This window comes from Cnephaeus nilssonii (assembly GCF_951640355.1).
Source record: "Cnephaeus nilssonii genome assembly, chromosome: 12".
Taxonomy (NCBI): domain Eukaryota; kingdom Metazoa; phylum Chordata; class Mammalia; order Chiroptera; family Vespertilionidae; genus Cnephaeus; species Cnephaeus nilssonii.
In genome coordinates, this window is record NC_137083.1 from 31,422,674 (window position 1) to 31,566,852 (window position 144,179).

At 40.1% G+C, this 144,179-nt stretch overlaps 1 protein-coding gene across 2 annotated transcripts; it reads right to left on the reverse strand.

The window, feature by feature from the left end:
* Positions 1-1,802: 1,802 nt before the first annotated feature.
* Positions 1,803-86,323, reverse strand: GRM3 (glutamate metabotropic receptor 3; the record flags this gene model as incomplete). Of its 2 annotated transcripts, XM_079785495.1 has the most annotated exons (5): positions 1,803-1,876; positions 15,000-15,174; positions 26,993-28,059; positions 65,212-66,067; positions 85,856-86,323. In XM_079785495.1, the coding sequence occupies 5 exons, from the start codon at positions 86,321-86,323 to the stop codon at positions 1,803-1,805; spliced, it is 2,640 nt and encodes an 879-aa protein (XP_079641621.1). The 2 variants fall into 2 exon arrangements, with proteins under 2 accessions (XP_079641621.1, XP_079641622.1); XM_079785496.1 differs by lacking the exon at positions 26,993-28,059 and having other exon boundaries at positions 1,834-1,876.
* Positions 86,324-144,179: the final 57,856 nt, after the last annotated feature.

Consider the following 144,179-nt stretch of genomic DNA (forward strand, 5'->3'; position numbering starts at 1 on the left):
ATGGGCCTTTGCAGATGTCATTGAGATGTGATCATTCTGGATTATCCAGTAACAAGTGACCTTGTTAGAGACAAATGGAGGAGAAAACAGACCGAGAAGGCAATGTAAAGATAGAGGCCACAAGCCAAGGAAGCTGGCAACCACCAGAAGCTAGGAGTGGCGTGGACTGGATCCTGCCCTAGGGCTTCTGAGGAGATGGGACCCTGCCAGTGCTTTGATTTTGGACTTCTGGCCTCCAGAACTGTGAGAGAATAAACTTTTTTTTTTAAATTTATCTTTATTGTTGGAAGTATTACAGATGTCCCCTTTTATTTTCCCCATTGTCTCCCTCCACCGAGAGGATAAATTTCTATTGTTTTAAGCCACTCAGCTTGTGGTAAGTTTGTTATTTAGTTGCAGAAAGCTAATGCATTTCTATCCGTGGCACCTGGCACAGGACCTGACAGGTAGTTAGGTTCTTAGTATATTTTTCTACGGTAATAAATGACCTGTGGCTAAAAGGCTTACAAGGAGAAATAGGTAAGAACAAGCCAGTTTTAGCTTAGCCATACTTTCCCCGTTTGCTCTTTATTTAGGTTAGTAAAATAGTCAAGTTTAGGGACAAGCCTGTGTGCCTAAGCATTGTTACTGGGACTTTGGAAAAGCATTGGGAAATAATATCTACTGCCTTTTTATTGCCTGACTCAGCTGTGAATGGTGAGAGTGACTTTCCAATGAAATGACAGGATGCTTTCCCAGTCTCCTTTCTACTTATTAAGGTTGTTTCTCTGCGTTCAGAATATAGGAAGCCCCTCCTTCTTGCCTGGGAGCCCCATTTGGGCAGATTCTGGGCTGCAGTACAGGTGTGGCTCAAAGAAACCAGTATGTGTCTTGTCATCTGGCCACTGAAATGGCCGGATATTTTTGAATCACTGTGATCCGTGAAGAAGTCCAGCTCTACTCACAACTCTCTAGGGCAGTGGTCGGCAAACTGCGGCTCGTGAGCCACATGCGGCTCTTTGGCCCCTTGAGTGTGGCTCTTCCACAAAATACCATGGCCTGGGTGAGTCTATTTTGAAGACGTGGCGTTAGAAGAAGTTTAAGTTTAAAAAATTTGGCTCTCAAAAGAAATTTCAATCGTTGTACTGTTGATATTTGGCTCTGTTGACTAATGAGTTTGCCGACCACTGCTCTAGGGTAACAGTTTGTGTTCAAAGTGAGTATAGACGTGAAGAGAAGTGATGTTAGACAGTTTCTTCCAACATTAAAAGTAGAAATGGCCTGAAGTCAAGATACGCAAGTTACTTGAAGTGATTTAAAAAGAACAGACCACTATCCACCATGCTGGAAAACCGTCATGGTTTTATTCTCAGTAGCTTCACATTAATACAGATGCTTTTTATTTTGTGCTGAGAAAAACAATCTGTTACACATAATGTAACTTGAATATATAACATAGAAACTCATCCTAAATTAGTTACAACAAGAACCTACAAAAACTTCATAGGAAAAAAAGTTACCTAATATTGCCACCAGAGTTTTTAGTAGACGGACCCAGTCAGACCCTGTCACCAATGCTCAGCTCTGTAAACAATGGTTATTTCCATATTCTGGGGAATCGTTAATATCAGGGGCACGAAAGTCAGCCTAAAAAGTTCTAGCACATCACTATATACTGTACAGTCCTCAAAAATAATTTATTGTACTGTTTCTAAAAAAAGGTACTAGGGTTGTTCTTTTGCTCTTTTTCCATAGTCTGGAGCTGCACGCGAGCACTTTTGTCTAACAGTCTAAAAACACGAGAACTGAACCGCAATTCACAATCACAGAGATGAGGTGGTGGAGTCGAGGACTTCACGCCCATTGCACACCGTTGGGACATACGTGCTTGCGGAGGCTGAAAAAACAAAGCAGGAGAGGAACTTCAGTGTTAGGCAAGTGGGCAGCATAGGTAACGGCACACATCATACCAGACACTCATTATTCAGTTGAAAACTAATTCTGACTTGGCTTTGGAAAATGCTAGATGATTTCATACTGTGGTAGGCCAACTTTCTAAATGCATTCTGCTCCATATTTGTTTTCATCCTCGTATACACCTCCATTAATGTCATGCGTCTTGAAGAGAGTTTATCAGCATACTCATTGTTGAAAGAAGCCACTTGTGGCTTTAAAATTAGCCCTGGTAATCTACAAACTGGTTCGAACACAATGTGCGAAATTGAAAGCTCACTGCAATTTTCTTCCAGATTGTTCAATTAATTACGATTTTCAATACCTTAATTAATTTTGTTCTCTCTGGGCAGGGATGCCTCTTACATAGTTCCACGGGTCACCTGTGAACTCCTCTGCCTGAGAGAATGGTTTGCTATATTCTCATTGTTCAAGTGGATAACCTCAATGAAAACCATAGCAAGGGCTGGGGTCCCGAGAACTTCAATTTCATAATAGTTCTCCGAAAGGAAGATATTCCAAAGGGACGGCGTGCTTGTTAATGACAATAGTGACAAACAGTGTGAGTCTAACATGGGTATAGATGTTCTTTCTTTTTATGACACTTAGTTTTTCAAGATACAGCTCATAGCTCTTGTTGTTTTGGAAGTTTTGTTTTTATGAGAAATCTAGCTATAGCTAACCTCTATTTCACCCTTAATGCTTTTTTTTTTCTTTTTTTTCTGAATGAGCACAAAAGCAAGGAGCCCCTTTCTTCGTGGGATGAAACTATGTAGCCAAGAGAATCAGAGATAATTCTATGTTACCTTTCAGAGCTGTTTATGTTCCTTCCTTTGGCCTGTCCATCCTGACATGCTCTGCCTAGAGGGAGCTGATCTTCTTGGCTACCTGACCAAGCCCAGGTCAAACCGACCAGTCAGCTGTCCCATTCCTTAAGGGCTTATCTCACGGTTAGTAACCAAACAAATGTCATGCTAAAGTGTTCATGCCTGAGAGTGGAAATAGTCTTGCTCTATAAAATTGCATTTTTCATTGGAATTTCATTAGACGTGAAGGAGAAACTAATTATGAAATCTGAGATTACATGGCATTCAGTGGAGGAACATTAACCATATTTGGGGCACTGAAGTCTTTCAGCAGGCCCACCACCAGGCAAGCTACAAATTCTCAATTTTGCAATGATTACTTGGCGAGGTAGGTGAAGAAATCTGTGAAGTCAAGTCTGTGTGGCTGCGTAAGGTCACAGCGGAGTCCTGTGACTCGTTTAGAGCTGCTTCCCTTTTATCAGTTTTAAGATGACCTTCAGTTTTCTTTACAATATGAGCCCCCTAAAAGCTATAGTATTTTTTGGGGGGAGGCGGGGTGAGGGAATGGTATTATCTACATTTCCTGAAACTTCTACAACAAAGACATTTCAGCGCAATGGGTGCCAGATAAGTACTTGATGGAAAGTGATAGTGATAATAATTCCAAATGTGAGGGCTTCACCTTATTCTTTGCAGGGTTTCTTTATATACTTTATCTAATTCTAGCTTCATCCAAGTTAGGTCAGGTAGGAGAAAGAACAAGGTGAAGATCAAACCACAGTTCACTGGCCACTTAGGAGAGCACGTCTGGCCGTTTAATACGTGCTCTTTCTGCAGCTTCTTTGTATCCAACTGTCTACTCGACATTTCCATGTGGATGTTTAATAGGTATTTCAAAATCAAGTGCCAAAGCATAACGCTTGATTCCTTAACTTGTCCCTGTTTAGTTTTCATTTCCTCAGTGAAAAGTCTCAGGATCCAGCCAATTACCCAAACCAGAAGTCTAGCATTATGCCCCCTTCCCTCTTTATCTCTCCTCCTTTGCCAAGCCTGTCACCAGGTCCAGTCATCTCTGTCTCCACATCCAACTACTTCTAGCTTTGCAGCTACCACCCCGGGCCAATCCAGCAATATTTTATTCTTAGCGACTGCACTAGCTGCACCACCGGTATCTCTGCTTCCACTCGGGCTTCCCTGCAATAGATGATCTATACAGCAGTGACAGTGAGTCAGTTAAAAATGACTACACGCCTCCAATGGCTTCCCTCTGTGCTCTCCTTACTCCTGTTTATAAATCCCAGGGTGATTCCATGCCTCTCTTTCTGCATTCTCCCAATTCTATGCCTCTCCCTCACCCCCCACCCCCGATTTTGCTTTTGTCCTCAAATACAGCATATCTGTTTCTCAGCTGCAGGCCTTTGAAGTAGCTGTTGCCTCTGCAAGAATGTTTTGTCTTCTCTTAGTCACTTGCCTGGCTCCTTCTTGTCATCCACATCGGAAATGTCACCTCCGGAAAAAGGTTATCATCAGGCCATCTAATCTAAAGTAGCTGACCAGTTACCCTCTGTCACATTACCCAATTTTAAAACTGATTGTTTTCTTGCTTTTTAATTTATTTATTAGTGTCTTATACTCTTGACTAGAAACCACACAGGGAGCTCTGCTTGTCTTTTTCATGATTTTATCGCTTTTGCTGATCACAGAATACGCTCTCTGTAAATATTTTCTGAATGACTGATTAAATGGTTGCATTTCAAAGAAGGTGGGAACCAACGGAAGTTTCAAGAAGGAAATAACCTTTTAACCTGAAGAAACGACCAGCAAAGGTGAGGCCTGTGGGCAGCCTTGTGTGGGGACAGGTAGGCCCTTCTGCTTCCCAAGCCACAGCGTGGCATTGCCCATCAACCACCCTTGCAAAGTGGCTCAGGCTGTCAGCATCCTCTAGCAAGCATGCTGCCTTTGACATTTTGACTAATCTCTTCATCTTTTCCAGGATCAAGTTTTATTACTTCTGTGAAGGGTTTTCATTTTCAGAGATTGAAGAAGTATGAAGGGTAATGGGGGCGGGTCTAGGAGAACCCGCCTATCATGCCCGTCTATCTTGGACTAGTCTAATACCCTCTCTCCCTGGATTTTTAAAGACTGTATCAGAAACCTACTGTGTATTCCCCATACTATTGTGGAACTTGCACTGCTGTTCTTAAGTGTGCTCTTAGAATCTGCTTGCTCACTGCATTCTAACATCTTAAAATTGGGTGTATTTTGACTAGGTAAGCACCACATACAGGGACTACAAAGGTAGTTGCATGGAACGTCCTTAAGTTATAGTTTCAAATAACCTTCTCCTAGACATCCCAGGGACATCATTATGAGAGTTCACAAAATAACTGAATCATCTACCTGCTTCATAGGAATATTAAAGGGAACAACCTATGTTACAGTGTCTAAACTCTTTGAGAGGAAGATAATATAAGCTCAAGGTTTTCTTACAAAGAGTAATAACAGCAAAAACACTCCCCAAACTCTTTCTGCAGCTGTTTCTTCCCTAAGCACATTTTAGTGTATTGAAGGGAATTGTAACTTGCATTTCCCTGCTTCTCTTTTACTGTTTCATCTGTAGCTTTTGCCAGTGTATTTTATTTTATTATGTAAAAAAAATCTCATTTTTGTACATGCTGCTGAATATAGTAGAGGAAATTACTCTTTTATGAGTCTAGTATCTCAGTTACTTTGTCTTTCATAAATATTTCACATATGTCTCCCATATTAGTCTCTTTGTTATTCCCCCAGGTAGTAAAAGATGTGTAAGAGCCAAGTACTATGTGTGTGTTTGCGATGGGCTTTTGCTATTATTCTGATGAAATTCTCATGAGATTTTTAATGGTGTAAGTTTAGCCCATATTCTTAAGTGCGGTGAAGCAGATTTCTATAATCATCTTTTCTGTCAGAAATAAAGAGGCTGCAGGCTTATTTTTGGCTTTTCTGGGAGTGGGGGTTAGTTACTCTAGGCCAGTGATGGGCAACCTTTAGAGCTCGGTGTTTCAAACTTCTCCAAAAAACTGAGCATAACTCAGGTAGTGTGTCCTTTTGAGGAAAAAACACTATTTCGCGATATTTATAGTTTAAATAACATAAATGTTTCATCCTCGGCATGCGGCCGCCTCAGCGGCCGTGTGTCAACAGAAATGGCACTGACACGCGTGTCAGAGGTTCGCCATCACTGCTCTAGGCTAAGGTGGTACTTTTTGCTATTCAAGTTGAAAACTGAAGATAGCTGAAAAAGTGCCACTGTTGATCACAAAAGGGCAATTTGCACCCATCAAAAAGCATATTTTGCTTCACAAACTTGGTAAAGCATTGGAGCAGCCAAGTGGCAGTTCTGCCTCCACTATGAAATTCATTTCTCTTCCACCAGTAATGCTTGTGCTGGCCAGGCTTTGGAGAAAATGGTCTTATTTTTTCAGGGAATTGGTCACTCAATCAATGCTAAACATATTTATTTAATAGATTCTTATGGACGCCAAGTGTTAGTCAATTCAGTGGCTCAGATTTGGTTCCTGAGAATCAGTGTGTTACTATAACTGTGTAATATATCAGACTTGGAAAAGGAGAAAACAAACATTGAAACAGAGACATTCCACCAGTTTGTTCCCATCTGTTCCATTTCCTTGTTCCTAGTGACCCCCCAAATTTTTTCCCCTTATGTCAGCTTGTTTAGATATTTTAATGCTGCGGTCATAGAATCCAACTTCTACCAGCTGTTTGTTGCCTTGTCTTCCTGCTTCATCAGTGAACCTGTTTTCTTATTCAGCGCCTTGATTTTACTTGTGCTACGGCCCCTTGGTCCCATCCCAGAAGTTCATCTGCTGATTGATATATGTTGTCTGGGCAGATGATGACACTACTAGTCCCTGATTTGGTAGCCTTGCTATGTCAGAGATTTCACCGTGGAAGGCAAAATCCATTGTTCAGAAATGTGGGCTAGATTCTCAGGGTAATGCTCTTAAGCTGTTAACAGTGGCTTTAAGAGGAAATTATATTCCTATGACGTGGGAGAAAAATCTATGTACCCAAATGTGGAGTTAACAGTTAAATGCAAAGACTTCTTCATTCAGTGATTCATTTCTTGTGAGACAAGATTCATGGAAAGAGAAAATTTGGCATGGACCTTTTTTATAACCCATGATGTGATTTAATTGCCTTTTCAACAGAAATTCCACTGATCTTCAACTATAGCCCTCAATCTATTGTTGCTACTTCACACTGTCATGCTTTCTTTCTAATCATGTTTTTTTTTTTTTTAATTCTAGCCTCCCTCCCTTAAGAAGCACAAACCCACACTGAATACAAGAAGTAACTTGTAATTGAAAGGGCTCAATAAGTTTTTTGCATTTTTCTTACCTACGCTTAGTTGTCCAACATCTCTGGTTTCTCCTCTTTTCTATCTAAATGTGTTTTCAGGCAGGAATCAGAAACTTACTCAACCTGAGGCTCCAATACCTAATATAAGATATAATGTGCCACTATGCCTAGGGATCAAACTCTGAAGCCAAAAATGTTAAACTCTAATGAAATAATGTAAGACTCTAGTCCAGGGGTCCTCAAACTTTTTAAACAGGGGGACAGTTCTCTGTCCCTCAGACCATTGGAGGGCTGGACTATAGTTTAAAAAAAAAACTATGAACAAATTCCTATGCACACTGCACATATCTTATTTTGAAGTATAAAACAAAACGGCAAAAGCACCCGCATGTGGCCCGCGGGCCGTAGTTTGAGGACGCCTGCTCTAGTCCTTCTAGCTAGTGGAGCTAATCTTGTTAGTTTCACCTTCAAAGTCCATACAGCATCTGAACACTTTATTAGCTTTCATTGCTACCACCCTGACTTAAGCCACCAACATCTGGAGTATATAATATTTTCTGCATGATGTCTCTGCTGCTCTCTATATTATATTCTGTGTCTTCAGCTAAAATGATGAAAATGGTGCCTTTAAGGTCAGCTCACCTCTGATGAAACCCTTGATTCTATTCCCAGTTATTTCAATAGAGAAATAAAAGTCCTTCCTCTGTGATGTACTTCCACTTTAGACCTTTACTTTTGCCGTTCCCTCTGCCTGGAATGTCTTTCGTCCAGATATGGATGGACATGTTCCCCTTCTTGCATTTCCTTCATGTCTCGGCTCAAATCTGGCCTGTCTACAGAGGACTTGCCTGGCCACCCTATAAAAAAAGTAACTCTCTCTAACCCCAGGACACCTTATTTGTCTATGCCCCATGTTATTTTTTGCACTTCACTTAGCAGCTGATACAATACGTATTATTGGTTTGTCTGACTGTACCTACTCTTGCCTGTTAGAATGTAAGCACCGTGAATGTAAGCTTAGAGCTGTGCCTAGCTCCAAAAGTTTCTTGAATGAATGAGTGAATGATCCATTTTTTTTCATATTTATCTGTTAAGGGTCCCTTTCCTAAAGTCTCTGAATTTACTCCAAGTAGGGAAGATGTTTAAAAAATTTTTTTTTTCATATGATAGGGATTTTGTGGTATAAGCACATAGGTATCTCCCTTGTTTGGTGTTATTCAGAGAGTTTCACTTAATATGAAAAGGGAGTAGGAAGGAGAAATAGTGTAGCATAAACTGATATTAGACACTGCTTGCTTTCAGGTATTCATAATCTACCGTCAATATATGGGCAGTATTTGATTATATACATAATTCCTTTTTAATTAGCATATCTTCATAGTTCTGATCATGGTACCATGTTCTCAAAGGCATTAATGAATTTGGGGTTACATGGAAATGCATATGACTATCGGTATCTCATACAATATTGAACTCTGGTTTAGGAATCCCATTTGAGCTACTGACTTTATGTTACATTCAAATATATGGGACAGAATGGAAAATGTACAATGTAATTTAGCTCAAGAAAATGATACTTGCTTTTAAAGAACTATTTAAGTGGAAGAAATTATATTTTTGGTATATGCATTTACAATATTCCTTTGTGTGTGTGTTTTTTTTTTAAAAATCAAATCTCATTTTCCAAGCAGCTTTGTGGGTAGCCCCTCTGGAGAACCACACCTTCTCTGTGCAGCCAGGGTGAAGGGATCTTTGGGTCTCAGATGGGCATGGTTTATGTCATTGAACTCCCTGGCATGGGCTTTTGAGAGGAATAAAAGTCTACACTCATGCTGTAGAACAAGATGCTGTTACGCGTGGCACTGAAGGGAAAGCTTTTGACAAAAAAATTAAAAAAAAAAAAGAATTTTCAGATGCTAAGATTCTTATTGTCCTAATGGTCTCTGCCATGGATTTTGTAACTGAGTCGGGGCAGGAAATCCAGTGAGGCCAGAGGAATCACATAGCAGCTTTTGAGAGTTTATCTCTGACTTCAGTTATCAAATTCCTGAGTGTTTCTAATAGATAGGGCCCTGGTTTTCTCATCTAGAAATGTGGTGATTAGAATAAATGATCCGTAGCATCTCTTCCAGCTCTAGTGTCAGGTCACTGTTATTAAGGAAGGTGGGCTACATTTGCTTGGGGGAAAACCAGAAAAATATTAGAGGTAAAGAGAAAATGATTTCAAGGTTACAAAAGAGCAGTCGTGAGACAAATACAATGGAAATGTTAAATAGAACTCAGGAGAGGTATTAAACATCAATCTGCTGGTGTATGTAGGGTTACCTATTACAGCTCTCTCTTCTCCCATCCTCGATGAGGAAGGAATGAAAAGGAATGGAATGAGATTCCCAGGAAGGCTGTAGACATGCCTTCCCAAAGGGAAAATGGATGGACATCTTTCAGATTTGGATGCTCTGGTTGTATTTGGCCTGGAAGCAGATGGCTTAACTTGCCAAATACTCTAGGTTTCTCATGCATTAACCACTGAGGTTTTATGTCTATAGCATCCCTGTGCCTACAGCAGGAAGACCGTCATTCAGTCTGTGTTGCATAATCACTTGCTAATTTGCCTGGCCGTGGAGCACATGGTGTCATTCTGGGACTCGCTGAACTGTAAAGGGTGCTGCTGTTTTTCTGGACGTGCACTGTAGAGAGGAAATTTGGGTGTTGCCTGCTACTTTATTCTGTTATATAAAAAAAATCACATTTGGACTTGAGGGCAATCACATCAGGCTTGCCCTCTCCTGATTGGGGTATCTTCAAAGGTTTGGCCATTGATACGTGCAAAGTGTGTCCTCCGCTGCTTGCTTTCTGCTGCGATAGCTCTGTGGAAGAGTGTGCTGTGACGAAAAGACTGTTGACTTGACCTTTCTGTACTACCGATTTCTTCTTATAATGTGAAAATGCTTTGTAATAAAGAATCATTCTATTAACTGAGCAGTTCACACACCGCCACCTAGACCAGTGCCTTTCTGCACGAGGTTTTGGCAGAGGAAATCCATCTCCACATGCCCATGGCTCCTCGGGGACTCAAACCTGGGCATCCTTACAGCAGAAGCCTCTTGGCTGAACTTAACGGTAATGGCATGCATGTATCTGAATGGTCACCATGAGCAAGAGACACACACATCCCCATAGGAGAAAGTCTGAGCCCATAATGGCTCTGAAGATGACTGGGCACACTCCATTTCTCACCTCTCTCTCCCCAGGCTATGCCGATGCAAACCCATATTAGTGACAACAACGTTCTGACCTGTGTGAGTCCTATAAGGGTTTTATGCTGCGTAACTTCACATGCACACCCAGCTTTTACCTTCAAAATGAATGCAGTTCTACTTACATTCGCAGCATCCCTTCTTGATTGCCTGTCTGTGGGAACCAGCTCCTGCAAGCCCCTTTGCTTCTAAAGCTGAACAAAATAAAGAATGACCTCTTTTCTTTCTCATCCAAATACAAAGGAAGTTTGCTTATGTGAGTGGGTGTGAGAGCAGCATGACAAGCATGAGTTTAGGACTTTGGGGGCTCTGAGTACTGGTCTTGGAAAGGGCATCCCCAGTTTCAGTAAAAGTTTTCTGAGTGGCCAGGTGCTTCTGTGACGTAAATGCCTTCTCTGGAGGATTCTGGAGAGAGCTAGGGAACAACTGCACAGGGCTGTGGCCATTGGCGTCACGAATACCTCCCCCTCTCCGAACCCATGCCTGTATCCTCTTTGAGGGTCATCTCAGAGGCCCTCCCTGCTCTGCACTGAGACCAGTGGATAAAGAAGACAGGATAGTGTAGACTGGGGTTCTCAAAATATACTCCTTGGATCACTTCCATTGAACCAGCAGGGGCATCTTTTGCTCCAGACCACATGAATCAGAATAGCTATGGGTGGGGCTTGAGAATCTCTACTTCAAAGAGTTGTCCTTTTTTTTCCCCCCCCACAAATATTGGGAATTATTGGCCCAAGGTTATACTTAATGGAGAAAAGTTAATGTTTCCTTTATATTCTGACTCCCACTGTGTATTCCTAATAACACACAAATAAAATTGGTCTTTTTTACACCTGGCAGTATTCAAATATTTCTCCAATGGTGAGTTTTCTGAGATGTCCTTAAGCACGTTCTTTCTTTCATGCCTGCTTCTGAGTTTGGTCATGCTTTGCCATCTCCTTGGAGCTACTGCTCAGCTTTAAAAATCCAATACCAGTACTCTTTCTGCGACCAACCACCTTAGGGGTTTTCAGAGAGCTCACCTAGGCTCCAAGGTCATGTGGTATTTCTGCTACTCTCTTGCCAGAGAATTAACTGGGAATTAATATGGCTACACCTTCAGTCTAGGTGTATCAAGTAGCTATAATCTCTGGTAAGAGGGCAGTGCTGATTAATTTAGGAGTTGGAGAGTATTGCATGACAAAAAAGGCCACAAATTCTTTGAGAGGTGGGGTCCCCTTAAATCTGGGCAGGCACTGTCATGCTCTCTAGAATCCCACGTGGTGAGGCATCCTGCCAAAGTGCCAAGCGTCAGAGCGAAACCACTGTGGACCCTGCAGATCAGTTCAGTCTGAGCTGATACTGCAGAAGGACTCCAGTCAAGGCCTCATGGAGCATAATAACTGCTCAGCCAAGTCTTGCCTGAATTCCTGACCCACAGAATCATGAGACACAATAAAAGGGTTGTTGTTATAAGTCACTAAATTTGGGGGCTGTTTTCTCTGTGAGAATAGATAACTATTGTGTGTGTGTGTGGGTGGGGGGGAAGGAGGTGGTGTTCATTTTTACCTCTGGAGGGAGTTAGACAACCAGCAGCAATAAGTTAACACAGCAAAATGCCTGCATAATAATTGCCAGAAGAACATAAATTATGTACAACCTAAATAAAACATATGGTCTACCTAATGAATTTAGAGAAGTTGATGGATTTTTCTTGATTTATAAAACAACTCACTTCCCAGTATTTACAAGGGAAATGGGTATAAGTTGTGCTGGATATGCAATGGAGGAAACAGGCATTGAGATGTTAAACCAGTTGCTAAAAGATTCATCACAGCTGGTCAGTAACATGTTCATACGCAGAACTAGATCTCAAAGACCAGTGGCTTTCATACTTCTTTGACTGCAATTCACAGCAATAAATGTTTTTACCTGGATCTGGTACACATACATAAACTTTGGAGCAAATGTCCTGAATACTACTTACCCTTTTTACATATAATGCACTCTAGGGTACTTATTCTATTCTCTTTCATAAAATGCTGGTCAGATATACTGAATACATTTCATGACCCATTAATGGGTTACATTCTATAGCATCACGGGACCAGGGATTCTATCCTGGTTCACCACGGTCGTTCACAGGCATTTAGAAATTTCTGGTGTATAGAAGGTACCCAAGCATTTAATGAATAAATTTAATGAAAACAGTTCCAAATTATTAAAATGGGAAGGTTTCAATCACAAATGTGGAAAGCTAGTGTCAAATATTGAATCATTTTATATCTTTGCACGTAATTTCTATTCTTTATTTCTTCACCTATAAAATATAACTCTGATATCTAGTACTCATGGGACAAAATGAGCCCACAAATATAAAACTATTTTGAATTAAAGATATAAAATTACAAATAAGAGATAAATTACTTAGTACTTTGAGATGTCTAGAGCTATCACATAAATACTTCCTTTGTTACTTCAATATCACTTCACTAATTTGTATTAATTAGAGGAAAATTGCTGAAAATGAGGTCTAAATTTAGACTTTTAAAAATAAAGATTTATTTAAAATTTTATTGAGTAACAATACAGTCATAAAATGTTGGTCTGGGTTGTTGCCTACCTGAAGTATTAATTGGGCTACTAGCAGATTCACATACTGAGTAAAGCTTAAGTCCATTGTAGTCGAAGTTCATTGTTTTTGTGTACATGAATACTTCTGAAATCATGAAGAGAGACTTGATTGGGTAAAGTTCCCTTGTTATCCCTTCAAGGACTTATTAATTCCTGGTGTATGTACTACAAAATGCTACCATTTCTAAATTAACTGAGGTTCGGATGTATGAGATTTTGAACCATGTCTGTGGAAGATTTAAGGACTTTGTTAAATTGTTCAAATAATAACCAAGAGCTCTGAGCTAGCAACAAGATTATTTTTATCAGGGGTGAACTTGCTGTACAGGCTCAGGTAACCTTCCTTTCATTCTCCCTGTAGAGCCTACCACGTGCCTAGCCTCATAGGAACTTTCCCAGCTTGCATTCTGGGTGAAGTAGCATGATACAGCAATTTGGTGCACTGGCTTTGAAATCAGAGAAAATGACTTTAAATTCTGGTTCTGCCACTTGCCATATGTGTGACTCTGGGTAAGTTTCTTTATCTCAAAGAGTTGTGAGTGTGTTATGAGATACAGTACACATATGAAGTATTTAATGCAATGCTCAGCACATAGAAAACACTCAATAGATGATAGTTCCTGTGAGGTGTTGTTATTGTTAATTATTGTCAGTTCTTTTGTGTGTGCTCAAGAAATAAGCAGGTTTCTCTAATATCCAAAGAAAATTACTTTCCAAGTTTTATCATGTTCTGGGACTCAATCATGTGGTACCCAGAAATGTAGCTGAAAAGGCAGTAATGTCCCCACCCCTATAGCAGCTCTCAATCACAGAGTGCTGTATGCAGGGCATCACTGAACATGTGCTATCAGCCATCGGTCTTCCCTTTGTTTGCTGGGGGAAGGGCTGCCCTGTTCAATTGTATACTTTGTTGGAGAAACTGGGGCACTAATGCAATTGCTCACTCTGTGATGCTGAGCTATTTTGAAGTATCCTTTCTAATTGACTTGAGGCAAAATTGTGAAGTAGTCATTTGTCTCTGTCACTCCAGTCCTCCTTCCTCCTCTCTGGACTCCACTCCTTCTTCCTCTTCATCCTTCTGTCAGTGAATGTCTCCTACTTTATATCTTAGATGAGCTGAAAATGACTTAAAAGGTGGTCCCCCTTGGGTACATTTCTGCTTTAGAGGATGCTAAAGAATTAAACAAATGATTCTCTAAGAATAGTGTTTCAAATATTTCAGTATGCAGGCCAGTTGGAGAGAAGTTTGGACTGGAGAGTTATCCTGGTAAAAACCTTCAGTTCAAACTCCCTTCTCAGCTGGTTCTCAGCTGAAAAAAACATCATCATTGAAATAGAGGAAAATCTATTCCAGCATTTTCCAAGGTGTGTTCCATGGGAGGTTAGTTGGTCTATTATCTACTACTTTTAAGAAACTCCGTAAATAACAACATTAAAAGGTTTCCTTGCTGTAGAGATTCTCAAAACCTTTAACATACTCAGGTTAAAAGAGGTACTTTGAACTTCCAAGGGTACATTTAGGATGCAGCATTTTCCATCTTATTTGATTACTTATCTTCCTCTTTTAATTTTTCATGAAGCAACTTCAGCATTTATGTGACACAGAACATACTTGACAGAGCACCAATCTAGTTCAGCTCTCTAGGACAATGAGTAAACTGAGACAGGGAGCAATAAAGTGAAGTGCTCAAGGTTGCCTACTGAACTGGTTGCAGTCAGGACTAAAAACCAGGCTCATGGACTCCACAACATGGTCAAAAATCCTACTTGCAGTTACAGATGTAACATCTGTCTTCCCTGCTGGATTGTGTGTACTGCCAAAACAGGAACTGTCACTCTTCTGCTCACCACTGGATCCGTAGCACCGAGCACAGTACCTGGCACTCAGCGGTTGGACCAGTACTTATTAAAACTGAATTGAGATTGTTCATGGGGACAGACATGTGCTGTCTGTTCCTATCCATCGCTTCCCCTCCCAGCCTGCTCCCTACTATAGTGCTGTGTATGAAGGGGTAAGTTCCATACTTACACTGAGAATATGTGGTCCCAGTTCCACTGACACTGAACCTGTTGAGGTGCAGTCTGTGTGTGACCACATTCTTCTGGGGTTGGAACAGCACGATGTGCACCTTGGGTGCAAACAAACAGCCCAGGACCACGAAGCCGCTTAGGCTCACGGATATGCACATGGTTGTCGTCTGCACCTATAAGAATAAGTTGCCTGGTTAAGCATCTGGCTGTAAATTCATTCAGGGGCCCAACTAAAAAGAACAGTGAAAAAAGACCAAGTTTAAAAATCTCCAATCATCCACAGTTCTGTTCTTATTATAGACAAACCAATGCAATAATTATATTTTAAATCTTCCAAGTTTGAGATGTTCATGGAAACATTGCTTGGATTTGTAAGCACACACTATTTGCGTTGGCTGCTCCTGAATGCTTGCCAAGACTTCACATTGATTTTCATGTCCTGCTTGTTTTTTCTTTATATTTGTATAAAGATATTTCTGCAGAGCCACTGAATTCAGAATCTTAAGTAGTAAAATGCCAAGAGTCAATGATGAACTGACCAGCTTGCTGATGGTGTCAGTCAATCAGTTTGGCTTGTTTAAGCTTCACTGTATTAGGAACAAATTTGGGCCTTTTACATTTTTCTACCTCTCTCTTGCTGGGAGCTCTTCCTATTAGCTAGTGGTTTTCCTAGTCAATATTGGGGGACACTATCAACTTTTTTCCAGGGTACCTATTTTTTAATTACTTCACTGACATCTCTCTGGAATTTTGATACATCAGGTACTCTGTTCAATTTTTTTGTTCTCTAGGCTTCTATATACCCATCCTTGACAGATGATTTTCACTTTCTCCCTCTTTGCTTCCCCTGAAAATATACATCAGAACTAGGTTTTAGCATTTCTTCTTTTCATGCTCTCCTTCTTTATCTTCTCTGATTTCATCATTTGTTCTGGCTTCAGCTTCCATAGGGTTTTTGAAAAATCCCAAACTAGATTCTACACATTTTATCAGTTTTTATACTGAAAAATGGAAATTAATTATTTATTGTGTAAGTTTCTACTCAGAGTAGCTATGGTAAATCCTGGAGTAATTTTAGATTTCTTTTTCATTTTCCCCCAGACAATGCTATTATCAGATAGCATAATTCCTTATGATGTAAAGTTTCCAAATTTCTTCTTTAATAAAGGAAAGCCAAATACTGAATAATTAACTGGAGAAGCCACATACTTTTAGAAGGCTTCATTCTGTTTTTGATAAAGAAAATAAAACTCAGGTTACATTTGTAGCATAATTCTTCAGACTCTAGTTTTACTTTAAAGGATGCAAACATAATTCATTCTTAGTATCTTAAAGCACTTGTCTCCTTTAACCAGTCCAGTGACGTACAACTTGGCCCAAAATTGCAAGGTCTTTTCTCTTTTGTCAACTCTTTAGAAAAGACTCCACCATCTAATTCCATGATGTAAAAGCCTTGATAAATAATACCTGTGTTATTTACAGTGAGTTCAATTCCTGGCATAATTTGTTTTTTACATATATGTATAATATTATATTAGAACTGTATTCTTCCTGCCTTGGTTTTGACTTTGGAGCCAATATGAGAGAGAACAGATATCATAATAAGGGTGAAATGCATTCAAATGTGCAAATTTTCAAGCATTTCTATAACTTTGAAACTCCTGATACACATTAAGACATTACAAGGAGAGAAGAGAAGAGGCTTTCATGAGGAAAATATCCTGGAAAAAGCTGTGCTGTGTGTCCTATACTCTCCAATCCCTTAGAGGGCTGTGCCTCTCTCTTCACTTAAATTCTGGAGAGCAGTGCTTCACTGGCCATTCATAGAAGGGTTGAGGTTTTCTGCAAGAGGAGAATGCCCTGGCCTGGGGCCTGATTCCTGTCATGGAAATATAGAAGGTGAGCAGAGGCTAATTACTCTGTGGCAGAGCACAGACACTTGCTACTGTACTGAAATAGCCCTTTACAAATTTACCACAGCAAAGGATTTGTGAGTGGAATGCATGGACAAGACAGGCCATGCTATAAAGAGTCGCCATGAGTAGCCTTGCTCACATGGAACAGCCTGCAGTCTTCACAGAGAGAAGCTGGAGGGGCACCTACATAGCTGGGTGTCCTGGGGCTGAGCCGGGAGCCACAAGAGGAAACTCAGAATAGAGAATTGCCAGCCAGCTCACTCGAGGTTCTGCAGGAGGGAAGGGCCGGTGGGGGACTTCTGAAGATCACATGAAAACACCCTTTAATCATCTCCCAGGTGTTTTGAAGGACATGTCTTTAACTGCTGTGGACTTAGAGATCATAGAGCCATCCAGCCACATAAGAACTGTCCTACTTCTTCCTTATTCCTCTTTAACCAGGGCTGAGAGGGAAATAGCGACTGGTGGATTGGGGAGTGTGAGCAGGAGAAAGGAGAAGCCGGTCACTGGAGGCTCTCAGCCCAAGGCAGACCAGACCTCAGGAGAAATGAGATTTGATGGTAAGTTAAGATATGATTTTGATAATTACATAGAACTAGGCATTTAAAATTTCCACTGGAAATGATTGTAGAACCATATGATTCCTCAGAGCACAAACATTCATAGGCCTACCATGGTTGTGAGTGCTTTCATGCATTGCTCCATCCCCAGCACCAGAATGGTACTCACATATGGTGACACTCAGTGTTTGAATGTGTCCATTGGACTTCATGCAGGGCTAGGGATGATTGCTCTCAGAAAATACTAAAGGGACAATTGGAGGCAGAACTAAAATTGCATTTTGGTCCTAGTTTATGCAGCAAAATAATTCAATATACCTGTTGTAAATCTGACATCTTTTAATATTTTTACAAAGGCTAGGTATTAGCTTTATAGTTTTAGTTGTCCAGTTTCTTCAATAAGTCACACTATTAAAAGCCTGTATGTATGTATAATTCTGTGTTCTGTCTCTTTGTGTACTCCAGGCTGCTCTGTTTTCATCTTCATCACACTCCTAGCAACACTTGAGATGGTTAATCTCTTCCTTCTTTTTGGTTTCCTGGATACATCCTTCCCTCACTGACTGGTCCTTGTCTTATTTGTCTTGAATTTTTCTCTCCTACCTGAACTTTAAGTGCTGGAGTGTCCTATACCTCAGTTTTGGACTCCCCTCTTCACCTTCTCATTAATTTCCATGGCTTAAGTACCTCCTATGTTGATGATGTTCAGGTATTTATTAACGGATTCACCTTTCTTCTGGGCATCCAGACTTATGTATCTAACTTCCATCTTGGCCCGTTGTTTTGGATATATAATAGATATCAGAATTACTCTGCAAGCAAAACTTGATCCATTCCCCCAAGAGTCTCCATTTGAGTAACTGGCTTCCAATGTGCAAACCAAAAACCTGGGAGTCATCCTTGATTTTGCCATTTCCTTTACTCCCACACATCCAATCCAACAGCAAGTTCTGTTGGTTCTTTCAGTAGATATTTCTTTATGTTCTTTTGTGCTTCTACATGTCTTTCAAGAAGAGACCCTACTGTCTTTGGGACTTTCTTTTCAAGGATATTTGTATAGCAAATAGCCTTAGAAAATATAGTACCTACCCATGGAGCAAAGAGCCAGCATATTTTATATATATATATATATATATATATATATATATATATATATATATATATATATATATTAGAGGCCCGGTGCACGAAATTCGTGCATGGGGGGAGGGGTGTCTCTCAGCCCAACCTGCACCCTCTCCAATCTGGGACCCCTTGGGGGATGTCCGACTGCCTGTTTAAGCCCGATCTCATGGGCAGTCAGACATCCCTTTCACAATCTAGGATTGCTGGTTCCCAACTACTCTCCTGCCTGCCTTTCTGATTGCCCCTAACCGCTCTGCCTGCCAGCCTGATCACCCCCTAACCACTCCCCTGCCAGCCTGATCGATGCCTAACTGCCTCTCCTGACACCCCGGTCACCCCCAAATGCCCTCCCTTGCATATTCCCTCTTTATTAGATAGGGTTTTTTCTTTAGCATATTGGACAGTCCTAACTGGTTTGGCTCAGTGGATGGAGCATTGGCCTACAGAATCAAGGGTCCCAGGTTCGATTCTGGTCAAGGGCATTTACCTTGGTTGGGGGCACATACCCAGTGGGGAGTGTGCAGGAGGTAGCTGATCGATGTTTCTCTCTCATAGATGTTTCTAGCTCTCTATCCCTTTCCCTTCCTCTCTGTAAAAAAATCAATAAAATATATATTATAAAAAAAGAAACCTTTAAGATTCCTCCATATCTGCCTGGCTGGTGTGACTTAATGGTTGAGACCCCAGGCTGCTACCGCTGGAAGGGGTTCGGGCCCTGGCCAGGCTGAGACCCCAGCCCAGGCTGCCGCCTCAGCCCAGCCAGGCTGAGACCCCTGCCCAGGCTGCCATCTCAGCCTGGCTGGGGATAGCCCGGTGGGGGTGCGTGGCTCCAGCCCAGGTTGCCTTCGCTGGCCTGAAGATTGTGCATTGGGGGTACACTGCTCTGCCGGCCTGAGACCCCGGCCCCAAGCCACCGCCGCTTTGCCCCGGATCGCGCGGCTTGGGGGCGGGGTGCTGCTGACCTGAGACCCCGGCCCCAAGCTGCCGCCGCTTTGCCCTGGATCTTGCCAGGGATCACGCTGGGTGCTGGTGCCTCCCAGCCGGACACACCGGGCTGCCGCCACTGGGCAGGGATTGCTGTGAGGGGGGCGGGCGCCTCCCAGCTAGACACCCTGGACTGCCGCTGCTGGGCAGACTTGGGGACTCTGCCGGAGCTTGGGGCTAAGAAGACTGGGCACCGCCATCTTGTGGCCATGGGCGCCGCCATTTTTGTCGCGGGTTGATGGTTAATTTGCATATTATTCTTTTATTAGATAGGAAGCCTAAGCAACTGTCTGACTGTTTGCCCGGTAGCGATGACGCGCACTGACCACCAGGGGGCAGATGCTCAATGCACAGGCATGGAAACCTGGAGCAGACTGATGAATCTCAGAGGGAAGGGGGAAGGGTGAAGGGCAGGAAGAGATTAACCAAAGATCTTATATGCATACTAGAGGCCCAGTGCATGGATTCATGCACCAGGTGGGTCCCTAGGCCTGGCCTGCAGGGATCAGGCCGAAACGGATAGTCCAACATCCCCTGAGGGGTCTTGGATTGCAAGAGGGTGCAGGCCAGGCTGAGAGACCCCACCAGTGCATGAATCCTTGCACCAGGCCTCTAGTCTGTTATAAAAGATCCAGGTTCCCTAAAGTCCCAGTTCCTTCTTTGTAATGCAACCACTGGCTGTGCAGCCATAACCCTGCCCAGTCTGCATGGCCTGTGGGAAGTGGAGCTCAGGAAACCAGAGCCAGTGCTGACACTCTGGCTGTTGCTATTGCTTTGAGTCACAAAGCTGTTTTTGGCAGCATCAACAAAACTGTCAGGCTAACATGTTACCTGGTAAGTATAGTAGAATCTCAGGCTCTGCAGTCTTTGACAGTTTTAGTAATGAGACTAGAAATGGCTTTTTCAAAGAGGAAGTATGAGGGCCTTATGGGCTGATGAATAGGATTTGAGAAAAGTCCATGGGAATCAGTAGCAAGCATGTGGACCAAATTGAATAGTAATAACCTATTCAATAAGTAGTGATTCACCTTATTGCCTATTAATGAGGAAGATTTGGGAAGGGGGTCAAGGCTGAGTAACAGAGGTAGGTTCAGATAGGGTTAGCTGGATTTGTGCTGTATTGTTGCTCACTTTCCTCTGGGGGTGGGAGTAGAGTGGGTTGAATTTCCAATCTGATTCAGGTCTGCCCAATTCTAATAACTAGCACTAAAATTTTTCCTGGTGGGCAGAGAGTTGTGCTTCCCTTCACATAAAAGTTGCAGAGACATGCACCTACACTGGGCATGAAAAGAGGGCCCTTCAGAGAAGGCAGAAACCAGGTGAACTGTTTGAACTTTGGCTGGTTCCCTTTGGAACATGAGGGGGCAGGGTGCATAGTGCTTATTAAGAAAGAATGACAGCAGCTGAGCTCTCTTAGTGCTTGTCCCCCGCTGAGGTCTCTCATGCCAGATTTAGATCCATTGCACTGAGGTCTCTCATGCCAAATTTAGATTCATTGCAAGATGACAAGGTCTCAGTTGTTTTATTTTGCAGCAGAACCAGGCTGCAAAAAATGAGCTTCAGTGCTGTCTGTGAGATTTCTCTGAGATAAAAAAAAAATGCTCAGAAAGCACAGATAATGCATTCACTAATATTTGGACTCTTACTGACCTGGATTAGGTTTAAAATACTGACAAAGTGCTACACTAAAGAATGAGAAATGGATGCAGAGAAATGTAGATAAATTCTTGCATTCAGCTGCAGCACAGGTAAACTTCCCTAGCTCTTACATGAAACCAGGTAAGATCTTAAAATATGTTATCATGAGGAGACAGGCAATGTCCTGGATTAAGATGGACTCTTTCAAGAAAGTTGCTGCTGTGCACGTCAAGGCCAAGTTAGCTGAAATGCACAAAGCATGTCCCCAGGCAGAAAGCATCTGGCTCTGACTTCTGAGTCAAAGGGTCCTCAAAATTGAGATGAATAGTGACACTAATGGTGATCTTGCCATCCAGTTTAGGGTTAAAGATGCTTAGAAGCACTGAACCTTCATTTGGTTGAGCCATGAGTACTTAGTCACTGCTTAAGACTGAAAGCCCATGTGCCTTGTGTATTGGCACAGGACTGCTCCAATACTGCCTGGTTCCTCCATACTCCATATGCTAAAGGATAGGGCCAAGGTCTCCCCATTCCCAAGGATGACTGAAGTCCATACGCACCAGACCCAGTATGCTGGGGAGGGAAGAACTCCAATTTTTATGCTCTGTTAGTGACATACAAGTCACCATCCTACCCAGAGCTGTTAGGGGAAAGGTAGTACTGTGGCTAGAATGAGACAAGTGAGGCATTTGCTTGAGATGCAGATTTAAGGGGGTACCAAAAGCTCAGTAATCAAGACAAATATTTTATTGCAATATTTTAAAAAAATAAGACTTCATACTAAAAACCCATGATGAAGACAGCACTGGCATTTCAATAAGGGCAGGATCAGTAACTGTGCTGTGCTGTGACATATTTAATCTTAAGGCAAAAAGAATAATTAGTAATACTGACCTTCTCCTGATCACTGCCTATGCAGGTGTCATCTAGCCTACTTTGCATTGCTAGTAGAAATTGGGACTTGGTGAACCTACTAAGTGCTGACACTTTGGTTACAGTGATGGCTGTGAGGAATAAAGTCCTTTGTGAATCAGGAGTCTCCAGTTTTATCTCAGCATCCCTGAAACTGTGGCAGGCTAGCTTGCTAGATGGCAAGATGGGTAGAAACCCTTCACCATTCTTGGCAGATTCTCTCTCCATTGTTAACATCCTACCATCAGCTCTGACTGGAGCACCTACCACAGCCACCTAACCAGTCTCCCCACTCCTGCCTTTGATTTCTGTCATATATCCAGTGTCTTTAGAAACTTGATTTTTTCCCCCTAAAATGTGAGATATTAAACTATTCTTCTTAAAATCTTTCAATGGTTTCTTTTTTCATATAGAATAAAATCTGTGCTTTTTTGTGTGATGACCTATGAAGTCCAACATGATCTAGCTCCCCTGCCTACCTCTCTTATAAAATCACTCTTCTATTTGCTTATTAAAATGGGACCACATATACTTTTCTCTTCTAAGACATTTTTTTTTGCCTAGAAGTGTTTGTACTTGCTATTTCTTCTGTCTGGCACATAGAATTCCCATGCCTGGCTTTCCCCCATCCTCCAGTGGAGTATTATGAAATAGGCACTAGTAGGGGTGGCAAACATTTTTTAAAAGAATTTGAGATTCAATATACATGTTTTTAAATCTTCAAAATAGTCAACATGGGAAAATCAGAATTTCCCTGTAAGTATTTGAACCTTGTCAAAATTCTGGAACCACCTCTGAAGACTCTACCAACTGTAGGTAAAGTGCTTCAGCTGTCCCAATCCCAATAACAATGCAACGTCTTGATACTCAAAGGATGGCCCTTCGTCTAGCAGCATCTCCATCACCTGGGAGCTTGCTAGAAATTCAGACTCGTGGGCCCCATCCCTTCTTATTTATTCAAGATCCCCAGGTGAGTTAAATGAACACTAAGTTGGAGAAACTCTGAGGTAGCACATCCCCTCTTCCTTCCATCATAGCACTTACCCCTGCATGAGTTATTCTGCACTTTCATTCGTTCATTCTTTACTCTCTATCTCTTCCTCCCCTCCCTCCCCTCCCTCCACTCTAGACTATAAGTTAAAAAGAGGAGGGACTTGCCTATGTTGATAGCTTGTATCTCCAAGGCCCATAATAAGTGCTCAACTATACTTGGAAGACATAAATGAACAAAACACTCAGTAGTTACTATGAATTAATTCCTTTATGGGTAAACTTTCCACCTAAACATGGCCTCGTTTTTATTTACACCATTTATACTATGTGTTGGATCCTTGATGGCTCAGTTTGATTCTTACACTCTCTGGAATGGTTTTGTTATAATACAGAAGGAGAAGGAGAAGGCCTGGATATTTCTCAAAGATCCTTTGAATTTTCGTATTTTTATCCAACTTTTTACTTGCTTTGTTTTGGATGCCTGTAATACTTTCAATTAGTTGTTCTAGACTCTGTTCTTTCAAATCCAGCCTCCCTATTAAGGATTGACAAGCTTGTGGTATAATATGGAAGGCATGCATTTGGGTCTGAAAAACATGTTCTACTATTTCCTAACTGCGCCACCTGGGAAATTAATTATCCTCTGAGTCTGTTTATTAATTTTTTCAGTGGATAATAACATTTGCTTTCCAGGGTGCTAATGAGGATCAGTAGGCTCATGTATGCAAAGCATATCACAGAGTAAGGTCTCAGAGTCCATCAGGAAAGGTTCATTCCTCTTACTTTTTACATCATGTCACCTTATTCTTGAGCAAACAACCCAACCAAAAGAAAACAAGAAAATTTTAAAAATTGCAAGAACTCAAAGCCCTTAAACACTATTTAAATGAATTCCTCTGCCTGGTATAATCTGACCAAGTTGCCAATTCCCATTAGTTTCTCATTAGACCCCACCCCACCCCTAACCCATATTCCACTTGAGTATGACCAATATTGCTGTGCCCTGCTTGGTTCATTTCTGTCTCGCCTCAAGAATATTCCCTATATTCTCCAACTACCATAATTGCACTTGCTCACCAAGGTATAGGGTGAAATCCCACCTCTTCAAGGAATATTCCAGGAAACACCAAGCTCCTACTGATCTAACTTTTTTTTTTTGAAACTCATAGGCATTTAAGAGATTATATCACCAATCTAATTATAAACTCTTCTGGGTTAATCCTGAATTCTTTCATGCTAGTTATTTTTTCCCCAGCTGGGATATGAGATTTTTGAAGATTGGAATCATGTTTTATATTTATTTATAACTCACAATGGGTGGCAAAGTACTGAGTCATAAACCCTTCAGACTGTTTGATGTCCAAATTCATTGTAGCTGCCTTTAAATTATTGGGTACTTTTCTAATGCTGCTGATTCTACCTGAGCCACATGGTTTCCCTCTGGGAAATTTTAAATCTCAGTCTTGTTCTGCAATTTCTAGAACAAGGGTCCCAAGTTCTGATGCTTATATAGTCCATGCAGATTCATGATGGAAGAGAGCTGGGTGTAAGAATTCAGGGATTGGGGGGAGTGAGGGCAACAGGAGTGAGAGTGTCCTGTCTAGAGGCATAGGCACCATGCCATTCCAGCTAACTGTTGCATGTAAGAATTGGAGTCCACACATTTTACCTTGATAAGAGAAGCCAGGATTGTGGATATTTACATAAAATTTCTCAATTTTCTAACTTTGAAAAATACTTCAAAGTATTTCAGAAGAGTGCAGGCCAAACTAAAGCTATCTGTGCAACAAGAACATCTTCACTAGCCGGTTTGGCTCAGTGGATAGAGTGCCAGTCTACGGACTGAAGAGTCTCTGGTTCTGCAGCAGGTAGCTGATCAATGATTCTTTCTCATCATGGATGTTTCTAGCTATCTCTCCCTTCCTCTCTGAAATCAATTAAAAAATATATATTTTAAAAAAAGAAGAACATGTGATTCATTAGTGTTTTTCAATCTTGGTTGCAAAAGAGAGTCACTTGGGGAGCTTTTAAAGATTCTGATGTCTGGGTCATGGATTAGGCCAACTAAACCAGAATCTCTAGGGCTGTGTCCCAGGTATCAATATTTTTTCCAAAGCTACCCAATTGATTCAATGTGCAGTCTAATTTGAAAGCCAATGTGTTGGAGCCTCCAGTCTACCTTCGATTTCTTCTGTAAATGTAGGATTGGCATTATTTGCAAGGAATACCTGAGGCCTAAGATGATCTCACTGTGTTTGGATGCTTTAATTAGGACCTTAAAACACTCTCAACCCAACAACTTTTGCCCCATTTGCCTAAGGATTTCTGCCATGTGGTGAAACTTCTGATATCTTCAGCTAATTCTGTTGAGTCAGTTAATATACATTGCTATTATGGTAAAGGGGAAAATCATATTTTTGTGTGTTTTAGAAATAAATGCTAATTCACTCAATAAAATTAAATTTTTATAATGCTATTTGTTTATTTTTAATAGTGTTTTCTGCTCTGTTTTTAATTAGTTTTTTTGAGAATAAAGTTTCATATATCCAGGATAAAATAATTAACATTGTAAGTATATTATAGTCTCAATTCCCAAAATCACATATGCTAAGGATAGTTTTCTAAGAATTTAAAATAAAAATCCTTACAAGATCTAGAGGAGTGAATGTGTACATGAAGACAAAAAATAAAAAATAAAAATGGGGGCATTAAAATATATTAACTATGATTCTCTATTTAAATCCCCACACTCTAAAGCTTCAAACTGCTCTGTTGGTTCATATAATATGACCTTTAATTTTGCTTTTTCAATTCTGATGTTTTCCTTTTGGACGGATTTTCTAATTTTTTAAACAGGTAGTCTTAGAAGTCCTGACCATTAACTCAGCATTGAACTTGTGGTCTTTATTTTCTTGTTCTTTCTTTAATGTAGTCTATAGGTTTTAGTCACACGGCTATGAATAATTAAATGGACTAGGTACCATAAGTATTGCCAGTCTCTTGATCCTATCCTTTAAATAGTTCTGTCTTTTATTGAACTGCAATATCCAAGATTTTGATAATGTAGGAATTGCTGATAAATAGAAGATTTGGGGACTATTACAGCCTACAGAGTCACTTCATTTTGTAAAATCATGGCATAACAAGGGAATCATTATGCCTCTGAAAAACTTTCATCTGTGACAATTTAAGAAATATAGAGAATGAAATCCAATTGCCTCAAGAGAAAATGATTTATATATTCATTCATTGAAAGATATTAAAATCAGAATTATAAATGCAAAAGCTACTGATGGATGGTTTCAACAGTCTGAGAAATTATGGTGGAATGATGAACTATTTCAGGAGAGATGATAATAATATTGAAGCCCAGAAATTTAAACTATATATTACTAAAGACTATATGAATAACGACTTAATTAGGTTACTTGGATATATATATATCCCTCTGTGGTAGCCAGGTCCTCCTGTGTCTAATTTGAAGTACTCTCATTAGGCTTTTAGTGGTTTAAGTCTTATTTGCTTATCATTCACTTTTGAAATTTAATTAAAAGTTTTAGAGGTATGTGTGACTGTGTAGTACATTTTCTCCCACTTGTTTATAAATTGCTTGAATGACCATGATTTACATTTATCTTCCTCTCTGTGCCTAGCCCAATGCTTTCCACATGGTAGGCACTAATGAAACACTTTTAAAACATAGTGAATTGATTTCCATGGATAATATGGTGGTTCATCATGGCATTTGTAATTACCTACTTAATTGCTGAGATGAAATAAAAGGAGTCTATTTTAAATCTTACATAGCAAAGCATTGGCAGGATAAAAGAAGAAGGAAAAGAAGAAACCACTGAAAGACTTACTCTGTAGTCACTCGATGTAACATAAAATATTGGGAGGAAGGCCAGCCAGATGATGCATGTGGTGTACATGGTAAAACCAATGAACTTGGCCTCATTGAAATTTTCTGGGCACTTCCGCGTTTTGAAGGCGTACACAGTGCATAAGATCACCAGGACCACATCGTAGGTAAGTGAGATCAACATGCTGGAATCTCTGACATTGCACTTTAAGATGACTGTTTCCCGCTTCTCTGGAAGGGTGTACCGCCTGGTGCCCGGAGCCTCCAGGACGAGCCACACGGACACCACCACAATCTGCACCAGAATCAGACCCAGGCAGATGAAAACCTGAGAACTTGGGCTGATGAACTTTGGCCTCTGAGCGCCATTCTTTACCCCATCGAAGATGCGGGCGATGCAGTTTGTTTTGGTCAGCAGGGCTGAGTAACAGATAGCGAAGGAGGTCCCAAGTCCCAGGCGGCGCAATGCGCAGATAACTGGGGACGGCTTGGCAATGTAGAAGAATGTCATGCAATATGATAGACCAACTCCAAACAACAAGATGTAGCAGAGCTCTCGGCCCGATGCTTTGACCAAAGGTGTGTTGTTGTGCTTGATAAAAACAGTCACAACCATGCATGTGCATGCAAAACCCAGGCAGGCGATGGTGACTGGACCAATGGCCCAGGCATCCTCCCACCTGATGTAGTCCTCAGGAAGGTCAAAGCAGCCAGATAGGTCTGCAGTGGGCCACTGCCCAAGGCCGCAATCCGTACAGGTAAACTCATCAGCCAGGTATTCGTAGGGCTCGCAGGGGATGCAGATCCAGCAGCAGACATCCCCTGGTTGCATATTCTTCATTTCATTGGGGGCACAGGGGTCACTGCACTGGGAAGTGGGGACTGAGTTCCGGGACCAATGGATAGAGTCGACATCCAGCGATAAGGTTTCTGCCCAGTGACCAACCTTCAAGTAGGAATACTTGTCACCCACGTACTGAAAATTGAACACGTTGTATCGTCCCATTCCATCTCCAAAAGCGTCAAACTTGACAATGCTATCTGCACCTTGATTTGGGTTGAATGGAGCTGTGACATGTAAAGTGAAAGGAAGAAAGAAAGAAAAGAGAAAGAACACTGTTTAGGTGTCTTAGGTGTGATCAGTCAATTACTTTGTCATATACTTAGCAAAATGGAAATAACAGGGAATAGGGATCCCAGGGCTGAAATAATGTATCAATTGAATTTACACGTTGAAAGCTACTAGAATACTCATGTATTCATAAATTCATTCACTGAACATTCCTCAGTGCCTCCTGCGTGCCAAGTGCCAGTGATAATCAGGAACACAGTACAGTTCCAGCCTTCAAAGGAGCTTATTGTGTAACAGGAGAGCTGGCAAACATGTGGTCATATTCTCTGTGGTGTGTAAATATTCATTTCTTGAAAGATTTCACAGTAGGAATTGGACAAAACTTTGTATCTCATCCTTATTACATATTTATTTATATATAGCCACTTAAATATTTTCATGAAAATATACAATTAATAAATTTTTTCTTCCTTGAAATGAAAAAAAAAATTTCACTATGTATGTATGGTATGCTTCCTTTAAACAGTTTAAATGATTCAAAAGGAAAAAAAGAAAACCTACCTAAAATCCTTCAGTGTTAATATTTTCACATGTTGGGGTATATACATTCTGACTACATATATGCATGTATCCGTATATAGCATGTTCCTATCCACATAAACACATATAACCTGAATATTTTTAAGGCAACAACAATATGAAGAAGGTGGATAACTGTGCTTTAAAGTTTGTTCCTAACTGTAAAGGGTCAGTAGCTCTCAGTCAAATGACCTTCTCTCAACCTTGTCCCTTTTGGATAGCTCTCTGTGACTTCCTAAGCAGCAGCCCTCTAAGCATCTATGTTTCTCCTCTTCTAGTTTCCGTTCATCATGTCTCTCTTGCCAATATCTGCTGCCACTCTGATCACCAGTTTTTATGTCGCCTACTCTGAACTACTGTGTACATATTATTTCACACTGCCAAACTTTGGTGTTTCCTCAGATGTAGAAGAATGTTGCTTATGTCTGAATGATGCATAGACAAATTGTCTTAGTCAGATTAGGCTTACCCATATTGAAAAATAGATCCAAAATAGTTTAATGGCTCAAACACAATGGAATTTTATTTCTTCCTCATGCAGCAGTCTAAGGTCTTCATTAGTGGGTGTCTCTCCTCCACTTGGTGATTCAAGAACCCAGGTTCCTTATATGTGGAAGCTGTACCAATTGCTAGAGCCTTGTCTTCATCAGTGGAAGAGAAGGGGAGTGTGAAGCAGTTATACCTATTCCTTAAATTATTGACTAGAAATTAGTTACAGGACCACACCCAACCTCAAGAGAGGCTTGTGAATGTGGTTTAGCGAATGTGCCCAATTACAACCCTACTATGACACGAGAAAGTGGAATTTGGAGGACATTGCGATTTCTGATTCTTCAGGGATTTGCTGTCTTTGTTGTCTCCTCCCTGAGCTCTGTTCCACCATTTCTGAGGCTCACGTTGGTTCGCCCATTGGGAAACGTCTTATTGTTCTTGGATGCAGTTATTTTATGGAGGAAAAGCGCCCCTTGATTCCTTAATGAAATAAAACTTCAAATTTTACCAGATAGCCCTTTCCTGCCTAGGACCCATAGGTGCCCCTTGGGGGCTGGCTAGGTGGTTTACAGGAACATTTCATACCACATATAAAGTCTGTTAGTAAGTGTAGTCCCTTATACCAAATTTATTCCTCACTTATTATGACTTTTTTCTCTTAGTGATCTTGTAATATCACCCACCATTTGACTTGACTAACCTTCATCTAGCTTTCTGCCACTTTCACCAAACCAAACACCTATATCTCTGTTTATAGTGAGACAGAATGATATAGCGCAGTGGTTGGCAAACTCATTAGTCAACAGAGTGGCAAACCGCGGCTTGCGAGTCGCATGTGGCTCGGGAGCTGCAGTTTGCCGACCACTGATATAGTGGATGAGTACATGGGTTTTTATTTAGAAAAAGTATATGCGGTTCTCTTCTATGTCTTTTAATAGTCATAAGTCCTTAGGCAAATTAACTTTTCCATTCTGTTCCTTAATTTGTAAATTTTAATATAAGTGAAAATTATAAAGAAATATAAAAGTACTAAATATATTGATCATTTCCACTGATTTGTGACACTTGCAATATTAAATTGCATGATTTCAACTCTCTATGTTATAATGCTGTTTCTCTTGATCTAGTTCCAAGGCAGGATGATCTTTTTGCAATTACCATAGTTTTCCACTATGGTTTAATATATGTTAGGACAAGTGAACAAAGGAGTTGAAACATTATTACTGTATTTTCAGGAGTAAGAATCAATATCAGAATTCTTATGTCACATAAAACTAAATTTGTTTAGTCTGTGCTTAGAAAAATTTTATTTAAAATTTTACAATCTCCTTGCATATGTTACAAATAAGTAAAATGTCAAATATTTTAATGCACTTTACATCAAGTATGTAAGAACTTCAGATGTGTTATTAATTATTTTATTCTACACAATCAATCTCCACCAGTGTTCAGTTGATGTTATTAGATTTTCAGGAAAATATTTATAAAAGAAATGTGTTCTATCTTTAATTTAAATATTTCACTATTTTCACACAGCTGTTCTGGAATGTAAGTTTCTTAAAAGTAATGTGTTTAACAGGTGAGAAAATGGATTGTTTTTTGTGTTCTGAGCTGGTGAGGGTTACTGATAAGATTGTTGGCATGTGAGATAATTAATAAAAAACACTACAGATGTAAAACTTTCCTTTTACAAATCTTTTCTTGAAATCATCTAATATCATCAACAGAATATTGGGGGAGACTGGTTGTCTAGTTAAGAATAGCAAAGTTAATAACACATCTGAGGTTCTTACACTTGATGTAAAATGTGTTAAAATATTCAACATTTTACTTAATTGTAACATATGAAGGAAGTCCCTAAATTTTTAATGCAGTTTTTCTAAGCATAGGCTAGTTTGATATAATAAAATAACTCTGATATTGATTCTTATTATTGAAAACATAGTAATAATGTTTCAATTCCCACTTTTTAAAAATTATTTTAAAATGTTGAACATTAATACATTTTTAAGGATCCTAAGTAAGGAATATAGCTTTGGCTTTTACATAATGTTGCCACTATTTACCATGAGGTTATTTTAATATATCAGGGCAGAATACAGTCAGACTTTTCCTCCCTACCTTTTTATTTTGAAAAATTTCAAACTTAGAGAAATAATGAAAGAGAAGTATATGGACATATAGCATTGGAATCACCTAGAATTAACTATTTGTTAACATTTTGTCACATTTGCTTTATCTCTTTTTTTGTTTTTTTGCCAAAATAAATATTTGCTATTGAAAAGTATTAAAATATAAACTCTCAACATTGATATAGAGAAAGAGTTGGAAAGCTATGGCACATGAGCCAGATTCTGCCTGTTACCTATTTTGCAAATAAAGTTTTATTAGAACACAGCTTTACTCATTTGTTAACATATAACCTATGGCTAGTTTCCCACTACAATTGTAGAGTTGAGTAGTTGCACCAGATATTGCATGGCCCTAAAAATATTTACCATATAATGCACTCCACAAAACTTTTGCTCATTCTTGAAATAGAGCCAAGGGAACTCATATACAGCAGTTTGGAAAATAAAATAGGAGATAAAATAGGAAAACATAAATTGACAATTAAGGATTACCAGACATTTAAGTAAACTTCTAACCTGAAAAAGAGTGACTGAAACACCCAGAAAAAAGAAACGTAGAGTAGAAACAATGCAGGAAGAAAACAAAAGCTTTAAAACAATAATGTGCTAAGAGAAGATGTTGCATCTATGAGATAGGTATGGTATATTCTCGAAAGGAACATTCAGAGAAGAACGATGAACTTTGGAAATGAAATAGGAGAGAGATTCGATGTAAGGATTGAAAGATAAATTTGAGAAAATTCTCAAAATTTGACAAAAATGCTAAGATGTAAAATAAAGCAGGAAAATTAGTGAATATTTTGTGAAATTTGAAAATTCAATCAGCAGGAGTTACAGAAAGAGAGAAAGAGAAAATAGAGGAAGGACATTATCAAAAGAGTCAAAGTGGATGGACTTGGCCTAAGAAAAGATGAAGCAAGAGACTGTTACTCCTTCTTATAAACTTGCTAAATTCATGTAAAAATTTTGCTAAATTCATGTATTATTTTGTTAAAAGTAAAAAAATTATAAAATTTTAAAAAGTGCAAGGTCAGGCAGAAGAATTTGCCAAGTAAATTATTAAAATGAGACCGCTGCAAATATAACAAGTGCTTGATAAGTGGGTGATGAACAAATAGTACTTTTGGTAGAGTTTTTTTTTAAACTATAAATTAACCTTTAAATTTGTTTTGCTAAATATATATCAAAGTATGGTCTAGTGTCTAAATCATTTAAATACATAAAACACATTCAAGTAATACTTCAAAAAAGTGCATTATAAATTCTAAAAGATCCGTTGTCAGCGGAAGTGCCCTGATCTTCAGCTTGGGATAAATGGTTGCTGTGTCTGCACTAGAATGAGAAACAATGAAAGGAGAGCCAGAAGAAAAGGTAAACCATGTCTGTGAAATGTCCACATGTGAGAATAATCCCGTTTCTGAATGGTTATTCCAAATATTCCTGGCTGGGTAGTGAGGGGGCAGGAGAGAAAACCAAGCTCTTTCTCAGGTGCTGCTGGAGTCACTTCAAGGGACAGAGAAGCTTGAAGGCCTAGGGGACTGATCCTGTCACCTTCCCAAATCACTGAGTTACCTCTAAGTCAAATGGCTCACCTGGGAAATAGTTACAGGCCACTGAGCTATCACATGGTTCTTTGGAGATCAGGTTCTTTGGAGATCAGCTGCAGAGTTCTCTAGAGTGAGGCAACCCGGGGGAGTTTCCCCTTTCTCCAGTTGAATCTCATCAACGGAGCAAGAATCATTTGAGATGGAAAACAAATTCCTTCATCTTTTGTTGTTGCAACAGCATGAAAAAGCCAAACTAAAGGGAGAAGAACTGGGAAAATGGTGGATTCCGCCCCCGCCCCCCCCAAAAAAAGACCTCCAAAATCGAAATTTAAGCCCCTCGCTATATTAGTTCCTCACAACTAGGTCCCTACTGTACAGAAGGAGCCTTTCAAGTCAGGAAGATGACCTCTCAGTTTAGCTCATTATCTATTATCTGACCCCGGTCTCGCATGAATTTATTTGAGAAGTTTAATATCAAGATGACCAGTCCTCCTAGGGCCCCCTTGGTAGAGATGAGGCGAGTCTATGCCTTACAGATATCACAGGTCAATGGCACAAGAAAATTAAATCGGCTCTTTATTTTTTTCCTCTCAGACAGAAGTCCAATTAAGGTAAGACAATAATGGGACTCAACAGGCTTTCAGTAATGGGAACATAACTCCACTGCCTGGGTTCACGTTCATAAATACTAATGAAGATTGCAGAAACTATTGACAGCAACGTGGCTCCGGTTTTACATTTTACAACCAGGCCCTCACGGAGGTTTCTGTGAACTAATTTGATGAATTGGAATAAAGACATGGATGAGAAGACAGAAAATGGCATCTCCCTTGAAAGATCTTTTAGAGGTCAAGAGGTAAAGACATCAAAATCCTTTGACTAGAGCAAACAAAATCTTTTACAAGCATCAGGCAGCAGGGAGTTAGGAAAGAATAAGAATGACCCCTTGGTTATCCATAATTAATTTACCTACCAATTAGGAACAAAATTGCTGATGCATTTCCACAGTTATTTACCAACAGAGCATAGTTGCTGTGGCAAAGGACCACCTAGATGCCTTTGATGCTCCGTCTGTCTTACTTGTGCAAAATGCTCATTAAGTACCAATGGTGCACAGTGAAAGTGAATGTTTGAGAAGAGCATTCTAAAAACAATGTCATGACTTTGAAAAGAACTTTCTTTAGTTCTGAAAAGTTAGCATGGCTGACACTTCTAATGCTTCATTATATATTCTATTTGTTTCCCTATGTAGATTCTACATTTTGGTGCTGAAATTTTCAATACTCAAGGCAGCTCAGAAAGGAGCAGGTTACTCTTAGAATGATGAATGTGGAGGCAAGGCACAGACAAAATAGCAGTGAGAAAAAGTTATACAGATTCTGATCCCCTCTGCCTCTCAGTGCCAGGAGAAGGCTCGGGGCCCCCCTCTGCTTATTTTACTGATTTTAGCTGAAGTCTCATGGTGGCTACTGCATCTTTGGTTAGGGGCCCTCCCTAATGTGAGCTAATGCTACTATCACATCTTTTTCTGCCCTCTCTTCCCCAACTCCTGCCCTCCCTGTTACATCATCGACAGCTTTACTCACATCCTCTATGATGAATGTTTAGATTTTAAAAAACATTTAATTGAAATACATATACAAAAAAGGGTAAAAATAAGAGAATTATCACCAACTGAACATTCCCATGTAACATTATGGATGTTAAGCAATGGAGCATTGCCATTGTTCCTCCCCTATCTACCCGCCCTTCCCGAAGATAACCACCACCATACCTTTCAGTACTAACATGTTTTGCCTGATATTAAACTTTATATTAATGTAATCATAAAGTATGTATCATTTATTTTAGTGAGATTCATTCCAGTAGTGATGAGAAGCTATAATTGGTGTATTTTTATTGATGCATAGTATTTTATTATATGCATGTGCCACAATTTTTTTCAGCCATGTTTCTATCGTGGACATTTGTGTGTTTTTTCTTTCTTTAAGTCTGCAGCCTTTATGAATAATGCTGTGTCTTTAGCTGGGTTATCCAGAAGCAAACCCAAAGACATAGAATTGAGTTCAAGAAGTTGATTTGGGATTTTACAGGGGAGTGAAGAAGTAAGATATAGACAGGAGAGGGAATCCAATATAGAGTGCGTCGAAGAGCACATGTGGGTCTCATTCTCACTGGGGTATTTGGGAAGATGGCATAGAAAGGGAGTTGGGACATAATGCCCCATCTTATTCACTAGCTTGGATGGGACAACTCTTATTTGTCATTGGCTGATGACTGCTTCAGGGTGGTAATGCCATGGCATTTTGGGCTTGGTCTAGGTACTGGCAGAGCACACCCCTGTGGCCAGAGAAAGCTCCCTTGCAGAGAATCAGTGGCATGTATGAGAACAGTGAGAGCTAAGAGGCTTTGGGTGAGGCACCGAGAGCATCTCCTATCTGCTGCTATGACTATTCCTGTAATAGATAATAGATGCATTTCTGTTGTGTGTGTGTGTACACAAGTGCATGTATGTGTGCATATGTACACAGTAGTAAAACTGCTATGCATGTGAGTCCAGTTGCCTTACTACTTTAATGTTGCTGCCTTTGAATTTTAGCCACTCAGGTGGAAAAGTAGTGCTTTCTCAAACCTTGTGCCCTTAGGCTACCAGCTCTCCCATCTGTCCTGACATAGTGTCCTGCACATTTAACTTTAAGGACATTGACTGTAACATACCAGAAAAGTATCTGCTATGTGTCTATCTCTTCACTAGATCCTAATCTTCTCTAGGCCAAGGACAATGTCTCATTCATCTTTGTGCTCTCATCATCTAAGGCAATGCTGGGCACATAGTAGGCGTTCCCTGATTGTTTTCTAAAGTGATTATAATACTTCAGAAACTGAATAGCATCATCTCCGGAATTTAGAAAACAAAAAACCAATTAAATATCAGTCTTAGGAAATGGGGCTCTGTCCTTATACTTTGATAGTTTGCTTTCTTACTATGCAGCCCACGTTAAAACCGTTGGTCTAGGGCTAGGCCAGTGGTTCCAGCTGTGGGTGGTTCTACCCTCCCTCGAAAACCTGTGGAAATGTATAGAGACATTGTTGGTTATCATGACTCAGGGTGGGGACCTCCACTGGCATCTAGTGGGTAGAAGCCTGGGCTGCTGCTAACCGTTCTACAATGCACAGAGCACACCCTCACGACAAGCAACCATGCAGCCCAATGTGTCACTAGTGCCAAGATTGAGAAATATTTCTAGAAACACTTAAATTTCTAGAAATATTTTGATAATCTCAAACCAAAAACACCTATGATTTCCTATGGTGTTATCATATTGAGGTTACTATTACCGAGTTTTGTGTTTTTTTCCTCCCTACAGTCATTTCCAGCTTACATACTCCCTTCAATATTCTCTTTCAAAACCCTCACTTTTCCACCTTCATCAACACCTTTACTGAACCCTGGCCCCACTTTACCTGCACCTCTACCACACGCCCCATTTCACACAGGTCCCCATGGTTTCCTTTTATTAATTTCTGAAAAATCAGTCAACTCAGCTGGATGGCTCCTTACTGTCAGTCACATTCTAGGAAAGAAGCGATTTCTTGTGTGTAGCTGGAGTAGGTGTCATGTCATACAGTCGCCCCTCAGTATCAGCGGGGGATTCATTAGTTCCAGGACCCCAAAGGGCACCCAAATCCGCAGATGCTCAGGTCCCTTATGTAAAATGCAGAACATTTGCATATAACCTATATTTGCATATAGACTACCACAAGGTACGTCTATACATCACTTCATTCATGTGGATTCAGTGTAGTGCCTTGGCACCTGGCAAATTTAAGTTTTGGTTTTTGGAACTTTCTGGGATGTTTTTTTCTAAGTATTTTGAATCTGATGGTTGTTGAGTCAAGATGTGAAACTCGTGGATATGGAGGCCCTACTGTACACCATTTTAGAACAGACTCACAACAAGAGTAGCTGTTTGTGGGGAGCATCAAGTGGGGTCTCGGTGGGATTTTTCTCCTGTTTAATGTGCACAAACCCAAGCACCCGAGAATGCGGTGACTGCAACACTCACCAACGGTTTTCAATTTTGTGAAAAGAAGTTGTACATTCTGAGGACAAATTTCATCTGTCCTCATGTTTTTAAATGTGACTCTGTTGAGTAGTAGAGCATACACTTTTTTAAAAAGCGGGGGTGGGGGGTGGGGCGGGTGGGGGGAAGAAAGACTTGTCAAAACTACGCTGGATGGAAGTACATATCCCTGTCTTAAAAGAAAAGGTGTGTGTTTCCCATTGTTCTGCCCTTACATCACTTCACCTGCTGTGCTATGGATCTAAATGCCGCAGAAGAGTGAGCTGTGATGTGGACAGAGGTGAAAATGACTGAGAAAATCCCTGTCAGAGAGGGGCTAGTGAGTCAGCAGTGCAAACTATTCAGAAATGCATTTGAAAAATGGTAGCAGAATTCATGTTCTGAAGAACAACCGCAGGAACAAAAATACTTAATAAAATGAGCTTTCCATTTTTCAGCAAACAATATGCTACTTTATATAAAAAGCAGAACAACAGGAATTCGATTCCAGAGATAAGCACAGCAGCTTAGCATACAGTGGCTGGAATTCTATGAGTGAAGCAAATTAATTTCTATTCTCTTGCCTTACGCATGCATGGACGTGCATTTGACTCTCTGTGTAGTAGCATGTACAGAGAATAGAGGGAAAATAAATTACTTCTCCTCCCAGCATGCAGGTCTATTGTCAGGTTGTCATATTTTTCCTGAGCCACTGTAGCACGGCATGGTCTCCTGTCTTCACAGAGAGGGGCTGCTTTATTGAACCACAAGATTTTAAGGGACCTTGTCAGGTCATCAAACACATCTACACATTGTTAAACAATTCCAAACCCCATTTCCTGAAAGAGTTTCTTTTCCACTGGAAATAACTAAGGTGACAACATTCCAAGTAACAGCTTTACATTTTTTCTCCTCAATTTGCGCCAAAGTTTCTAATTTGAATTATTCAAAAAATAACAGTGTTAAGGGTATCAGAAATCATTTTAGCTCATATAAATCTTATTTCCACTCTTCCTCCAATCGTGTTAAATTAATAAAGTAGAAAAAATTAACTTGGTGATAAAGCCTTAACATATCCCTTTAGAACAACAATTATATATAATTCCATAATATATTCCATATAATATGTACTTTGTTATACAACATACATTAATTATAGATAATATAGTATATGTATATATTTATATATTACATAGTATATTAAATATTTAAAATATATTAATAAATTATACATAATATATATTAATATATTAAATACTATATAATATATACCTATACAATATACTAGAGGCCCGGTGCACAAAATTTGTGTGGGGGCGTGGTCCTTCAGCCCTGCTTGCACCTTCTAACAATCTGGGACTGCTGGCTCCTAACCGCTTGCCTACTGGCCTGCTTGATTGTCCCTAACCACTCTGCTTGCCTGCCTAATCGCCCCTAACTGCTTGCCTGCCTGCCTCATTGCCCCTAACTGCCTCTGCCTGCCTGCCTCATTGCCCCTAACCACTCTGCCTGCCTGATCGCCCCAACTGCTCACCTGCCTGATCGCCCCTAACTGCCTCTGCCTGCCTGCCTCATCGCCCCTAACCACTCTGCCTGCCTGCCTGATTGCCCCTTATATTACACTTTTATTATTATAGATAGTTGTTATGCTTAAGTAATATGTTAGGGTTCCATCACCAAATTAATATTACCTTTTATAAATGTATACATATATGTATAATTTTCTTGCTTAAATTCCTGTATGGCAATTTTACTGAAAAATCAGGGGATAGGGCATTGCTAATACCTAGGACTTCAATCAAAGTCATCCTTGAAATCAGTGGAGAAAATGATGACATTTGCATATCAGCATTCAAGCAGTGTGTTATAATGACATAGATAGAAGAACCTTGGGGCTCTTCCACTCTTTTTCTCTCCCCCTTTTTTCTCAGCATCCTTGTTCCCAAGACCTAAGCTTCCTATGTAGCCCTAAGCAAAACCAGTTCCCATTAAAGTACTACATTCTGTTTATGTTATTGCTTTCAGGGATATTCATATTGAAGGAGAGCCTAGTCCCGGGATCAGATGAAAGGCCGTTGCAGATAAATTACTGATGATGGCATTGGATATCTCTGGAGAAAGAATTTTGGGCAGAAGGTCTGGGCAGCTTTCCTAAAATGTTATCCTTTGGGGTTTAGTGTTAGCCTCAAGGAAAGGGAATTTCTGCTCCTTAGTTGCCATCCTTTCCCATTTTGTTTTTCTCTTCCACAGGGGAGAATTTGCAGATCTGGTTGGCGAAGGCTAACATTCACTGACTGGACTATTTTTCTCTCATTGTCAGTATCACCGTACTTAAGAGAACAGGCAGATGCTCTCCTGCCTCCTGTAGACTGACAGAGGGGCCAACTTCTCAGGACCAGCCTCGGCCACCTTCATGCCCACTTGGCACTGCCAGTCTCTGGGTTGTGCAGACTGAGGGGCACTTGCCTAGCAGCTCTGACCCTCTCTATCCCCCCCCCCCCCCCCCCGCAGCAGGTGGGGAAGGAAGACCTGCCACTCACTACGCATACAAGTGGTATGGATGTGTGGGTACGTAGGCTTGGAATCTGCTCTAAGGCCTTAGCCATTAGACCGGGGTTGTGGGAACCCAAGCCTTTTTGGTTTGTGGTCTTTGCCCAGTATTCTAGCATTAGTATCAGAGAAGGCTTGTACTGGGGAGAAGGCTGAGGTAGGGGGTGAGATCAGGCACTTGCTCAGTTATTAACAAGAATTGAAATTAGTTTTCTTTTGGCTCTTGATTCTTACGTGTTTGCAACCCAGGAGAAAAAAAAAAAAGGAGAAAGTAGGATTTGGCACTTAATTCCATCCCAAAGCCCTAAAACCCCATACAGAGATAACAACTTACTTTTTCCATTAGTTCTAGCTTATAACATATATGGAAGAAAAATAACAGGGAACAACAAAGAAAGGGAAGTAAAGCTCAATTTTTTGAAAAAAAAAAGATTTAATGATAGCAATGAAATTTCAAACGTTTGTTTTCTTTCAAATTGGAGTTACAGGGCAAAGGCAGGTGTAGAGAGGAAAAAGAGAATGAAAAAATGTTAGAGGAAGCTGAGAGACTGGGAGGAGGATGGAGAATACTGGCTGATCTGTCTTTGACCCCAAACTGGATATTGATGGCTGCTTTTACCCTAATTCTGGTTCTCACTGCAATATGTACAATATGAACAGCACCTCAGGTGATGTCTGACATACAGGGAATACTAAGTAATAAGGGGCCATTAGCTACTATGACTATTGTGATAGCCTCCTGGCAGACTTCCTGTGCCCAGTCTCTCTCCCCCTTTGTTTCCTGGTTCGCATTCCTCTTAAAATGTCTTTGTTACCGCAATCACCATCACTTCATTGCATGAAGGCCTAAATGGCTTTCCTGTTACATCCAGCAACGCTGACAATTTTTGTTTGTTCTTTTTAGGTTAAAAATAAATGTTCAAATGAAAAAAAAATGTTATGTGATCAAGTAATAAACTGGATTAACAAACCAAAACAGGTTTCAGGATGTAGGGTTAGATCTTAGAGCATCTGATTTGTGAATTGCCTTGACCATCATCCAGAGATTGGTAGGGCATAGAGCTTTCCCCAGGTTTTAGACGATCAAATTTTGTTTTCATTTATTTACTTTATTTAAGGATGCCCAATATCTCGCGCATTGGTGGATCTTGGAGATCCATGCCGCAGGCAATGTATCTCCATGAATTTCAAAGTCCTGGGTAATCGGGCCCATCTCCCCACTCATGCCTTTCACTCCACCCCTTCACAACCCACAAGGAAACCTGACTGCCCCCTTCCTCTGTGCCATGTGCAACCTGCACTGTCCCTCGTGTGCTTTACTCACATGGTTCCCTGTGCCTCACCGGCCCTTTCCTTCTGCAGTTCCTGTAAAACCCGAAGACAGATCGCACCTTTGCCCTGGGCTGTGTCTCAGCTGAAAGCATAAGTCCCCTCTGGGATCCCACGTACAACCTTCCTTTTCTTGGGCACTGACCATCTTTGTCTCGCACTGTCATTTTTTTCCTGCATCCCTCTCCCATTACTATCTTTTTCTCATGATGTTGTGAGCGCCTCAAAGGCAGAAAACAAACCTTATGCCCCTTTAAATAGTAATGGCAACCAGGGGTCGATAGGCTAACTTCAACCTGAGAAGTATGTTTTATTTGTCCTCCACTGTGTGTTCATGACATCTGAATTCGTGTTATTTACTCACATATCGGGAGAAAAATTTGAATTTCTTCATTTCGTCAAACGTAGGAAGACCTGGTGGCCCTGGGCCTTCACTGCACGCCAGGCATGGTTGGCGGGAGTCCTGGTTTGGCCGCTCCATCCTGGAGCTGGCAAACCCCCTTGATGATGTGTTTGAATTCCCGCTGCTTAAACATAGGTCCTCAAAAAGCAGTTGTTTTAAGCCATGTATACTCACCGCACAAATATCAAAGGAGAGAGGAAAATATCTCACTAGTTAAAAAGAAAATTATAGATTTTTTAAATCTTATTTTCTTTTTCAAATGAGGAGAGGGGGAATAAATTAAGAAATTGTTTTTGGGGAGAATGCGAGTAAACAAGCGATGCTTGGCTATAAATGAACTCTCTTCTGGGGCCCCAGAGCCTGTGAGTACGCCTCTAGCTAGCAGAGTATGAGTCACCCTCAGTGAGTTGTTTATTTGCTCTGGTTCCCTGTCTAGACCGAGAGCTCTAGGAGGACTGTGCTGTGTCATGCACCCCTGTCCCCTGGTTCTGCCTGCCTGCTTGTGCTGCAGCCGCAGTTTCATCCCTCACTAGTCACTTCACTCATTTGTGATCGGCGACCCAAAGGAGTACAGGGAGAATTAAGCTGAGAGTAGGCAGCGCAGTGTCTACCACAAAGAAAGTGCTCCAGCACTCTTGGCTTGATTATTCGAGTGCCTGCCTGCTGGTAGGTCCTCAATGAATGTGTGTGAAATGAATGAACTCATGAATAAATGATGGAGTGAATGCGTCCACCATTGTGTAGCCACTGTGTTGACAGCCAGCTGGTTTTCTGAGCCTTGATTAAATGGCTTAGGTCTGTTCAAATCATTATTATATGACACATAGGAGTTCTTTGGATGCAGACTTCACTTATCTAAAATAGCTTAAAACGACCTCACTGTTCGACATAACCTATTTCTTCCTAGTTAAAAAAAAAAAGAAAAAAAGCCTTTGCTCTTTATTCAGCCTCTTACCATGGGGTATATTATCTGTAATATTGCCCTGTTTGCCAAATTGCTAATGAATTAACTGAGCCCCACCCCACAATTTTGCCTAATTACATCTGCTAGAGTTGTGTATCAACACACACACACACACACACACACACACACACACACATACACACACACACACTTGTAAAAAGCTAAAGGTAGTGAAGAAGTGTAGGACTTTGTCTACAGGACATACTTTTGGAAATAAGGAAGAAAGAAACAGTGACACTGATTTCTGCGCCTTTAGAGACAATTTTGCCAAAAGGCAGGCTTTCGGGGATGTTGAAGGGGGAGATCCTGAAAGGCTGTAAGCAGGTGCTTTGGGAAGCTTGTTCTGGTCTGGAGGAGCACAAGCATGCTTTCCTATCCCCGTGCTTTATCTCGGAGAACCCCATCAAATATCTGATATCAGAGATTTGTGCCTGACACTAAGAAATGTGTGCTGGAGGGAGGAATAAAGGAATCAGAAAAAGATGGCTATGAGGCAGAAAGCGAAGAACCTCAGCAAACATCAGCTGATAAGTTGCTAAGATTCTTATAAACATACTTTTCATGCACCAAAGGGGTCCCTCAGCCTGGCCTGCGGGGATTGGGCCCAAATTGGCTCTCCAACATCCCCCGAGGGGTCCTGGATTGCGAGAGGGCACAGGCCAGGCTGAGGGACCCTGTGCACCGAGCCTCTTGTATGCATATAAGATCTTTGGTTAATCTCTTCCCACCCTCCCCCTCCCCCTTTTCCTCCGAAATTCATGTCTGTTCCATGTTTCCATGCCTGTGGTTTCCGCTCCTGCATTGAGCATCTGTCCCCAGGTGGTCAGTGCACGTCATAGCAATGGTTAGATGGTCAAACGGTTAGCCGGTCACTTAGGCTTTTATATATATATATATAGATAAGGTAATAGGCTATTATTATGGTGCTATAAATATGGTCATAACGCTTTACAGGAACCTCAGGTTAGCACTTCAAAGCTGTCATCAGAAAACTAAAAAAAAATGTTTGGTCCATCAATTTATTTTGTTCATTATATTCCACATATGAGTGAGATGTCTTTCTCACTCACATATGAGTGAGATGTCTTTCTCTGACTTATTTCGCTTAGCATAATAATTTTCAGGTCCCTCCATACTGTCTCAAAGGGTAAGAGAGCCTTCTTTTTTACTGCTGCATAGTATTCCATGGTGTAAATGTACCACGGCTTTTTTATCCACTCGTCTACTGATGGTCACTTGGGTTTTTTCCAGATCTTAGCTATTGTAAATTCTAAAGTAGATACAGAGACATAGAAGCATAGAATAGACTGCAGAATCTCAGCGGGAAGGCGGGAAGGGTGGATGGGTAGAAAGAGATCAACCAAAGCACTTGTATGCATCTATGCCTAACCCATGGACACAGACAGTAAGGTGGTGAAGGCCAGTGGTGGGGGTGGGTGGGGGGAGGCTAGAAAGGGTCAATGGGGGAAAGTATATGTAATACTTTCAACATAAATATTTAATTAAAATATAAAATAAAATTACAAAAAATAAAAATAAATACTGATTTCATATAGAAAAAAAAGTGCTTGTAGATTGTCTGCTTGTATAAGGTACTCAATACATACTACCTGCTGAATTCATTTGTAAAATTCCAATTTCAGGTATTCATTCTGTTATCTATTTAAAAATAATGACTTGGAGACAAGGTACCATCTCACCTCTCCACCCAGGCACCAGGAGTGAGCCCCTCCTGGAAGTGAGAGTGCACCCTGCTGTGCTGTAGGTGCAGGACTGGTCTATTCCATTCATGACAAGCCACACTCCTAGTTATTTTTAGGCAAAATCATTTGAGGTTTGGGTTTTGACTACTCAATCTTCTTTTCCACAATATTTATACTCTTTCCAGATGTTATGAGCCAGATACCTTTTCCACATCAAATCTTGCCCACAGAAAAAGGTGTGATTATGGATGACAGAGACTTGGGGTATGCATTTAAATCATGTGAGAGCTTGCTCACAGGGTTAATTTTGTAAAAGTCTGCAGTCATATTTTAGAAGACGAAGCCTTTATTCTAGTTAATGACACTGAATATGGTCATCTGGGAACGATCGTTTTTGGAAGGGTGGGAAGAATATATTCAAGGGCAACAAGGATTCTTTCTCAGGTTCAGGTCCACCTAGAATTTAGCAGATACCATCCTTACATAGCTACCTTCTAGTCCCACTTTACTTTGATTTCAGAGTACTTTCTGTGGAGTGTGGAGTGAAAAGGAATTTTGTTGTTTTTTTTTTGACTATTTTGATTGTAGCAAGTACTTTCTACTTCAAAACTAATGACACAGCTTGGGAAGGGGGTGGAGATGGTTTGTGATTTTGGCCTTCAGGGGTTAGAACATTATATTTTGGATCAAATGCCTCTGAGTAATTGCACTGCAGAAAGTGTGGTTTTGCAGCAGTCCATTCTCTGGTTGCTGGACATGGCCACTGTGATGTGTCTGTGCCCCGAGGCCTGCTGGGCAGCCTGGCCTAGCCTCAGCTCAGCTTCTCCATCTCTGATCGTTGCTGCTACAGTGGTCAGTTTTCAATACTTTTCTTCAAACAGTTCCAAAATGGCCCTAGGAACATTTCTTTTGTTGCCTTTAAGGTGTATGATTGTCCTTGAATGCACTATATGGTAACTTTTGAAGCACAAGCAATCAGCAGTAACATTTTTAAGGTAGCAATTGGAATAAATGTAAAGTCCTATTTTTTTGAAGCTTCTCTTGATAATGCGTGATTTGAGAAGGAAAAAAAAAATTGCAAAAACTTTGTTTCAGGAATAAAGGGAAAAGGTGGAAAACGAATTCCGCCCCCTTAGATGTACTGCTTCCCACACATGCATAAAGACATACAAACAATGACAGCTTACTTTCTGCTTTATTTTCATCCAATGAATTCAGCAAATGGCATCAAGTATCCCTGGCTGTGATAATTGCCATGTAAAGGAAAGTGTTCTTTCCCGTGGAGTAGCTGGAGCTGTTGGAGCGGGCTCGGCAGGGGTACAATTTACAAGCGGATATATCTTACAATCAGGAAGTCCGAGACAGATGCTTAGGGGTTATTGCGTGATGGCAGGGGGATAGCCCAAGACTTCTTTGCCCAGCTTAGAGTTCTGATCAGTGAGATAGGGACTCGGTGCCCAGAAGAGAAATTTACTGGCCAACAGTGTACATCTACATGCCAAGAAGTGGACCCACAGCAGCGGCATTGCTGGATCGGGCCTTCCTTTTATTGCTAAGTGTATTTAGTTTCTGGAATTCTAGGTGCTCCTGGGAAGTGACTAAGGCTGCAGACATCTGCTGGGCATTGAGGCGTTTGGCATATATGCACCTTATTTTATTGAATAATAAATGCCCTGTTCTAGTCTACTGTACACCTCCTCAATAGTTCCTTCTTATAATTATATAAGGAAATAATCATAAATTATCTTTATGCTTACTGCCACAGATGCATCGACTTCAGTAGAGCTATGTACCTGCTCTTGTACTTTATGTATATCATGTCATTCAATTTAGCCCAATAAAGTGGGTGCTTATTGACATTTGACAGATGAGGGAACTGAGCATGAAAGAGACTGAGTCATGTGACTAGTTAGTGAAAGTTTCAGAACCAAACCCAGGTCTGCATGGCTCCAGCACTCATGTTTTTAACTATGGTCTATCCTACTCTACTCTGACTCTTGGATCCCCCAGTCTATTCTGCATGTTTATGGTGCTTCCATAAACACTAAATGAGTTTATTTATTATAGTCATTGTCACATACTGATGTAGTTGTCTTGAAACTATGTCTTATTCATCCTAATATTTAGCACAGTAAGAGGCACATTTCAGAAATTGCTCATTAAATGAATGACTAGGCATGAAATGCAAGACCGGTATTTTAGAAAAAATAAAATAAACACCTTCACAGTGTGACTTGAGGATTTCTATAAATGGATCATTTAAGAAGGAATTCATTTTTCTGCTGTCACCATGGAAAGCAGTGATCCACACTAGAAGGAATGCCCTGGTCTCTAAGGAGACAGACCTAGGGTGTGTGTGTGTGTGTGTGTGTGTGTGTGTGTGTGTGTGTGTGTGTAGCGCATGGTTTACTTCAGTAGATCCAAATTCCCTTTCTGGCTCTAGGCTGCATGCCTAATGTTTTCTGGATAAATTTCATGTTTTTTGCTTTAAGCATCTCATTTATTCACAACTTTGAGGGCATATTTGTGAGTTTTAATTGTGAACAATTTAAAAATTTCATCCTTTTAATTAGGCTGAAGGGTGAAGTTTAGAAGACCCTAAATTCTTTCCATATAGCAATCCCATGAAGTAGGTTCCATTACTATCCTATTCATGAAAGCAACTCAGAAAAGCTTAGAAGATTTTTCAGCCTAGCAAATGATTTCCCTTTAGCTGAGACTCGACTCCTCATCCCCAACAATTGATTCTCCACACTGTAGGAGCACCAATAAATAGTTCAAACTCCTCAATTAGGAGACTTGATGTCTTTGACAATGTAATACTTTTACCTATCTCACAAATGTTTAACTATTCCTTCCTACACTTTCCTTCTCCCCAACATCTGTCCCTACCACTTCTATTCCCACCTCATCCTTCTTAAGCTCTATGCTCCACAAGTACTGAACAAGTTTTTATTCCCCGAAAGTTCAAAACTTTTGCCTCTGTTTCTTTGCATATGTAATTTCCTTTGCCTGGATCCCTCTTTATTCATTTTTATTTATATCTCAAGACATGTATTATTTTTTTTGCTGACTCCCTAAAATGAGAATAAGTGATACTTCTTTGTATCCTCATAGTATTCAATTCTAACCTCAATTCTTTCATTTACTTATTTAACACTTAATAGATTCTAAGGCTAAAAATGTGAAAAACATACTCGTGATTCTTGCCTCCTTGCAGATTACCCTAGTGGACTACAAACAATTAAGCAGATAATATAACTTCAAATTGAGATAAGTGAGTTGCTATGACAAAAACTAAAACTAGGTAATAGTATAATGTGGAGTCATGGTAGGTGGGAGGATTCTTCAGGTAGGGTGACCAAGGAAGGCATTTTTAAGAAAGTAATATTTGAGCTGAACCTAAAGACAAGAAGGAGCCAGTCATCTGAGGCTCTGGAGGAAGATTGTTCTAGATAGAACTGTGTGATGTTGAAGTGGCAGCAGAAGACTGCTTCCTACTGGGTCTTACAGATTCTAGTAATGTGTTTGGATTTTATTCTATCATCAATGAAAAGTGTTGTGAGGATTTACATTTTTAATAGCTTACTCTGGTTTGATGTAGAGAATGAACTCTAGGAGAATAAGAATGGATACAAGGAAAATGACTAAGATGGTATTTCAGGGATCAAAGCAAGAGATGAAGGTGGGCAGTTTGGAAGAGGAGTACAGACAGTAAGAAGTAGTCAGATTTAGGATATATCTTCCGAGGTGGTGCTATGAATTAACATTGGGAGGAAGAGTTGATCTTTGGTTGATTATAGATTTTCACTGGAAGAGATGGATGATGGTGCCATTAACTGAGAAAGGTAGAGGAACAGCTGTGTACATTTTTATTTTGGCAGATGGGTGGGGGGGTGGAGAGTGAAAATAAAGAGCTTTGGATTGGATATGTTAAACATAGGATATTTTTTAGATATTCAAGATAAGATGGCAAGAAAATTAAACATCCGAATCCAGATAACAGCAGAAAGGTCAGGGATGAAGAAAAAAACATTTGTGAATCATCATTACACAGATAATGTTCAATGTTGGCGACTTTATGAGGCAACTACAGAGAGGATTGGCAGGATGGTGCCTTAAGCTGTTGCAACATTTAGAGTTTGGACACAGAATAAGCCTGCCAAGGAGGCTAAGAAAGAAGGGCCAATGAGGAATGGGAAAGACACAGACAGTTTGGAATCATGGTAGTCATAGAAGAACAGAGTTTGAAAAATATTAGAAGTCATAGAAGCCTAAAGAGAAACAAACAAGGAAGTGAATGGTTGGAGTCTCATCTTGAGGTAGAGATTGACATCTTTTTCAGCCTCAATGTGTAGGTACAAGGCCTAACACATAGTAGGTGCTTAATAAGTATTTACCAAATGGATACCAAAGACTAAAAATAAGACAACTGAACTCTGACAAGACTCAGAAAATCCAGGAAATATTTGCTGTTCCTTACACTGACCTTCAGCCTAAGTTGTACTTAAAGTTTCCTGTAATAGTTAACATAAAAAGTGATCAAAAGCAGGCCCCAAACGGCTCACTGAATAACATTCATTTAAAAATGATGGACAGCATGACAGAGGACAGTATACAGGAGGGAGCTGGGAAGAGTAACTGAGCTATATTTTGAGTTAATTTTATATTCATAAATAAGATTGGAATTGTAGCTCTGCTCTGATTCACCGCATGGAGAGTGAAATGGGAGAACTGAGTATTTCCCTACAGGAAATCCAAAACTAAAGATAGCATAGATAGTAATGGTGTTTTTGCTTAACTTTCACTAAGGTATCGTATTATAATTTATTACCAATCCTAGAGAGATACATTACAAAAGACACTTAAAACATTTAGGTTTCCTTGGAGAAAGGTATTCATAATTTTTAAATTATTGTGATAATTATTAGATGATGAGGAAGCATAAAGCTATATCTGATCTACATCTTGACAAACTTAATTTCCTCTGAAATAGAGACCTATATTCCCAAATTGGAGAAGAGAATAAGATATATTGTTTTACTGTTACTTTACCAGCTCCCCCACCCCCAAGAAATTCTTTCTATTTCTAAATATTGGAGTAACTCAGGGTTTAGTCCTTTCCTCTCTATGTCTTTTCCCAAAGTGATCTTATCTATTTCTTGTCAGTTTAAATATGCTGATGGTTCTCAAATCTCTAATTCAGAAATGGCCTTTGAAATACAGATGCTCAAATCCTACTACTTACCAGCCTGCATATTCTTTTTCTTTTTATTTTTTTTAATATATTTTTATTGATTTCAAAGAGGAAGGGAGAGGGAGAGAGAGAGAAACATCAATGATGAGAGAGAATCATTGATTGGCTACCTTCTGCATGCCCCCTACTGGGGATCAAGCCCGCAATCCAGGCATGTGCTCTTGACCAGAATCAAACCCGGGACCCTCCAGTTCACAGGCCGATGCTCTATCCACTGAGCCAAACTGGCTAGGGCCAGGCTGTATATTCTTGAAGGTAGGAATTGATATCTGTTTTATCTGTCAGTGTGCCAAAAAGAAAGTTTGTTGAAAAGCAGTATTTAATGATGTGATGGGGCAACACCATACTTTTCTCAGTTGCCCCCGTGCATTATTGAAAGCTTCTGTCTTTGCCAGAGTGCCCAGTCCCCAAATCTTGCTTTTCTTTCAATGCTTACTTCAAATGCTGCCTTCTCCCTGAAACAGCCTGTCTATGTGTTAGAAGTGACTTATCTCCCTTCTAGGTACTCATGAAGTTTTATTTGACCTTTTTTTTTTTTTAAATGAGTTATAATTGACATAACATTATATTAGTATCAAGTGTACAACATGATGATTTGCTATTTGCATATGTTGCAAAATGATCACCACAATAAATCTAATTAGCATGCATTTCTGGCTCTTTCAATGGCACTTAGCCATGGCTGAATTGATGCATGAATAATGGAATCAAATAATGTCAATGCTGAACATATCTGTGATGAGAGCCCAAGTGTTTCTCCTCACTGCCCCAGTCTGGAATCTGCTCGCTACACAGGATCATTTCCACCTTTGATTTTTCTTCTCCGTGAGTTGGCAGTAGGTATAGACTGGGAGGTGGTTTCTTTGCAAGATTTGATTACCTATGAATAGAGAGGCATTTTGTCCTGATTAGGCCAGGACAGACCCGGTTTGTGCACATTGTCCTGATGTAATTATTCATAGTGCTCCCTTTCACTCTCAGGAGTGTCTGTGTCGAATGATGAAGTCTATATTAACTTATAAGGATGTAGAAAAGCACAGCCCTTGCCAAATTTCAAAGTGCTTGGTATACATTAAAAATAGAATCCAGTAATGTGGAATTGTGCATGATGTAAATAATTTTCCCAGAATCAGCTTTTGCATATGATGGTGGAAACTTGATTGTCCTTATTTCCTTTTGCGTAAGGGGGTGCTGTTTACTTTCTTGGAATCAATTTTGCTTATTACAATTTGTAATGCGATATTTGGATAGGGGACATATCTCAATTAAACATACTAATATCAGGTTACCTTATGTTAAAAAATCCTCAAAGGAGACCATTGGCATTTGGATATTAGCTTAGAGATGCCCCATAGATGAACTCCTATATACATCTCAGCTCCCTAATTGTTCTTGTTTGTCCTCATGAGAATCCTAAAGCCTTTTCTTAATGTGAGGGCAAGTTCCTAAAAGTATATACATGTTTTATCCAGCAGAGGGCGTGTTCGCAGCAAATGGTCCTTTTCTCCATCCTCCTCCCCACTCCCCGCCTAGGAAATGAACCAACCACCAGGTTTCTCCCGGAACCTGCCATATTCAGGATGATATATGATGCTGTTAAAATAAAATATAAAGGTTAGAGAAATATCAGTAATAAGTCCTAAATTGAACATAGATTTCAAGAAACAACCTCTAAAAAAGTCTAGAAATTAATAGTCATAATATGAAGAAAAACCCCAGCTGACATCAAAGAAACCTCTTGCCTTCTTTTTAAAGAATTCCATTTAATGCATAATTCACTGAGCCCAGGAAACTTTTGGATGGATATCAGCCTTTTAATTCAAAATTATGCACTCTGGGAAATGGCTGGCACTGAACGTGGCAAACCTACTAGGTAATTTACACCAGCAATCAAATTGCAATTACAGAGGAGATTAAAACATGACTTTAAACAGTCTAACTCCACCCTCAGGGCTACTAGCTGTTTGGTAAACATAGCAAGGGAGCCTGTAATTAAAGGAAACTTCTCATTAAAAATTCCGACCCTCTTCAGCTTTGTTAGGGTAACACTATGAAATCCCAAGAGACAGGGAAGAAAGCTTCCTTTCAACTAGGTTTGGGAAGAGGTGGCTTCACATCTTCAAGAGGGTGTATTTCTTCTGATCGTGCCTACTCCACCTTCTCCTAGTTGTTTTTTTTGAAGTTTATATTATTCTTGTTTTTTTAAGAATAGCTTGAAAGCGTCTCACATCTGGAGACTAAATATAGAGGAGAGAGTACATTCAGACTGTGACAATGACACAGCCAGATCATTTGAGGTGCTAACACTCAGGCATAGTTTTATAAAGAGCCAACACCATTGCTGCACGTCTTTTGATTATGCTTAGATGGCTTATAGTCTACTTTCCCCTGCGGAGCTTTAAATAGCCGTCTGGTCTGAATTTGGGGGGAAGCCCAAGGTAGAGGGAAATGATTTGGTGGGGAAGATTATCTTAGCTCTTCTCTTCACTCTTGGGTGCCAATTCCTCTAGACCCCATCTCCACATACATTCCTTCAGGATCTTGCCTCTCAGCAACTCATGCTCCATTGACAAGGAATTTTCCTCAGTAGAGGAATGAAGTTAACATGGTGGCAGCTACGATGCCAAAGAGTCCTGGCCAGCAAGACATGCCCATGGGACACATCCTACCTGGCATTTGGAACTTTAATAGGGACTAAGGGTGTGGCCTGTTAACAACACATTATAACCTTTCAGTACTTAACTCATGCTTTATTAATATTTTTTTATTTCAACCAAGACAATATGTTAAGCTGATCCCAAATGAATGGGCACTCTAATGTTAACAGTGCTGTAAAAATGAGGTTGATTAAAAATTCAATTCGTGCTATCTGAACCTGAAGTAAGTAACTGATTAAAGAGGAAGATATATAGACCTCTTTTTAAAGACATTTAACTCTGCTTCCTTGTAGGAACTGGACACAATTCTAGGCAGATTGAGAAATAAAGATAATTTGGATGATGCCCAAGATGTTTCATTTCTAAAGACCCATGAAACTGGAAGAGTGTTTTCAGAAATTCTCAGGAATATAATTAATTACTGAGGTAGGCCCTTGGAGACAGGAACTGCAGCAAGCCTGATATGGACCTTTTATCTAGTTAATTAGCTTTATGGAGAGAATTTTGCACATTTAGCAGATGTGTATAGATTCTATTACATGAAACACAATGCAATTTATTTCTATGTTGTACTTTTAAATTATGGGGGGGAATAATCTTGCAACTCTGAAATAACTCAAGGAGTTCTGATAATAATGAGGGGCACTGTGATTAGACTTCATTCTCTCCACAAAATGATATCTTGAAAATAAAATAAAAATGTAAATATAGTGCCCTTCAAATGATTCAAAATAAGGGTGTGACTCAGAAGTTTAGCTGTTTACTATATAGAGCAAACTGGTTGTCTACATATGAATGAGCTAGGCTCCAAAAAGCTGTTCAGAAAACCCATTGGTCCTACGTCCAAAGTGATTGGGAGGAGTTTATGTCTATAATCCCATCATTTCGACTAAACACATAAAGTAGTAAAATGGGCATATTATTCTCTTCCCAAATAGATCAGTTTTTCCGTATCAAAAATCTGCTGGGATGGGATTACCCTCAATGTTCTCAATGACGCTCACTTTGATTCTGTTCAGACTCAAGTGGGTTTTGAAACCATTGAACCACCTCTGGCTTGAAACAAAAGTTTCAACAGTAACCCGTTTACAAAGAGTCAATTTTCAGTTCTTGGTTGTAATTCTGGCATCTTTTTGGGTTAATACAAAGGTTAACAGGCATCAAGGTAAATACCAATTCAATAGCCACATACTCCGAAGTTACCTCTTTTCGTAGCTGCTTCACCTTGTCTCTTGATGCACAAGTGCATCGGCTTTTCCCAAATGTTGAGTCACTCTTTGTTACTGATAATCAGCTCAGTTCCCCAATGCCTCCTCTCTGTGCATAGCAAAACTGGGCATGTTTTCTCAGCACTGAGTAACAACTGTCTCATGCCTCTCTGATATATATCTCCTTACTAACAATTTTAATATTCTCACTACTTTTTACCTTTTAAAATGGGGGAAATAATTTTCATAAAAACATTTAAAACTAATAAACTACAATGGTTGTGGACATGGTAACCAGATACAATTGCTCATATCCAGCACCTCCTGAATTCAATCAAAGTGACTCCACTTTTATCTGTTTTAAAATACTTAATTAGTTTCCTTAAATACTGGTTAAAGGGATAATTATATTAAATTAAAATAAACCCCCCACACCTCAATAACTTTGACTAAGTAACCTTAAAAGTTCCTTCCCATTTTGCCAATGTAGGAAGGGAAAATCATACACCTAAGATAGAAAAACAAAAGTGGTTCATGGTGTGATTTAATTGCTTTTAGTAGTTCTTTTAGGATGAGGCTAAAAATGGCTTAAAGTTCAAAAGTTGATTCTTTTTATTACCAATATGAAAACAATTTGAAAAGACATAAAACTAAATGTCTTTTTTCCGGCCCTTGAGCAAATTTACTCTTGTCCCTTATCATGAACTTGCACTCTAATGCTGCACCTCATGTGCCATAAACAAAAATTTATGGTTGAAATAAGTTGCTGTCAGTTTCTGCTCTCCCTTTCCTACTTCTTACCTAATATTTCCCTTATGATGAAATATGCACATGAAAATAGATATTCTGGGCAATTTTATTACGAGCTCCAAACAAACAGGAAAAATGACACACTTGCCCGTATAGATTAAGATGCTCCCACGGGACAAGAAACCAAGAAACAGCATTGGCTAGATTAAATTTTTTATGAAGCGGGGAAAAATGATCCTTTGTTTTAGTGGTACTGAAAGATAGAGGCACTATTCTGTGGTGATGTTATGTAAAAAGATAGGAACTTATTCCAGTGAGTGTGTTTTTATGTGATTGTATGTGACAAATGAGTGCTTTAATTATAATTTTTTTTGGGGGGGGAGGAGAAGTTCTTTTACAAAAAGATTTTTTTTAAAATATGTTTTTATTCATTTTAGAGAGAGAGGAAGGGGAAGGGAGAGAGAGAGAGAGAGAGAGAGAGAGAGAGAGAGAGAGAGAGAGAGAGAAAGAGGAAGAGAGAAAAATGTCAATGTGAGAGTGAAACATCAGTCACCTGCCTCCTGCATGCCCCCTACTGGGGATTGAGCCTGCAACCTGGGCAAGTGCCCTGGACCTGGAATCAAACTGGCAACGTTTTGCTGCATGAGCCAATGCTCAACCAACTGAGCCACACCAGCCAGCACTGTACAAGTATATTTTTAAAATGTAAATTACTAATCAGGTGATTTTATTGCCCTAATACTTCTTTTATGGCCCTTAATGCATCCTGTCTCACATTATGTTGCAAGATATATTCTTGCCTCTCCCAGAGTAGTGGTTGTTGGAGGGTAGTGATCACATCTTTTTCCTTTGTCCCCTTCCCCCTTTCCAGTGTCTAACATAAGAAAGATGCTTCAGTAAGTGTTGCAGAAATGACTTAATACTTTGATCAATGAAGCCCATCACATTTTATGATGGTCTATCATTAATAATAAATTATGATGGGGATAGAAATAGGCCACCTTACTATCACTGTTATGCCCAGGAAGTGCATGAGGCCAGAACAACTTGAGGATTGCCTGAAGTAACACAATTAGATTAGGTGCTTTGTGCGCTGGGAAGACAGGTTTACAGAGAGAAGAATATCCTGTTAGCACCACAGCATTCGGGGCTAAGCAAACATCACTCAGTGGTTTTCTCTTTCTTTTTGTAGCTATCATCAGAATTGTACGGTAGGAAGTCTGGATGTGACTGTACAAATTGCTATAGAAGCACATTGCTATTTTCGTAAGTACTTTTGTCCAATCTTGAGTCTGGAGTATAAAAATTACAACAATGTGAAAAGTAAATTCGTGTGTGTTTAGTTGGTGATGCAAAATGGAGAGAATTGATTCTGGTTCTAATTGAGCACCTTGGAGATTTTAACAAAAGCCTTGCTCTTTAGAAATGAACATGTCTTAGATTTCTCTGTATTTATGAAAGATACATATTAGGATGTCAACATTGACAGGCCTCTTTAGGTTTCTTTATTAGCTTTTTGGGTGTGTAACCATAATTTTAAAATGTGCCCTATTCTAAATCTTTGATATTGTTTATATCACTTCTTTCTCAGAGCCTCCTAATGGCTTCTAATCGAACAGAGTGGAAGCCAAAATCCTTACAAGGTCCCCCAGGACCTGGACCCCAGCACCTCTCAGATCTCACCTCCTCTCTTTCTTCCATGCGAACTCCATCCAGCCACGCTGGCCTCTGTGCTTCCCCGGAATACATCAAGCAGGCCTCTCACCTCAGGCCTTATTATTTCCTTCCTGGGAATGCTCTCCCTCACTATTTCCACACAGCTATTCCCTACTTCCTTCAGGTCTCTGCTCATATATCCAATCATCAGTGAAGTTTCCCCTGACCACTTTTTATAAAACAATAACTCATCCTACTCAACTCCCACACACACACCTGGGACTCCCTTGTCCACTCACCCTGCTTTCTTTTTCTCATGGCATATACCACCATGTGACACACTGTATACTTACTGGCTTATTTATGGAATATAAGCCCTGTAGGGTAGGGTCTTTGTTAGGTGTCACTGCTTAATTCCTGATGTAGAGAAGATCAGCAATAAATATTGAGTGACTACATGAAATTTACATGGTTCTTCCAAATTCACCTCTAATCCCATCTCCTTCAGGGAAGTCTTTCCAGTGTGAGTGGAATGGGGATCACCATTCTCTTCAACTACAACCAGAAATTTTAATCCTCCCAGGAATACCTTAGTCATGTGAAAGATAAGAACAAAATTACTGTATCTGCTAGTTCTATTTGGCACTCAACATGTATGTAGTGTTTCTAAATATTAACAGATGGATCCAGGAGTGCCTAGGTGACTTGCCCCAAGCCACAGAGCCATGCAGCCTTAGATGTAGAATAAATATGAACTTTTCTGATTCAGTCTCTTGTTCTGATGTGTGCCAATATTCTTTCAAGACTTGCCAACAACAAACATAACCAGGCTAATTTTGCCTCCAGTCACATTTTTCTGCTTTATTAGACAGGGATACCTATATGCCTGTGACCTGGGAAGTTGAGGGAATGTATCACTGGATAATGATCAAAACACATGAATCTAATCCAGGAGGGTTCTTTTTTCTTTGACCTTGGTCGGGTCACTTCGCCTCTCCCACCCTCCATTTTCCCATCTATAAAATGAGGACTAATAACATCTACTCAACCTAGTTTACAGCGTTGTGGTAAGAATCTAATAGTGTGTTTAAAGTGTTTTAAAAATGACAAAGTGATGAGTGAGATGCGTCTTCACAACTACCATTAGGATTCTGAATTTGGGGCAATGTATTCATTTTAGTTTCTTGTTGAATAAGCTCTTGTGATGGGCCATCAAACACGAGGGACAAGGAAATAAACTCTTTGGCACACTGTGGCCTGATATTTAACTGTTTACATGGGATGCGCTTGCACTCTAATGGAACTGTATTCATTCAATCTCTGTAGTGTGGATGACTAAATTTAAACTGTAGATGCCAGTGAAAAGGAGTAGAAGGTTGGCATATCAACCTCTTGTTTTCTTACTTCTTTTGTCAAGTTAATTGATCTTATTTCACTTCTGAAAGTATCTGGCAGTATCCTAAATATTGCTACAATATTTTAAATAAAATTATGATATAACATTCCAAAGAAAAAGAAAACAAGGAATACATTAATTTTCCTTTATAAAATACTTTTTAGCTACTGGATTCATTCAGCAGCAAAGACCCTTGCAAGACAAAAGGTAAAATAACTTAAATGTCTGCGCTGAAAAGGGAGGAGTTAAATGGAGGAAGGATTATCACATAAATTCATAGGGAGAATATCGGCAGGCAAACACAGGTAAGGAAATATCTCTGGAAGTTGTCACTCTTACTTTCCTTTTAGAAGCATTTTGTTTACATTTTTCTGTTTAAAATATTTCTGGAGATGACACAGAGTTTTAAATAAAGAAAAATGAAGAGGATATAAATAACTGCATTATCCAAAGGCTTTCTTTTTGATGACTGAAAAAGGTTAACTTTTCTGTTTTCTACTTTTGTTAAAATTGAACTAATTAGACTATAAGCATTTTAGGTACAGAAAACATTTTTTAGGTACCCCAAGAAGCTGATATAGTGATACCATGTGATTATTGGTCACTGGATAGGCTATATAAACAAAAGTTTGTGATAGAAAATTCTTAAGTTCTAATTTATGAAAGTGCCAATGGTATTTTTAATTTTTGTAGGAACAAAATTTGATATGTAGCAAATTATTGTCACCATCCAACAACATGAACACAGCAAGAATAACTTTCAAGTACACCAAAGAAACAAACCCCTAAAGGTCTGGGATGGAAATTCTGGAAGTTTCAGACCCAGTATATTTTCCCTTTTTTAAAAATATCAATTTACTTTTAATTAAGTATGGAGCTTTGTAATTAGAATGAAAGAAAGGGGGACAGGGAAGAAAAATGCAGCCTTACTAAACAGCATTTAAGATAAGTGACCTGTAGCCTGATTTTTATTTATTTATTTTGCAAATTTATTTTTTTTTACTATTGATTTTTGGAAATAACAGTATGATAATTGTGACTATTGATCTAGTACGATTTGATGCTCTCAGAGGAAGGAGCAAAGTTTAAAATTGGAGGCCTTTGCTATGAGTCATTCTTTATTGAAAACCCCATTATGGCAATTAATGAAAGAGTTAACACCTTCCTTTTTGGATAATGAACATTTGGGGGCAATTGTTTATTACTGCAACTGCACACAGTGAGTTGAGCTAAGTGTTGATAGAACAGGAGTTTTTTTCTGAATCACTTGTAAGTAATTCCTTTCTTTAGTTTGGTTTTCTAGTGTCCTGTTGAGGATAAGGAGGTATATGGAAGTGGGAAAAGGTGTTTCTAATGCAACAGAGATTGGAAACCTTTAGAAGATTAGTTTACTGTGGGAGAATGCCAGGTGTTCCAAAGGTCGAATATAGGCTAAACTTACTTTTAAACTATATATTAGTTATAGTTTTTAAAAATACTCAGAATATTTTGTTCAATCTCCAGATGCCTATGTAAGTGATGTTATTATAAATAAACACAATATCCAAAAAGTCTGAAAGTATCTAGGAAAAAATATATAGTATATATTTTATATATATATATATATATATATATATATATATATATATATATATACCTGAGGATATGTTTATAAAAAAACAACAACTTGATTTCAGAGAGAAAGAAAAGGAGAAAAAGAGAGAGAGAAACATTGATATGAAAAAGAAACCTTAATAGGTTGCCTCCATATATGCCCCAACTGGGAATAAAACTCGCAACCTAGATATGTGCCCTGACTGGGAATTGAACCTGCAACTTTTTGTTGTACAAGACGATGCTCCAACCAACTGGCCAAGGCTAGGAAATAGTGTATTTACCATGCTATTTCCTGATAAGCAAGGTAATAGCATCCATTTCTTACATACTTTATTGAGGGTGATTACTCTTTTCTGCTTCATAGACAGGATGGCTCTTCAAAGGAATCAAGATAAATTAAGGTTATTAAATACTAATAATAGTCATAGTAACAACTATCTCTCTATATAAAAACCTAAGCGACCATTATGACCGAATGACCAGAATGACTGAAATGACCAGAACAACCAGTCGGCCAGTCGCTATGATGTGCACTGACCACCAGGGTGCAGATGCTCAATGCAGGATCTGCCCCCTGTGGTCAGTGCGCTCCCACAGCCAACCTCCCATGGCCAGCCAACCGCCTGCGGTCCCTCCCCCCGGCCGGCCGACTCCCATGGGCCCCTGGTGCTAAACCATTCATAGATTACCTGCTTCTGGGTCAGGATTTCATACTTAGCAGAACAGATCCCTTGCTGTGATGTATTGAAAGTCAGCCCTCAACACAAGGATTTGTCTCACTCCCATCCTCTCCCTTCCCTGGGGGTTGCCCACCCACCGTGGTGGTGGCGTGGCAGTGAGGGAAGGAGGTGTGTGTGGGGGGGAGGTGGGGAACCGCATGGTGGCGGGGTGGCATTGGCATCTGGCATCTGTTCCTTCTCCACCCTGCCCGGTGACCGTTGCCTCCTCTCCCAACCACACAGGGGCCTTTGGGCCCCAGGCGGGGACAGGAAACTGGGGGAAAGGTGGTGGTGGATGCGGCCCCTTTCCCAGGGGGGTCAAGGGCCAGCTCCCTCCTTGGAGCCAGCAGCCAACCTCCCGTGGTCCCTCCCCCCCATGCACGAATTCATGCACTGGACCTCTAGTATGATAATAATAACAGTAACAAGCAGCAGCAGCAACAGCAGGAAGCTCAGGCCCAAGTGGAAAATTACGTTTCTAGAGGCTCCTGTTCTCCACTGTGTGACCTGAAAATGAGAATCATTTCTCAAGCTTCTAAGACACCAGAGCATGGAGGCACAGTGCATACACAAGTAAGCTACCACATTAGTGGTGGCCTTTGGGGGTTTAAATCGTCTTCTTGTGACCCCAGGAAGCTGATCAGGGAGAAAAGGGAGAAAAGAAGTACAGGATATTTATCTCTACGTTTTGGAAATGCTTTTGATCAGCAGAGCTGGAACAAGTTTCTGTGCTTTTGTGGGAACTACAAATGTTCCAGGGGAGGAAGCAAGATCAAGAGCAGTTTGCTCTTTCAGGGACTTCAAAGCCCATTCATCTAAAGATGTGGCCATTACCATTTTGGCTTCCGCACTGTGCCTTGGATGGCCCTGAACTTTTCAAGAGGAGAGCCTTGCTGGGTCGGCGCCAGCTTGAACAGATTCCTTGGAGTGCAGTGTCCCAGAAAATCTGCCCTTCCCGGCCTGTGCTCTGGGGTTACAGCCCCGTGCCAGGAGCCATCCTTGTACCAGCTATCCTACCCATCTGCCCCTCTCCCAGGTGTGGAGAACTATACATGTAAAACAAGGCTGGGCCATCTTTTCCAGGCTTCGGGTCTTCTCTGATCTCAGGAGTCTGTCTCTTTGCTGGTACTAAGTGATGAGTGTGAAAAAAAAAAAAAAAGAAGAAGAAGAAGAAGAAGATGAAGAAAAGCAATGAACTACATGAACGAAAACACTGTATGAACTGTGTTCTATTACCCAATCCTATTATGAGCACCAGTCTAGCAGTAACAGGAAGTTGTCCTTTTTGCATGTAAGTCAAGCCACTGCAGTAAGATTTGTACAGTGAGTCTAGATTTCTTCTAGGCATAAGATACACAACCTTTTCTAATCCAAAACAAAAACGAAAACTGAAACAGAACTCAAGACCCTAATGCTGACGCCCCCCATATCCTGCTCTGGCGCCCGATGCTGGTGAAGCTCCATGCAGCAGCCCTGCATCTTGTTTACTGTTAGGTCCCCAGGTCTAAAAATATCTCTGGGATGAATGACTACATCCGGACCCGGATGGTTTGGTCTGTCACCAATTATGTGATCTTGATAAATTTCCCATTGTCAAATTCTCAATTTCTCCATTATCCAGCGTTTTCGCCCAACCCTGCAAATCACTCAGAGGAATGTCATAAATGTTAATCCCAAGATACGGGAATTCTACTGGACCCAGGATGTATCTTGGAGCACCGCTGGCAATGTGTTCAGTAAGTGGGAACTCTTTCTTTTGAATTGGATGTACTCTGGCTACCACATCACCCTGACAGCTGAGCTGACTTTTATGTGCTTCAGTAGTGAAGATAATAATACTGCCGTTCTGAATTTCCACCTCTGTCAAGTGAGGAGTAGGGCAAGTTCATCTTTGAGGAAGGCCTTTTGTAACTCTATCATTTTGTTCTATTCCACTTTCTGGAACTGGTCTCAGAACAAAATGTGAGAGAAATTATACTGTACTGTGAACATACAAAATGACAGTGATATTGCATTTCTTTAAATGTGTAACTTCCTTTTCTGTTTCCTCTGCTTTTAACTGTCTAGAGTAGTTTAAGCGTTCCTTTTACAGAAGGAACTCAGGAAATTTTATTCAAAGCAAGTTTGAAAAGTCACACGACACCAACCAATTCTCATTTAAATGTTTACTTTAGAATTCTGAATGGCCTGGCTCGTTCAGATGAAAAACAAGTACTAATAAAAAATGCTTTGAAACTTTTATTTAAAAACCCCAAGATTTATATTCTATGGCTCAGCTTCCAAAGTATGGGTGTTTATGAACCACCCGAGTTCCAAATAATTGAAAAAGTGGCCCAGGAGCATTAAAGGGAGAATAAATAAAAAGGAGCACAAAAAGAAACATATTTCAAACCTTTCATTCTTTTAACAAACATTCCATTACTATCTCGTGTGTGACAGAAACTATGGTAGGAGATTGGGATCCAATCCTCTACTTCCCAGGCTCCTTGTGTATGTACGAAAGCAACACTGAGACTAGTGCCTTGGAGTTCAGTCTTGGCCTCTGCCTCTAGCCAGATGATGGATGACTTGGGGCAAGTCACTTTCAGTTTTGGGGCTTCTTCTATAAAACAGTAATAGATACGACATTCGGCACTAATGCTGTTTGGTTTTAAATTTATCTCTCTCAAATACAATGATAGTACATAACTAAAGGACAGTGTGTAGGTTAAAAACACACACAAAGTAAGTCATTCTAGAAATTCTAGAAGTCATATACATTTCTATCACAAAATTCATTTGTTAATGAATAAAACACATACATTAAATTTTCACAAAAGAGAATAATATTATAAATCTATGTATTTTCTCATTTCCTATTTATTCAGGAAACATTTATATAATGCCCACTCTGTCCCAGAAATTGTGTTGGGTATTTGAGATCAGAGACGAAACGTTCTCTGCCTTAAGAAAAGCTCACGATTTAGTAATGGAGCTAGAGAAGGAAATATGAGTGCTATTCATAATCAACAAATATTCGCTGAGTGCCCATTATACTTGGGATACATCAGCGAACAAAACTGATAATGATCCTTTTTCATGGAGTTTATATTCAAGCATGAAGATCAAATCAGAAAGAATAAACATGAAAATAATAAATGATGTGGTATGAGAAAAGGAGAAAAAAACCGTGGTGTTAAAAAAAAAAAAAGTAGAGCAGGTTAAAGGGTAATGGGGCACCTGTGGTGGGGTTGGTACAGTACATCGCAGTTTTAAGAAGGTTTCCAGGTGGGCCTCATTGGGAAGCTAACATTTATGTAAAGGCTTGAAGGGAGTAAGGGAATTAATTAGCCATAGGAGGTATCTGGAGAAAGACATTAGGAACAAAGAGAACTATCAGTGAAAAATCCCTAAGTTTGGAAACAAGGGTGCTGGAATGAAATGAGAATGAGGGAGAGTAAAAGGAGATGACAGAAGAGCAGTAAGAGTTAGGAAGGGGTCAGATCAGGTAGGGCCTTGTAGGACATTTTAATGTACATATTTAGCAATTTTAGCATCTTGGTATCCTCCCATAGTAATGCATTTTTCTTGTCCAATCCTCTTATTTACCTGGTGGCCAAACTAAATTCCCTCTCTTTTCTGTAGTTTAAATCTGTTTTTGTTTTTGTTTTTCATTTTTATTTATTGACTAGAGGCCTAGTGCACGAAAATTCGTGCACTCGGGGTTGGGGGGTCCCTCAGCCCAGCCTGCACCCTCTCGCAAACCAGGAGCTCTCGGGGGATGTCTGACTGACGCTGCAGTCTGGTCTCCCTCTGTGGGAGACAACCTGTGGGCTAATCAGGGGATGGCGCTGGCTGGCCCTGCCTCCCGATTGCCGCTCTGCCACCGCTGGTCACCTCAGTCCCCCGATCGCTGTCCCCTCCCTCTGCCTGCTGGCACCCGCCTTGGATGGCCTGGCGCCGCCTACTTGCCGGCCCTGCCCCACGCCGACTGGTTGTTCCTCCATTCGGTCGATTTGCATATTAGGCTTTTATTATATAGGATTTGAGAAACCTTGGAGTATTGTTGGGATGCTGCTCTAACCAACTGAGCTACCCAGTCAGGGCCTAAATCTGTTTTCCACCCTTCTACTCTCTTCTGAGTTGGAGAATGACTGGTAATGCCAGACAAATTGAAAAAACTGAAATACCACTTCCTGGTCAGGTCTGCACGGCAAACCAAATTGTAGAATCAAAGTCAGTTATTGAACAAAGCAGACCAAAATGAAACAAACAAACAAAAACACACAAAACCAACTTTTTAAAAATCCAAATAATGGCCTTACTTCTCTATTTTCTTTAGCATTTTAGACTCAAACAGTCAAGGAATGAAGAGAAATATTTTGGTTACATAAAACACCTTCAAAGGGCTCCCTGAAATGTAAGAGTTCCATTTCTCTGAGCTTTTGATGAGTAGATATATTTGCATGCTCAGGAGTAAGGAATGAACTAGAATAACAAAATTAATTGATGCACATGGTGAATAAAGATAAGTGATTACTCCAAGGTAGTCTGAAAGGGAGAGAAGGATGCTTATCTTATTCATCCTTAAGAATTAAGTGCATTGTAGATGTGATTTATAGATACCCGAGAGTTCATTTATATTTAGGGTAAAGCTATTCTTTTTTACTGACTCTATGGTTCATTCTTATTTTCTGGAGATGTCAGTGGGAACTTACCTGTTATTCTGAGATAAAAACAAATGTGGGAATACAGAGCACAGAAAAGGTTTCATCTTTACCACCTACAAAAGTCATTCTAATGTTAAGAGATGGTATCTGCCAGATGGGTAGGAAGGAATATTGACATAATTGATTTCTGCTACTTTTGGCTCCCTGTGGGTAAAATGAAGAAAAGATGTGCAAGAATGAAGGCTGGTCATTTTTGTAATTGTTTTCAAGGCTGATTTAGAGGTTAAAATTCTAAAATAGGAAACAATAGTCATGGGATACTCTCTTAGTATTACCAGTGATTTTCAGACCAATTGACTTCTGAGTGATCATCTATGAGGGAGATCTGAGAACTGCCTCTTGCTTCACTGATGGTATGATTTGAGCATATACACTTTCCTGTCTTAAATGATAAATTAATTGAAACAGACTGCAGACTAGAATGATACCTCAGTGCCATGGGACATTATTAGCAATTTAGGCAAATTGGAAGCATTTAATCATTGTAATATTTTTTGACATAAAAATCTTTTGTGCCCACTAATATTATGTACCATTTAATCATTTAGAATTAAGTTAAAGTCCCCAGAACCAGTACTTTAATGCGCTAATATTACTTGCATCTTAGTAGAGAATGGTACCCTAAAGATTTTGTGCTTCTTATATGTTAGTTATGCATAAAAATGCAATGTTATATTTAAAAATATTTAGACCATATTTAGAAGTAAACAGAGAGGCATCAAAACACACTTTAAATACACTTTTACATGTTCACCACTGAATCAGAATGACTTCCATCAGTCTTCAATTTGCTTATACTCAGGCTCCCAGAAAAAAAGTTTCCTTCCATAACATAATTTAAGAAAATCCACAACTCGGAATGCCGACATGGAAATGTTTCTATATAGCAGAAGAAATAACCTCAAATGCCCCGACATCTCCACGGTATGAGTATCTTTCCCTCACCCGCCCCCCTCCAACCCCCCCCCCCCCCCCCCCCCCGCAACTTGACTCTGGGGAAAGAGTGTGTGTTTTTGTCTCACCTACAGTGAAAGTTATGAGATTCTTTTGCTCAAATTACCCACCAGGAAGCCTTGGAAGTTCATGTTCCTTAGAGAGCTGTCAGTTCTGCTAAGGAAGATTAAATGCCCTGATCCCGGTTGTCACATTGTACAGCGAACAACAAGAAAGAGTGAATGTAGCATAGCCCGCATCCGGCAGCTGCCACCATCAGCCCCGCCTAGGGGGCCTTTCCATGTCATGTAGGGGACCAGCCAAGACATTCACTAAAAGAAATAAGAAAGAACATCAAAGAGCCATCGTATTGCATCTTGGAATGTCTGCTGAACAGGTTCAACCCTTTCTGTGGCTGGGAAACCATTTCTGGGTCGAGGTATTTGCTTCCTGCTGGATGTCACTGCTTGCACCCTAGAAGATGAGCCAAGGCCCCTTGCTTACCCGTGAAGTTGATTTTCAGCAAGTAGTCCTTGTACAACTTCTTCCCGTCCAGGATCTTCATAGCGTCGCACAGCTTGGTGGTGTTGGGGCAGAGGGTGCGCTGCATTTTGTGCAGGGCGTGGGCCATGGCGTAGACGGCGTTCACCACGAACATGATCTTGGATTCTTGCTCGTAGTTGCTGCTGTCGATGGCCAGGTGCTTGTCGCAAGGGCGCCGGTGGTTGCGCTTGTTCTGGAGGCTGCACTGGAACTTCTGCTCCCAGAAGTCGCGGAACCAGGGGTTGCGGTGGTTGGTGTAGGGGCTGAGGCTCTGGAAATAGCGATCAAACTGGCGGACCCGCTGCGAGGCCAGCTCCAGGGTGATGGCCCCGTCGGCCACGTGCTCGCTGCCCTTGACGATGCTCTCCTGTGCGCCCCAGCCGTCGCTGGCCACCCAGGTGAAGGAGGCGTTGGCGCGGCTGGCGGCGGCGATGAGCTCCCGCGAGTCGTCCCCGCGCATGAAGAGGACCACGACGCGCGCGTTGGGCTTCTGCAGCAGCTCGCGGATCACGCTGTCGTAGGACTTGCGGATGTTGGAGCGCCCCACCTTCTCGGCCGTGGCGATGCAGATGTTGCGCAGGCGGGCTTCCTGCTCGAAGGCCTCGATCCCCGTCTCCCCGTAGTCGCCCTCCGAGGCCACCGTGGACACGTAGGTCCAGTTGAAGAAGCGCAGGATCTCGGCCATGGCTTTGGCCTGGTAGAAGTCCGGGGGCACGGTCCTGGCGAAGTAATCGTAGCGGGATTTGTCGCTGAGCTTGGCGCTGGTGGAGGCGTAGCTGATCTGGGGGATCTGGAAGAGCCTGAGCAGGTTTGCCACCTGGAGGAGGGAGCAAGCGGGGAGCACGCGGGTTAGAAACCCAGGGACAGAAAAAGCACATGGTACCAGACGGTTTGCCCAGCGCCTTTGTCACCTCCAGATCACTGACTCTTCTTGACGCTTTGCCAGAGCGTTTCTGGATACTGTATTTTGGATATGAGGGAGCAGGTTCCAAGCAGGTAGTTTATGATTTGGGAAAGGACATAGTAGAAAAATGAGGGTTCCCTCCTCCGCGCCCCCGCCCCCCCTAACCCCGACTTTATGCTAGACCCTGGACTAGGATTACTCTTGTTCAGGTGTCCTCAGCATGTTTGTTTGAAATGTGTGGGGTTCTCTTAAAACTCGGTCAAACAATGAACTACAGTGAATCGGCCAAGTTCAGTTTTTAGACAATTTGGCTGCAGCCTGGATGTTGTCGAATTCTCACTTCCCCCTCTTTTGCTAAAATCGGCAGCTTCTGAAAGAGCTTAATTTGGGAACTGGATGCCACATGGACAGTTCAAATTAGACATTTATTATCTAGGTTAACTAAAAAAAAAAAAATCAATTCTATTTGATCCACCCCAAATTTTAGGCATATACTTTTCTAAACTTCTGAAGAATTTGACCAGTATTTTCTTTTAAAACATTTCTTTCTATTTGAACAATGTGAAAGGAAAGCATACAAATGTTGTCATTATTGTATTTTACATTATAAAGCAAATACAGAAACATTGAGGACCTTGTCAAGAAAGAACCATCTCTTTCAAAATGTTTAAAACTTATTCTGAATGAAGTACTTAAATTTCTTATCATTCACCTATTAATAATGTTTCTCTATTTTTATTTATTACAGAATCAAAAAGGAAAGTGAGGTTAGCTTATCAAGAAGCATTTTATGCATAGAGTATTTGCATAAATATATATTTTAAAATATCAACATATCTATATCTGTATCTATATCTATATCTATATCTATATCTATATCTATATCTATCTCTCTCTCTATATATATAATAAGTTTTTATTTTTCCTGGCTACCCCACATATTCTGAACATGTCTATCTCTATACTGACTTTAGTTAAATCACATAATATACTAAGTGGACTTTAATCAGAAACCATATTAAATATTCCTATATACTATATAGAGTGTTTTCAAATTTTCCTTCTAGAAATTATGGTTTCGGGTTGATATTTGACATGTAGGAAGCACAGCTTGAAATAGGCAGCTGTTAGCAAAAAGCATAAATAATGTGAAACACCGGACCTCTGAGTCCTACTTAACCATCTGAGTCCTGGCAGGTGCACACACAGCCACACAGCATGTTCTCGGAGATCTGGACTGCTATAACTAATACTTCCGATAGAGCCCGGAGCTACCGAAAATGTTTTCTATAGCTTTTCAAATCTTGGTACCTCTTACTTAACTACAAATAGAACAGTTAGAAAATCTGGTAGTTAGCATGCAGTATAATGCAAATTTAAGAACCAAATATTTCTTGCATTTTTTTGCATTTGGTAAAGACTTTAAAAAACATTTTAGGAGATGAGTGAAATTTGGGTAAGAGAAGTCAGTGGGTGGATGAAGACTAGTATATCATTTATTTCTTCTTGCCTCAGGATCAGGAGACCCTGGCCTATGGGGATTCATTTAGACATAGGAACATGGCTTGTTTTCTCAGCCTGATTGAGATGGCACTGAGCCAGTACTGTCAATACGTCCATACTGAGTACCTGGCTTCCTTTGGGTTTACTAATATGTACTGCTGTGGCAGACTGGGGATGAGAGTCTGTGCAGAGGCTTTGCTTGATTATGGAGTTCCTGGTCAGCACTGGAGAGGCCATCTCGTCTTGATGCTACAGTTTCTCATCTTCAAGTTATATTCATCAGGACTTGAACCCCTCAGGGAGGCAGAGAATGAAAGCACCCGAAAAATGCCCAGAGACATTATCTGGCAACTAGGAACCACAGTGAAAGGATCCTGAACTGCTGAAACTGTTCTTCCAAGGGAACACGTAATGAGAAGCTGCTTAAGAAAATAGCTCATGTCTTTTGGCTGATAGAATCCTGTGGCTTCATGTCTACCTCTCCAGGATATCTGAGAACATTTTACAAGCAAGGCAGACTGTACATGAGAATGAACTAGGCATGCAATACTGGCAATATGATGAAGATTCTCTACATGGGGAAGGGGCACAATGAGCTGTAGCATTTTGGGAGGGTGGTAGATTAGGATAAAATTGTAGTTGTTGCTATCATTTTAAAGAGAGTTTCTCTCTCTCTCTCTCTCTCTCTCTCTCTCTCTCTCTCTCTCTCTCTCCCTCCCTCCCTCCCTCCCTCCCTCCCTCCCTCCCTCCCTCCCTCCCTCATAAAGAGACTACCACCTACTGTAGGCAAAGGAGGCATGTTCAGTGAGCTGAAACATGAGAATGGAACACTAATAAGGACATAAGCATAATCTCAATTGTATCACCTATATATTGAATCATGGAGCAAAGTGTTGAATTACTTTTATCATGGTGAGCTGTTCCTTTTAAAATGAAGTTCCTTGGATTATAAGAGTAAAAATGCTTAATGTAAAAAGTAATCACCACAGAAGTCATCAGATTATAAACCTTCCTTTTCCCCCCTCACCCACCCTAACTTGATTTCTAGAGAGTAATAAAGTTTATGGTTTAGATTATGCATTTTAAAAATGTATTTATTCTATTGTAAAACCACAATGTGTGTGTGTGTGTGTGTGTGTGTGTGTGTGTGTATTCTCCCTTAATACTCACAATGACCTTTTATGATAGATTAAAAAGTGGGGGCAAAAATCAGGATTTAGAAGCAGATCTTTTCACTTTAAGTACGTTGGTCATTCTCTCATAACTTCCTGTCTATCCTCTCCTGTGTGACTATGAATCTGAAGTTTGAAGCTCAGAAAGACACTGAGGTTGGAAGAACAGGAGAGAGGAACCAAAGCAATATGGTATGCACAAGGAACTGCCTGCTTGCTATGAGCAGGAACTTTCTTTTTAGCATAAAACTTAAAACTAGAGTTGGGGGATGTTCAGATAGTTGACAGCTGGATGTTTTCTGTCTGGGCATCTGAAATATTCCTGACTTGCTGTGCTTGCCATATGGTTTCTCTGAGAGAAAAAAAAAAGGAGAATAAGGAAAACTCCTACACTGGACATAATTTTAAAAATAAGAACCATTTTAGGATGGGGAAGTAATGTGAAATTTTGGAAGAAAGTCACCCAATTAGATTATTAGTAGGAGTGGAGGAAGAAAAAACATGGTCTAGGTATATATGCTTTAGAAAAAAGTGCTCTAAATGTAGAGATACATTGCTTATAGATAGAATCTCTAAAAAGGTTAAGAGAAATAGGAAGACTTAAAAAATAATTCTGACAATACAGAGTAGTCTCAACAAGACAGAAAAGACAAGATTTTCAAAGAACCCACTGGGTTGCAAGGGTGCACTGGGGGAATTTGAGTGTTAAAGAAACTAGTGACAAGGGATGAGTGTCATTGGTATGTTCAGTCCTTGGGCATCTCCATGGACAACATAAAAGATTGGCACAAACCTGTGAGAACTAGGAAGACTGAAGCAGAATGTGAAAATGGAGCAAAGTGGGTTTTCTCATTGGTATTGTTTTGAGTTTAAATTATGTTTTAGATGAAGATGTGGTGGGAAGAGAGAAACACTGGGTGGGGAAGTTGGTTCTAGGACCTAGGTGAATAAAAGAAAGACACCTGCCTAATCCCTCTTGCTTCTTTATTCTCCTCAATAATAACGTTTCCTAACCTGAAAATAGTAATACAATAATGTGAAAAGTTATCTCACATCAAAGTAGGAAATAAGAGCAAAAGAAAGGTCATATTCATAGTAATTTAGTTTGCCTTCAGTTCTGAAAGAAATCACATTGAATTATGTAATCAATAATCTTTGATAAATCAATAATGGGAGGACAGTCAGAGGGTGCAAAGGAAGGAGGAACTGTAAGTCAAGAATAAATATAAATTAATAAGTATGACATACTTTGGTAACTTTCTAGAATAGAGTTACTTAGAACTGAACAAGGCCAGTACCAAGAATTAGCACAGGTTCACTAAGAGTCAGTTCCACTAGAATCTTTTCAATGTAGGTTGAACCATTCAGGGAAGAGTGGTAGCCTTGGAGGACCATGACTTCAACAAGGTGTTGATGACATTATTTGGACTCTTGTGAAAAAGAAAAAGTGATAGGAATTAGATGACAAAGTTAAATATACTAAAAGAGAACAGCTTGGAAGAAAGTCTGTATGAGATGGTCAAGTAAGATTAAATTTATATCAATGACTTTGGGGGGAAAAAAAAGATTTTTACATTTTAGAGCTGGAAGAGCCATGACGATAGTATGAGCCTTTTGCTTTATAGGAGAGGAAATTGAAACTCACCGGGTGAAGTGAATTTCTAAAATTTACACAACCAACAAGTGGAAAAGCAAAAATTAAACCCAGGCTCTTGATTTTTTTCAAAGGACTTGTCTCCCTCTCTTGCAATAAGGAAAAAAAAAGGAGAATAAGGAAAACTATTAAATAGGAAGAGATATGTTTCTGGGTTTAAGTTAAAATTACAAAAGTGAAGAAAGGATTTAAAAAAAGCTAGTAGAAAATGAGGGTGCAGATGCAAACTTAAGTGGGGGGGTGCTATAGTCAAAGGGGGGATTATTAAGTGGTTTGCTCTCTTTAGATTCCAATTTAGATCCAACTGTTGTAGATGCATTATCTCCTTTAACCCCATTACAATTTTATGAAGTAGAAACTACAATTATCTCATTTTATTTAGGTTGAGCACCTAGAAATCTTGATGAAGAGCACATATGTGGTAAAGACAGGATTTGATCCCAGGCTCAACTTCCCACACTAATTCAATGAGTTTTGCAATCCATGCTCTTAACCTCTGCCATACGTGATTCCTCACACTACAATGTAGTGACATATTTCAAGTTTTAATATTCTTTTTCCCCTTTTTATTTCTGAAGACATGAGCTCCTTGGTTTGAGAACCATAAGCAATCATCCCTTCTTGTTAAATATATACTTTTTCATTGTCAGTTTATACTTTATGGTGGCTTGATAAACATTTGTTTACTGAATGACCATATACAGAGATAACAAGAGTTATCTAAGAATTCAGGGGAAATTTCAACTGGAAGGTTGAAACCTTCAAGTTATACATATCATGATCAGATTTGGCTTTATGATTTATGTGAAAAACACAATGATCTTATGGCAGAACCTGTTATTTCTAGGGCTTGAGAGACTGCAGGCAGGCTTAGCAGAAGCCTTTTGCACATGTAGAATGTATTAGAGTTTTATAGTCAACTAGAGGCCCAGTGCATGATTGAATCATGCACGTGTAGGGTCCCCTACACGCTTTGCTTTCAATCACGGGGGAGCTGGGTGCCTGTCCGCTGGTGCACCAGGCCTTTTAGAAGCCTCCGGCACGGAGGAGGCTTCTGAAAGGCCTGATGCCTGAGTGGACAGGCACCCAACTCCCACGCTTTTGCTTTTGATCGCTGGTGCACCAGGTTTTTCAGCTGGAGGCTTCTGAAAGGCCTGGTGCCTGAGCGGACAGGCACCCAGCTCCCACGCTTTTGCTTTCGATCACAGGGGAGCTGGGTATCTGTCCGCTGGTGCACCAGGCCTTTCAGAAGCCTCCGGTGCGGTGAAGTCTTCTGAAAGGCCTGGTGCCTGAGCGGACAGGCACCCAGCTTCCCTGCTTTTGATGCTCCGCGGTGGGACGTGAGCTCGCTGCCCCAGAGGCCCCTTCTGTGCCGCAGCACAGCCATGGTGCAGATGCTGAGCTCGAGCCGCCACTGGCAACGCGAGCTCAGCGTCTGGCCGGCCCAATCGGCCACCCCGGCCACACCGAGTCCCGCCCCCCCGCGCCTCCTGGCCAATCGTGGGCATAGCAAAGGTACGGTCAATTTGCATATTTGTCTATTATTAGGTAGGATTATTAGGTAGGATGTTTAAACACCTTGGAATATCCATTTTCTGGATGGCTTGAATTTATCCAGGACTAGATATTACAATGTTTTCACTGTAATCTATCATATCACAAATGTATTAACTTTTTTTTTTTTCTCAAGAAGAAATGCTAGGATGCTGGCCTTGGCTAGGTAACTTAGATTTTCCAGTAGATACTCTGATCTAAAATTAATAGTTTTGTCTTTTTCCAAGCTCTGTAGTTGTATGGTGGAGTTGTTTAGGATAGTCTTCACATGCAATCATTGTCCAATACATGAATGTTACTTACATATTGTTGACCATCTGCTACCATTTTCCCCTCCAAATGAACTCAAGTCTATCTAGTTTCTTCAGTTTACTATGTTCTCAAATGTACATGCCTTTGCACATGTGGATCCTTCTGCTTAAGTGACGTTTACCACCTGTCTGCTCAGCTAATCCATTCAAGGGCCCCTTTTCTGGGAAACCTTTTTGACACCTCACTTCAGGCTGAATTGTGTGCCCATTCTCTGCACCCCTTTCACTCCTTCGTATATTTCCCTCATGACTCTAGTGAAAGTATATGGTGATTTCTAGATTATTCACTGATTCCTCTACTGGAATGAAAGCTTTTAAGGATAGGAAATATGTATTTTTTTAACCCCATATTTCCTTAATGTCTTGCAGAGTATAGAGGTGCTATGTAATGTTTGTTAAAGGAACGAGTTGGTACATGAATTGATAGTTTCCTGCTTATCATGTAACCTTTTCTAATTACAAGGGTAGGTTTCTGCGGGAATAGCTGACCACCAGCAAGCAATATAATGCTACTCTCAAATGCTACTGATAAACAATTTCCTGTGCAATATATATCCCTCATTAGTTATAGTCAATTTTCACCAAAATAAGAGGATATACAGTATAAGACAAGTAATTGACTCAGAACTTTAGGAATCTGGCACAAAGGTTTTCATACCATTAAAATCAATTTCTCTAAATTATCTCTGTGTAACTATCTAGGAGTATACAAAAGGAAGTCAATATTATACTAACTGGGGCTGGCTATTGAGCCAATCCCCTTTAGGCTAGAAAACTGCCATTTTTTGTACTAAGGAAAACAAACTAAAGGCCTTATTCATGAAGCCTTAATACTCAAATCACATAAACCTAAAGAGGGAGTCATGTAAACTTATACCTAAGGCAGGCTTCACCAAATGAGCCAACAATAAGATCAGCTGGTAAGGTAAGGCTTTATTGGAGACAAATGAATTGTGTGCAAGACACATAAACAGCCAAACACTCAGAGCTCATATCAGCTGCTCACTTATTACTCTTTCTTAGCAATGTCTAAAACATTATCTTTCCCATAATCAACAGCTGATTGTGGAGTGATGCTACTGTAGGCATCCAAACCATCCTTATTTATTGTTGAGAATTTTGGGTGAAAGACCAATTTATTTGGGAGTTTTACTTCTCCTGACATTTTTTAGCAAGTCATGGGACTCTTTAGAATTTCAGGTGTCATGCTTCATTTCAATGATTCTCTGGTCAAGGGGGCAAAAGAGTATGAACTATGGGAAAGAGCTCAGATAATCTAGTATTCTTTGATGTTATGAAAAAGGGACTATGGATTGGAAATTTCAGAGTCATCTCTGAGAATCATAGTCAGTCCTATGGCCACTCTTCCCATTCAGGATATCCAGGATGTTACCATTTCAAACATGAACTTTGTGCCTTCTCTGATGACACAATGCCAAACTTTTTTTCAACAGAAGACAAAAAAAAAGGGTATGAAAATTTAGAGTCTAGTACAAATGTTCCCCACTATAGTGATTGTCCAGCTTGAGGATTCGTTTCAGAACTTGCCTTGTCTTTGGCTTCTGAGGCTGAGCTTATACTTTAAGGGGAATAACAAACAGTCACTGGTTTTTATGCTTAGTTACAAAAATTCCAGATGGTAAAGAGGCATCAAGTTCTTACTTTCCAAATGTGCTATCTATAGAGCTAAATTATATACAATAAAAAAAATAACCCATTGCTGTTCTGCTGTCCTGGGAATCAGGAGACACAATGATCACCTCCATGTGTTTGCCTTAGCATTCTGTGCTATTCACATATTTTTTGGAGCTGGTTTCTAAAAATAAGCCTAACCCTTCAGTGGTTTTATCACATATGAGGTGCTGAATACTTTGTTCCATTCTTTTAATGAAATGTTTATATATATAAGCCTGGAAGGGAACTGCTGAGTGCTGCACTTTGAACCATCTACTACCTGATAACTCAGGTTATTACATAAAGCAAGTTCTAAAAGTTGTGATGGTTAAAGCCCACACTGACTCTCCTATTCAGATTGACCGAGTTGTGCTATTAGCCATACAACATCCCAGATTGGCTTGGATTTTAAATGGGGAGGTAGTATATAGTTGAGAAAATGCCTGAAGAATTCAAGCTGTTCACATCAGATGAGTTATCTGCCTTATAAAGGACGCCAATCTTATTATTTCAAAAAAGATTAGCACATCTTTTTTGTGTGTGTGCATGAAAGGGATTGACTGGAGCCCATGTCTGAAGGCCAGAGATTAATCTGGATTTAGGAAATTGTATAATGGAGTGTAGTAAATGCCAGTTTATTCAGTAAAATCCGCAAAAGTCACTGATTCTTATTCCAAATACTTCAGTGAACGATTCATATTGCCATTCCCATTCAACAGCATGACTTGGTTGTGATGATTTTGCCTGGGCATTCCATACAAAGGGCTCCTTAATTATGGCAGAAACTTTCAAGCGTGGCTCAAAATAACCCCGATTTCTATCCCCAAATCTCCTGAAATCATTGCAGCCAACACCTGTGGTTTTGCTTTTTATTTGTGACTAAGAGCCTTACTAAGATCAAGGTTATCCATTTTGTCATTCTCTTGGATCATTGCTGAGCTTAAATGATATGCAGACCACATAGGACTCCCTGAGTCACACTTTTTAAGGAGACATGTCAGGTTTCTCATTGTGACAGTGCCACTCCACATTTGATAAGTGTCTGTCTTGCTCCCTTACTAACAAGGCACTATCTAAGGAATAACCTTTTTCCCCCACCCACCTAGCAGGTACTTTCAAGAGGAACAAGAAGGCATTTTTCCCACTATATCAGTCTGCATCTACTTTTTGCTCCTTTCTTACCCCATGAATTAATTTTCAAGAGAAATCATGGATCTGAATTGGTTTGGATTCCAGTCCCTAATAATGGTTCCAGAGTGTATTGGTCTTTGCCAGCAGCACCTGGCAAAAGCATGACTCCCAGGGTGACCTGACACCAATAGACCTCGCAGGACCATGTCCTTTAGTCAGTGCCCTGCATGTTGATTTTTGATAGTGTCTTTTGATAGTGTCAACAGAGCCACAAGTTGAACTAATCCACATTTTCCTGCGGCCCTTGAAGTCACTTGCATCACAATAATATGACAAATAAAGCCTTATCAATAAAAAAGAGCATTCCAGTTCTTGTTGGCTATTAACCAAAGGCCAACAGCTATTGAGTATGCCTGAGGGAAGCTGAGGGCTATAGGCTAATTTCTTAAAAAAGATGATTATTTACTTCTGAGAGTCTGTGTTAATCATTAGGGCAGAGGGGTATATACCATCTTATTTTGCAAATAGAACTGTGTTATTCCTGGTTGTCCTGTTTACTGTTCATTAGTTCAACAGAGTTGTCAGATACAAAAACAAATAGTATAGTGGTTCAATGCACAGGATTGAGATCAAACAGACCAAAATTGAAAACCCAGTTCCTTCTCTCACTACCTTTGTGAATAGAAAAGTTATTTTAATTTCTTAAGCTTGAGTTTCTTGATCTGGAAAAAGGGAATACCATAGTCTCTGCCTTATGAAGTTATAAGGATTAAAGATAACATATGTGAAGTACTTAGCTCACTGGCTGGCACATAGTAAATGCTCAAAAAGTGATAAAGTGATAGAGATGATGAATAATGTTTATTCATTCAACAAACCTTGATTGATGCCAATTATACAAGCCACTAGTCTAAAATTTCAGTTGTTCTAAGATGAGTAATATACCTCCACTGTCTTCCAGAAAGTTATAGTCTGGTAGGAGACAAAGAAACATAATGAGGATTAAGTTTAGAGATATATGTATACATACTTATACAAACACATGAGTGAAGGAGCAACTAATTGCACTCAGGTGAGTCATGACAGGCTCCCATGTAGAGGTGACATTTAGGCTTGATCTTGAAGAATAAGTGAAAGTTTGCCAGGCAGAGAAAGGGGAAAGAACGTTTTTAGGCAGAAGAACACAAAGACAGAAATGGGGAAAAGCACACTGGCTTTTGTAGTATCAGAAAGTTCAGTATTATCGGAGTACCCAGTGCCTTGTAGGGTAGAGTAAGGAAGAATAGAGGGACTGTGGCTAGATGCTAAGTATTTTATATGCTATGCTAAAGATTTTGAATTTTATTTTTTAAGAGGTAAAATGACATTAAAAATTTTAAATTAAGGAAAGGACATGACCAAAGTTATGTTTTAAAAAGACTACTGTGGATGACACCCAACTTGAAAAGAAAGGGTTAGGGAAGGGTAATCAAATGGACAAAATACTCATTCTGACTTAGGCTGTGAGTTCTTGAAGGTCAGGGATCATGTAATCTGAAGAGCACTGAATGCATTAATAATAGAAAGGTCAAGATTGGAGGTTTAAAGAAAAATTGCGTCCACTTAAAACCATTTATTTGATTGATACTAATTGCTCAGTACTTAATTTGTCCTTCTGTTTGTGTCACTACAGGTTACCTTGCATCCTTCTTCGAAAAAAGTAAGTCATAAATGATATTGGTTGTTGGAGACTGTAGGAAAGCTAAAGAGCTTTTAAATTTCTGGAATTAGCTCATAAAAGATAACATAAAGGCTTTCTTTAATATAGAAATAAAAACCGAGAGTCTGCTAAATAGCCATTGATATCAGTTGAAAGTCAACCTATGTTTCTTTAAATTTTGTGTAAATAATATTACTTAAAACTACTGTGTAAACCTAAGTAATAAGTGCTAAAGCATATATGTAGCTTTTATTTTTATGAAAACTTACTTTTTACATAAACATTCTAAGCAAATGATAGAGTATGTGTTCAGTCACATCTGTTTTCCCCATTAGGAACACTTAATTGCCTGATTTGCATTCTATGAGGCCACATTGTGAGCCTAATGGCAGCTACCCAAATTGGAGGCCCTGGGCCTGGGAGAAACCAACTAGTCCCTGGGATGCATGCCCCAGACTTTTAACCCTACCAAGTGATGGTAATGGTCTCAGATGCTTTGCCATTCTGACCACCTGGCAAGGAAATCTAGTCTATATTTGGAATGTAATTTTTTAAGGTGTTGCTGCTATTGTATTTTCCCCTATGGCAAGAATCAGGACTTCATCACTAGTAACAGAGGGATTTTCATAATCTACCAGGTGGTGATGTCAAAAATAGCGCCACCACAATTTAGTGTTCAAAGTCCCACTGATACACCACCTGGAGTATCAACGTTTACTTGAGTTTAGCTGCAGGTGTTTTTGGAACACTATTCTTAAATTTTCAAAGTCCACTAATTAGAAAACTGTTCTGTAAATTTTCAACTGCCTTTTTCATAGAGCAGTAAAAGCTCTTCTATTACATTAAATTGATGGACTTCGTTATCAACTGCTAAGTGCTGGCTCTTTCCATATAAGAAATAATGAGCCTTGTACATACAGATCCATTAAAAGGGCACATATTTAATGGTAATTTGGAAAGAGAACTTGGTGTTGTTAAAGCAAAATCTTAGGTTTAACTAAAAGTGTCCGGCGTCCTATTTCAATGAGCTTGTTGAGTAATCTATAATCATAGTCTAAGATACGTGTTGATATTTCAGGGGTGTGTAAATACCATGACCTGCAATCATAGATATGTGGCCCCAATAGAAGCTGATTCTCAGTGCTTGGCCATTTTATTGCACTGTGGATAGTGGTCCTAACGGTAACCTGTTGTTTTTCACAAGACTAATTTCCAAATCAACACGTGACAGAAGGGAAATTAAGCAATAAGTTGACAAAGGAAAGGAAAAAGTAGTGAGTAGATAATTACCTATGATTAAAAATTTCTACAATGAAACAATGTCATTAAAAGCATTTTTAAATTGCTGTTGCTATTGTCTCTCTCCCTGTGATGAAGTCCCTGAGAAGCATTGTCCATTTTTAGAGGGCAAGCACGTGCAATGGAGGGAGGTTTCAAAACGACCAGCGTTGGGAGAATGCCTTAGAATGAAAAGTCTGGGAAGGAAATAAACAAAAAGATTCTGTCTGAGATAACTTTGGAGTCAGAGTTTTCTGAAGCTTAGATTATGTGAGGGGGTGATTAGGATAGCAGTGTGGGAGTCGAGCTTTCTGGATTTTCATGTTGATTCAATTACTTATAAAGTGGTAGAAAGTTGAACTTGGTACTTAACCTTTATGAGCCTCAATTCCTCTTGGAACTGGGAAGGGGGTGGGTGCGAAGAGATTAACCAAATAATTTATATGCATAGCCTGTGGACACAGACTATAGGGTGGTGAAAGCCTGGGGTGGGGCAGGAACCAGGTGGAGGCAGGCAATGGGGGAAAATTGGGGGGAGGACAACTATAATACTATTAACAATCAAGATAAAAAAGATTTTTAAAAAGCTAATATATAATATTTAGTAAAATCTAAAATGTTGAATGCTCATAATCATAAAACATGATTTTTACTGCTTTTCATGTATTTTCTCACTTAATTCCCACAATAAACCAGGAAGAGAGGTACTACTAATATTTCCATCTTAGACATGAGAAGAGAGGCCATGAAGGGTTAAATAAATTCTAGTAAGATCACTGAGCCGAAATTTTTCAAGAAAGTCACACTAAAAAATGTGTAGTTATAACATATCTGTGCTATGATTGTTATATCTGTGATATTAAACTCACTAAATGCAACTATCGTTTTTACATTTCTAATGATAGAAATACTAAAGATAGATTAGTAAAGGGGTTTCTAACGCTGTCACTCTGGTTTTATTAAGGACAGGATGATGCTTCCTTCTCCTTTGTGTTTCCTGCAAGCACAGGATCTGACATGGTCAGCATTCTTTGTATTCTTTATATGGAGAGACTGTATGAGCTAGATTAGAGGACAGACGGAGCTCTAGCCTTATCTGAAATGGTCCTGGGTGCCCAGTTGTGTTGAGCCTTGGGCAGTTTCTCTGGTTAGTCAGTCTAAGGGAAAATGGAATAGAAGAGTTAGAGATACTCTCAAATCGAGGCATCTTTTGTGGCACACGTGTAGACAGTAGAGGCAAGAAAGATCAGGGGACTTTTATCCCACATGTCCACTTTGCTACATCATCTGTCTTTGGAATCAAACCAAGTTTGCCATTGTAGAAAAGGCTGATTTTCATTTGTGAATATCCAGACCGATGTAGAATAAGGAGATCATGGTTGTGATCGCCAATCCAAGATTTGTTTAGGGATTTTCAGCCTCTGGAAATGTTTTAGGTTATCATTCTATTAATTCAATTCATTCAAAAAGCCTTTACTCTCATTGTGGAAGAGCATTATTTTAGGTGCCCTCAATACAAAGATAAGAAGATGTGGTTCCTAAGCTACTCAAGTAGCTTACAGTTTGGTGGGAAAATAGAGATGCAAATGAATAATTGTATTTAATAAGATAGTAGTTTAAGTGTTTGTTTATGTAGTGGGAGCTTGGGAAGGATTTCTCAAAAGGGATAGGGTTTGAGCTGTGAACTAAAGGAAAGAGGGATTTGGCAAGGCCTACAAATAGCTAAAGAACATTACATTCCAATTGGAAGAAACATTGTGTTCTTTCTTTTATGAAAAAAAAAATGTAGATACTATCCAGTAGAGCATGAGAAAGCAACTTTCCAGGAAGACTTTAAAGGCAGGTTTTCTATTTGTACAGATCTGTCTTTTTCCTGTTCAACTCCATTCATTTCTGCTCATTCTGTTATTCTCTGTGGTCTCCTGGTACTTATATTGCCAGCTGATACTTAGGTTCTATACTTGCACCTGTTTTATGTATGGATTTGATATAGTTTCTAATTTGCTTATACATGTCTCAGGGGCTCCTAAGATGTCTGCTATTTAAAAAAAATTGTATTTTACATTCTCTTTTCCTCCTGTTACCCAGACTCTACACAATAGTGTTCTTGCTGTACCTAAAAATATATGTTTAATACATGCTTATTTTCTGATGAAAAATGATTTTTTGAGTGTCCAGTTGTAATATGTAAATAATTGAGATGCTAGATTCACCCAGTGCACAAAAATACTACCATAATCAAGTGAAACGACAATTGACTAGACTTCTTCAAAGTGATTCTGATGAAAAAGAGCCTATTATTTATTTGCTTCATGTGTTAGGTACTTCCTTTGCAATCACTCCTATCCTAATAGTATTTTGCTTGAGCAACATATAATTTTAAAATTAACAAGTGCCCTGCCCAGCCAGCATGACTCAATGGTTGAGTGTTGACTTATGAATCAGGAGGTCATGGTTTGATTCCCTGTCAGGGTACATGCCCAAGTTGTGGGCTCGAACCCCTGTGTGGGGTGTGCAAGAGGCAGCCAATCAATGACTCTCTCTTATCATTGATGTTTCTATCTCTCCCTCTCTGAAATCAATAAAAATATATTTTAAAAAAATTAACATGTGCCCTTAAATACCATGTACAGATGATCCCCAACTTATGATGGTTTGACTTAAAACCTTTTGACTATATAAAGGTGAAAAAGTGATGCCCATTCATTATAATCTGTTCCTTAATGTTGACATTTTCTAGGGCTAGCCATATGCAGTATGATACTTTCTCATAATTGTTGGACAGCGGCACCGAGATGATTTTGCCCAACTGTAGGCTACTGTAAGTGCTCTGAGCATGTTTAAGGTAGGCTCCAGGAAGCTATGGTGTTTGGTAGGTTAGGTGTATTAAATGCATTTTCGAATTACAATATTTTCAGTTTATGATAGTTTATCAAGATGTAACTCCATCATAAGTCAAGGAACATCTGTAGTTCAAACGCTGATATGTTGCTTCAATTTCCTCAATAATAGGACAGCTTTTGTTTGAATAACTACAGTGACCGAGGAATTACTTCCTACCACCTTCCTTCCAGATTATTCTATTTCATTCCTAAGAACTCTTCCTTATGTTGATCCTAACTGTGTTTTGCTCTCAACCAGTTTGCCAGTGGAAAAGGGGGTAACTTGTAATTTGGCAATGTATGGAAATATTTTTGGTTGTCACAATTTGAGGTGCTGATGAGATCTAGTCTAGTACGTAGACGTCAGTGATGCTGCTAATCCTCCCACAATGCACAGGGCAGCTTCACACAACAAAGAATTATCTGTCCCACTAGTGTCAAGGTTGAGAAACTCTGCCCTAGATCTAATTTATTTATCCACAAAAATATACATTTTTCCATTCATCCATCTGTCTGATACTTGGACACAGCTAACTATATTGAAGGCTTTGTACTTCCAAGTCCTGCAACTGTTTTTCTGATTTGCCAATAATAAGACCAGTAATTCATGTATGACACTTCCCCAAAGCATTTGAATTTAAAGGAGAATGAATAATTGAGGGAGGATGATGCTTAATATAAATTGACCAGTGGTGGTCCACTTTCATACTATGGAATTAGGTGGAGGAGGAATAATATAAGGGGTCTTGATGTGTTGTTCTCCTTACCCCATGTAAAAAAATCTGTGACACTTATTGCAAGGGATTTAGTTTAAAGAGTTATTTTTCTCAGAGGCATAATGTGAGCAATGCATGGCATGTCCAAATCTATGTCATAATAAACAATATTATAACTCTTCTTCCATGGTTAGAGAGTTCCTGGGATATGAATACTACCAAAAATTCTCTAAAAGGGTCTGATTATACCACGGATGGGAAGAGGTAGTAAGATCATTTTAGGGATCTCTCCTGCCCTTACTATGAGCTTAGACTTGAGAGGCCATCTGACCCAAATTCCCATTTGTTGCTGAAGTCACTGTAACACTAAGGGGCACAATAATAACTAGGTCAATTTATACCTGTCATGTTCCAGCTAGAATTTGCTCCAGCTACGCAAGAAAGACTGACAAAAAGATACATCCTCTTAAAAGAGTCAGGGACATTTTTGGAACATTTCAAAGGGCATTTTAGACTGGACAACTTAGGAGCTCTAACTACAGTCTATTTTTTAAAAGCACAAATTTAAACACTGCTGCAAAATAAGTACCATGTGGACAACTGCTCAGCTAAAGGCAGCCGGCCTGAGTCTCTTCTTGAATCAAACCATTTTCCCTGAAATGGGTGGATTGCAGGCTTATAGAGAAGAGAAGAATAGTCTTAAAAATGTTTTGAAAAGAAATTCATTCACTAGAGGGGGTGGATAGACCCCATGTATATTTGCTAACAAAGAAGGATTTTGATGCTAGCTTTCATTGATTATCAAATTAAGAAATCAAGACTGTTGCTTTATAAAAGGGACCACCACTGAGTGGTGTGTCTTACTGACTAAGAAGATTGGGAAAATAATTATCCAGGTCTTCATCAGTGGTGATACAGCTTAACCCAGCAAATCACTAAGAACTTCTCCTTTCATGTAGTTTTGGTTATCTGCAAACAATGCCTATTGTATGAACTCACATAGCGGGGCTAATCTCCTCTACTGACTTCTAGGAGAATTCTTCTCCTTTGGTGGGAAGATAATGAAAGAAGAGGAAGCTGGAAAGAAAGCACCTCCTGAAGAAATCTAGCCCAAGTGGGAAGATTATAACATCTAACTGGCCCAACCACAAAAGGGAAGATGCACAAATTATTATCATTTTCTATCTCTCAATGGGCAATGTTGTGACTGAACACTCTGTGACCTGGTTTGGGACTGGATGCTATAATTAGATAATAGCAATTTTTAAAATTGTGTGGTGGATTTGTATAGTACATTTCTTCTACAGATTTTACCCTCTTTTTCTCCCCTGCTCAGTTCAAGCAACGACACTTTCCAGTAAATATTCAGGAAATAAAAAGTAGTTTAAAAAGAATGATAGTTTTGACTGATGTGCATGGATCTTTGAGACTATGAGCTACCTGCTGTCATTACAGTTCCCAGACATAGAGGTGTATAATCAGAACTGGGCCAGGAGCAGAAGGAGGTGAGTGTGAGAGGTACCCCGAAAAATCCTCTCTGCTAAAATCTTTCCCTCGTTAGTGTACAACAGTGCCTTAAATTTACTGTTAGAAATGTATTGTTTTGGATTGCCGTTGACTATTTTTCTAGGATTCCTATGAAAAGGCAGATATATTTCAAAAGGATAACATACTTGAATTATTAGCTGTATAAAAGTCTCCTAAGACCTCTTTCATTCATGATACCTAGCTGAAAGCAAGGCTTTGTGGGAAAGGGTACCTTGGAAGACAACCTGAAGGTCACTGTATAGACAAATTGCTTCACCTCCCAGCTTACCTTGGCTGGGACCAGTGTATGGCCTAATCAAGACTGAGGAGTCAGGACACATGGGGTCCATGGAGGAGGGAGTGAAGCTCTCTCCTACCCTCCCTCTTCAGCAAACCTTCTTACTCCTGTCAGGGTCACTGTCCACAGCACACGCATACCTGCCACAACGTTCTGATCATCCTCCTCACATCCAGCATCTCATTCACACTGTGACCCAAGTAGCCTTTCTCCAATGCAACTTTCATTCTATCAGTCATCCTCAAAGCCTTTCTAAGCGTCATCTTACCTTTGTGAGCCACATGAACATATTCTGAATTGTAGTCACTGTTATTTTATAGCAGTATTGTACCCATAGCCAGATTTTAAGTTACTTGATATGAAGGATGTGTACTCTACATTAGTGGTCTCCCTAACCCTTGCAACAGTGACCTTCATGAAGATTGAAGTACATGGGGGACCCTCAATGACTTCATGGGACTGCTGGGCCACTGAGAGGGCAGATCATGGAGCTGGTTTTAGTTGTGGCTCTTCCACTGACTTTTCCTATAATTTTAGGAACATTTATCGAATCTTTTGGGTTTTGGTGAGGCATTTCCAACAAATTCTCTCAATTTATCCTCTCAACAACTTTATATGTATGTAATTAACTTCAGAGAGAGGAAAGGAGGGGGAGAGAAAGATAGAAACATCAATGATGAGAGAGAATCATTGACAGATTGCCACCTGCACACTTCACACTGACATATACATAATCCCTTACTAGTGGTAATATTAGGCATAGTATAAATATTTGTAAAATGATTGGCACGTATCTGCTGAAATTGTTATTGAAGTATGACAGATGTATATTTTTTAATTCTCTTGTATCAAATAGCAAATTCCATCTCTCTTGATCCAAGTATAGAAAGAGTGCGAAATTACCATTATATGCTTTGAAATGTGCAATATTTTCATCTGTCTAATAAAGTCAAAGGGTGTTTTTGAAAAATTAATTATCTTAATTACTCGTAATATGAGGATGGGCTCTGAAGAAGGAAAGAAATTTCAAATAGCTCATTTTGAACAGCATGGAATTGTACATAGAATTTTAAATGCCATGAATCTGTGACATAGAAATTAGGTTATTCCTATGCAAATAAAGCCAATTTAAGTGGTTCATGACATATGAAGACAGCATGAGTATAATATGGCTTTCTCTAGTTCTTGGGGCTTTGATTATAGTAATTTGGTAGGAAGTAAAGTATATGACTCCTAGAATTATGACTTTTTATTACTGTGACATTAATGCTCTCACCAGAAAAAAAATTGAACTTCAAGTAACATATAGAAATCATATGGGACAGTTGAAAGAGCCCCAAAGTACAAAGGATCTGTCGGAGTCCTAGCTCTTGTGCTACCTGCCAGTGGGCGTTTTCTGAAACCAATCTTTCTGGGGGTTGGGAAAATGAGGAAGTTGAATAGGTGAGCATTGCAAAATTTGAATAATATGTTCCTTCTTTCTCTAACGAAATTATGAGAGCCTCTTATCAGCTTTTTATCTAAGTTGGGAGCTGAATTATTCCTTTTTTTTTGGTAGTCATCTGACTTTTCTGCGTAGATTATCAGGCTTTTATCATGAGAAATTGTTTATAAATTATCTCTGAACAAAATGATGCTTTAGTAAAAATGAGTGTGAAAAAAATAGAGTTCAGCAATATTGAATCTTCTTGTGGTTGATTATATCAATGGCTTCAGTCATTACTCCATTATATATCCACATCCTTTGTGATGTAACTTGTCCTGTGGGCAGGACATATTTCCCCACTCCTTGACTCTGGGCTGAGGCCTGTGAGTTGCTTTGATAGTGGGATGTTAGCAGATATGATGCAAAAAGAAGCTTGGAGGGGCCTGGGCTATTAAGTTTGTGTTCACTTGCACCTCTGTCAACACTCTGAGAAGACTATGCCTGGGCTACCTCACTGATTCCAGTCAGAGGATAAGGGACAACCTGGGGCAGGGTCACTGCTAGCTGAACTCATCCCTGATTGGCTTACTTCTGTTGATCTGTAGACTTAGAAACTGTAATAATGAATTATTGTTTTAAGTCACTGAATTTTGGGGTAGGTTGTTATGCTGCAGTAGCTATCTGATATATTTCTAAACAATTTTCATTGTTAGACAACTGTTCTGTCTGCACACCTATATTATCAAATACCCATAGATATGAACAATGACACTGTTAATATCACCCATTGATCAAGTTATGAGGATAGTCTCTTGTTTGACAAGATGTAAAATGAAAGAGACACAACGTTTTAGCAGTAGCCCTGACCAGTCTTACCTGTATGGAAACACTGCTGTAAGAGCCACCAATGACCCCTGCAATGAGCAGTGGGCTATTTTCTTGAATGGCAGGGGATCCGTCAGGACACATATGTTCAGCTTCATCCACTTTAGTCAAAGATGCCCTGACAAATTCCAGTGATTGCTCTAACGCATAGGTATCCCTTGAGCATGTATCCAAAATGTGGACACCCAACTTCACTCCTGGTAGCAAGTAATTGTCTTTGTTGATTTCATCAATAGCAAACAACATGGCTTCCAGGCGTTGAATCCCTCGGTCTTCATTGATTCGCCCGCATTCTTCAATTCCGGTGCCTTTTTCATTAATAGGAAATAGGCCCCCTAAAACGAGGTCACCTTCTATTTTAATCTCCCTCCTTATAAAGTTATGATCCCCTAAAGAGAGTAAAAATCCCTTTGAAAACAAAGCTAAGGTAAGAACTTGAAGTCTTGTCAACATCTTCATGAATCCTGTTTCTGTACCTGTAGGAGATATCAGTGGATGGAGCCAATGTTGCCCGCTAGACTTCCTCTCTCATTTCCAAACTGGGTCTTTGGCCTTTCCTTCATATAAGGGAAGAACAGACTAGCAGAGTCTGTCACCAAATTCCTAGAGAGATAAAAATTATATGAACAAAAGTGGTAAAAAAAAAAAAAAAGGAAAAGAAAGAAAAAAAAAGAACAGTGATTACATTGATGGTCCCATTCAGGCCTTTGATAGGATAATGACTCAAAGTACCATTTATTAACCACACACAACACCACTGCACCAGGCACTCTCCCACAGTATCCTCACCCAGTTCTTTCAACCCACTGTGATGCAGATCTTAATATCCCAGCTCCCAGAAATGAACACTGAGGACTAAAGAGATAATCTGACAAAGTGTACTTAGGCTGGAGATAGTGTTCAGATTCTGTTTTTTCTAACGCCAAGTTCAGTACTCTCTCTACTAAGCCATTTACTTAGCTCTTCATAGGGTTACAACTTGGTCTGAGTCTTTATTCCCTCTCTTTAAGCTGCCTTTGTAACCAACTCCTTTTATTCATTCTTCCCTGTCCATTTGGAAGCAAAACAAAACACAATTGTAACTCTGTCACCATTTCTGAATTCCTACCATCACATTCCTGTCCTCCCTTCATAGGTGACCTATTCAAAATAATTACCTGCAGCATTGTCCACATTCCCTCTTATTCCAATGCTCTCAGCCCACTGCATTCAAGATTCTTTCTTCACTGCTTTAACAAATGGCTTTGAGAAAAGCTACTATTGATCTACTAGTTTCTAAATTCCATATTCTCACCTTAATCCTCATTTTACTTGACTTTAATTAAAGCTTGACTATTTTCTATCTGTTGAAAATTTCTAGGTTTCTGTTCTCTCGTTTCATTTCTGACTACATCTCAAATTCCATTGTTGAACACCCCATTTTCCCGCCCCCTTTCCTGAGCTCTAGCTCCGCCAGTGTTCATAGTTTCAACCTCCACTTAAATGGTTCCTAGGTTAATTGCCTGCTAAACAGCTGTACTGATACACTCCTCTGTCCCCGCCAGGTCTACATGTTATAAACTCTCCCTTATCTCTGTGAATGGATTTTCTCTGTACCCAGGCTCTTAAGCCAGAAACCTCTATGCTAGAGCCCTTCTCATTGCTTTCAATTAGCCACTAAGTTCTGCAGAATCTACCTGCTTTAACACTTCTCAAAGCCTTCTTTTCTCTCCCTATTGTGCCAGGCTCTTATGATCTCTAATAGGACCATAGCAGTGGATTCCTAGAGAGCTGCCGCCAACCTCCAAAGCACCTTTTTGTGAATTCTGAAGAAAAATAAAAAAACCTTCCTCGATTGCACAACTTTAAAACTTATTATTGTATAACCTGTACAGTATAGATGCTGGGGAAAGTGCAATTGTTGACACCTGGCTGTCTCCAGCCAGCGTTAGGCGACTCCTGACAGGTCCTCATGTCTAGAGGAGTGCAGTGAGCACTAGTGCTTGTGATTTGCACAGTAGATTGTAGCTTAAGAGAGTTCCATAAATTGAGCTTCTTCATACAACATAGGCTAGAAAATATGGCAATGTCCTGCTGTGAGGGCCATGTTTTTGACAGTAGGCTAAGGCCCTCCCAGGGATCTTTTCAAAACCTGGTGTGGAGCAGTCCCACCGCATGCACACAAACCAATGGACCTACTGTTGTCCTGCTGGTCACTCCGCTTCCTAGCACTAGAGCAAAGTCTGGGCAGTACACTCACTCTGCTTGCCCACCCCTCTTCCTGCTAGGTGAGATAAGCTTGTATAACTTTCAGAGTTAGGTGAGAGAAGTGACTGGGACTCCTGGAACATTCTCCCGACAAGGTGCAGTTGTTTGCCCCTGTGTGTGTGGTATAGTGTGCCTGTATGCTCTTCTGCTTTTGTGCATAATTGTGGATTGGTGGGCTGTTATGAAGGAGGGGGCTCTCCTGGCTGCTTCTCTACTCAATCAGGATGCCTGAAAGCCATACCACCCGTGTGTTCTCAGGTAAGTTAGCAAATGTTAACAATCTGAACAGTGTCCCCTTGATGAAAACGCTCTGTCTAATGCATAATCTTAACTGCAGCTCAGAGCAGCCCATCTCCTGTCAATCTAAATCTACTTTTCTCTAGGTTGGAGAATTGACTTCTTCATTCTCCTTGATCTTGTCCCTGGCTAGCTCTCAGGTCTTACTGTTCACCATGCTCATCAATTTTGTCCCACTTCAGCCTTCAAACCTATGCTTCAGCCGTATTGAACTTTGTTCACGTTAGTGGACACCAGGCTGTTGCTCATATTATTCTCTTGGCTGAAAATGCCCTTCAATACCCACTTATCTGTAAACCCCCACTTATTTAAGATTCAATAGTCACTACCAGGAAAGGACAAGAATTCTTTCCTATCTTCCTTCCACGGTGGAATTGTTTACTTCCTGTTTTCTATTCCTGCTGTAGTTCGAGAAATATTTGCTATTGCTGTTACTATTATAACTCATATTTGTTTCCTTTTCTGCTCACTGGAAATAAAGGAAATGGCACAGCATGTAGGATTTTTAAGACCTGAGGAAAAAAACAAAACTCGATATGAAAAACACAAAACAGGAATGAGTCCAGTGTTCAACGGTTTTGACATTTCTCCCTTCTCTTGTTAGCAGTGCCCTTTAAAACCCAGCTTCCCACATGCTCTGTTTCTTTTGCATGGAGCAAGCGATGGGCTGTTTGCTTGAGACGCACACATCCTCTGGGGCTTATTTTGTTTATTTATTTAGGTGTGAACCTCAGCAATGACGGCAGCAGTCATTGGAATGCTCAGTGTTAACCCAGGGCCTCTCTGGGAGATCTGCCACAGGGCACCAGAAAGGCTAAAAACAATAATGTTTTAAAAAGTTGATACTGTAGGAGAATTAAAGAAAATTCATATCAATTTCTGGTCTCTCTTTGATCTTTATGTGCAATTCCCTTTGAAGCAAAATTGCCAGGGAAGGCAAAAGACACTGCAATCATTATCACTAATAATAAAGAAGCAGGGATTGCTCTATAGAATTATTGTTTTATGTGCCTAATAAAAGAGAATAGTTAATTAAAATAAGGTCATCAGCACAGTCTTACCATTATGAAAAAATGCAGGTATCTCTTGACTGTGAAGTTTGACTTCTCAAAGGGTAAAGATAACCTCAAGTTTATGGAAAGCTTAATTCTCTCTTGGGAAAATGCACTTAGTCAAAGATGACTTCAAATGAAACCTCAAATTATACTTGAAGTAATAGTATCTATCAGTCTGCCTGTTTCACAAGTAGAGGCTCTGTTTTATTCATCTCTGTGTATTCAGGGCCTGGCATAGTGTCTTCAATCAGGAAGATATTCGACAAATGTTTCTTGAAGACACACCAATTATGTTTGCAAATGACTCTGTTATTTTATTTGTGGCATAGAAAATGGGAATTCTGATAGAGAAGTGGATTGTTTTATTTCATTACCTACCTAATCATCCGAAGTGCTCTTACCCTATTATGTTATTTGATGATAGGACTGCCAACAGGTAGAACTACAGGAATTACTTTGCATATCTCTAGGAGAAAATGCTGCCTTTGTGTTAGGAAGTTGAAGCTCTGATGGGTGCCTAATAAGCCAAGAGAGATGCATCCCCAAGTTGACCTACTTTTACTTCTTTTGGGTCAGGAGAATACAAAATTAGACACATGAACATTATCCTAATTCAAAGCTTCAGAGATGCATTCATTCATCAAATATTTATTGAATACCTACTATGTATGTGCTAGGCCATGAGCTGGTACCCAACTGTAAACAAATGAATATGATCTCTGCTGTCAACATTTCAAATGCTTAGATATTTTTATGTAGACAGTGATGGAAACTTACTCCTCTCTTTTTCTACCAACTATCTCTATCATTTGTGAAAATCTCAAAAAAGAAGTATATTGTAGATTTCCTTTAACATGGGAATTGTAATGAAGTGCTTGACTCAAAAAACAAGCCATTGCAAATTACATGTTATATACATTTAGAAATTAGATACACAGATCTTAAAAACAAGTTGACTGACAAAAATATGTAAAATATTTTTCCTTTAGTTCTCTGACAGAGCATCTTTAAGTAACATTTAACGTAGTCTTAGAGAATTACAAATTAAAAATCAATTCGAGCAATGTTTAAATGCATTGTCTTAATATTTTCTTACTTGCCTTTTCCTTAAAGCAGAATTTATAATGATTAAGACTGTAGGGCTAAGCATAATTTTAAAACACTTAGCGTTGTTTAAAATGAAGCCCTAAGAAGCTAAAAGATGGGGAAATTAAAATTTAACATCGAAAAATAGACCAACATGCTTAATTCAATGCCACTGTTTATCTCGGTGTCACAGCTTATCGGGTTGTGGGAAAGGGCACCAATTACTTCTTTTCAGGTTCCTTTTATTATAAATCAGCCAGCAGCACATTCCCTAGGTAAACAGGCTCCCTACTGCACCCACATTCATATGCAGCCAGGGGATTGCAGCTCTGCAGTCAAAGTTCTTCATTCTGGGATGATGAGTGATGTGTCAACTACAAACAAGCATGTGTAGCCCTCTCCGCAGGCTACCTGCTTACCAATGTTCTATTAATCCATGCCTTATAGAATCTCAGAGGTTTGCTGTGAATATGACCCCTGGAATATGTGGGCAGGAAGCATTTCTACACTCTACATATGCTAATGTGTATTTTCCTTAGTCTCCTGACTTTGCACAGGGACTTACTGTCGGAAGTAAAATCCAGTTTGACTCAATGAATACTAGTAAGCTGTTCATCCAGGGGAGATACAATGCCAGAAACTGGGCTCACTCTTCCCTACAAATAAACCCTTACGTTGTGGAAGGGCTTCTGAGCCTGTGCTCAAAGCCTGCACACTCAATTGGTCTGAAGAAAAGTTAGGGTTAGTGCTAACATATGCAATTTGACTATAAATTTGATTACACATTCTTCAGCTGCCAGAATTATACCGTAGACAACAAAAGACATGGCCCTTGTTCTTACACTGCCATTTTCAATTGGATGAACAGAGGCTGTAGCTATGCTGGCATTATTAATAGCAGAATGTATCATTGCACAGTTATAATACCTTTGCTCATGCTAGGAAACAAAGGTAATTTTTTCCCTAGAAGTCCTTAATGGATTATTATGATTAACTGACTATTTCAAACCCAATCATTTTTTATCAGATCTAGCTTACAATTTCTACCCCTTTGTAGGCTTCTGCATTATTCTAGCTATAATGGGTTTTTTTCATTTGCTGAATTGCCATGTGGTTTGTGTTATGTTTATCAGGATGATCATATTTTGTTTTATACTTATTTGAATAGTTTTTAAAAGTTGAAACTTAATAATTAACAAAATGGTTCTTTCCTCCCCATTAGATTATAAGCTAATGGATATCAAGGACAGTGCCTTAGACATCATTGTTTTCCACAGTGCCTCACGTATAGTTATCAAATGTTGGTTAAGTGATAAATTCTAAGTAGTATGATGGTTTTTTTAGACTGGTCAGGAGATTGGAAAAATAATTTGGAAATTTCATTCAAACAATGAAGCCATTAAAAAAATGTTATTGTAGGTCAAGATTCAACTTTGACACTAGAGAAATTCAGCCCAAATACCTCTGATCTTTCCTTTGACTTTGAATTGGTGATTTTTAAGAAACAAATATAGAGTAAAACTGGAAAAGTTGAGAGCACTTGGAGGAATTAGAAAGATTAAGATGCACATTATGGATCTGATAGAGATTAGGAGGAATGGAAATCTCCACACCAAATACTTCTTTGAAAGCATGAATAACCAAGCAGAGGAGTGGAGGCCAAGCCTCTGTGTTAAGATTTGAAGCCAGGGAGGAAAGTTCTGTATTCCCTCAAATTTTTCTAATTTGAAATCCTACATGTATATCAAACTCCAAATAACCAAAAAATTAGTTCCGGTTTTGGGAATGAATGGATCAGATCCTTTCTGATGAGCCTATTTTATTCATGGAGCAGAGGAAAGAAGCCCAAGAACCCTAGGTAGCTGCACTGAAGAGGGGACACTGTCAATTTGCATGATGAAGCCAGAAAGGGATGACGATGAAGCCAAAAGGGAAAATGCTCACTTCACTCTTTTGCCTTGGACAACACTCCCCGCTCCCTCCCCCCGCCCCCCTTCCCACCACACACACAGCCAATCTCCCATTTCCTCTATCTTCTAAATTTAGAAAGTGTTTTTATGAGGTAGGCAAACCGACGTACAATTGTGCTAAACTTTGGTCCTTAGGGTAATGGCTAGTAACTTACTTTTAATCAGTAATATTAACTTGGTCACTGCCCTTGAAAGTAAATCATTATTTTTCGAAATGCCAGCGTGCACAGTATTTTCCTGTGTGTGTGTGTGTGTGTGTGTGTGTGTGTGTGTGTGCGCCTGCACATGGTATGTTGCCATCTCAGCTGATTTTTTCATCCTCAAGTTTCCTAACCTCATTACAAAGCCTTGGAATTGGAGCCTCCCCAAACTCCCTGCAGCCTACCTTTGTCCTTTTCCTCTTACAAGCTGCCAAGTCTAATAGAAGTTACAGGTTTGTCAGCATGAACAGAGAATACAGAAACTGGGTTTGTCAAAAGCTTTCTCTAGCGCTAGACAAAATGGTAATGGGAAGAAATGGAGGAATACTGTTCATAGGAGAACATTTTTACCTGTTGGCAATATGATCCATTAAGGGCTATTAATAATGTCCTCTGCATATGCAGCCCTTTCTCCTGAATAATGTCAAACTGTTTTTGTACAATGAATTAACTCTTACTGCTTCCTGGTGAGAAAGAATTACATTATATATTGCTGAAGAAAGAGAGAAAACCACCAATTGTTCAAGGTAGTAGTGCAAATTAATTTGTTACCCATTTAGCGGTGATCGAATTTTTAAATAGGCTAAAACATTGGCTTAAGAAAGAAGGAACATTTTCAATCATGAAGTTTTAGATACCTCAGTGTACAGGTAATGAAGTATCATGGCCTAATTGATATTCTTCAAGCTCTAGAACTTATGAACTCAACTCAAATAGAAACAACTTGCATATATCAGGCACTGTGTAACTGTGGGCTTAAAATATTGCCACCAAACAGGCAAGTAAATGCCATTGATATCTCCAGCTCTTCTAATCTCTGACATGACTTTAAGACATGATTTTAGTTCTGTTTTGTTAACAGAACTAAAATCATGGGTGGGGGGGTTATTGGTATGCTATAGTTGGCTGGTATGAGCTCTCAAGAACCATTTATACATATTTCTTCCCAAGTCTGTTTAATGATGTCACATTGATAACTTCAAATTGGCTACAGTGGGAGTATTTATAGTGCAGAAATCAGCAAACATTAATAACCAGTCCCCTCTCAAGTCCTGAAGGTCTGGTTGTTAAACATTGAGCAGCATACCTCTGTGGTAAATTTAACAATTTGGTCTTAAAATCCATTCCCAGAGATTCACATTGGAAGAGCCCGGGAAAGCTATATGGCATGATACTTTAGGTCAGTGTTTTCTATTTGCAGATCACAAGCTATTCATGTGTCATGAAATACATTAGTGCATTGTAATGTGCAGCTTATAAGGAAAGAGAAGAGTTAGAATATAATAGAAAATATCAAAACACTGATCTAAGGCATATAGTAAGGGTGAATATCATTTCCTAAAACATTTTGGGGGGTTTATGTGTGTATAAGTGTATGTTTTGGATTTCAAAGTAAAATAATTTCTTTTGAATCCTGGTAATAAAAAGTTTGAAAGTTGCTGTTTTACAAAGTGGGCTCTGTGGTCAAAAAAATGTTTGAATCTACTTCATGACCTTGGCATATGGTCACCTCTCTGTGCCACATTTTATGTATGTGTAAAATAAAGACACTGTTACTTGTCTCCTGGATTTGTTTTTAGGATTAAATAAAATCATTAATATAGAACATTAGCTCAAATCTATTAGCTACTAATAGAATTCTTGACAATGAGGATAATTTGTCAATGGCTCCAGTGACATTGAGGAGCATTCTAGACTATCCATATACCCACCTATAGTCCAAAGCCACTGTTGTGCCTACCTAGTCTTTATTCCTCATTTGGTGAACAAACCTCTCCCTGCTAATCCTCCAGCATCCTGCCTTTGTCCTGTCTGATTCTTAGGAGCTATGCCATCTTGGGGATTTGCTTGCTGTTTGAATAATGCAAGGTGAGACCCAACCTAGATGTCCTGTAAATTCTGCTATTGATGGGTACTAAAGGCCATAAAATGCCAAGAGAAGATGGAAAGAAGTGATCACTCAAAAAAAAAAAAAAATGATGCAAGGTGCTCACAGCAAATTGATGTATTCTGTTTCTCCAAAAAAACATGTTTTCATCCCTATTCCCTGGATCTCTCCTGTCATACTGAGTTTTATTGGGAGGGGGCTGGGCATCTCTTGTTCTGAGTCTGTCTGGGCTAGAACATGAACTGACTCCTCTGCTAAGAGCAGAATATTTTCTAAAATACTGCCAGTCAATGGTCTTAATTTTTATTATCCCAAGGCATCAAGGGCCTCAGCTACAGGAGTTTGGGCCCTTGTGGCTGTGATAAGTATTAGTCTTTAAATTCCATGGCAACTACTGTGCCAACAAGTCTGGTTTGCCGTGTTTCAGGGAGAATCAGGCTCTCTGTGCACATCCATGTGTGGGAAGCGCCTAACAAAAGCCTATAACTTGAGGCATAGATTTTCAAAGAGCAGGACTCACATGTCTCATATAGCTTGAACCTTTAAACTGGTTCTGAGTTTATGGTTTTACAAAACCCTCAAAAACACAGCCTCAAGGTATGTTTTCCTTTCTTTGTGTTATACCCAAGTTATCAGCATGAAATTATGTCATACAGAGGCCCATTTTCCCAGGCAACAATGGAGACCAGGGGACACAAAGGAGTGCATACTGTATGAAGCTGCTTATGTAAAAGCCAAAGCCAAGCCAAAGCCATCCATGGTGTTGGAAGTGGGGATATATCTCCCTCGTGGGGGATGTGGGAAGTTAGGACTGGAAGGATCATGAGAGTGCTTCTTGAGTGCTGATGATGGCCTGCTTATTGATCTGGATTCTTGTTTTATGAGGGAATTTCAGTTTGTGAAAATTCATCAAGCTGCATAATTATGTATATTACACATCAATGAAGATTTAAAATGAAAAAGCCAGGCTATAGTGAAACAGGATGGCTAGCTAGCACAGCTGTGTCTCTTTAAAAAAAGGTTTTCTAGCCCTAGCCAGTTTGGGTCAGTAGACAGTGTTGGCATTCAGACTGAAGGGTCATAGGTTCCATTCCGGTCAATCCAAATTGGGTTGCTAGCTTGATCCCCATTCCTAGTTGGGGTGCCTGTGGGAGGCAACCAATTGATGTGTCTCTCTCACATTGATGTTTCTCTCTCCCTCTGTCTCTCCCTTCCACTCTCTATAAATATCAATGGAAAAATATCCTCAGGTGAGGATTAACATCAATAATAATAAAAAAATGGTTTTCTATGATAAATTGGCCACAGGGGTATTGACATAAACTTACAACTGTGGGCTTATTGAGGACACTAACCCTGATGAGGTGAGTAAAATCAGGAGACTTGCCTCACTGCGCATGAGTGTTGGCCATGCAGGGGCCTTCTTCTCATTAAAATGGAAAGTCAGCCACTTTGTTTGCCTTCCTGTGTCTAAGCAGAAACCAGGAGTCTGAGCACAAATGACAACTACACCAGTTGCAGTAGGTGACAATCCTACCCGTGACCTAACAGCTTAGGCTGGGTGGGAATAGAAAGGTGAGAAGCCAGCTCCAGCCGGAGTCTCTGAGCTTGCGTTCTGAAAAGTGAGTGGGATCAATCTCTGGCTTTATTATGTTCCAGCATTCAAGAAATTCTTTTCAATGTGTTTTAGAAAATCACTAGAGTATCTACTGTGTGCCAGGCCCTCTGACAGGTTGCAAGGACATAAGGATGAGTGGGACAGCATCCCTTGCTATATTCAGTAAAAAGGGGTTTCTTGGGACTATGTTAACCATCAAAATTGATCCTGGCGAGCACTCCAGTGTGACGAACCTGATGAAAACCAAAGGCTCCTCTCTCATTGTTGTGATTGTTTGCTTTCACCACACAGGTTGGGATAGGTCACAATTTCAGGGTAGGATGGGCAAACCGTCAGGCAGAGTTGCAAGGCTACAGATGCCACTGCTATTCCCAGATGGGGTTAATCTTTGAGCACCACCGTTCTGTCCTCTGGAATGCCTGGTGCCATTTATATAACTGAGAAACAGGTGCCCACAGAGGTTAACTCATGGGTCCAAAGGTCAGCAGGTAGCAGTCCTGAGAATATATCCCAGGCATCTGCTTCAATTATCTTCCTTATGCTCCATGGTTCTGGTTACAATGGGCTCTCATATTTAAAAAGCTCACAAATCTTTGTATAGAAAGTTGATTTCAATGATCTCTTCTATCTCAATCTTCTAGGTCCACATTTTTTTTCTCTCTACTCAAGCTTTTGTCACATCCTGGTTGTTGTTTTGATTATATTATATTTGGCTTTCTTTGCTCTGTTGCTACTGTTAGATAACATCAATGTCCTATTCATCTTTGTTTCTGACATTTCAGCCTTCTTCTGCTTGGACTTCACACACCTTTCTTCTCTTCACTCATCCTATTCAAGATATTGCTCTAAACCTGTATTTTTCACTTGTGATCACTTGAACAGATTCAACTATCTCCTGTCACTGTAAATTTAGTCTTAGCATCACCAGTTTCAATCATTCTACCCACTGACTTCTTTTCTCTGCTCTTTTACAGCTCTTTTTCTTTAGCTTCTAGGAAACACAAAAATAACATCTTATGCTTTTTATTTTCATTCTTAACTCAGCATATTTTTCTTTCTAAGTCTGAACAAATTCACCCAGTTGATTAGCTGGTGGGGCTAGTGAAGTCTACATAATTTGGATTGTCCAAGTTACTAAGTATATTATTCTAGATAAAACTTGTGTCACCTGTTTGGTCATAGTCTGTATTGCAAAAGCCTGTTGTTGTGAGAAAGTAAACTGTGGTATACATACCTGACAAGCTTTGAACAAACCAGCTATCATAGCTAAATTGTGAGTTCCAGCAGATCTGTGCAGATTAATATGATCCTTCCTTGCGGTGAATACTGTGTTGCTAGGGACCACATAGCAGGTATGCAAAACACATTAGTTAACTAAATAAATGTTTTCTCTTTTGTTTCACTTTGCATTAAATCCTAGCTATCTTTTCCACTAAATCCTTCCTTCCTGAATGAAAAAAAAATGAACATTTTGGAACTCACATGCAATTGATTTACATGTGCTCACTTAACTCCTCCCAAGATTTCTGTTGTAAATTGATGAGTAAAACTGGTTTAGTACTACTTGCCCAGACTCCTCAGTTCCTGAGTACTGCAGCAGATCTGTCTGATTCCCAATTCTTTGACCTTTCTTTTATTAGCCCCTGTCTTTGGGAGTTGTGTTGGAACAACCCAGAGGACTCTGAAAGGCAGATAAACAGAGCATAACATGTAGGTCACCTTCAGTGGCTTGTCTTTTTGATGCTTCACTTCCCTTGAACAGATTTGGGCTACCTTCACTTAAATCCCTACAGTGTTATTGCCTCAAAAATAATTTGTCTCATCTATGCATGTTCAGTTTAGTTGTAGAAGACTTTTTCCTCTAGGCTATGGCACTTGAGTGATCCTAAGTAGGGAGGGGGCCTTTGGACATGGATTTGTTTCCACACCTGGCATCCATTAGCCTTCTCATCAGGGCCATCATTGGAACCAACTCCATCCACTGTCCAGATGTCTCTTTAACTGTGGCTTAGCACAAGACATTTACACCTTGCTGTGTAGCGTACATGTGGAGTAATAACCTTGGGGAATTTCAAAAGCCCCGAACTGCAATTCCTGTGAAATTGGAGGCAAAATTACCCCAATGGTGTGGAAGCAGAACTAGCCAAGCATCCCTCTCCACAGCCTACCAGTGACCCATTTCACAATGGGAGAGCTGCCATTTTAGAGGACCTGTGGTGGGACACGCAGATGTTACCCAAAGGATGGCATTTCACATGACACCCAGAGGAAAACCGAGTAACAATAGGAAGGCAGATTTTGTTTATGAACATTCTTTCTTCATTAGGGAGAAAAACTTGTAGTGGTAGTAAGAATTAGAAAATGAGCTCTGATTTTTGTGTGTGTGAGAAATATCACCTTATATTTTAGACAAAAAAATGAGCATATGGATTTTCTTAAATATTACTAATGTTGCATGGACTTTACATGAACTTCCTTGCTAGGACATTAGCATCTGAGTGTGTTAAATGATGTATGTGTGTTGACTGAAACAAATCCTTAAACATTTGCCCTCTAATATTCTTCTGCAATGTATTATTAGAGCTGTACAGGCGAGGTTGAGTTGATTTTATGACAACCAATGAACAATAGAACAGGAACCTCATTCTATGAAAATTTTCACAGTATGCCTCTTAATGGACTAGTTCCACTGTCCCTTTCTCCAAACAGCCGCTATCCTCTGCGTCACCATTAAATGTGTTCTTGTTTTAAAGATCTGAATATTTATAGATTATAAAATGTTTTAGTAGGAAAGCCTTGGATATCACGCAACCTGATCCTTGATGCTCTCAATTCATATGAAGAATCAAGAGTCTTGTGGGGTAAGGCAGTCCCTATATTAAGGTCTTGCTCTTGCCTTGAATGACATCTCATTTGCAAGTGGTGCATGTTTGGGAACATCTGTGGATGTAACACACTGTGCTCAGTTCTTCAAATATATGTTTTTCTTCTGTTACTTTCCCCAAATAATTTGGAATTCCTGCTGACATTTTTCTCCCATTAGACAATCTTGTCCCTTCCCGAGGGGACAATTAGTTAAAGAGTCAGGGATACTGGCGTGGGTGAGCCAAGGCAGAAAAAGGTATTCTGTTGTTTAATCACAGGGATTAATGGCAGCCAGCTGTAGGAAACATAAGAGTGTGTTGGCCACATGCTGCTGGTCTGAGAGCAATGGTGAAAAAGTGAAAGGTTAAACCAAAAGCAAAAGGCAAAATAAAAGGTGTATCCACACGCTGTCTCTTGCCAGGTGAGGGAAGAGTGTTTCCTGAGGAAGGCAGCTACTTCAGTCTACTGAGCTTTTGAAAGAGGAAAAGTTAACCACAGGGAGACAGGAGAAACAGCAGTGGACCAAATACAAATGCTAAGTGTTTCCTCACACAAACGTTAGCTCCAGGCTGTGCTGTTTAGTGGGGTGTGAAATCACAATTAACAGAGCAAGGGTTTTGTAAGTGAGCTGAGGCTGCTTCAAATTACATCCTGCTATTAGCTGCTTTTAGAACAGCCACATTGAACAACTCTTTGTTTATTGGACTGTGATATGGTCTTGAAGAAATCATTAATAAACACAGTTGATTATAGTTACACTTACTGTGCTGGTATTTTAGATCTTAACCATTCTAGGATGTTTCCCAGTGTGGGATGCAGAAGCAGGAAATGGGTAGAGTTGATGGCAACCAGAGCTGCTGATAACAAGGAATTCCAACAGTCCTCCTGAGTTTTTCATTTATTCATTTGTGTACTTCTGTTGAGATCATACCTGGCCGCTATTCAGTGTGGTTTAGGCTAAAACTCTTTGATACCTAATGGTGAGTGGGAGCTCAGAAAACACACCTAACCTGTAAGGAGAAAAGAGGCTTTGATGTATGTAGAAGATTAAATACCATAATTGCCCATGTAAAAGCCTTTTTATGAAATAAAGTGAATGCGTAGAAAATGTGGCCTAAAATATAAAAAATGAACCCATGTCAATTTTCTTCTCCTAAAATGGCATTGAAATCCTTTTTGGCCTCTGTGAGATATTACATGATCCATTATCATTTTTGTTTTGTTACATATTAGTGAAGGTTTAGAAGCTGTAATAGAGAGTGCATTTTATGGGTAAAGCATTGTTTTGTTGAGCGTACTGAAACCAAGTTAAGCTGATGTGGCAACTAACTTTTCACCTCGTGGCTCAAGGGTACCCTGCTTAATTTTTGTTCCAGCCAATTAGATGTGTGATAGAATCATGGACACTTACATATGGAAGTGAACTTGCAAACTGTCTTTCCAACTCTGAGGACCTGGAGCAGTGAATGGCCTTGTCTACATTATTAAATCATTTGAAACCAGAGCTAGGACTAGAGCTAAGTTTATGACTCTGACGTCCTCTTGGAGTATGTTGTCTGAACTATAAGGTGTCAATGGTCTTTGCTATACTCCATCTGCAAAGCAATACAGAGTTGACATTAGAATCTGAAGCCGATATGAGGCACATGGCTCATTTCAAATTTTGTCAGGCCAATGTTGCGTGAAGTTTGCCAATCCTATGATTCAAAGAAGCTGATTCCAAATGGCCTGCTTTTCCTAAGAATCACTAAAAACACCCCTGGATCTCTGTCCAATATCCCTTTTGAGTAAAGTGACATAAGCTCTTTGAAACCAGCTTTCCTGATTTTGGCATTAGCGAATGCATCAGGCTAGAAATTCATCCTGGCTTAGAAGTTGAAACAAAGGTGATGAAGGCCACGGCTGGATTCTGATGAGTTACATGGCCTTAGAAAATGTCTGAACTTTAGTTTTCTAGTCCTTAGAACAAAGGGGTTGAGCTGAATGATCTCCGAGGCACTCTCTAATTTGCACATTTTTTCCCCCTTCTAAGTTCAGTGTTGACAAATATTTCTGGAATTCTAGCAGTCTATTTAACTTAGTAACACTCTTCTAAAATCTCACACAGATTTCTATTGGAGTTATTAAAAAACAAAACTATATGTATTTTATACATGGCTGACCCCCTGCAATCATATATTTGGTTTGGTTTCTCAGGGATGGGGATACCTTAGGCCCATCCTGCCATTCTTTCTCATTTGTCCACCCCCTCCCCGCAAGGATGGAACATAAACTAAAGATTAGACAGTTGGATAAGGAAAACACTAGAAAAACATGCTCAAGATCTCAATACTATTGAAAGATATTTACTGTTTGCTGCCTACCCATAAGAAGCTTTTTATTTTTGACAACATTTGAAGAAGAGGAAGGGAGGAAGAAAATGATAAATTCTTATTAAGAACCTACATTGTTTTAAGCATGGGACTAGACCTATACGTACATTGCCAAGTTGGTTCTCTCCATCATTCATTTATTTAAACTAATCTCAATTGGTGGCCTTACGTGCCAGGCACCCACAATGCGGAGGTGAATGGGACAGACATAGTCTTTGTCCTCCATGAGCTCACTTCATCAGGTAGATATATAACATCAACTTTACACAAAAGAAGTTCCTGCGCTTTTGTAAAACTATAGGTTTCTTTTAGAAATTCTGAAAATGTGGCCCTTCTTTTAAAAATTCCTCCTAAGCCATGAATATAAAAAATAATTGGATATGGATACACATTTTACTATAATGATGATATAGAATATTTTGTGCAAAATCTTCTCACTCCAAAGGCCCAATTTCATAGTCTTCTAAGTTCTTGGTAAGCAGCTTTGCAGGAAGGCACTCATACCATGATGGAATAGAGAGGCCAGGCGACTTCTCCAAGGTCATAGAGTGAGGTGGCAGTAAGCCCTGGATCCAAGGTGTCTACAGATGTCTGGGAATGATTTCTGGTTGTTGTTTTTTTCCACCTTCCTGATGGTTTAGTCAGATTTTTCTGGTGTCCAAGTTTCCAGGTTTGGAGGGTGGTGTTCTGAACCTAGGCCTGCCTTCTCTAAGGTGGGCCAGTACTGAAATGAGAGAGGCCCCTCTCTCTCTCCTTGGGCCAATGCCCCACTGTACCCCAGCAGCATGCTGCGAATAATTAGATAAAGCATACCTCCCACTGCCCTTGGGGGCTTGGGCACACCTGCCAAGTCAAATACACTTTATCTCAGTCAAGCATTGCCTGTCCCTCTGCTGTGGCCAAATGCCCAGACATTTTGCTGTTGTTGAACAAAGCCAATTGGAGAAGAAAATGACCCAAATGTCAGCACTCAGAGAGTTGTGAGATCTAAGGGAAATTTCCATAAGGTAACATATGCAAATGAGAAAGTCTAGCTTTCCTTCTCCTCATAAATCAGCCTTATCACACTGGCCATGAACTGCCAAGACAGCCAGTGTACCTAGATTTGGCCCCAGCGGTTGGCTAGGAGCCCAAGGGCCTGGGTATGAGGAATAAAGCAGAGCCCATTTCTGCTTCCACTGGTCACTATTCCGCACGCTTCCAAGAGTGCTTTCCTTGCATCTCTATCCCTATCCTTGTTCTGGTCCCCATGCTGGACTCCCTTTAAGTTCCTTAGGAGCATACTCAGCTCCTTATTTGTCTGTTCCTACTCCAGAATGTTGACACACATAGTAGACGTTGGACTCTTACCTCTGAGATGGCAGTGCTCATCCACACCCTCACGTTGCAGATATGGGGACAGAGGCTGGAAGCTTCTGTGATGCCACTAAATGGAATAATTTGTAGTTGGAAGCTGTGAGGATTAGGCAATTGTGGCATATTGTGTGCAAAGAGGTAAAGGGTAGTATATGTTATATACTACCCAGCCTTCTCTAAGGTGGGCCTAGTGGAACCTAGTGGAAACCCATGGCAAGTGGTCTGTTGGGAAATCTTTGTGACTCCTGCTCCTGTGGGCAATATTTCCTTTTAGTGGGGAGTTCTTCATGGTCTCCATTGTAGGGTAGAACCAACATAGCCTCTGCAATATTTTTCAGGGCCCCAGAGTATCTGGGAGAAACACCAATATTACATTAGAGTGCTGCAGGGGGCAAGCGTTTCGGGCACTGCACACCTGTTATTTACTCCTTAAAGAAAAGCTTTACATCCTCTAACATGGCGCTTGGCGCAGACTCAGCCACAAACATCCTCCTGGGAGGAAGGTGAGTTGTGCTGCTGGTGAAGCATAGGGGGCAGTGCCCATAACGGGGCTTTTGGTAGTGGATTTACAGGGAGCTAGATTGGGTCACTGATATTGCCAGTTGCTTTAGGATCTTAAACAACTCTTTGTATCTCAGTTTTTTCATCTGTAATGTCGGCCACAAATTTGGTTTACTGCACATTTGCGGTTGCGTTCCACACCCTGTATGATAGCAACTTTGCAGAGTGCCCTCTTGCACTCCGGGAGTCCTCAGGGGATGTTGGAGAGCCAGTTTCAGCCCAATCCCCACAGGCCAGGTTGAGGGACCCCCACCTGCCGGAGGGACCCCGCTCACTCCACAGACACCGGGGAGGGACCAAGGGAGGTTGGCTCCAGGGTGTGTCCAGCCCATCTCATCCAGTCCTGACCTGCCAGCCACCTTCTCATTAATTTCCTTTCAATGTGCACAAATCCGTGCACCAGGTCACTAGTTACATATAAAAGTGGTTTGGGTCAGGCTTGAAATTAATTAGTTCATTAGTGTATATATAATGGATTTAGAGAAGGTGCTGAGCACTCCCTTGCACCTTACAGAGATAATGGTCTTCAGCTTCTTACTAGGCCTGCAAGCCCATTGCTAGATTTGTTTCTCATACCCACAAGTTTCTTATCTATATATGTAAAAGCCTAAGAGACCATTATGGCAGAACAACCAGAACGACCAGTTGCTATGATATGCACTGACCACCAGGGGGCAGATGCTCAACACAGAAGCTGCCCCCTGGTGGTCAGTGTGCTCCCACAGGGGAAGTGCTGCTCAGCCAGAAGCCGGGCTCACGGCTGGCGAGCGCAACTGCCACAGCGGGAGCCTCTCCCGACTCCTCAGCTGCACTACCGAGTGGTGGCAGCAGGCGCAGCAGGCCAGGATGAGCATGAGTGGCGCAGTGCCTAGCCCCGATTCAGGCTCCTCTCTGGCTGGCTGCCGCTTGGTCCACTGCTACATCCCCTGAGGGGTCCCGGACTGCAAGAGGATGTCCAACTGCCAGCTTAGGTCCGGTCCCAGTGCTGTTCTCTGTAGAAGGTGGTCAGTCTGAACAACTCAGTGACTCAGGGAAGCACAGGGAACTCAGGGTGAGTTTGCCTCTGCGATTGACTCACCCACTCGATGGTGTTCACAGGATAGACTGTGGTGGCCCAGCCCATGCATGTGCAGCAGCTGCTGAAGCTCAAGCAGCAGGCCATGTAGCAGCAGAAGGCCATCCAGCCACAAGCCAGCAGGCAGTCATCCCCTGAGGGTCCCAGACTGCGAGAGGGCACAGGCCGGGCTGAGGGACCCTCCCGCCACTGCACGAATATCATGCACTGGGCCTCTAGTTATAATATAAATTCCACTGGCAAGAGTATATCATAAACTTTTTTTTTTTTTTTGCAATCAATAGAGGACATTTTTAGATGTCCAGGGTGAATAGTTGCTATAAAAGTTCTAAAAACAAACATTGTCAACCTTCTAATTTGCCCTTGTCACTGGGCTGAGGTGGAGGCAGGGTTGCAGACTGAATCTCAGAATAAGCACAATATACACAGCTTCAAGGGGAAATAAGCATGAGATGTGAACATTATTTTTGATAGAAAGAGAAGACTAAAGGACCATAACATCTCTACAAATTCTCTTCAAGTGATTATAGTTTTACTAGAAGCCCGGTGCACGAAATTCGTGCACGGCGGGGGGTTGTCCCTCAGCCCAGCCTGTACCCTCTCCAATCTGGGACTCCTGGAGGGATGTCCGACTGCCCGTTTAGGCCCGATCCTGGTGGGATCGGGCCTAAACGGGCAGTCGGACATCCCTCTCACAATCCAGGACTGCTGGCTCCGAACTGCTTGCCTGCCTGCCTTCCTGATTGCCCCTAACCGCTTCTGCCTGCCAGCCTGATCACCCCCTAACCACTCCGCTGCCAGCCTGGTTGATGCTTAACTGTTCCCCTGCCAGCCTGTTTGCCCCCAACTTCCCTCCTTTGCCAGCCTGGTCACCCCTAACTGCCCTCTCCTGCTGGCCATCTTGTGGTGGCCATCTTGTGTCCACATGGGGGCAGGATCTTTGACCACATGGGGGCAGCTATATTGTGTGTTGCAGTGATGATCAATCTGTATATTACTCTCTTATTAGATAGGATAGAGGCCTGGTGCACGGGTGGGGGCCAGCTGGTTTGCCCTGAAGGGTGTCACAGATAAGGGTGGGGGTTCCCTTGGGGTGTGGGGCGGCCTGAGCGAGGGGCCTGTGGTGGTTTGCAGGCCGGCCACGCCCCCTGGCAACCCAAGCAGAGGCCCTGGTATCTGGAATTTATTTTCCTTCTACAATTGAAACTTTGTAGCCTGGAGCAGAGCCAAGCCTGGGGCTCCGGCAGCCATTTCTGTGGCAGTTAATTCACCTTCTACAATTGAAACTTTGTAGCCTTAAGCGGGTGAGCCCGGCCAGGGTGTGCGGAAAGCTTTGCTTCCCCTGTTGCCGCCAGCAACCCTGGCCTGCTCTCTCAAGCTCCATTTTGCCGCCATTTGTTTGAATTTGTTTACCTTCTATAATTGAAACTTTGTAGCTTGAGTGGAGGCTTAGGCCTGCAACGGCTATGGAAAGCTTGGCTTCCTCTGTTACTTGGGAAACCTTGCTCTCTGTAGCTGTAGCCATCTTGGATTGGGGTTAATTTGCATACTCGCCCTGATTGGCTGGTGGGCGTGGCTTGGCTGGTGGGCATGGCTTATGTAGCGGAGTGATGGTTAATTTGCATATTACCATTTTATTAGAGAGGATATTGTTTTTTCAGAGAATATGCTTTCCTGAGTCACTTATGTGTGTCTCTGTGTGTCGTGAGGTAGAGGAGATATTACAAGTGGTAGTATCATGGGGTTTAGCTCCCACCTTGCAATTTCTCTCAGAAAGTTCTTATTTCTGCCCCAAAGCAGAGAATTTTATTTGAATCTTCCTGTGGTTTTCATTTTTCATGACCTGACATTAAAACATATGCAGAGAGGGGCTACGACATTACCTTTTTGCATAAAACATATAATATTATATAATTTTCATTTTCAAAATGATGAGGGCATGTGCCATGACATAGGGAGAAAAATTCTTGCTTCGAGTCATGGCTCTATGATTCCAGGCTATTGGACTTTGGGCAAGCTGTTTGACATTTCTGAGCTTTAGTCTCCACATCTGTAAAGTGGGGAAAAAGATGTTGACCTCTGCTTATTCTTGTGATGTTTAAATGAGATAATACATTCACAATGGCTGACATACAGGAGGTATCCCAAAATGCTCCCATTGTCCCTTTGTAGTTTGGAGCTGTAGAAATGGTGAGAGGTCACAGAGAAGAAATAAAACTCAGTCCTTTAGGGCTATAAACCACTTTCCCTAAAGTGCTTTGCAAAGCTCACCTGACTCACAGGGTCTATCTCTTACTGCGGTGGAATTCAGGAAGAATCCTTTGCTCAAAGAAATCTTTGCCCAAAACTGCTCAGTGGCTCAATGTCCTATTTAAGCATGTCTTAAACTCTTCTGCTGGTTTCTCAAGTTTTTATAGTCTATATTATAAACTACTTATGCAGCCTAATTTCTTGCTAACCTCCCCAATACATCTATTTTATTCATTGGTATGGCAGATTGTATTTTCCAGAAAAAATGTCTGGTCCCCATACTCTTCCAGAACCACGCTCCTTAACAGGTGGGGCCTATTTTCCATCTGCCTTGAACGTGGGCAGGAGTTTGTGACCCCCTTGTGAATAAAGTGAAGGGCAAGTGCCAGCTGCTGTGTGACGTGGTGACTAGGTTGTAAAAAGTGATTGGGCTGCCTGCTCCTGCTACTTTCTCTTCCTAGGGGTGCTCACCTTTGGAGCTCAGTTACCTGGCTATGAAGGAGCTGAGCAGCCACATGGAGAGGCTTGTGTGAGAGGCCAGCTGGCAGCACCTAGCTGAGGACCCAGCAGCCACCCAGGATCAACACCAGACATTTGTGAGCAAGTCTTCAGGGGGTTCCAGCCCCCAGTCTCGAGCTGCCCAGATATGGTGAGTGAGTGGAGGAGAAATGAGTTGTCTCCACCAAGCTCTGCCTAAATTGTAGCTTTGTGAGAAAAATTAATGTTATGATTTCAACTATTAAATTTTGGGGTGGTTTGTTATACAACAATAGATAATCAAAACGACTTGGGAGTCCTGCTTCTCCTTTTTATACACAGGTTTCTGCAGGATAAAAGACCGTTCTCTATTTTTTTACTTGGAGGACAAATCTATGCTGGGCACACCACAAATACCACAAAAATGGCCTTTAGTGATCATCTAATCCAGTAAGTTACAAACAATTTCAGAGCCAATTTTGTTTGTTTGTTTGTTTAAAGAGATGTCCTGGGCACTATCTTCTTGTGATCCTGATGAGAAAGATCTGGGGTGGTGCCCAGAAATATAGTTAAAAGCCTCCTGATAAGTACCTAGATTTGGAAACCACTGATGTAATTTACTCTTCTAACTTCAAAGACGCAGCAATAGGCCCAGAGGCAGGATTTAACTTGTCTTAGGTAGCAAAGCAAATGAGCAGAGCTGCAGGTGGAACTCGGCACTCTGTCCCCCACACTGGCTTATCTTTGAAAACACCTTTCCTCATAGATAATGCCCATGGTTGGTTAGAGATATAAACTTACATCCTGCACCATGTGTTCATCACAGTATAAGTCTATAATGCATCTATCTCTGCCCCATAACACACAGTATTTTTTTTTTCAAGTGGATGAGATGTTTCCATGCGTTCACAGGGTCTGGGGTGGAAAGGGCCCGGAGTACACTGCAGGAGGGGGAAACGGTGGGATAGAGATGACTATTTTCTCTTTGCCTGCCTGCCAAGGTCAGCCCCACACACATCTATGTTTCTTCCTTCATCTGCTTGCAAAGGTTGAATGAGACCTGACTGTGAAGGTTGATCTCTACATCCCCAGCTGACATGCTCACAATGTGCTCAAGACTAGAGTGCCACAGGGAAACATGGATGAGGTGAAACCATTTCCATCGCGCTGGGGGGAAGATGACAGATCGATCAAGGCAGGTCCTGGATGAATGAAGTGCAGGAACGAAGTCAATAGTTGGAAGTCCCTGCAAAAGACTTCTTTCTGCTTTCCCAGGGCTTCCGCTAGCGATAGATTGATTTTTGAAATGACTCAAAAATTTTTGAGTGTCTTCCATCACCAACATCAACGTTCAGCCTGCCTCTGCCATAATTTGACTTTTAAATCTTGAATTCGCTTTTGAAATTTCCTGATGGACCTTTTGTTTTTATTCGGTTGGTTTTGGGGTTACAAACTTTCCGCTCAAACTTGATTTTGAAAACGCAGAGATATTTATCTTTTTTATTCTTGTTAAGACTGATTTTATTGTTTTCACTGGCAATGAGCCTGATGTGTGAAAATTTTCTTTTGTCAAAAATTCTTACTTTTTAAATGGATTTGGTTGCTGTTTTGAAGCAAGAGAGCATTTATCTTATCTTCTGCTCCCTGGTCGCGATATTCCAGTTAAGAGAACACGAGTTATCCCAGGAACAGTTACTCTAAGGGCAAGTTGCATTTACTTTTTCCTGCTCAAAATGGAAACTGGACAGATGGAATGGTCATCAGATCTCATTAACTGCCTCTCCTGTTGTTACACACTTCACAATTGGGAACCCCTCTCCCCACCCAGTTTGTAAAGTTTCTCATTTACATTTGATTTGCTAATATTTAATTATCTCTGTGGGCATTTTCTTGAGGTTTGTACATTTTGTTTTTGGCATTAATTTGAACCTTTTTTAAAAGAGAGAAACATGGATCATCTGCTTCCTGCGTGCCCCCTATGGGGACTGACCCAGCAACCCAGGCATGTGCCCCAAATGGGAATGTAACTGGTGACCTCTTGGTTCATGGGTCGATGCTCAACCACTGAGCCATACTGGGTGGGCAGTTCATTTGAACTTTTAATAATAATAGCTAATATTTCTGAATGTTCACAATTGTTTCAAGCACATTTTATTAATACTAGCATTATTTTGTTGAATCCTCACAATATCCTAGTGAAGCAGATGATATTATTTCCATTTTAGAGACGAGGAAACTGAAGAACGAAATGAGGATATGTAAGTTGCCAAAGAACACAAAACTGGTAGAAGAGAGTAATCATTTACTCTTGTCCCTAGCAATAAATTCCCTTTTCCTATCTTCTGTGTGGCCTTTAGGTTTCAGTTTACCTTAGTTCCTTGGTCCGCAAACTGCGGATCGCGACCCACATGCGGCTCTTTGGCCCCTTGAGCGTGGCTCTTCCACAAAATACCACGGCCTGGGCGAGTCTATTTTGAAGAAGTGGAGTTAGAAGAAGTTTAAGTTTAAAAAATTTGGCTCTCAAAAGACATTTCAATCGTTGTACTGTTGATATTTGGCTCTGTTGACTAATGAGTTTGCAAACCACTGCCTTAGTCCAGCTTCCATCCAAGTTGTCTTATTCAATATTTATTAGAATCACCTGGAGGGCTTGTTAAACCACCAATTTCCCGGCTCCACTACAGTTTCTGTTTCTGGAGAGGGCCCCAGCCTTTGCACCACAGATGGTCAGATGATGTGGCTTCTGCTGGTCTGGGACAGCCTTTGAGAAGCACGGTTTAGTTCATTCCCTCCAGGTAAAGTGAAGACCGTTCTACTTATCTAATTCCATAAAAATTAAGGCATTCTTTTACCTCTTTTGTTGCTTCCTAGAAAGAGAATTATGCATGCTTTATAATTTTTCTTTTCTCCTTCTAAAGATTGTGGTGGCGGCGGCCTCAGATTAAAGCTGGTTCCTTACATTTCCACGACACTTTGGCTGAACGGCCACCACAGCACGTGTGCAAAGAACGGGAAGCTTGATTATTCCATGGCTGTGGTTGGGCACAGCCATCTGTAGCCCGTCACTTCAAGGGCTTTCTCTAATCCTAATGGTTCAAGAAATGCAGGCTGGTGCTCTGTAGACTAAACCATTTATTTCCTAGCTCTTTTGCTATGGCAGACATTTAGTTTTGGCCGACATTAATGGGCAGTGTGGTCTGATTTTTAATTTACCAAAGCCTTCCTATTCTTTGTTTTCAGTTCATTGAACATTTACCTTGTTGGTGGTCCGTTTTTATCAGAGCCAGTTATTCTTGGCTCACTGTTAAACTTGGTCTGTTGGTAGAACTTTGAATTGATGTGAGTTAAATGATTTATTATGGAATATCATGGAAGTACTCAAGAAAGATATGAGACAAGGACAATAGTGTAGTAGGCTTGGGTGTGTGTGTGTGTGCTGCAGGGTGGAGAAGGTAAATGAGGGGGGAGGAGCGCGAAAGGGGACATCTGTAATACTTTCAACAATAAGGATAAATTAAAAAAAAAAAAGAAAGATGAGAAGATCAGGGAGTTGAAAGGATCCCGAGAGTTCCATCCACGTGGTGTATGCGCAGAGAGCAACATTGGTATAAGAAGTGGGTAAAATGTCCAAAAGGCATCTCAGTGTGAAGAGGCCCAGGTGTGCCTCGTTGGTGAAATTTACTGCCCTTCACCTACCGCTCTACCACCTGGTAACTGTGGTCAGGAAACGGGGATGTAATTGAAACTGTCAGGACATTTCGTCATTCTGAGGAGTACATGGTACCCTAGGCTGCTTTTGGTCCATGGACCATGCAATTATAAGGCATTTGAGTTGGCAATCTTAAAAACCTTCCAAAGCACCCCAAAACCTAAAATATGTGGATTTGGCATCTCCCGGTTTAGTTCTATTTAGCCATTCTTTCTGGGAGCAAAGGAGTCAACGTGAGGACTGGGGATGACTACAAATAGAGTCTGTGAAATCATCCAGTCACTAGTTCTTGACCCTCTACACTGTCCGTCCCTGGGTGGGCACTGAGCATAGCAAAAAATTAAAAGTATATGGCTCCTTCCTGCCCTCAGCTCCTTGCCAATCAATCAGGGATGCTCACTGTAACCGCACTGCGACCCTGTTGCCTACAAAATGTTCCCAGCGGAGCGACAACTTCGACATCTGGGAAATGCTCTGTGTCAGATCTGACAAAGGAGCCTCTAAATGGCGGGTTAAATGTGCACCATAGATTTCACCTTGAACTAAGTGGGACATGCTGGAATCATAATGCGAGTATTTCCCCTTCTAGTCTGCCAGCTCATCGATGGATAGATCGGCCGATGCTGACTGTTCCATTATGGATTTGCCATTATATTTCATCCTCTTTTCTTCTACAGCCGCTTTAAAGATCCTATTTATTTTGTGTTTTGACCTGCCCCTGTGGAGGCTGTTTGAACCCTGATTAACTACTAGCAAAGCTGCCCCTTGGTAAATTTCTGGAGATCTGTGTCCCAAATAAATGTGTCATAAAAAATATTTTTATCAGATTCTTCTCAGATATATCTTTCGAAGGTGAAATAAGGAAATGATAGTAGATGAAAGCTCATATTGTGAAAGCAGTTATTTATTGTGCTTAATGCTAACTGTTATGTCCCTGGCATTGTGTTGCAAACAGCCTTCTTTACTGTATGCAGCTCATCTGTGAGGTAGGCAGGATTGGTCCTGCTTTGTAAGTGAAATAGCCACTTTTCAGGGAGTTTTAGTAAGTGCCCAAGAAGCACAGAATTGTAGGTCTGAGCCCAGTTCTGTATCCCGTTGTGTCTTGCTGGGCAGGTGAAGCAAGTTCTAAATCACCCACCAAATGCACGCCCTGTGCCGCTGTGAAACGCATGTGGAGTGCTAAGCACTGGCTCGGTTCTTAGAAGGCACTGATTAGACATCAGCTGTCACCGATCAAAGGCACAGTCAGCATTCAGCTCTGGAGCTTTTTGTCCGAGTTCACCTCTTGAGCCCAACACTCTTCTTGTTTCTGTTTTCACGAGGAATTAAAATCTGATCTAGCAGGTACATTTGGCTGTTTATGAAGGAACCACAGCCATGATCATTTCTGAAGTGGAATTAGATGATTTCTATTCTTTATGGGCCTTAGTAACAGTGTTGAGGGCTTCTGCGTGATAGTAAAAGCAAGTGCTATTTTTCTGCTGAGCCTCTTAGGAGGATTTCATTAGATAAGAATTCAATTTTAAAGAAATGCACATATGCAAATTTTGGTTTACAAAAGAAGGCAATATGGTCTAGTAGCGTTGTGAGAATTCCTCCCCATCTGGAGTGCACAGCAAGACACAGATCTCAGCCTCCTGTGACCCGGGGTCAGTGCTGCTTCCGTTGCTCAATGGCTGTGGAGCCTTGGGCAAGCCTCCATTTCTCTTCATCTCAGTTTCCTCGTCTGTAAAATGTGATTAATTCCTGTGCTGCTTCTTTCCCTGAGATGCTTTAAAGATAGACAAGAGGCTGATGAGAGCGTTTTTAAGGAAGTAGGAAGTGCTCTGCAGGGCATTATAATTTTCCCTGTACATAAAATAATGTACACATTGGAGTCTTTATAGAAAAAATGGTAATTGCTTAGTCCCATTACAGGATTTCTTTTTTATTTTTGAAAGGCAGTGTGGTGTACTCAAACAAGTTGATAGACAGTTTTATTTGAATCTTACATTCCATTGCTTACTAGTTATATGAATTAGTAATTCATTGAATTAATAGCTCTGTGACGTGGTTTTATTATCTGTAAGTTTTATTATGTGTAATAATGCCTACTTGGCACAGTGTCATGAGACCACATGAGTGCTTGCAAATTAAGCATTGGAAAATATAAAAATGAATACATTTGAAAGATTTGCTGCAGGTCAGATCTTTCCAGCATTAGTAACTGTTTGCTCACATATTAGCAAATATTTAACAATGGAGGTAAGGAAGCAGATAAATTTAATTTTGAAAAATTGGAAGTCACAGTCAATTGGAGGTCTGATAAATTATCTTAGAAAATACAATACCAATCAGTGGGGTATTTTTATCTGACTTATAACATTTCTAATGATTTGTGACGTATGTAAGAACCATTGCTTGCATAGAGAGTTTACTGGTATGAGGAGTGCGGTGGTGTTCAGTCAGGTGTATGTGCTGCTAAGTGAGAACTGAAGCCTAAAGCAGAGACAGGGAGACAGCAGGAAGATGTACCTCATCACCCATAACTCGTCACTCTTTCCCCTCCCAGCTAGTTCAGCATCGTTTCTCTTCAAACCCCTGAGTTCTCTTGTACTTTAAGCCTCACGATCCCATTGAAACTTGTATCCAGTGTCATATGCAAGTAAAGACTATTCTCTCTGCTCCATTTATTCCTTCCCCTTCAAATATTCTAACAAAATATCTGAGACCATTACTAACAGTAATAATGATAAACTTTCACACATTTTAAATGGGAGAAAACATTTTACAATATTGACCTATTAGTCTCCACTAGGTATAGCAGAAGAAAATAGATTTGAGTGTGTGTATAAAAGAGAAAATATGTACCTTAATCAATAAAGAAATTTAAAAAAGAGAGAGAGAGAGAGAGAATATGGCTCCATTAGAACCAGTGTGTATGTGGATAGGGGACTGTGATGTGTGGAGGGGTCAGTGGAAGTGAAATATGCACATAAGAATGAGAGATGAGGAAAATATGTGGGAGCAGAGGAAAACAGTATGGTGAGAAGAATATTAACAGGTATCCCAAACTAGTAGGAAACGGAAATGCATGTCAGTATGCACGCTCCTCTGTGAAGGACATTTGTGTTGGTTGAAGGCTTTGTTCTCAAAGCCGCCTGTGGAGAGATTTCCTGTGTGACATTTATAGGAATGTGAGGCTCTTTTTCTTTACAAGTAAATATTTGAGTTATCTCACCCTAACATATCTGTGAAGAGATTAATGGCTTGTGGCTAATTCCATGTTATTGATGGGCAGAAATAGGTGAGAGAAATGGAATTCAGAAGTAATCTCCAAACTTTATTTTAACCCATAGTTTCAAATGGCAGAATTGTTAACAAGTAGCAGAATTGATGGATTTAGTGTTGTCTCCTACCTGCCTGGCACATCTCCCAGAAAAGAAACGAATTCAGTAATGAAATGGCCCAAATCAGTGAGCAATAGGGATGCTGGAGGGATCAAAGGCCTTAGAAATACCCAAACTGTATAATTTATTACTGAACTGATTGTTAATTATCCTTTTATCATTCTTGAACAATTAGTAGTTTGATGAAGAGGAAAAATTCCTCCTTATCTCAGGACTCTATATGGCACCATTTATTATATCAGGTCCTATATGGAGTCCCCAATCTGGCATCCATTTTTTCTATTTTCTTCAGCTACTTTCCTGAATCAATACTTTGATTAAGCAAGACTGGATTACTCCCTATTTCTTGGCTACATCTTTGCTTCATTAGCAGTTATTTTACCCCAGCTGGCGTGGCTCGGTGGTTGGGCATCGACCTATGAACCAGGAGGTCACAGTTCCATTCCCAGTCAGAACACATGCCCAGACTACTGCAGGCTGGATCCCCAGTGTGGGGCATGCAGGAGGCGCTAATCATCTCTCTCATCATTGATGTTTCTATCTCTCTCTTCCTTTCTGAAATAATATATATATATATATATATATATATATATATATATATATATATATATATATTTTTTTTTTTTTTAAAGAAATTATTTTCTTTTCCCCATTCTTTAAGTCATTCTATTTCTTGAATATCCAAGTCAAATCTTATCTTCTCCATTTCTTGAATATCCAAGTCAAATCTTATCTTCTCCTTTTATAATCCAACTAGAGGCCTGGTACACGGATTAGTGCACAGGTGGGGTCCTTGGCCTTGCCTGCGGGGATCTGGCTGAAACTAGCTCTCTGACATCCCCTGAGGGGTCCCGGATTGTGAGAGCATGGTTCTCAGGTGATGCACCCCGGAATTGGGCTCCCTACTCTCTGCTTCCATGTGCATCACCCAAGAACAACAGCTGCCAAGTCACAGCAGCTCAGCAGCTCCTGCATTGAGAGTCTGCCCCCTGGTGGTCAGTGCATGTCATAGCTACTGGTCGGACAGTCGAATGGTTGGACGATCGCTTAGGCTTTTATATATATAGATGTTTGTCCACTCCTAAATTTTGGATGTTGGCTTATCCCTTGTAGAATTATAGATGCTCCCCACCTGTAGGCTCAATCCTGCCTGGTACTTACAGGAAAGAAGAATGATAAGAGCCTCAAGTTCACCATATTCTGGATTTCAGCTCATTTCCATAGACTGAGCATTCTAGGAAGTGACCTTCTAAGTCTTGGCCTTTATACTGTCTCCTCTTTACTCCTTCCTTCATGGAGACTCTGTTTGTATACTCTTCCATCCCAGTTTTTCTGCTCAGCATTTCCGTTTTTTTTTTTTTTTTCGAGTTTGGCTTCCATTGTTGGACACAGAACTGATCTGGATCCTGCTAGCCCCTGCTTTTGCAGACTGGTTCTCGATGTTACTTTGGCTCTCTCTAGTCTGTGAAATGATCACCCAGAATGATCTTCCACCCTTTTTCAAGTGGCATTTAATTCCTAGTCTCCTGCTACCTGTGTGACCATTGCAATATTACTAAATCTCTTAAAGCCTTACTTTCCTCATGTGGAAATTGGCACATTAATAATACCTATTTCACAGGATTATTGTGAGATAAATTAGTACATTGTCTGCCATACAGTAAATACTCAAACATTTTAGCTGTCATTATTGTTTATATCAAGCATGCATCCCACAACGAATATTTTTGCAGCCCAGCCATTATAATGGTATATGAGAAATGTTTTAATAAAAATTTTGTAACTTAATTTTTATAATATCCTGTTATACATAATATATATATATATATATATATATATATATATATATATATATATATATGGCTAATATGCAAAATGTCCCCTTGGGAGTTCGACCGGGAGACCAGGAGTTTGATTGCTCGCTATGATGTGCACTGACCACCAGGGGGTGGTGCAGAATGAAGGAAGGCCCCAGCCGGCAGCTGGCAGCCAGGGAACAGAGGCCCCAGCTGGCAGCCAGAAGGCCCCGATCGGCCCTGATCCTCAGCAGTCCTAGGGACCCTAACCATGCACTAATTTTGTGCACTGGGCCTCCAGTTATTAATAACAAACTACAATGTTTGCTAATGACTGATTACTATAATTGTGTTGCATTTATTTCCCTTACGTGTCTTAAGCGCAGGCGCACCATTTGTCTCCACTAATACTAGCAGTGAATATTTTAGCAGCCAATTACCAATTCATTAGTCTTGGGCTCACTTGTTTGGTGTGCACAACAGAAAATATTTCACTTTTGAAGAACAAGAAAAATAGGTTTATTTGTGTTACACTTATTTGTGCAGTTATTCAGTGTCTGGTAAGTTAATGTTCAAGAAAAATATTAATTTTTGTTAAAATGATCTATTATTATATGTTAACAATTATTCATTTATTTCAGTCCTTTGTATTCAGCATGTCTCTATTGAAATAAACCTATGTTTCTATGAAAATTGAAGCTTTTTTTTTTTGCAGCCCACATAAACTTAAACCTTGTTTATTTGGCCCGTGTTAGCCTTTGAGTTTGACATGCTTGGTTTACATTCTTAATATCATTATTACTATGCCATATCTGTTGAGCTATATAGTCTCTGAATTAATATCTTCTGCTTAAATCACACCCCAACTTGCAATGCTCTTTGGACACAAATGATTGCCTCTGTAGCCAGGATTATTTTCTACCTCTCATTCTTATTTTTAGATTTTTCTTCTCTAGCTTAGATCTGTCTCATGCTTAAGTATGCTTGAGTCCTGACACTGTAGGACTTTGATATTTTTGTTCTTAAGTCACTTAATACACATTGCCTTTAAACTTACTTATTCATTTTTTTTTTTCCTTCTCTACTAACTAGTAGGCTCCTTATGGTCAGGAACCTTATCAATTATATCCTGTGTTGCCTAATATATCTTATATGTGGAAGAACCCCCCTCTCTCTCTCTCTCTCTCTCTCTCATATCCTACATAATAAAAGGGTAATATGTAAATTACCATCACTCCGCTACACCCACGATTGGGCCAGCGGAGGCGCAGGGGGTGGGACTTGGGGTGGCCGGGGTGACCGATTGGCGATGCTGGGGTGCGATGGATGGCAGGCAACTGGCGGTCGGCTCCTGCGACAACCAGAGGCTGACCAACTGGAAGTCAGTGCTGGCCCCGCCCCCAAGCAAGCGGTTAGGGGCAATCAGGCAGGCAGAGGGGTTAGGGGTGATCAGGTAGGCAGACCAGTGGTTAGGGGTGATCAGATAGGCAAGTGGTTAGGGGAGATCAGGTAGGCAGACAGACCCTCACTGGGCTGGCCCCGCCCCCAAGCAAGCTGTTAGGGGCAATCAGGCAGGCAGGCAGGCAGAGTGGATAGGGGTGATCAGGTAGGCGGACCAGTGGTTAGGGGTGATCAGGCAGGTAGGCTAGCGCTTAGGGGCAATCAGGTAGGCAGACAGCCCCTTGCATGGCTGGCCCCACCCCCCAGCAAAGAAAGAGGGAGTACCAGGCCAGCCAAGCCATTGCACCCCAGCCTGTCGCCTACAGAGGGAGGCCACCGGTGGCAGGGGAGGGGAGGCAGTGCTGCACAGATGGCAAGCAGTGGCAGCGGCGGGGGTGGGGCCAGCTTCCTGCAGACCAGGGAAGGAAAGACCCGATAGGCCCTGATCTCAGGCCAGGCCTAGGGACCCTACCCGAGGGGTCACAGATTGTGAGGGGGTGGTTGGGCTAAGGGACGCCCCCGAGTGCATGAATCTTCATGCACTGGGCCTCTAGAATATATATATATATATATGAGAGAGAGAGAGAGAGAGAGAGAGAGAGAGAGAGAGAGAGAGAGAGAGAATAATAGTTGAAAGATTATACATAGAAAATATAAACAACTTAAAATTCAACCCATCAACATTTGAAGTCAACATAGTTATTGTAAGCAAGGGTTTATATTTCTAATTCCAAGTTCATTGAATATTTATAAACTGCCAATCCTTAATACCTTAAAAATGCAGTTAAACTAAGTCCAACAATAACTTATTGACTACCTATCACAGCTAGCCACTTTATTAGACTTTGGTGATAACAAATAAAAAACAGACTCAGACACTGTCCTTAAGCATATATAATAACAAAGAATAAACATATGGATTCAAATTCTTAGAGGTACCATTTAGTCAATCAGTCATTTAATAGCTATCTAAATACCTAATATTCCCCTAGTGGGGCAATTGAGAAAGAATAATTCCTGGAACACGACAGAGAAATTCACTACCAAGGTGCTCACATACTAGCATACATGATATTATTACTTCTTAGGTTTTCAAACCCCTTTTCTGAACATTCAAAAATTTTACAAGATTGGTATGGCAAGCCCAGTTAAACTACACTTTCAGATGAAGAAATAAAGAAATAGAGAGATTAAGTGACTTGTCCAAGATAATATAATGAGTAAAAGCACAGTTAGGATTTCGAAGGCAGATACATACAACATCAAATAATCAGATAGCATATTAGGTTAAGCCATGTAAAACTGGCTTTTTTGTTTGTCAAAACTGGTTGAATATTATTAGTTTCATATGGTTATAATATAAACAGGGCCTATGTAGTTCCAGAGAGACATGGAAAAATCATGGGGAAAGTAGAATTTAAAGTAGGCACTGGAGATTGATATAACTTTTTTGGAAGTGGACAATCAAATAAGTAAAGTGAATAAGATGTTTGGCAGAAATTCTCCAACTTTATCTGAGGGAACTCTGAATGAACCATTTTGCTAGATTAGGGATAAAAATGGATATTTTGGATTTAGGTTGTAGAGAGTCTTAATTAACAGAAAAAGAAAGTCTAACAAAAGTTTGCATGGTGTTTGGTAGGTCCTGGAGAGACTTCCTTGTATTGGGATAAGAATATGGAAGCCATGAGCAGGAAGGATGTTGATGTGAATGCATATATGTGTGAGCATGCACATGCACCATATAGATCAGAGTGGAGAGATCCTGGAATGTCAAGTACAGTTTAGGGGTAACTTAATGTTTGTGGTGGTCCTGGAAAATGGAAGGGAAGCTATAATCGAGAGTCATTTCATGGGAAAAACCAAAAGAATTTGGTAATTGATTTTGTGAAGTGAATAGGGAGAGAGAAAAATCAAAGATGATTCCTAGGATTCAAACCCAGGTGACTAAAAAAAGATGAAATTATAAACACAAAATAAAACATTAAGAGGATGAGCTTATTTGAGGAAAAAGGGTGATAGTTTTGGAATCTGAGCAGCCAGTATTTAATCAGAAGTATCCAATAGGTAACGGGAAATGAGTTACAGTTCTAGAGAGGTTGAGAATGGAGTCAAACTTGTACAGGTAACAACTGACACCATGGCATTAAATGAGCTCATTGAGGAAGATGACATTTTATAGGATGGAAATCAAGAATAAAAATTTAGAAATGCCTAGATGTGAAAGAATAGGTAGAAAGCACAGCCAGGCCAGGAGACAGAGCGGGAACATGCATAAAAGTGTCATCATATAAGTAAGTTCATCAAGATCTAGTGATGACTGACCCTATTAAATTGTCCTAGCCGATACAGTGAAATGAGGGCAGAGAAAGGACCATTTTGTGGCTAGTAGGTAGTTAGGGTGCCATAAGTGCCCCCAGAGGATCCTTTTTTTCTGTGTAGGAGTTCAGTGGAAGACAGCATGCAAAGGTTTAGAAAAGTGATGAAATAGTAAAAGAAAGAAGTGAAGGTTACCAAGCAAAGTGGCTTATGGTTTAGATCTAGAAGTCTAAAACTATTGGAAGAAAGTTGGTCTAACCCATACTTGTTATTTAATTATTTTGAAAGTTATTTTGGAATGCTTCTTCATATATTTATGAAGGTCAAAGAAAGACTCAAGGTTCTGTCTTTACTGTCAAATTTGACAGGAATAGATGGAGGTTTCTAAAGTTATTAAGGGAAGAGCTATAGTGTGACTGTGAAAAAGCTACTTTTACTTTGAAAGTGAACAAAATAAATGAAATCGAGTAACACATATGATGCTAGAAAAACAGATTCTTAGGTGATAGGTATACTGGGCATTTCTTTCTGATGAAGTGCATGACACTTTTTAATAGCTTTCCACTATAGCACCCGGTTATACTAATTTTTAGTAGTAATTTAGATATGCTGGGTTATCAAAAGAATGTAGTTTATCTTATATGGTCGAAGCAATGAGAGAACTATAATGAGACAGATTATTTTTTCCATGTGGCATGTGGAATTATTTCTTTTGTTCCATAGTAACATATACAGATAACTTGCTTATATTCAAAATGGGCACCTCATTATTTATTTAAATTTTGTTCCTTATTCCCAGTACTCAGGTCTGGCCCTTGACATGTAGTTATGACTCTAGAGTAATGGATATTGATAGTTTCATTAAGAGGAGTCATTCAAGAGAAAATGACTATATCAAAATGCAGTAGATTCCAAGGTTAAGTGCACAGAGACTGTAAACAGTTAACTGGAGCTGAAATTCTGAGATTTGGCTTTAAAGGGGCTCTTAGTCCTTTCATTTTCAATTATGTACTTGAAAAGTAACTTACTTAAGATGAGGAAGTGATATTTTTGGAATTGTATTCTGTATTGTTGCAGGTAACTGGAATAGGTTGGTAAATATCCAACTGGGGAACATGAGGAAAGGGTTAATGATGATGAACCAGACTCAAAAGAACCTGGAGAGGAAAGAAAAGTTGTGTGAGCACCAAGAATGGAACTACATTTATGCAATATTACTGAGCACCAACTCTGTACCACACACTGCTATGTAATCCCAATCTAGAAACTGGAGGATAATCATAGTCAGGGCCCTTGCTATCAAGGAGTTTGGGTGTAATCTCCTGACCCAGAGATATGAGGTTGTCTTTGGTTCATGAGGAAGAGTGGTTTTGTTTTGAAAAAATCTCTTCATGACCTGAAAGGTCCTTTGGTTGAAGGAGATGATTGTTGTCCACACTCTGGAGTGAGGGTCAACACTTCTCTGAATATTCTTAGTTGTGCTTATGAACTAGGAACTGCAGAGACAGTCTTAGGCTAAGTGGTGGATGTAGATGCAGTTAGTAGAAGATTAAATAATGACCTCTGGAGCAGCCAGGATTGAGTTTTGCAGGGCAAGAGTAGAGCTGCAGATGTCACTGTAGCAAACTACTTGATAGATTTCTAGACCAAAAGAAAGAGAGAAATACTAATTGTTTGCCTACTAGTATTAGTATTTGGCAGACTTTATTTTCCAAAGTTGGCTGTCTTGCATGTATTTTTCCGCAATGAGACTTTGCTACTGTGCTATTGATAGGTGGGGTCTGATTCCCTACCCTTAGAATGTGGTGGAAGTTATGCTGACCTTTGAGGCTAGTTCATGAAAGGAGAAGAAGCTTTCAGCTGGCTCACTGTTAAATTCATGATTGAAGCCCCGATGTAGCATGTCAAAAGTTAGACTACACTGAGGCTGTCATGCCATTTTCTATCCCTGACCCACACAATCCATGGCACAGTGTAATGGTGGTTGTTTTGTGCCACTAAGTTTGGGGTGATTTGTTATGAAACAATAGTAACTGGAACACCTACTGTGTACCTGCCACTGTGCTTAGGTTTTCCATTCATTAATTCACTTAATCCTCAAACCAATCCTTAAAGATTAATTTTTTACCTCCATTGTTTAGATAAGAACTTCAAGGTGGAGAGAAGTTAAGAAACTTACCCAAATTTGTAGTTACTAAGTGGAAGAATCGGGATTCACATCAAGGTCTAGCCAACTGCTATGCCTGTAACTTTTGGTAATGCTCAGAAAGTGCTTCCTGGCTGATGATCAGAATCACCTGGTAAATGTTGATGTCCACGCGCCGCTTTAATTCTACTGAATTACTTTAAGCAAACCCCTCAAGAGATGTTTTTCAATCAGTGGGGAAGCTGAGTAACATTATATGCCTCTCCATGAACTGAACTAGATTCTCTAAATGATACTGCAGTCTTTTAGTGATGCCACCGAGGAAGAGCACAGCCAGCAGTGTTGAGCGGAGAGTAAGCGCTCATTCACTGAGTGCTGCGTTGGCTTTTGCAAATGGTCTAACGCTGGCCACTCAACAGTGTGTTCCTTGAACCAACCAGCAGAGACATTAACTAGAATTGTGCTAGAAACACGGACACTTAGGCCCCATCTCAGGCACATCGAATCAAAATCTGCACTTTTAACAATATCCCCAGGTGTTTCAAATGCTCATTGGAATTTGAGGAACACCAATTCAGGTACTCATGTGGGAAAACTTCCCAGCAATGGGCTGGTCAGGCTATTTTCACTGAGGTCCCCAATGTGTCTTTGTGAAGAAACTTAAAGAGCTCCAGCAAAAGCATTCCATAACATGGAGAGATTGTGTCTTCAAGGAAATCTTTTTGGAAGTCATAGAGATAGACAATATGAGCTTCGAAACCTTGCACATTTCTGTGCTAATGAAAGCTAAATTCTGCTATGGGTGCCTTGCCTGAAAAAATGATTTTCTCTTTGCCAGTCATTCTTACCTAATGAGCAACATCTCAGGAAGAAAGCAGTTTTATATATGCAGGGTTTATAAAAGGAATCAACAGGATTCTGCTCATTTGTTTTCAAGCAGGGTTGGAGTGATCTACTGAAATCTATTTATCTATGTATGTTCTTGGGACAGTTGGTTCACACACACATGTCCAAAGCACCCCTTCAAGGGGAAGTCTAGAAAAAAGATTGCATTTTCTCCTTAGGTTTACCTCATATATAATTAGTGAGCCTGCAGTACTGATCTATAACTGTAAACATGTGTGATTTAAAATCCATTCGTTACCTCACATGATGTCTTTAACACAAATCTTGCATTTTGCAGCAGGCAGGAGGGCTCACCAAACTAGTCTAGCCTCTCAACAGGCACACGAATGTTAGAGCACAGCTGGGGAACAGGGTGAAACTCCAACTGGGGCGGAGGGGAGGGGAGTCTCAAAATTGAGGACAAGTCCTCAGAATTGTCTTTGCTTAATTAAATGACATTTTGCCTCAAAAAACATCTCTTCCACGTGTCATCTCCTTGACAAGGTAACAAGTACACTTTAAAAAAGGTCTTTGAGAGATAACAAGGTCCTTACAAGGATGGCTGAAACAAATATCAATTGGTGGACATTTAACCTTTTGTTCCACTGGTAGAGAGATGTTTTATAGTTCCTCTCAAATATCATAATATAGCACTGTGTGATACTCAAATCAACATACGTATATATTTTTTCAGGCTTAATTTTAGGTTTAACCAGTGGTCTAAGTTTAAGATCTGAATTACCAAATTGGAATTCCAGGACAATAATAAAGTGATGCATTATGAAACAAAAAGCTATTCTTTATAGAGGAGGAGACCTGTTATGTAGAAGTATGTAGATATCATTTGATCAGATTCCTTTTTTTATATTTGTGTCAGAAAGGATAGAACTTTCCAGGTTTTTAGGGGTCAAATAAATGCCTTCTAGATTTTTCCCTTACTTGGTATTTCAGCCAAGAAGCCAAGAAGAAGAAATTAAAAACTCATCAACGAAGCAGCATGAAGGCTGGGATACTGGAAGCTTTCATCTGTTAAATACTATGCTCCTATATAACCCCTTTTGAACTCTTTTGCTGCTCAGTAGGTTAATTTGCTACCAATTTGGTCCTGAGCTCGGGGGATGTGTGGGAGGACAGCTGTCTATATATCCAGCGAGCACGAATGTGAGTGCCTACACAAGGTGCGTGCCAGTGACCAGACAGCTGATAGGGTAGAGCAGTAGCTTCCTCTTGGAGTCTGAGACAAGCAAAGTCTTGACCAAACTACCTAAATCACCTCAATCTCTGTTCCTAAAATTTTGCTTACTTTCTCATAGCACATAGGGCTTATTTAGTTGTTTATTATTTGTCTTATTCTCTCTACCACAAGGTAAACCCTAAGAGGCAGAGTTTTTTGCTCACTTGTCTATATCTAGTATTTACAACATAGTAGGTTCTCAATAAATAATTATTGGGTGAAGAGATGAACAAGTGCATATTTTCACACAAATCCTACCAAGCAGACCTGTCACTTTAGGTATTGAATATTTGTGATATGCACTGGGATGCACTGTGTTAGTTCATACTTGATTTGTCACTTTGCTTTGCTTTGCTATAGCTCTCTCTGGAAAAATACAATTTAAGGAGAGCATAGGTAGTTCAGAAGCTTAGCTCTGTCTTATACATCTCAGGTCCTGGCCAAGCATCCAACTTTTTCTTCTTTTCCAGTGTTCTCTCAATTTTTTGTTTTCAATTTCAGTCTCATCCACTCCCATGACTTAATTTATCTCTATTCCAACTTCATCCATAACCACCTGTTCAGTGGTACCCCGATTTCAGTGCCTCACTGCCACCTCAGATGCAACATGTTCAATATGGTACTCTGGACATTACATTGCCCCCTTCCAAATGAATTCAGAAATGTTTTTTTATTTCACCTTGCCAGCAAGCCAAGGCCATTCAGAACTCAAAAGCAATGATGGCTCAGTTCTGGTCATCTTACCTAATAATAGACAAACATGCTAATTGACCATACCTTTGCGACGCCCACAGCCAATCAGGAGTGAGTATGCAAATCAACCCAACAAAGATGGTGGTTAATTTGCATGCGTGGCTGCTCTGGGCCTCTGAGCAGCTTAGGAAGGTGGAAAGGTGGCTCCGGCCAGAGCAAAAGCGGTGCCAGCAGCCAGGGAAAGGAAAGCCCATTCTGGCACGAACCTTTGTGCATCAGGCTTCTAGTTTTTAAATAATATAGGTGGGGCTCAGCTTTTCTGTCAACACAACAATCCTGACAAGCCAGAGTAGTTTAGAATTATAAGGTTCCTTCACCAATGATTATTTCAGCTTCCTGCATTTAACCTTTTGCACTCGGATGTCGAGATTAAAATTACTCTTTGAATGTATCAATAATTTGAAATATAAAAAAATCCAAATAAATAAGTTTGTATGAAAAGAAACTCCAGTTTTTTATTCTACTGCTGCGCTTTGTAAAATCTGGGGTATTTAAAATATTACATCCCAAGTAGAATAAAGGAATTCAGAAAAAAGCAACCGAGTGCAAAGGGTTAATATAGGATGCTGAGGCCTTGAGGGGTTAAGTGAATTGCCCTTCCACAAACTAATGAATAGCATTTATGCTATTGACACCCATGTGTACTGAGTTCTGTAGTCTTTTCTCTATACCGTCTCCCCTACTCCATAGATTTGCCTTTACAGAGGTGGGTAGTGGCTGTGGGAGCATGTTGGAACAATTGCACCCAACACCAGTGTGGTTGGAAATAGTACCCTGTCCTCTACTGGTGAACCAGCAATTAATCTCAAGTGTTTAGAAACACAACTATTTCTAATATAAATGATGTCTGAGATTTACCAAGGAAATGCAGAAGTGACCTTTCAATCCTCTCTCTCTTACACACACACACACACACACACACACACACACACACACACACACACATCACTCTTATTCAAGGGTCAGATTGTAATAAATCTGAAAGCAAACAGTGTTCTGTTGATCTTCCTGTGTTTATTTAATTGACTAGATCTTTACATTCAAATCTTAGGTGGTGGTTAGTTAAGGTAAATTTTGAAGCGGAACTCATGGGTGGACGAGAGTGCTGGCTTTACAACACCGGGATAAATGCCAGATTGAAGTAAGGACCTAAGGTCAGGTAGGCTGAAGAATGTAAATGGTAGCAGATTTACATTTCCATTTTTACTTTATAAAACTGCTAATAAGGCATATATAAAGCCTAAAATATCACACTCAGCAGTGGAGACATTAATTTTGCTTATACAACACTATTCACACTTGTAGAATTTCTGACAGTTTCAGAAACCCATGAGAATTAAGAGGTCTATAGCAAATGAATGCACATCAATAAAATATCCTGAGTGAGGTTTTTTTTTTTTCTTCCCAAAGCTGATCCCATGTTTTCTACTTACAGTCACTGACAATGAAGGTAGCATGTGCCATGTTTTACAATGATATTTTGATGTTTTCTTCCTGTTCTGGATATTCCCTTTGTGCTTTTGAAGTCAATAGTGCTGCAGTGTGTTGCCCGTTCTTTAATATTTCAAAAGCCCTTTTCTCAGTGCCCATCTTTTCACACGCAGCGTTTAGTAAGCCTTGACAAACCCTTACATTCCACGTCTTTAAGTAACATGAAGGATTCCCTGCGGCTCCAGTTTGCTTTGAGGAGGCGAGACATTAAAAAATGGCTAACCATATTCCAGTGGCCTCCTTTCTAGAGAATTTGATGCTTGTCTATGTTGTTCATGTTATTTTCAATAAACAATAAAAGCTTCAAAAAACCTTGATAATAGATTCATAAATTTGTATTAGTGATAATAAGGCAAAGGTTCTCCTTTGTAAGGAGAGATTGATGAAGAAAAGTGGACAGAAAAATAAAACAAGATCAAAGGACATCCCCTTGCTGATTATTATTCTGCTGTCTGTCAGTATCTATCAGCTTGTAGGTAGTAAATACCGTTATGGATTTAAATAATTAATTGCTCACTCACACTTGAATGAAAATAAGGGGGAATAGTTTGGTATATTTTACTGTGGGGACATGGCACTTAAATGTAATTCATTTCTTTGACAATGACATCTCAATTTTTGATAAAAACTGAAATGAATTCTGTCTGTTCTGCGGTGGGTAACAAGACTTTGGGGTGCATTAGCACAGTCCAGGGATAAGAGAACCAGACTTCAAAATGAATATGCTTTGTAATGAGACTAATAACTAATTTTTATTTTCACTTACTATGTATTTGAACATGTAGGGACTCATTTAATCTTTATCAACTTCTGAGATGTGTACTACTATTATAGTCCATTTTACGGATGACGAAACGGAGGCAGGAAATAACAAACAGCTAGCCCAAGAACACACAGTTAATAAGTGGGGGAGCCAGAATTTGAACCCACATATTTCAACTCCAGAGTTTTATGTCCTGTTGTCTACCTATACTGAAAAAAATCAGCCTTTAATCTTTAAATCTGGAATAATCATTGACCCCTTCAACCTTCAATACCAGTGGAGATACTAAAGCTGAAACAAAATGTTTCATTCTTCCTGTCTGGGATTGCTCAAACTCTCCAAGAGGGAAGTTAGAAATTGTTTTTCCTAATTGCTTCACGGAAATTATAAGCCTAATATTAGGCAAATGAACAAGCAGAAACTATTTTTGCATACAACACCTGCAACAGTGGCCTATCAGGTTACAGCACAGTGCATTTTCCTTCCATGATCTCATTGGACTCACAGGTGCAGATGTCCACACACATGCTCACTTCTGCCTCGTATAGATGCCTCTTATTACCATAAGCTCAAGTCTTTGCAGACCAGGATATTGGGAAAATCTTGGGCTCCAGAGTCAGACAAAACTGAGTTTGAATCTCAGCTTCTTCATGTACTAGATGTTTAATTTGGACAAATTTCTGAGCATTTCTCAGCCTGCGTTTTCTCACAGTAACATCCAAACCAAGGGTTGCTTTGAGAATTAAGTGAAATAGTGCTTATAATTACTTTGGGATGTAGGTACTCAGTAAATGTTTTCTATTTTATTTCTCTGTTTTTCTTTCTCTCTTCTATTTCTGCCTCCCTCTTTTGCTTCTTTTTCTCATACCCCACCACTAAAATTTTTATTTATATCCTATAATCAAAGAAGATCCAGTGCTATAAGCATAAGTCTGGACACCCATCTTAACTGTTCCTGAGATTCTTGTATGACAATGGAAATATATTTGAGATTCTCTAACTCCACATATCCAGCTGTCACATGGTATCAGTATTCCCCATTTGCATGCAAAGAGAGTGTGTGAACAGTTGATTCAGAGTTTTGAAGATAAAAATCACAATGTAACTGCTTTGCTACTATAATTTATTAATATGTGTTTTGAATGAACATTTTTAAAGACGAAATCACCATTGCTTTAATATATTTTCCTTAGCCTTCCCATTGCCACACCCCATCTCATCCCTACTCATCAAACCTTTCATCTTTAAATGACACTGCGAGGTGATAAATTGAAATTTTCACTTTGTATTCTAAACTTATGTTCAGTGGCTTTTTAGGGTAAGCTGGCATTTTGGAATTAGGCTCAGGAGTTATTAGAACTGCTTTTATGAATCATGGCTGAAGGTATATTTGGTCTGGAAGGGCAACCATGTGAACTTTCAGCCAGAGAATCCACTGTGTATATAGATCACAAATGATTCAGTCATTTATTCATGACATAAATAATTATTAAACATCTATTCTGTACCAGGCACTGTGTTTGGTGCTGAGGATATATGACCTGGAAATGGGTCTGGAAGAAGCCTAAGCCTTGCAGGGAAGGTGGATTTGTGGTGATGGTAAGAGGCATTTGCTGAGCACCCACTCATAATGCCAAGCACCGTTCTTAGGATGCCTCATTTAGTTCTCATATATGTCAGACAAGGGCACAGAAGTTCGGAGAGGTTAAGTGATGTGCCTATAATCTGAGTCAGTAAGTGGTAGATGTAAACCCAAATCTGTCTGATGTTAAAGCTCAACTTTCCACTATTTTTTACTGCTTCCTAAATTAAAAGATTATTTTGGTATTGTGCATACGTGCAACCAAGGTAACCAAGAGCTGGTAACTGGTGTTTGAGAGTCTAACAGCAGCTGTTCCCCACGTTGTATTTGGTGTTGACCGTGACCCTCTATACTTCCTCATGTGGGTGATTGGCAAACAGACTGACATCTGCTGGAAGGTGGAAAAAATGTTTGAACTCTTCTGATGTAGTTAGCTATTTTGACCAATATATCATCAGGGTCCTAGCAGAGGAAAACTAATTAAAGGCAACGATTTAAGTTTTAAAAAAAAGTTAAAAGAATGGGGCAGGGAGGTGGGGATTTTGACCCAAGTCTTGCTTTTGTGACAAGAGGTAAAATGATAGGCGGAAGTTTAGAATCCTTTTGAAGTGAAACCTTAGCTTTAATAGGACATATGTAATACCTTAATCAATAAAGAAAAAAAAAGTTCAATTCTTTAAAGAGAGAACAGCCTTCTTCATTATCATTGTCCATTGTCTGCACATGATCGTTACTCAAAATATATTTGTTCAATGAAAAATTAGTGAATGTCTGCAGCAGCAAAAATGTATTCCTGAATCATAACAGGTGCAATGTCCATGCTCCTCCTATACTGTTTGGGGGTATGGGGCACTTTGAGAATAGCTGTGGAAGGAATAAGGTGAAACTCTGTAAATTTTCAAATGGATGCAAAGATTACAAATTTACATAAATGAATTTGATTTGGTAGGTTAAGCACTTAGCAGCATCATGTTGGTTAAAAAGATGTGCTCTGGAATTGGATTTTATGGGCAAGTTATTTAACCTAAGTCTCTTTTCTCATCTTGTAAGATGGAAATAATAATCATATCTTCCTCATGTGGCCAAATCAGAGAATGAATGCACACCAAAAGGTTAACTGTTGTTGTTTGAACTGGTTGCTAAAGTAGTGACTAAGGCAAGGTTTCCAAAGCACAGGGTTTAAAGAAAAGTTCAGGAAAAATGTAGTCATGTCAGTCTTGGTCCTCTGAGAGGCACAAGCCAAAATGGAATTAAATGTACAAGAAATATCTGTGTGAGAAAAATGGGGAGAGAGCTGGACAAGCTGGGAGATTCATCTGAGTGATACCAATTTGACTAACAGTAAAGGAAAGAAAAGACTGTTGGGCCCGGCAGGCATGGCTCAGTGGTTGGGCATGGACCGATGAAGCAGGAGGTCACAGCTCGATACCTTGTCAGGACACAAGCCCGGGATGCAGGCTCAATTCCCAGTAGGGGGCATGCAGGAGGCAGTAGATCAATGATTCTCTCTCATCATTTATGTTTCTATCTCTCTCTCCTTCTCCCTTCCTCTCTGAAATCAATAAAAAGAAAAATATTTAAAAACACGGACAACATGTTGGGAGGATGTTCCCTTAACTCCCGTGTGATGTAAGAAGGCCCTCCAGGAGCACTTGAGGCAGAGTTGGCCATCAGAGGAGTTCCCTTCTCCTAGGAATGGGCCTGCCGTAGGATCCCTGCCACATTCAGTTATGGGCTGGTAGATCCCCCTTTCCTTTACCTCATCTGGCACAAAATAAAGCCTGCCTCATGTTTGAGTTACTTATGGCTGGTGAGCAGAAATTTGTCTTAAACATTTTTGTATCTTCCACAACTTCCAGCAAAGCAGTTCTATGTACATAGAAAATGTTAAGCTGTTGAATTCTGCGGCAGCAATGAGCATGGGCCTTGCAGACTTCCAAATACAGAGAATGTAATTTAACAAGCCCTCCTACTATGGGTTCTGAACTATAGGCTGCATTTGCATCGAAGCCATGCTTCCCAGACCTCCTACCAGCCCGTAATTAGGGAGTTCAGAGGAATAAAAACAAGGGGACTATATTACTTACATTTTTAATTGGTTGCATTTGCAATATGACAAAATATAAGTAAATTAAATTGCCAGGATAATAAGAGAAGATCAAAGCTCCATTCACAGTCGGTTTTCCTAATTATGACAAACTAGAGGCCCAGTGCACAAAATTCATGCACTTGGGGGGGGGTGGTTCCTCAGCCTGGCCTGTACCCTCTCGCAGTCTGGGAGCCCTTGGGGGATGTCCGACTGCTGGCTTAGGGAGTGGGGAGCTGACCTAAGCCATCAGTCGGACATCCTTAGTGCTGCTGCGGAGGTGGGAGAGGCTCCTGCCACCATTGCTGCGCTCACCAGCCGTGAGCCCGGCTTCTGGCTGAGCAGCGCTCCCCCTGTGGGAGCACACTGACCACCAGGGGGCAGCTCCTGCATTGAGCGCCTGCCCCCTGGTGGTCAGTGCACATCATAATGACCGGTTGTTCCACTGTTCTGTCTATTTGCATATTAGCCTTTTATTATACACAGAGTGGCCAGATTATTATGATCTCTGAACACATAATAATCTGGCCACTCAGTGTATATCCTATATAATAAAAGGCTAATATGCAAATTGTCTCCTCAACCAGGAGTTCGACCAGCAGGCAGGCCAGCCAACCGCCCATGTCCTCTCCCCCTGGCCAGGCTGGCCGGACCCCACCTATGCACAAATTCATGCACTGGGCCTCTAACATATATATATACACTGAGTGGCCAGGTTATTATGCGTTCAGAGATCATAATAGTCTGGCCACTCAGTGTATAGGATAGGTATAGGCCACATGCAAAATTGGCTTGGAAATATAAGAAAATGCTCATTTTTAATTGCCTGATAATAAGAAATGCTAGTTCCATTTTTAAATGGCAAGATACTCTAAATGTTGATTTCTCAAATAGGTTATTCCCATTGCTTGTCTATGCAGTTAACCCCAATGGGGACAAATGTTGTTTTCCCAAAGCCATCCAAAGATAATTGACACTTCTTGCATGCCCTCCTCCCACCCTTGTCTCCCTATCTCCCACTACATCCTAGAATATCCCTTTTTGGTAGGAATATTTCAGTTACAGATATTTATGGTACACCACGGATGTGTATCCCATCTTTTAAATCTCAGCATTCCCAGATCCATACACCTTATTTTAACTTTGTATCTACTAATCTGATGTCATTTCAAGGTCGAAAGTAACCTGTCAGGAAAATAGAAGGCTTCCTACCTGACAGGGCTGGGCTAATGACAGAGATGAGGTGTCTTTCTTTGCTGAGGGATGGGAGGAAGGGTGGCCCACTTGGCCCACCTGTGAAGGTTCCCGGGGCAGCATGTATCTCACCTGAAGTTGAGGGAATTTTGAAATTAAAGGGCCATATTTGGCTGACAATTACAAGTAAAGCCCAGTTAAAAGGAGAGTTTAAAATTCACGCAAGTCACCAGTTTGAGGGCCCAGAAGCAGCTTCTCAGGGGATCAGTGATCAGATGGTCTGAGAGGAAGGATCTATGAACTACTGGGTTCTGATGGGTGGGGAGTTGGATGTCTGGGGTCAGCTGTGGGGCATTGTGGCTGGTTTGGGGGGACAAGCAGACCCATTGCGGTTACAGGGACTGAAAGAAAGACAAAGAACTGGAGTAGCTGAGAAACTTAACCATGCAAAGGACATTTGGAATGAGGACTCAGGATCCAGAATTGGAAGGGCGGGGCCGAGCTCAGTCCTCATTGCTACTTAAATACACTCAAACCACAGCCTGTGGGAAATCTGGCCTTGGGTTTACTTTGCATATACGTGAAGGAGAAGACTTTGAATCTATCCGTCACTTATTCAATTGTCGAAGCAAGATAAGTTCTGTAACTTTATAAAAATGCTTAAAATGAACACATTTTCATTTTTAACTTTATGAAAATGGTTAAAATGAACACATTTTCAGTAAGTGGGTGAAGAGAGAAGAGAGAAAAGAGAGATTTGAGCCATTTAGCTAATTGTCAAGGTACTCTTCTACTGCTTATATAGGTACAAAGCCTTAAATTAAACCAAGATGACCAATATTTTAAACTTCACAGGTATGCTTGGACTAGGTTCTGGCCAGCCTCAGTTAGGATCTGGTCAGGACACCTTGCTAATGATGCATAATTAGGAGTTACGCCCTCGTCACCTCAAAACTGCTTTGCTTCTGGATGAATTTCCCTAGCTCTATTCTTCCAGTAGTAGACTGGGCAAGCTCTTGCACAGTGCCGAGGGGAAATGTGTTTCCATCCAGCTCTGGGTTGGATTAGTGGACGTGGCGCCCTCTGATCCTCTGCCAGATGTCCATCCCCCGCTGGCACAGCTCCCCGCCTGCCTGTCAGTGGTTGTTGTCAAGGCCGCGCTTCCTGCCAGCAGGAGCTGGTCTCTCCTCAATGGAGGGCAATATGCCCTCAGTCAGCATTTAGATTCTTATGTGAAGACATTCATGCATAAAACTCCCCGCTGCTTCTCCTCTGCCTTCTGTTTTTGGATTTCCCAGACATCTCCTGAACTGTTGGGCTTCTGTATGTGGCCACTGTGGGGTGAGACTTTGGGGGGGGGATCAGTGATACAAACTGGAGAGGCCTGGATATTTAAAGACCTCGTTCCCATCGTCTTTCAAGTGTCAAGATGGGGCTTATGGTGCTTGGCATGTGGCCCAGGGGATTGCTTGAGAAAAGGGCCTATGGGTTGAATATTCTCCGTTCTTGGAAGCCCCATAGTGCCATGGTTAAGGGCCTAGAATGAAGAGCCACAGAGCCTGGGTGAGAACATCAGCTCTATCAGCTGCCAGCGGGTGTGTGGGTTAAGTGACATGGAATCTCTCTGTGACATTGGGCTAGTTACATAACCTCTCTGTGCTTCAGAAACCATGGTGCCTATTTCATAGGGCTCTTGTGAAAATTAAATGAGCTACTATTTGTAAAATATTTGTAACAGTGCCTGGAACTTGGTAAATATTACATAACTGTTTATTAAAGTAACTAGTAGGTTCATGTCTCTCAGGTTTAGTGAATGAAAACACAAATTGGTTACTGGAGATGATAAAAGTATTCTGCTTGAATAGTAAAAAGTAATAACTGTAGTTACCACTATTGGCTGCTTACCATAATCTGGTATTGCCAGCCATTTCATGTAATAACGATGAAAATGTACATAGTATTTGCATGTGCCAGGTACAATTCCAAGCCACTTGATCTACTTCACTCTTTTGTTCCTCACAACAACCCAGACAGATGATTATTATTATCATCCCAATTGGATTGATAAGAAAACTGAAGCACGAAGATATTAGGTAATCTAACCAAGATCCCATAGATCAGTTGAGAACCGCTAGCAGGGTCGCCTAAGACCATCGGAAAACACAGATATTTACATTACAATTCATAACAGTAGCAAAATTACAGTTATGAAGTAGCAACGAAAATAATTTTATGGTTGGGGGTCACCACAACATGAGGAACTGTATTAAAGGGTCGCGGCATTAGAAAGGTTGAGAACCACTGCCATAGATAGGAGTAGAACAAAAATTTTTTTTCTATTTTTTTAGATCCTCACCTGAATATATATTTTTATTGATTTTTAGCAAGAGAGGGAGGGAGAAAGAGAAACATTCATCAGTTACCTCTACAAAGGCCCTGACCAGAGATCGAACCTGCAACCTATGTATGTGCCCTGATTTGGAATCAAACCCACAACCTTTTTTGGTATGGGACAATGCTCCAACCAACTAAGCCACCCGGCCAGGGCTAGAACAAAATTTTGAACCCAGGCAGAGTGGTTCCAGAATCTGTGCTCTTAACCCTGGTACAGACTGCCTCTCATGAAACCCCTTCCTAATTCATCAGAACAGTGTTATGAAGAGGTGTTGTTATTACCCTCATTTTAGGGAAGTTGAAACTAAGGCTTAGAGAGATTAAGCAAATTGCCTACGTTCACACTGAACGTAAGTGGGGAATACTTGGATGCAAGTGAATTTGCTAAAAATATAGGATTAAATCAAGAAAATCTGACAAGCAGGAGTGAACTAAAAGTGAAAAAGAAAGGGAAGGTGGAGAAAAGTTCAGTAGAACAAAATATTTGTTATCAGTGCTGCTCTGGAAAATGTAAGATGTGGAACATGTACCATATGCTTAAGATCCTTCCAGAGAAGTGCATTTATAAAAACTCATCAAGAAATAATTTTAGTTGTAGCTACTCTTGCTAAGGCAAAATTCTTTTCAGTGTCTGTTTTCAATCGCCTAAGTGTCTGTTATGGTTCTAATTCTGTCTTCTAAGGAAGTATACTTCCTCAAAGAACATTTTTTAAAAGCAGCAAAGACATGTTCAATATTATAATATTCAGTGAAAAAATCTGAGTGCAAAATTTTATGACAACTTCTAGGTAAAAATACTCAGCCATATGGACAAATCCCTGGAAGGGAATACAAAGTAATAAAAATACTTGTTTGGTTAAAATGGTGAAATTGTGAATTACAGAATGTTTTTTTTTAATGTTGCTATTATTTGATATTTAAAGAAGGTTAGTTTTTAAAAAATCATCCCATCATTTTAATATTGATTGATAGTCAGTGTCTCTAGTTCAAGAGCATGCGCCTGGTCTAATATTATAGAAACCTCTAATTTTTCCCTCATTTAACTACTGTGCACTTGACTACTAGGTCCATATGTCCCATGTGAGCCTTGGACTTCTTGACTACATTTTCATTAGTGTCATCCACCTGATTTGTAGTGTCCTCTATTTACCATTTGTACATAGCATACTGCTTTCCATAAGCCTTCTTTGACCCCAAACATCTGGAAGTGATCTCCCCTCCTCCAAACTCTTGCTATCTGTAATTGCCACTCTATACATGTGGTATATGATGTGTCCATCATCTCTGTTCTTTTAGATCATCAGTTTCTTGAGATCATGGTCTCTGCTAAAGACTTTTTGGATCTCTCACGAAGCTTACCAATTCCAGAGGAATTTCTAGATATAGCTTTGTTGATGGCGATAAGAATGAGTTATGAAAAATTAGGGGCTCTGTTCACCTTCCTATAAACCTTAAGGAGTATTTCTAGCACTACATTGTGCCTTCATCATGGGGAATAAAAGTATATTCCAAAATATAAGAATGACAGAGTTGAACATGGTCTAACATTTCAATGAATTCATTGTAAATTATGTCTCTTAGTAATTTTAATTTTATCCTTAGAATTAGAAATACAGTGTATAATATTTTTTTTTAATAGTCCATGGATCTGTATTAAGCAAAGGGTAAGTTTTATCATCCAAAGCAATTTTGCTTCAGATGGGCTGAGGTCTGGTGCAGCATTTATGGTGCATTGCCACTTTTGTGTTTGCTTTCGTCTTTTATTGACTCACTTTTCAGTTTTATGTGTTAATGAATGTCATCAGCATAACCTTGCATTGAAGGAGATGAATTCACAGCTTAGAGAAGAATTTTTCCAAAGGAGAGAGGGGAAATCCATCAGACGACATTTACATCTTGTATGCCTACTGCAGTGGTCGGCAAACTCATTAGTCAACAGAGCCAAATATCAACAGTACAACGATTGAAATTTCTTTGAGAGCCAAATTTTTTAAACTTAACCTTCTTCTAACACCACTTCTTTAAAATAGACTCGCCCAGGCCGTGGTATTTTGTGGAAGAGCCACACTCAAGGGGCCAAAGAGCTGCACGTGGCTTGCGAGCCGCAGTTTGCCGACCACTGGCCTACTGGAACAAGATTATTAGGGAAGTCGAGGAATAAAAATTAGCAAGCTGATTAAATAATTTCTATTTACTTTTTTCTCTTTTTCTTTTGTTTTCAACATTTTATACAAACACGTGCTTCTCAAGATAATGTATGCAAAACAAAGGAAAAGACTTTGGCATTCTTTTGTTTGCCAGATTTAATAGTATAAGTATTTATACACGGGTTAGTATATTTTTTTAAAAAAGTTGTTTGTTTGCTTGTTTGTTTTTTAACTTCTAGAGCTTTGTCTACCTGTTCACAATGTATGGTGGACCTGAGCCATGCTGCCAGTTCAGCCCTAGCTTCCTCTTTCAACAAAATGACAATTTGATTTTTATATCACTGATCTGTTGTGAAGAGTCTGTCTCAAGGATGGGAAATAGAGATGACTCTCGCAGTTCTACAATGAGGGAACCTATATGTTGGTGCCAATCCACCAGCACTTCTCTTCTCGGAGATGTAATGAAAGCCATTCTTTGTGTTTCACTTTAATGGGAAAATAAATGCTCCAAAGATTGAAAAATAAATGACATTGAAAGATAAAGGCAAGGCAATTTAAAACAAAGAAGGGAGAAGGTAGGAATGAAGACAGAGCTGCTGAGTACATATCTAATTGGAATAGTTTTATAATATTCACTGATATTTTAGCATTGCCTCCCAGACTTCATATTCATATCAAAATATAGTCTGTGTTATACATAAGCTCCCTTATTAAATCATTCTTTTTATTTCAGAAAAATGCTGCATATATGGAGAAAGGACCTGTACATGAGTAGGAAATAGATGCCTATGCCAGGTTAGCCTAACAATATATTCAACACCATTTTCAAAATTAAAGGAGTTAGTTCATAGTTAACATTGGTTGACTTATCCTTAGTTTCTAGACTTTTGTATATTTGAAGTTTCTCTAAACCCCAAGCCTTTGAGAAAATATAGAAAAGGAAACTATATTAATGGATGTTTGAAACAGTCTGAACAAAATTTCTCTAAAGAAATTTCAAAGAAACAGGAGAAAAGAATGTTAATTTCCATGTAAATGTATTCAGAAGTCTAGGCTTTTCAGTCTTCCAAGGTGTAAGAATTAATTATCAGTTTTCAAGAGCAAAATTTATTCATGGTAAGAGCTATAGCAATCAGAACCCTTCAAGTGTAAAATTCATGAAATTAATATTGAGCTGATTAAAGTTGAGTAAATAACCATTCTCTCTTTTCCTGTGCTGTAAACTTCCAAATGTTTGATGGTGCCCTTTGGTGTGTTTTGAACAGTATTTAAAATTTTCCCCTATATTTGGAGTTATAAAGGAAGAAATTAAGTGAGTTCTGATTCATGGTAAAAACATAGAAAGGGTAATTTCTCATTGTGACCCAATATTATGTTCTGTATCTTTAAAGAACTATTCAGCTGATAACTACTTAGTGTTGCAATCATTGATGACTATGAATGTATTCCTACAAATTAATTATAATACTTCTCTAGCCAACCCCAAAAGACCTAATCAAAACTTACAAATAATGTATTCCACTTTTCTTATCTATAAAAAAGATGACTGACTTAAAAATGTCTTTTAATGCCCGTGAAGAAATGAAAAAAAGATTAGTGCCTTTTATTAATAGGTAGTATAAAATATTTGGTTGTACTGTTTAAATGAGGCTGCAATGTGAAATCTGAGCAGAATTGATAGGCCAAGGGAATATATAATATTTGCAATCATCACCTGATTAGAAAGATGGCTTAAGATCAACAGGAAAGGAGAAAATAATGGAATTATTTTAAAGTTGGAATTAAACAACTTTATCAATAGAGGCAAAGCAGGAAACTTTAGTGGTTGTTGGAGGTATCCTAATATATAGAAAGCCAGGGGCCGTCACGACCGAAACAACCAGACAGACAACCAAACAGTAGGCTGAGTGGGGTGACCAGGCCAGCAGGGGGGTTAGTGAGGGATGACCAAACGACTGAACAGCAGGCTGCGGGGGCCAACAAGGCCGACAGGGGGGTTAGTGAGGAATGATCAAATGACTGAACACCAGGCTGCATGGGGTGACCAGGCAGGCGGGGGGGGGGCAGTTGGGGTGACCAGGCCGGCAGGGTGGGAAGTTGGGGGCAACCAGGCTGGCGGGGGGGGGGGCATTGGGGGCGATCAGGCAGGCAGGCAGGTGAGCAGTTAGGAGCCAGTGGTCCCAGATTGTGAGAGGGATGTCTGACTGCTGGTTTAGGTCCCAGGATCGGGCCTAAACCAGCAGTCAGACATCCCCGAGGGGGTCCCAGATTGGAGAGGATGCTGGCTGGGCTGAGGGGACCCCCCCTTCATGCACGGATTTTGTGCACTGGGCCTCCAGTATTTTATAAAAGTCTCAAAGCTTTGTCTGGCCAGTGTGACTCAGTGGTTGAGTGTCGATCTATGAACCAGGAGGTCATGGTTTGATTCCCTGTCAGGGCACATGCCCAGGTTGTGGGCTTGATCCCCAGTGTGGATTGTGCAGGAAGCAGCTGATCAATGAGTTTCTCTCATCATTGATGTATCCATCTCTTTCTCCCTCTCCCTTCCCCTCTGAAATCAATTTAAAAAATATATTTTTGAAAAGTCTCAAAGCTTCAGTTTATTTTAAAGGTCAATGAACATTTATGTTTTATGTCCTCTAGGGGCAGATTAAGATTAGAAAGGACCTTGTTAAAAGGTATAAACATATTTTACGGTTCTGTTTGTTGGCTTCAGTTAAAGGGACTAATGATGAAGTGGAGTTTCAGTGCAATGCTTTTAGTGGAACTGTAATTTTCTGACTGTGCCATCAACTTTCCATGTGCTTCCCCATGAATCATTCCATTTGGCTGAGTCAACGGTTAGTTTTATCAAAGGGGAATCTGGATGAACAAATGAATGCACATTCCTAGAAAACAACGTGAAAATTCCTCTCCTCATATTCTTTTGGAAATTGTAATACAGGACATGGATACTACATTTGTTTCAAATGGTATTTCACTTCTGAAGCAGAGATGGGAAGCAGGCAAAAGGTCTTCCCTTTTCAAATGAGGCTTTTATTAAGCCATCATTTTATCTTTAAGGGGCAAGTGGCTCTCTGTTCCAACTTAAAGTTACAATTTGAGGGAAGATGATTCAGACACTTCATGTGTGAGAAGAGACCACAAACTGGAGATGGGGCAGGTGAAAAAAGTGGAAAGAGGTAAGACATTTGGAAGTAATCATTGTAAAATGATTACTGAGCCAACCAGAGCAAACTTCAGCCAACTGCTTAAACCTGGACCTTCCCATATGGATTTAAACCTTGATACATTATTCTGATTATGTGTGTGTGTGTGTGTGTGTGTGTGTGTGTGACTTTGATGCAAGGTATTTCTCCTAGGATACTTAGTCATATGTCTCTCTCTTGTCTACTCAATCTCTTTGTTCCATTATCTTGGATTGAATTTCAAGAGTGTTCTCTCGGTCAAAGTCCTCAGAATCTGTTGAAATCCCACGAGATGTTCACATTGTAACTTACTACAGGGCAGGTTCTCCACCCTCTTTGAGGGAGTAGAATATTAAGAAACATTGATGAGTGGGAAAAGCTTCTTAACAAACAAAAGCTTTGCCTATCTCTAGGTGGAATTTCTGGGGCATGATTTTGAGGACTTGCGCTTTGACATAAAGTTAGATCTGATGACTACAAAACCTACATAAAATTTTATAAAATCGTTCACATAGGAAATTCTCAGGATCCAGAAATATATTTTTAGGTCATTCAGCTGGGCAAAACTGAAAAACATATTTTGTCTCATTGTCACGGTTTCCAGTAGAGAAAAACCACAGGTAATCATTACAATGTGTCCCCAAACTATAAAAACAAAAGTTCATCTCTAGGATTATTTGTTTAGTGAAAGAAAGTTTGTACAGCTTGTGGGAAACCATCTCCTAGGAGGTTGTTTTCTTTTATGTTTATTCTGCCTGATTTTTCCTCCTGAAGAGTAACTCTGATGTCCCAACTGTCAGCCACTTTTGACACATAGGCTTACTGTTGAACCTGGCACTGTATTATTTCTCTTGGTTTAGATCTGTCAGATACCTGAGTGTCTGCCAGAGCCACAGTGCTGTTTTTATAAAAGAAAAAAGAAAGATAAAAAAGCAGGAAAGAGAGAGGACAAGGTGAAGATTGAGATCATGCTGTTTACTCTTGCCTAGTCTTTCTTTACAGTGTAGAGGGGCTTGATTTTTGTAAGAATCATGGGAAAAGGAGAAGGATCATTGAATCCTTCAAGAAACTTAAAGCTGAGCTTCAGCTTACGGTTTTTATCTTTATCAGAAACTCATTGAAATATGAATCCTACACCCTTAAGCACTATTTTAGAATCTTAGAGTCTTAAAAAATATAACCATGGCCCTAGCTGGTTTGGCTCAGTGAATTAGAGCATCAGCCTGTGGACTGAAGGGTCCCGGGTTCGATTCCAGTCAAGGGCACATGCCTAGGTTGCGGGCTCTATCCCCAGTAGGGGGCATGTGCAGGAAGCAGGCAATCAATGATTCTATCTCATCATGGATGTTTCTGTCTCTCTCTCCCTCTCCCTTCCTCTCTGAAATCAATGAAAATATATTTTAAAAAGAAAAGAAATAGACATTGAAATCTAGCTTATTGGGTCATTTAGTAGGGGTATACAGCTACTTATAAACACCCAATGTAACAGTCCTCTTCCCCCTGGGTACATTGCACTCTGTCCCCAGAAGAGTGTACCCTACAAGATGCAAAAGAGATGCAAAGATTCAGGCCTAGCCCGCCAGTTTGATCAACCTTTAGGATCCTCTGGGCTATATATAAATGCCCCAGCCAAGGATTGAGACAATTCCCCAGATAATCTAAGAATTGCTCTCCTCTTCTGTTTCTGTTGTTAGATGGCCCCACACTTATTTACACTCAGGTAGGCTTAGTATCTTCTACCTTATTAGCATAAGGACTGTAAGAAGAGCTTCTCTGGAAGACCTAGGTCAAGTCCTGGCTCTGTCAAATAGTTCCTAGCTGTGTGATCTTGCACAAGGACCTGACTCTCTGCTCCTCTGTGAGCTCCTCAGTGTAATGAGGTGGGGATTCACTCCTTTATGCTACCTCACAGTATTATTGCCAAGGTCCAATGTATGTGTATATGTTTAGGAAAGTCCATACAAATATGAGATCGTGTCATTTAACCAGCACAATCCTTTTTAATTCAGGGAAGCCGACCCTATAACCTCAGCTTCGGCCAATATACCCTCAAAACAAATGGCTATTCTTAAAAATTTTGTAAAATTTATAGGTGTTTAGATTTTTTCTTTTTTTTTTATAGGAACCTTACCTTTTCAGACAGTATAACTATAAATCATTCTTTCTATTGATATTATTCCATAATATTCCATCCTGTAAGTACACCATGTTTTATCCAATATAAATCCAGTATAGATTTTTGTTTCCCATAAAAATTTTCCTTCTGGGTCCAAAATTGGAAGGTCAATGAGTAGGCTTGAGTAGTTATGGTTGGATATTTTTCCCATTTTAAATAAATTGAATTTAAATAAATTGGACTTAGCAAACAGAACAAGAAGTAGTTGGGCAAATTATGGGTAATTCAAAATGAATTATTTCAATTTAATTTAAAAACAAAGGAAACATATTATGTGAAAAATAATGGAGAAATAGCCTTAACTATAGTAGGCAATAAAACCAAACCTAAACTGCCTTAACCTTTAGGACTGTGGAAAGGAAAATTCCTCAAATTCTTCACTATGATATCGCTCCCTGTCAGAATTTGTCTTTATTTTATACAAAAGAACTCAGCCTTTAACATTAATCTCTGGATTCTGAGTTCTGAGGCCCTTAAATTCATTCTTTTGAATCAATTCTCAATTACAGTAAAGTTTATTTTACCCAATAGATTAGCAAATTGTTCTGGTTATTATAATTTTCTAATTAATAGCTACCTTGTAAGACATTAAAAAATAAGGATATAATAAAATACATTTAAATTGGGCATTGCTTATCTTTATCTGATTATATTTAGTTTCTTACTAGGCCTCAGGTTTTTGCAATGAGAAACAGTGTTAATAAAATGTGTTTTCCAGTTTAATTCCAGATAACAGAATGTGTGTATGGTTTGAATAGTAGGAAAAAAACCTTACTAATTTGGATTGTGTCTGGAATTACAAAATTCAAAAGTATAGAATAATTAAGTTTAAATGCATTTTTATTGGATATAACTTCAACTAATCTCAGGTTGAAAATATATATTCTAAATAAGAAGAAAATAAATTAAAACCACTGATGTTAACTTAAATTAACTGCTTTTGGAGTTTGTGTATCTCAGATCATTAGTCTTTATTTTGTTTTCCAGCCACCAAGAAAAACATATGACAGCAGAAACAATAATTTTTGAGTGACCCCAGTCACGGTGCATTATTATAGAAATGTCCAGTATCCTTTGGAAAACAACAGGAAACTGATTCCAGTATTGCTCAGCGGTCCACTTTCTAGCATCCTTAATTGCATTCTGTGTCAAGATATTGGGACATAAATAAGATAGCTGTCTGGCCTCCCTCAATAGCATGAGGCAATTTTTGCTCCGGCTGAGAAAGGTAGGAAACACTGTCCAAGGCAGCTTCGGGGCTGCTCATTAAGACACGGTGCAAATTAGAATGAAAAATGAAAGTCGTGGTTAGTAGTTCGGAACTGACATGAGGCTTCTCCCAAGAACTGGCTCTAGTTTTCCTTCACAACACAGAGCAGGACAAAAATCTCCCTCACCCCTTGGGAAATGCTGGTTCTCCTCATCTTGGGACACCAAACTTTTTGTCTACTCTGAAATTTTCTCTTGACCAAACTCCTACAAAACCATTCCCCCCCGCCCCCCCAAGTTGGCTGAACTTGTGAGATGTGTTGGCTTTCTACTTCAGCAGGGGATAAAATAGATGATTTACATTCACATTAAAAAATAAGTTTTTCTTCTGATTAAATAAGTAAAGCATGTTCAAAATTTAGAAATCAAAGGAAAACAAAAAGAAAACACAAATTCCCCGTAATCCCATCATTTGTAGTGCTTCCTTTTAAAAATGTTTTGCTTCTCCTGAACTCCTGTCACTGTGGTTTGTCATTCAGGGGGAGACACAAGGACATTGGGAGGGAGATGGTATTTTAGGAGTGGCCAGTAAGAGTACCAACTGCTCAATTGTTAAACCATTAGGATAACAGCCAAGGAACTACCCAGACAGGTTCCAGGGTAAGATACATGCCCACATGAGGGGTAGAGAACTGAAGATTTTAGACGAATACGTGTTACTTCTAATTATCCTATATAGCCTGGTAGGTGTTAGCCCCGACTAATCAAGTGAATCAGAGAAAATTCCATTTATTCTATTAAGGTAGCTGATGTGATTAGAGTGAATTTTCTCTCTCTGAATCTCAGTCTCTTCTAATTAATAAGCAGGTCACAGCTCAAGGGTCACTTTCCTGAAGCAGTCTAATGGCTTTCCCCCCTGTATTTCTTTTTTATGGTTAAACTTTCATTTCTGACTTTAAGATCTCTGGTTTTGTGTATGTGATTTAAGATCTTCAGAGGCTGGTAAAGAATTTATTAGTGCCCTCTCTCTGGGTAAGGGCCTCAACACATTTCCATAATTGAACAGCTTCCTAGTAAAGAACATACCTTTGGGGGGG